We start from the raw sequence: 112,170 nt of genomic DNA on the forward strand, positions 1-112,170 counted from the left end.
GCAGGCCCTCCCCATATCATGCTTCCCCATTCTTTCTCATGGGCAGGACCTGGCCTCTGGGGCCCCTCACCTGCGCCACCCTTCCTACCAGGCTCCCTGCCTTCCCCAAGTTCACACGCAACAGGCCGACGTCGGCGCCTGTGCACTTGCTGTTTCTTTCTGTCTTCCCCTCTTCCCCCACCCCCACCCCCCGAATTATTGCCTCCTCTGAAAAGCCTGTCTGGCCAATCCCCCGCCCGTAACACTGCAATTCCTGAGTGTTCCCAAGGCCTGCCATCCCTGCATCTCTCCGAGGGGTGCTGTGCAGATTACCTGACTGAACCCCTAGGGCCTGGCCGAGACCGCTCAGTAACTGTTAGATCTTTTTAATTTTCGTTTTTATTGTCTTTAGAATTAGGACGGTTTTATTTATCTTTGTTGTTCCCGGAAGCCGGCCTATAGCAAGTGCTCAGTAAATAGTGAAGGAATGAAGGGGGCGAGAGGGAGGAAGAGCTTTCTGAGGGGAAGCACAGCAACGAGGTGGCCCCGGGCCTGACCTCCAGGCATTTTCTGTAGCAGCTCTCTTGGCTCTGGCCTCTGGCAGTTTCAGGCTCCAGGCGGGGCTGTGTGTCCACCTTCAACCAGGGAAGCTCTCGGTACCTGGTGATGTCAGGAGAAGTTACCTGAATGACATTCCTGAGGACGGCCCACGGCTTTGCCCAGTGAACTCTACTCTTTACCAAGTGGAGTCTTCTTTGGGGAGACAGCAGGACGGTGGGAACTCCAAACTGGGTTTGGGCCACCCCCTTGCACGTTCCTAGTCCCAATTCTGGCCTAGTGCAATAACTGTGTTTAATCAATAGATTCAGGAGAAGCCTGCTTTGGTCAATAGACATTTTAATATTCTCAGAAGAAGATTCTTAGCTCCTCGTCCAGTTTATTATGGGGCAGAACATGGCTCCCTGCCAGCAGCCACCCCAAATGTCTTCATCCGTTTTGCATTTTTAGAGCCCCCCCAGAGTACCTGAACATAAGGGAGAAAGCAGGGAATCTGGAGCAGGTGCTGTGGGTGGACCCATAGTGCCACCGGGTGGGCCAGCCCATGTCAGGCACAGCGCAGACCTTCTCTAAAATCCCACCAACAGCTGTCAAACGCATTTTACAGCGGAGGAAACCGGGGGCTCAGGTGATCTGGCCAAATGTCACAGGATAGGAATATCTTCCTTCCATGAAATCTGACTCCCATGAAAACCTTCAGTTTTAGCATCTGTAAAAAGAGGGTAATTATGTTCGTTTCGCGAGATGCAGATAAGAATGTGCAGGAGAGGGCCTTAAAAAGTTTTTTAAATTTAACAAAGGGCTCCTTTCCAATTATTGACCTAAAAGACGACAAGCTGACACCTGTTTTGCTGCACTTGCTGGTAGATTCGCCCCTGCCCTGCGCTGCGCCCCACCCCCCAGCTGGAAGTCAACTTGAAGGGATGTTTTTGTCATTCCTGGGCCTGGGGAGGGGCCCTGATTATGACGCTGCAGAAACAGGATTGGGAGGCTCCAAGATAATGCGAAGGGCCCTTACATGTGTATATTCTTCAGAGTTTACAAAACACAGCCGCAGGTGGTATCTCCCTTCAATCTCATTTCATCTCTGTGACACAGGAGCTCTTGCTCCCATTTCACAGAGGGGACAAGTAGCTAAGGCTGAGTGGAGATGCACACCCCGGGCTTGTACGGCAGCGTGCCTTTTCTGGATCAAGCAGCCGTTCACTGTGGAGCAGTAGCTCTGAAAGAGTGCCTCGCATCGGAGCACCTTGGTGAAATGCTGATTCCTCAGCTCACCGGGTCTGGATGGTCAGTAGGTCTGGAGCAAACTCCAGAAATCAGTATTTGTATCCAGTTCGCCTGGAAGCTGGGTCGCTGGTACTCTGTGGATCACAGTTTGAGCTGCAGCAAAGGATGCAGAGTTCTGGAAATCTCGGGGCAGACACCAGTAAATCCCTGCTGGAGATAAACACCACTGGGAGTGGGTGTGGGAGGGGTTGGGGGAGCAGGAGGTAGATCAGAGGAGGCACGTACTGAAACATTTCAAGAATGTTTGGGCCATGGGTGCCTGGGCCGCTCAGCCGGTTAAGCATCCGACTTCGGCTCGGGTCAGGATCTCATGCTTCGTGAGTTTAAGCCCCGCATCAGGATCTGTGATGACAGTGCGGAGCCTGCTTGGGATTCTCTCTCTCCCATCTCTCTCTCTCTGCCCCTCCCCCACTAGCTCACACACTCACTCTCTCTAAATAACTAAATCAACTTAAAAAACAAAAACAAGAGTGTTTGGGCCAAGCACTATGCCAGAATGTGTTCATTAATTTCCAAACATTAAAATACATATAGGTATGTCCTCCACTTACGTGAAGTGCCTAAAGTAGTCAAACCTATAGAAATGGAGAGTAGAGTGGTGGTTGCCCACGGCGGGGAGAAGAGGGGATGGGGAGCCACAGCAATGTGAATGTACTTCACGCTACTGAACTGCACACTTTAAAATGGGTGAGTCAATTTTATGTGTATATTTTATCACAATAGATGTATACACACACATATGAAAGGGAGCTTCTCTGAGTATGACATAAAGCCTGGAAACCATAAATTAAAAAAATCTGGGGCGCCTGGGTGGCTCCGTCGGTTAAGCAACTGACTTCGGCTCAGGTCATGATCTCACAGTTCCTGGGTTCAAGCCCTGCATCGGGCTCTGTGCTGACAGCTCAGAGCCTGGAGCCTGTTCCGGATTCTGTGTCTCGCTCTCTCTCTGCCCCTCGCCTGCTTGCACTCTCTCTCTCTCAAAAATAATAAACATTAAAAAAAATTTTTTTAAATAATAAAAATTAAAAAATCAACACATTGCCTACACGATAATCAAAATTTCTGTGTGGAAAAATTGCCATAAACAAAATCAAAAGGCAAAGAACAAACTGGGACAACATGGACAATACAAAGGATGAAAGCATCTGAGTCCCTTATACGCCAAGAAGAAAAAGACCAACAATGCAGGAGAAAAACTACTTTTTAATTCCATCATTTGCTCTGTTAGCAAATATCTGTTTAACACGTAAGCACCTGACACAATTCTAAGTGCTGGGAATATCACACACACACAAAAACAAACAAACAAATAAATATATAAAAACAACAGTAAGACAAGGAGATTCAATACCCGTTGGGGAAAATGACAAAGTAAATGGGGAAAGTATATAATACGTTGGAAAGCAATGAGTGATATGGAGAAGAGTGCAGCAGGTGTGAAGGAGGAGACAGTTGTGCCGAGGGGCGTAGGTTAAGTGATTCATCAGAGCAGGTCTCGCTGTGAAGGTGATATTTGAGCAAAGCCCCGAAGGGAAGAGAGATCTTCTCACGGTGACGAGTGGGGCCAAGTGACCAGGAAAGACCCTGAAGGGTCAGGCCTGGGAGGCCAGAGGGCAGCAGAATGAGGTCAGGGAAGTCACAGGGTCCCACATTATTGTCTACACATGGGTGAGTGGTTGCAAAGATTCCTGGTCTTCTTTCACACAACGTGGGAGCCCCCTGGCAAGTAATGAGCAAAGAGATGACATAAGCCGATTTCTAGCTTTAAAGAGAGACTTTGGCCACTGGGTTACCAAAAGACTGAGAGGGACAAAAGCAGAGGCAGAGAAGTGGATTAGGATAATCCAGGCAGGCGGCGCTGGCCAATGGGGCCAGAGCTTCAGCTCTGGAGATGGTAACTGGTCGGCTTTGGGATGTATTTGAAGGGGCAGCCAATGGAATTTCTTAACAGATCGGCTGGGGAGGCACGTGAGAGAAAGAGCCGCGTCAAGATGACGCCATGTTTTGGGCTTGTGCAAACTGGAAAGGTGAGCTGTTTTTTTTTTGAACTGGGAGAGGATGACATCTGAAGTGGGTTTGGGGGGAAGATCGGTTTGGAACTGGCGACATTAAATTAGAAATGCCTCTAGGACATCCAAGTGCAGATTTAGGTTGGCCACACAGGGCAGAGGTCAGGGCCAGCTGGGGATAGAAACTTGGCAGTTAACAGCCTGTGGAGGGTACTGAAAACCGGGACACCCGATGCCATTGGCACAGTGTGGAAGTGGTCCAAGGACTGAGGTCTGGGGCAGGTCAGGGTTGAGAAGTCAGGGAGATGAGGCGGAGCCGTGAGGTGGGAGAAAAACCAGGGGCGTGTGGTGTTCTGGAAACCAGGAGAAGAGAGGTGTCAGGGAGGAGGGAGCCCTCATGGGATCAGTGGGGTCAGAGGCTGCTTCTGGGCCAGGAAGCAAGAGCTCTGAGAATTACCGCTGGATGCAGCAAGGCTGTTGATGACCTGGCAAGAAGCCCGGGTTAGAGTGAGGGTGGAGGAAGAGGGTAGACAAGAGAGAATGAGACAGAAGAAAGGGAAGCACTGAGTATAGAGCACGGTTGAGAAGCTTCGCAGGAAAAGGCGGTGGGGGGAGGGGAGCCGAACAATGGGCAAGGATGCGGAAAGTTCACAGAAACAGAAATACGTGTGGCTTTTAAACATATGGAGAGACGCGGAACTTCATAATCAAATATACGACAGAGATGTCATTTTATACCTCTTAGACTAGGAGAAATTAACAAGTCAATACTGTGTTATTGGAAGAGCAGAGAAGCCAACTGTCATCCCTTGTTTTAGGACTTTAAATTAGTACAGCCTTTCTGGTTGGTAAAAATGCACTTACAGGGGCGCCTGGGTGGATTTCGGCTCCGGTCATGATCTCGTAGTTGTGAGAGGGAGCCCTGCATTGGGCCGCGAGCCAGGCATGGAGCCGGCTTAAGATTCTCTCTCTCCCCTCCCCAGCTCGTGAGCACACACTCTTTATTTCTCTCTCTCTCAAAAAAAAAAAAAAAAAAAAAAAAGTACTTACACTTCAGCTCAGTAATTCTACTCGTAGGAATGTCCCAATGCATAAAGTCACACAGATATTCAATGACCATGTACAGGTATACACACAGCATTATTATGTATGATATTTATAATAAAACCCTGGAAGAAATCTAGATGTCTCTGAACTGGCCTCATGGTATAGCCATAAAGGGAACACAAGCAGCTGTGTGTAGCAGATGGACTAGGAAACATTCTGGATGATCATTCTGGACTAGGAAACAAGGAAAGCAAATGTATATTGTCTCTCATTTGTGATGAAAAGAGGATACCTACATTCATGCCTGTGCAGGACTCAGAGATTTCCGGGAGCACACACAAGACACTGAAATCAAGGGTGACCCTGGAAGGGTGGTCTAGGGTTCAAGGTAGAGACATATTTTACTCCAGATCCTTTTTCACTGTTTGAAGTTTTACCCATGAACATGTACTGTGTTAAGAATTCACTTTATTATTATTATTATTATATTTGAGAGAGAGAGCAGGGGAGAGGTGCAGACAGAAGAGAGAGAGAGAAAGAATCTTAAGCAGCCTTCATACTCAGTTGCAGAGGCCCATGTGGGGCTCGATCCCACGACCCTGGGATCATGACCTGAGCTGAAATCGAGAGTCGGACACTCAACCGACTAAGCCACTCAGGCACCCCAATAATTCACTTTAAAATAAAACTTCTGGGGTGCCTGGGGGCCTAGTCAGTTGAACATCAGACTTGAGCAACTGGTGATCTAGCAGTTTGTGGATTTGAGCCCCACATCGGGCTTTGCACTGACAGTGCAGAGCCTGCTTTGGATTCTGTGTCTCCCCCTCTCTCTCTCTTACATAAATCAACATTAAAAAAAATTTTTTAGGGGTGCCTGGGTGGCTCAGTCGGTTAAGCATTCAACTTCGGCTCAGGTCATGATCTCACAGTTCGTGGGCTCAAGCCCCGGGTCAGGCTTTGTACTGACAGCTCACAGCCTGGAGCCTGCTTCGGATTCTGTGTCTCCCTCTCTCTCCTCCCCCACTCGTGCTCTGTCTCTTTGTCTCTCAAAAAATAAATAAATGTTAAAAGAAGTTTTTTTTTTTTTTAAATAAAAAAAAACCTTTTTAAATAAAACTTCTGCCGTGGAGTCATATCATGCGGAGTTGGGGGGACTTTCAGGTGATGTAACCCAGAGGTTCTCACACCCCATCCATGGTCGGGCTGCATCAGAATCACGTGGGGGCTACAACGACACAGAGCTGATGGGCAGATCACATCTCGTGGGGATATGTGGGGATAACATGGGGATAACAGCTCCTCAGGCCATTCCGAAACACGGGCAGAAGAATGCAGTGGGCACCGTGCTCACCGCAGTGTACAATTCTCTGGAAAAACTGATGGCCTTACAAGCGTCAAACATCATTCTGGCGGCTGTTTTCCCCACAGTGAAGAGTCAGGCAAGAAGATCCCAGCGAGCTTCCCTGTAAGAAGAGACCGGTGATAAAGCAATATAATAACTTGCACTAACTAATGCCCTTAATAGCCCTATGAGGACGGGCCCTATTACTATCCCCATTTTATAGATGAGGAAACAGAGGCACAGTAAAGTCACAAGCGAGAGTGAGTGGTTGAGCTATGATGTGAACCCCGACAGTCTAGCTCTTAAGATTAGAAACAGGAGAAAAAGAAAAAACACAAGGATTCGGACCGACAGCGCAGAAGCGCACCTCTGGTCGGGTCAGAGCAGCACTCCCTGCAACCTGAAAGTCCGGAGAAACCCTGGGAGTGAGAGACTCGAGGCAACTGCAAGGCCATTTGATGGAGAAGACAGCTGGGGGCACTCATGGGACAGGAAGAAGGTCGATGAGACTGGCTGTGCCGATTGAGAAGGACAGACCGACTGAATATCTGACCACTTTAAAGCCGTACTTCTTTCCTGGTGTGATGACTTTTTTTTTTTTTTTTTTTAGTGTTTGTTTATTTTTGAGAGAGAGAGAGAGTGTGCGCGCAAGTGGGGGAGAGGCAGAGAGAGAGAAGGGACAGAGTATCAGAAGCAGGCTCTGTGCTGACAGCAAAGAGCCCGATGTGGGGCTAGAACTCGAGAACTGTGAGATCATGACCTGAGCTGAAGTCGGTTGCCCAACCAACGGAGCCACCCGGGGGGCCCTGGCCCGACTGCTTTTTTATCTTGTTGGTGCAGCCTGGAGCTCCAGCCTGCTCTCTCCGAAGTCCGGCTTGGCTAGGCTACAGGAGGAAGGTTGAAATATATCTGAAACCTCACACATGCTCTATTGCAAATATTAATGTGCGTGTGGATCACTTGGGGCTCCTGTTGAGATGTGGATTCTGACCCGGCAGGTCTGGGGGAGAACCTGACACTCTGCATGTCTGCCCATGTTCCCAGTCCAGCAGCCACACTATGAGTGGCAAGGCCTGTGCTTCTCTGCCTTGACTGCCCCTGGAAAACATCCGGGAGCTTTAAAAACTCCCAGTACCTGGGCCCCACACCCAGAGGTTATGAGTTATAGGGCTGGAATGTAGCCTGGCTATTGGCATTTTCTTTCTTTCTTTCTTTTAAAATTTTTAAGCTTTATTTATTTATTTTGAAAAAGAGAAAGCATGGGCAGGGGAGGGGCAGAGAGAGGAGAGAGAGAGAATCCCAAGCAGGCTCCACACTACCAGCACAGAGCCCAACTCCGGGCTCAAACCCACAAACTGTGAGATCATGACCTGAGCGGAAATCAAGAGTCAGAACTTAACCTACTGAGCCACCCCGGCACCCTTTGGCATTTTCTAAAGGGCCCAGAATTAAAAAAAAAAAAAAATTATTTATGCTTTATGTTTATTGTTGACAGAGAGACAGAGAGAGACAGAGCACAGCAGGGGAGGGGCAGAGAAAGAAAGGCTCCAGGCTCTGAGCTGTCAGCACAGAGCCCGACCTGCAGCTCAAACTCTCGAGCTGTGAGAGCATGACCTGAGTGAAGTCGGATGTTTAACCGACTGAGCCACCCAGGTGCCCCTAAAAGGAAAAAATTTTTAAGTTTATTTATTTAGTAGCAGAGAGAGAGAAAAAGCATGAGTAGGGGAGGGGCAGAGAGAGAGGAGAGAGAGAATGCCAAGCAGGCTCTAGAGCCCAATGCAGGGCTCAAACTCATGAACAGTGAGATCATGACCCAAGCCAAAGTCGGATGCTTAACTGACTGAGCCACCCAGGTGCCAGTATTTTAAAATGCTCTCAATATAGATAAGAGGTGCTTTAGAATCACCTGGGGAGCTTTTAAATATGTAGGTTTGGGATGCCTGGGTGGCTCAGTCAGTTAAGCCAGTCTCGATTTCAGCTCTGGTCATTATCTCACAGTTGGTGGGATAAAGCCCCAACATCTATGCTGACAGCCCACAGTCCGCTTGGGATTCTCTCCTTCTCTCTGCCTGTCAGGGCCCGCGCTCTCTCTCTCTCTCAAAATAAATAAATAAATGTAGGGGGGGAAAATGTAGGTTCTAGGGCAACCATCCCTAAAGCTTTTTGATTTTTAAATCTTAAAAAAGGTCCCCAAAGAAAGTGTATTTTAGTAAGCACCCCTGGAGATTCTGCTGCAGGTAAATGGTACTTACGCTTGGAAGGTTCCCCCAATGCCGATCGATGTCTGAGGGCTGTGATTACAGAGAAAAGGTTGGAGGGCCCTATTATCAGAATTGGCAAGTGCCCCATTGAACCCCAGGCTCCTACAGCAGTAGGGCAACAGGGAGTAAATCACATTTAAAGAAATAATCTCTTTACCTGCCTTTCCCACTAAGGTTAATATACCTGTGTGATTATTTCTGTAGAACAGATCCAGAAATAGACCTGCTGCGGGAAGAGGAATTAGCTTTCCAATACAGACAGATACTGACTAGAGAATTCATTGAAATGCATCCCAGGTAAATCTTTTTGCCATCGAATACAGGAAAAACGAGATTCCCGTTGTGGCTTTCATTTGTATTTCCCTGATGAGTAGCGACGTTGAGTTCTTTGCGTTCATGCATGCATTTTAAAATACTTACAACTCACTTGTGATTTGCTTGATTACACCCACGGATGGGGTAAATCCTTAGACTTAGTAACCCTCACTTTCCTCCTCCATAAGACGCGGGCGATAACGTCTCCCAAGGTGGTTGTGAGGCTTAGGGTGCGATTTCATGAAGGTGCAGGACCGGGTGCGCAGCAAGTGGCCCCGAACCGTGTGCCACGGAAAGCCACCAGGGGCCCGTCCTCCCGCCGCGCAGCTCGCCGGGGTCCCGGGCGGAGCCGCACAGCTGGAGGGCGGCGGCGGACAGCAATTACCGACCTGCGAGGACCCGCGGCTCCTGCCACCTCCTCCGGCTCCCGCGCAGCCTCTCCCCCGCCGCACGCCCCCTTCCCCAACGAGCACCGCCGGCCGCGGCCCCTCCCCCCACCCCACGAAGGGACCGCAAACCCCGGGCCTTCGCGCGGGAACGCGGAGCCCCAGGCTTCCCCCGGTGTCTTGTCGCCCCCACGTGGCCAGTGTGAGCTCCTCTGCCTCCCGGGGCCGGGTTCTTCCCCGACCTTTCCTGGCGCCGCTCCCGGCTGCGAGCGAGCCAGACGTCCGGCCCCGGCCCGGGGAGTCCGGGGCGCATCCTCACGGCTTTGATCTCCAAACCCTCTGGCCACACCGCGCCCCGGCTCCCCGCGGAGGCAATCGAGGGAAGACTCGCCGGCTGCCCCGTTGACCGGCAGCTTGGGGTCAAAGTCCGGGAAGAAAGAAGGAATTAGCAAACGCGAGCCCCTCGCCCTTGCCCTACAGGCAGCGCCAAACCGCCTAGGATCACAACAAAGGGCGCTCCTTGGTTGCTTTAATAATAAGCATACTTTCACATCAGCATAACACGTTATCCTCACGTGATCAAAAGCCAGCCTCTAGTCCTCGTCACACGCATATTCAGTATCTACACTTTTGCAGACTCGTTTTAGTGCTACATATTTTACTGTGCGGTGGTTTTTCTTTCCTTCTTCACCTCCTGTTTCCTTCCTTTCTGCTCTTTGGGTACCCAACAGGAGTAGCCAGCGGTTCTTTTTCTTTCCCTCTGGTCTTACAATTTTAGAGTTGCATATATGCACATATTTGTATGGCTCTAACCCACACTTCGGTCATTTTGTCCTTGCAATAAGTCTTGCCCAGTTATGCCCATTTTGGAGTTCAGGAAACTGAGGTGATGACTACACTTATCCATTTACATACTGTTTACTACTTACCAGTTTCTATGCTAAACATTGTATCTCTTCCTGCTGAATGTTCACAATGCTTTGCACTTGAGGAAACAGCACAAGGAAAATCAAAAACAAGTAAATAGTAATGTGGCCCAAGGTGATGCCAGAGCCCGCTGAGGTCTTGTCACCCTGTCACTCCCCTAAATGCCCTCTGGATTGAAGCGAATTCAGCCAAGTAGAATTGTTATGCTAAGGGGGCGGTGGTCTGGTGAGGGCATTATTACAAGCTTCCTGCTGTGTTCCTGTAGTTATCTGAATCTTTGTGTTCCTTCCTCACGTGCAGAACAGCAGTGAAAACATCTGAGTTGCAGAGGCCTTAGTAGAATTAAATGTGACCACGTTAAATCTTTCTAAACGATAGAGCAGGGTACAAAATGAGATCAACGAACATACGGTAAATGCTATTTATTGGTTTCCTTTCTCTAGTTAATTTAATAGTATTAATTCCGAAAGCGGTGTATCCTGTTGGAAGAAGTCAAACAATACAATGGGGAGACTGAAGTTAATAATCTTCCCCTTGCTCCCCCCCCCCCCCCCCCCCCCCCCCGCCACTTCACTCTCCTGAGGTAGCCAGTGTGGCCTTGGGTAGGGTGTGGATACTCCTCTTTTTTAAGTTTATTTTTAAAGATTTAAAAAAAATTTTTTTTTAACGTTTATTGATTTTTGAGACAGAGAGAGACAGAGCATGAACGGGGAAGGGTCAGAGAGAGAGGGAGACACAGAATCTGAAACAGGCTCCAGGCTCTGAGCTGTCAGCACAGAGCCCGACGCGGGGCTTGAACTCACGGACCGCGAGATGGTGACCTGAGCCGAAGTCGGCCGCTTAACCGACTGAGCCACCCAGGCGCCCCAAGTTTATTTATTTTGAGAGAGAGAGAGAAAACGTGAGCAGGGGGCGGACAGAGAGAAGGCAAGAGAGAGGATCCCAAGCTGACAGTGCAGAACCCAACTCGGGGCTCCGACTCACGAACTCATGACCAGAGCTGAAAACAAGTCAGAGGCTTAACCAGCTGAGCTCCCCAGGCGCCCCTGGGTGTGGATACTTCTAAACTTTCTTTATGCCTACGGAAATATTTCATTTAAACAGATATAGAGGCTGCTGCTTTTGGTTGCAGTTGTCCCGGTCACACTCCTCTGCGACTTGCAGGTTTGTCGTTTATTTGCTGAATAGACATTTTATAACTCCACTTAGGCTGCCGACTCATTTGTATAATGTCCACAGGCTGAATGTATTCTCACTCAGCCGCCCCCCCTGAGGATTTCTTCAACTGGAGAGAGAACATCCTTTAACCTTCATTACTTCTCAGTATCAAAGCCCCCTCCCTGCCTCTAGGCTGGTTTGTGACCTTTCTGGATAGTGAGAATTTTCCCAGGATCCCCCCCGGAGGCACCTGAGCTCTGGGCCTGCAAACTCTCCGTTGTTCTTTAACCTTTTCCTACCCACATTCTTCCTGCCAGCAAGACAGGAGTCGAGCCTGAAGTCGCTGTCATCCTGACGATGTTCTCTGGGTGCTCTCTAAAAGCTCATGGCATTTCAGATGAAGGCAGATAGGAAGCCAGGCACTGAAGCACCCCCTTTGGAGAAATCCTTCAGAAGGCAACAGCACAGAGCAGTGGCAGAGGTCCTCCCCTGGGCTATTGGGGGCCAGCACCGCTGTAATGGCCGGACAAGGGATGTCTTTCAGCTCCCACTGACCTGGCTCAGGGCCTCTGACTCTTGCTGGATGAAGGCATCCTGCCTGGTTCTTTCTCCAGCCCCTTCTCCCTCCAGTCAACCCTCTTCCTCACTTGCCATGACGATCTTAAAATTTCAGCAGCTTCTTTTTCAGCCCAGCAACTTTCAACGGTTTCACATTTTCTCCGGAATAAGCCCCAAATTTTTAGCATTGACTCCTGGGAAACTCATCATTTTTCAAAGAGCACATCTGTCCCCAAACCACGCCCTTGTTCTTCTGGATTCTATCCAAGTTCCTGCACCTGAAATCTGGGAGCCATCTACTCCTTCATCTGTATTCATTTAAATTCCAGTGTCCTGGCCTTCCTGCCTCAAAAACAGTCCTCAAATTCATCTATTTTCTCCACTACCATGATTGAGAGCTCTCTTATTCCTCCCCTTCCCCACAAGTCTTCCCCTGGGCTGTTTCTGCTGCCTTCTCCAGTCTTTTCTTAGTGCAATCCCGGGGCGCAGAGCAACCAGAGGAAGCCACTCTGCTGCTCCAAAGAGAGGGTGCTCATGGAGGGATTAGGGATGCCAGGACTGTTGCAAGAAGTCGGCACATATTGTCCCGTTTATTGTTTTAAGTCATCGTGCACTTGAATTTAAAGGCAGTTCGTGGCAAAAGCATTATGAGACATGCTGTGGTTGAACTTTACCATATCTGGTATGTTCTTGTCGGTCATGCGTGGACATGCATGCTATGCTGTTCTTGTAATGTGTTGTCTCTTTGGGGGGGGGGGTGATACCCTTACAGGTGCAAGAATGTGTTTTATCCCCACCCTCAACAATTTGCTTCCTGTGGGGGAAAAAGGTGAAAACGAGCCCCCTAGTGGCAGCTACTGTAGTTGCATGGGTAGAATCTGGAGGAGGACGTCTCCTTAAGCAGTGCCTCGCAAATCTAGTTGTGGAAGGAGCAAATGTCCCCAGAGGTGGACTAGAAAACATCCAGCGTTTCTGCTTACTCTTTGACTTCTCCAGGAGTAAGGCCAAGTCACTCTATGGCCCATGGTTGGATTGGAAACTTGTTCTGTCTCCACTTTGTTGTAGAAATAGAATTGCTTTTGGTGCAAAAGCATCCAGGGAGAAGGGATCAGTGAGCAACAACAGGGAAAAGGCAAACCACCCCAAACATCATCAATGTCTGCTTTCTAGTGGACCACTGGGAGGCAGAGGGCAGAGTAGGTGGCTCGTTGATGAAGTTCTCACGTCCTCCCCACCTCTGGACCAGCACTCACTGGAGTACTGCTGCCTTCGGGGAGGGCAGAGCCTGAAAGATGTGCGTGGGCTTCCTCCTGGCTCCGTGTCAGTAGGCATGCGTGGCTCTCCCACCGGAATCCGTCCCATGCAGGCTTGGCTGGAGGTGGTGGGTGCACTCTAGTGACAGCTGAGGAAGGAGCCAACTGGGACAGCATCGGACAGAGCCACAAGGTGCCAAGTGTCCCAGCCCATTTCTCCTCTCATTTAAAGCATAGGGCCCCCCTTCTTTTCAGAAACTTCCAGCAACTGAGACTTCTGTCTTTAGCATTAGGATTGTTCCGCCATCATGTCTCCATTTTTACCAAGTATTTATTGCAGTGACTGGTACGTTTCTTTGCCTCCTCATTTGGCCACTTCCCAAGGGCTGCAGCTATGCCTGTCATCCCCTTACATCCTCCAAATTCAGCGCCACAACTGTGTGATCAAGTGCCGAGCTTTGTGCCAGATGTTGCTGGGGTGGCGGGGAGGTGCGCTCCTACCCGTGGGGACCTTAGCTACCAAAGAAGCCAGATTTGCACCCGAGAACTGGCTCATCTGCGGCCTGACAACGACAAAGTGCTGGAGGGAGAGGCGAGTGTGGAGGGAGGGGCCCAGAAAAGCACCAGAAAACACCAGAAGCAACAACTTGAAGGGAGAGGTAGGGTATGGAGTCAGGACAAAGGGCTCTGGGTGAGGACGCGGGAGACTCTGTTCTGGCTACGCTGAGGACTTGCCAGGAGCCGCTGGCCCAGCCCCTAAACCCCCCATGCCTGCTTTCCTGCTGGTGGCCAGCGAAGGCACGCGCAGAACGAAAATGGAAGAAGGCCTGATTCTATCATAAAAGAAGTGTGCAAATCCTCAGACAGCTCGGTACAAGGGAGTAGACAAAACCCTGACTAGAAACCGTAATGCCTGTGTTTGGTTCCCGGGCACCTAGGTCCAGCACCTGTCTGGGACCTGAGCGTCACCAGGAGAGGGCACCGATGACAGCCGCCATGGCCAGCTCTCAGGGCTGTGAGGGAGGGAGGGTCCGCAGCTGGGACTGAGCGGCGTGCTGGGAGGATCTCAACAGGATCCCTCTCTGGGGTGAAGAGGCAAGAGGTAAGGGGACAACTAGGCCGGCCAAGAGACGAAGAAGCAAGAGGGCGGCGGGCTGGCCAGGGGCCAAGCGGAACCCAGGAAGGACGGTGATGTTCGAGCTGCAGCGTGAAGCGCAGAGGGTTGAGGAGACACACAGATGCCCGTGACGCGCTTTTCCAGCTTACAGATGGCCCCGAACTTTGTGGGGCAGACATTATTTGCATGCAAAACGGAAGTAATCCTGCATTTTGGCCCCTGAAAGTTGTGCCTGGCTGGCCGGCGCCTCATCCGCCCAGCATGCCATGCGCCTCCCCCTGGAACGTGCCGGACGGACATCCTGTGCCGCCAGCACAGCCGGCGTCTCCCGGGCCCTGGTCTCTGCGACGGCTCCCTTCAGGGCGGGGTCCTCTTTCTGTTCCCAGTCCCTGGCACAGGGTAGGCCCCGAGCAGACGTCTCCTAGTTATGAGTCCAGTGATTTCTGAAAAAGACTAGGTTTTGTCAAGTCTTTGGGAAAGAAGAGAGAAAACACCGTTTGAAAAAGGTTAGAGAAAGTTTTCTTTCTTTTTTTTTTTTTTTAACATTTATTTATTTTTGAGACAGAGGGAGACAGAGCATGAACGGGGCAGGGGCAGAGAGAGAGGGAGACACAGAATGGGAAGCAGGCTCCAGGCTCTGAGCCATCAGCCCAGAGCCCGACGCGGGGCTCGAACTCACGGACCGCGAGATCGTGACCTGAGACGAAGTCGGACGCTCAACCGACTGAGCCACACAGGCGCCGCCTAGAGAAAGTTTTCTTGAGAGTAGGGTTATGACCCTTCCTAGACCTAAGATCCTGTTTTATAAATTTGCAAAACTACCATTGGGAGCCAATTCCCCCCAAGAAGAGCCAACTGTAAATAAGTCTTTAAAGTTTTATTAAATCATTTAGACTTGAAAGAAGTCACAATACTTAACACACTTAAGTGCGTTCTGTACACCACCAACCCAAATGGATTGAGTTCAGAATTTTTATAAATAAAAAATAAACATATTTACAGTGAAAAATAAAAACATGTTAGCTAGTTAGATGATGAAACTGTTATCTATAATCAGTTTGGGGAAAGTACCAGCCTACAGGATTACACATAAAACATTTAAGATTTCATTAGGTTTAAAAAGTCCATCATTGAAGAAGTTAGTCATCACATACGATTCATGTCTCACTACAGCTTTTTCCTTCCCCAAACCAGAACTTGTGGCCAATTTACACAAAAAGCTTCATTTTCCCTTTATTGGAGGTAAAAGTACAAAAAGCTCTTAAACTCTCCCTAGAACCATCTAAGGAATAAAGCTATTCAATACTACAAATGTCACTATAAAACTAGCTATGGACATAAACCATTATTATACAATTTGTGCCACTTGTCCTCCAAAATAGTGCAGATTCTCCATCCACCCACCAGGTCAAAAACGGAGTCAGCTTTTTTGGAAATTAGTTTCAAAATCACCACTGTGTCTCTAGAAAGCATATTTCTAGAACAATATAATTACCACATGTAGGAACTGTCATTCTTCTGAACTATAAAAATATTTCCCTTTAATTCTCTCTTTATATTTTAGGGATTGCTTCTACCCGCCGCCCCCCCCCCCCCCCCCCAGCCCCCAGACAAAGATGAGGGCTATAAAGCTTGGCCAGCCAGTTTCAAGAGACCCACGAAGAACAAGGACCACACGTGATTTAGTGAGAGCCCTCTTCTGGAGTATAGCAGTATAGAGTTGGCTCAAATTAGGTTATGCCCCCAAATCCAGTTTAAATATGACGTAGAAAGAGTAGTCCAAAATAAGACTGAGCGAAGAACAAAATTTTCAAGTTCACAATTTCGGAAAGCCACATTCCTAAGAGGCCATTCTGTGTCACCTGTTAGGGGTGTGAACATAAGTTAAGGCTAATTGCTTGGCAAAGGGCTCCAGGAGCTGCTGCAGTGTCTTGAATGTTTTGTTCCTGATGAACTCATGGAGCGAGACCTCTGTCTGAGTACAGTTTTTCCTAGAAATTCCAAGTCTTCAAATACAGCGTTTTCAATAATGTTGGTAGCTTCAGGCCGTTCCATGGGGGATGGAGAGAGCATGTCTTGAACCATCACATACTGAAATATAAAAATTGTCTTGTAACGAAGGGCCAGGTTTAGACCGTGAAATAGTCTGCTAAATCAGGAATCAGAAAATTTTTTCTGTAAATATATTAAGTTTGTGGGCTAGTTTCTGACGCAACTTCTCAACTTTGCCAGGAAAGTACAAAAGCAGCCACAGATCTTAAGTAAATAAATGGGCATGGCTGTGGCCCAATAAAACTTTATTATAAAATTAGACAGAAAGCTGCATTTGGCCTGTGGGACATAGGTTGCTAATCCCTGGTCCAAATAAACACGGACCATTTCATGGTAATTGAATTGATTGTTTTCTAACATATAATAAAGGGTCTTAAATCATATCCTTGAAACACAGACATAACCTGTCTTTAAAAATAATTCTATCTTGGGGCATCTGGGTAGCTCAGTTGGTTAAGTGACTGACTTCAGTTCAGGTCATGATCTCGTGGTTCATGAGTTCAAGCCCCGCATCGGGCTCCGTGCTGACAGCTTGGAGCCTGGAGCCTGCTTCAGATCCTGTGTCTCCCTTGTTCACTGCCCCTCCCCTGCTCATGCTCTCTCTCTCTCTCTCAAATAAACATTAAAAAAAAAAAATTCCATCTAGGGGTGCCTGGGTGGCTTAGTCAGTTAAGCGACCAACTGCTGATTCCAGCTCAGGTCATGATGTCGGGTTTTGTGAGACTGAGCCCCACACTGAGCTCCATGCTTACAGCTCCGTGCTGATAGCACAGAGCCTGCTTGGGATTCTCTCTCCCTCTCCCTTGCTCATGCTCACTCCCTTTCTCAAGCTAAACATTACAAAAATAATTCCATCTTATAACTGCATATGAATGTACAATTATCTCAATAAAAATTTCAATTAAAAACAATCACACCAGAGGGGCACCTGGGTGGCTCAGTCCGTTGAGCATCCGACTTCGGCTCGGGTCATGATCTCGTGGTTCGGGAGTTCGAGCCCCGCGTCGGGCTCTGTGCTGACAGCTCGGAGCCTGGAGCCTGCTTTGGATTTTGAGTCTCCGTCTCTCTCTCTGCCCCAACCCACTCACATTCTGTCTCTGTCTTTCTCAAAAATAAATAAAACATTAAAAAAAAAAATTTAAAAAAATCACACCAGAGATCAGTACCTAACCCCTTTCCTTGATTTTTTTGAGCTCCCTTAATGTGATATATATATATATATATATATATATATATATATATATATATATATATATATATTTTATAACACTTGTTAGTGTGGGTCCTTTTCTTTTTCTTTTTTTCCTAAAGTTTATTTATTTTGAGAGAGAGAGAAAGTGAGCGAGCAGGGGAGGCAGAGAGGGAGGGAAAGAGAGAGAATCCCAAGCAGGCTCTGCACTGTCAGTACAGAGCCCGATGCAGGGTTGGAACTCATGAACCGGGAGATCGTGACCCAAGCTGAAACCAAGAGTTAGATGCTTAACCGACAGAGTCACCCAGGTGTCCCAATGTAACATGTATTTTTCCAGGTGCCCCAATGTAATATATATTCTTATAAGCCACCTTGGAAATTGAATCATCAACTTTGAAAAATATATAACAAAGTAATTTTTAGTAAAATATATTTCATTTTAGCTTAGTGTATCTTATATTATAAAGATCATTTTTTTTAAGTTTATTTTGAGAGAGAGAGCGGGAGAGAGCACACGAGCAGGAAGGGGCAGAGAGAGAGGGAGTGACAATCCCAAGCAGGCTCCACATTGCCAGCAGAGAGTATGACCTGGGGCTTGATCCCACAAATTATGAGATCACTACTTAAGCCGAAATCAAGAGGTAGTCAGTTGCTTAACTGACGGAGCCACCCAGACACCCCTATAAAGGTCATTTTTAAAAATTTACTTACTGGGACACCTGGGTGGCTCAGTCGGTTAAGCGTCCGACTCGGCTCAGGTCATGATCTCACGGTTTGTGAGTTTGAGCGCATATCCAGCTCTGTGCTGACAGCTCGGAGCCTGGAGTCTGCTTCGGATTCTGTGTCTCCCTTTCTCTCTGTTCCTCCCCTGCTCACACTCTCTTTCTCTCTCAAAAAATAGAGATTAAAAAAAAAAAATTTTTTTTTAATTTACTTATTATTTATGAGAGAGAGAGAGCACAAGTGAGTGAAGGGCAGAGAGAGAGGGAGAGAGAGTGTGGAGCCCAGAGTGGGGCTCGAGTTCACCCGAGAGGGGCTTGAACTCACAGATGTCGAGATCATGCCCTGAGCCAAAGTAGAACACTCAACTAAGCCACCCAGGCACCCCTATAAAGATAATTTTTTAATGCAGTTCTTCACTGACAGATAAATTTGGACTTTTTTCTAATTTGATAATTAACACCCAGTCTGATTTACTTCAGTTTAATTATTTAAGAAAATTCAAGATTTATAAAATGATGTGTGTGTGGACCAAATATATTATGAAATACAAATAACAAAAGTAGCAAAAACAAACTTCAAAGGTTCATTACATACAATTTCTTCCATCAAGACCAGCTTAACTTTCCCTCCCACTCTGCTGAACCATTTTACAGTGTTGCTCTGAGTGCTTTCACTCCAACACACATAATCAATGGAAATTAGTGACCCCCCCCCCGGCCCCCCCGCTGCCCTGCTTTTTAAAGAAATCAGCCAGTTTTTAAGGTCCCTCCCAAATTCACTGAAATAAAGAGATTAATGGCACGGTCCCAGGAGCAGCTCTATGCCCGTGAGTGAGCTAGGAGTTCAGCTTTACTCAAGCCAAAGGACACACAGGATGCACACACAGGACATCACCCAGCAGGGAACACAGAACACGGGGCTGAGGGCCCCACCAAGGACCCCAGACCCAAGTTCAGTCTGTGATTTTAACAAGTTGTGTACGCTTGGGATCAGGTCCCTTTCTTCTCTAGACCTCTGGCTTCCTCATCTGTAAAATGGGAAACTGATGAATTAATGGCTCAAGACCCTTTAAGTTCTGAATTTGATTCACAAGAAAATAAAAGATTAGAATTATACAAACCTCACGAGGATATTTCTGAGTAAACAGTGATGGAAATTTGAGATTTCTTACATCAGTTAAGATCTATAAAGAAAGAAAAGTGTTACTGGTTTTTAAGTCGGTTTTGACATATGGATTTATTTGTTTAAACGTATTGTTTGATACTCTCACAGAGTGACTAAGAAGAAAATTGAGTATTAAACAGACAGAAAATTTATCAATAGCTTTTCCTGACCTGACAATCTACAAAGAAGTGCTTCCAGAGCACAGATCTTACATGCCATCAAATCACCAAAATCTAGAAAATAATTCAGATATAATTATGCTTGAATTGTACATATTATACTGACACCTCGATTTTAACTGAAAACACATTGATTTGTGTAAAAAAACCCTCAATCATTCATGAATAAATATTTGTGACCTTACGTGGGTAACTTTTTCTATTTGTATCTAGCCTCTTTGTATTTGATATGAAAGAGTACATTCTTTCTTCCTCTCTCTCTCTCTTTTTTTTTAGTTATCTCTATCCCCAACGTGGAGCTCAACCTCATGACTTTTGAGATAAAGAGTTTCACGCTCTGCTGACTGAGCCAGCCAGGTACCCCTGTTTTTCTTCTTCTTATTTTTTTTTTTTTTGAGTGAAAACAAAACAAAACAAACAAACAAACAGTTAATTGTGCTAAATCCTGAGTATAAAACGAAGCTTTTCAAAGTTCATTGGGAAATTTTCATACATGTTATCACTCTCTTTATGTTCCAGAGAAAGACATAATAGAGAACAAAACTTTTAAAATAAGATTCTCAGATTTAAGAGAAGATAGTGAATCCACATAAAAAGAATGGAATGTTCTAAAAAGGAACAATCTTGGACATTAAAAATTGGATTGTCAAAATAAAAACTTAGGAAATTGGAATAACGAGTTAAGGAACTCTTACAAAAGAACCGTACAAACAAATGGGAAATAGGAGGGAAAAAATTAGCCAATTATAGGATTAAGTCAGGAGTTATAGAAAAACAGAAAAGTGGAGAAGAATTTCTAAAGAACTAGCACAAGAAATTTTCTAGAACTGAAGGAGTCACATCTTCTAACTGAAAGGACGTACCGGTGTTAAGTACATTAAGTGAGGGGAAAAGAGATCAATGAAAGGACTGAATTTCGTAAGAGCTTCCAGAAAGGAAAACAAAACGGTTCCAAAGATTCCACATAAAAGAATCAGGTATCAGAGAGGCACCAGCTCTGCAGCACTGGAAACTGTAAGGCGGAGTCAATGCCCTCAAGGTTCTGAGGAAAATTATTTCCAATCCAGGATTAGAAGCTGACCAATTCATCAATTACATTTAAAGATGGGAAAAATATTTTTTAGAAACGTGGAGACTCTAAAATTTCTCTCTCATACACTCTTTTTGAGGAATTGGCTGCAGAATGTGCTCTAGCAAAATAAGGGAGTAGTGCAAGGAAGAGGGGAAACGTGGAATCTGGGAGACAGGGAGGGACCCAGGCGGGGAAGGGCAAGTGTGCCCTGGGTGACACCTTATAGAAAGTCCAGGGGGTATTCAGTTCAGATGGGAGGACAAAAGCTTTGAGAAGAAAGACTCCAAGAAAAGGCAAACAAAACAAAACAAAACCCCCAAAACCAGACAGATAAGCTATACTGAGCACTGAGAAAATACTGTGTGATAGATATACAAAATACTGTGTGCAGATTTTGAACACGTTAAAAATGACAATAAAGGTTCACAGAAAACGAAACAATTGAGAAAAGGCCATTCTGGGGGGAAAAAGTATCAGAAAGAAAACAAAGAGTATGTTATTTGGTGTAGCCCATAGAACAATTTTTCACGGTCAAGATAAATTCTGGCTTCATTTAACTCATTTTTTTTACATAACTACATTTTAAAAATATTTCTTATCGAAATAAAATGTAGTTTTAACCGCTTAAAAGTGCCTTCGGTGGTTCTTATTCTGTCCACAATGTTGTACAACTATCACCACTATCTAATTGGAGAACGTTTTCATCACCCCAAAAAGCAGCCCATTAAACAGCCCCTCTCCATCCCCATCCACCCCCAGGTCCTGACAACTACGGATATGCTTTGTCTCTATAGATTTACATATTCTAGATATTTCACATCAGTGGAATCCTACAACAGGTGGCCTTTTGTGTCTGGCTTTTCACTCAGTGTAACACTTTCGAGGGTCATCGGTGTTGTAGCATTCGTCAGTGTTTCATTTCCTTTCGTGGCTGAATAACATTCTATAGCACAGGCACACCACATCATTTTGTTTTTCATCAGCTGACTCACATTTGGGTTGTCTCTCCTTTTTGGCTACTATGAAGATGCTACTGTGAACACTTGCATACAAGTCTGTCTGTGGACCTGTTTTCATTGCTTTTGGGGAAATACCTAGTGTGGGACTGTTGAGTCACGTGTAACTCTATGCTTAATTTTCTGAGTAACTGACAAACTGCTTTCCCCAGTGGCTGTACCATTTTTCATTCCTACCAGCAAAAGTATGGGACTTCTAATTTCTCTATATCCTTTCTAACATTTGTTATTTTGTTTTGTTTTGTTTATTACAGTTGTCATAGATGGTGTGAAGTAGTATCTCATTGTGATTTTGATTTGTCCTTGTTTGTTGCATTTGATTTGTATTAACTTGTATTATTTGTATCCCTTCTTTGGCGAAATGTCTATTCGAGTCCTTTGCTCATTTTTTAATTAAGTTGTCTTTTTGTTCTTGAGTTGTAATAGTTCTTTGTATATTCTGAACACTAGACCTTATCAGATCTATGGTTCACAAATATTTTCTCCCATTCTGTAGGGGATTTTCACTTTCTTGACAGAGTTCTTTGATATACTTGTAACAACATAAATTTTGATGCCGTATGATTCTGATTCTTTACATATGTTGGACCTGTTTCATATCTTTCTAGAAGTTTTTAGAGTGTTCTGAAATTTAGTCATTCCGGTTTTTTAATTTTCTTCTTTTTTTCCCATTTGTTATGCAGAGTACTTGGTAGGTCCTTTTGGTTAGAAAATATGAGCCCTTTGATACTATGTGAGAACTATATCCTCTTCTACCATGGACAGGAGTCAATAAATAAGATCTAAAACTGATATAGAAATGGTGATAAGAACAAACTTTAGAAATACGGAGGTAAGTACTGGGGATAGCAGTTAGAAAAGTTGAGGGTGACCACTTATGGACAATGGGGAAAAATGTGACAATGGCCTCCTTTTAAAAGACTTTCAGTAGTTGGGGCACCTGGTGGCTCAGCTGGTTAAGCATCTGACTCTTGATTTCGGGTCAGGTCATGATCCCAGGGTCGTGGGATGGAGCCCCTCGTAGGGCTCCGCGCTGAGCGTGGAGACTGCTTGGGATTTTCTCTCCCTCTTTCTCTCTCTCTCTCTCCCTCTCTCACTGCCCCTCCCCCACTCGTGCTTGCCTGCTCTCAATCTAAAGCTTAAAAAAATTTTAAAGACTTTCAGTAGTCTTTCTTAAAAGCCATGGTCATGGCTTATTTTCAGAGAAAAAAAAACATTAATTATGCTTAATTTGCCAGTTTTTAAGTGTATGAGTATGTGGCCACTTGCCCTCAGAAAAACTCTTTTCTGACCAAAGACCACCGTCACTCCCTCTCTGCCCCCATTACTCACGGTCCCCCTAGCTTTGCACTTATTACAAATTGACTGAGTGTAGGATATTGTTAATGATGAATTTAAGCAACAAGGACTAATCAAATAATTTTTGAAAACTGAGCTTTAAATGGAAGTAAACAGTCTACAAATCATCCCTGTAAAGCTCATGTGACCTTTTCCACTTACAGTCAACTAGTCTGATGGTATCCAGAATAAGTTACTCTCCTTTTAAAATCCTTTCTTTTGTAAACTTGAGTATTTTCTTTTTGCATCTTTTCTGAGTAGGGGGAACTTACCCGGACTCTCTCCATCTGAGTGCCGAATGGGTACAGCAGTTCAAACAGAATGAGGCCTAAAGAAAAGATGTCCACTTTATGAGAGTAGTTGCTTCCATGAATCTGAAATCCCATATAAAGAAGAAATATTAGAAAAAAATTAACAGAGGTCGTACAAAATTAATATAGCCTTAGTGAATCCCAAAGTTGACCTAGTCACTTCTTGGTTTAAATGTAATCGTATGGGTAAAAACGTCAGCAAAGAGTTAATAATCACTCCCAGCCTCTTTTCTTCAACTCACCACAGCAAGAGTAATTAAACTACTCAGCATTACAGAAGGAAAGCCCAGGTACAGCTCTGAGATATGCATCAGTAAAATAGGCCCCGAAGAAACCTGGAGCCTTGCGGTGCTAAAAAAGTTGGTGGGAGCCAGTAAGAGCTGCTCAACTACCCTCGAGGTGAAGATTTTCAAAGCCAACACTATCTAAAGCAGATCTCTCATTTCTAATCATCTTAGACCTCACCCATTTTTATGAGAAAATCTTCATTACTCCAAACCACTAATCAACTGTGGTTAGCCCTCATTATGGTACTTAATTGTGGACTACTTTGCATTCTTAGTTGTGCTTTACATGCGTATATTTCTTATTGTTCACGACTAGATTATAAAGTCCTGGAGGGAAGGAAACTGCCGCTTTTGTGTGCTTTTGTGTTCTCACCATCAGGCACTGGGCTAAGTATAGAGAAGGCCCTCAATAAAAACTTATTTGTTAAAATGAACAGACGAATTACAGCCCAACTGCTCTATAAAACAAAGCCTCATTCAAATTAAAAGTGACCTCCTCGGACTTAGAAGAACCCTTTTATGTGTGAAAATTACTCTAGGCAGAGAACTTCACGTTTGGCAAACATTAGAGAAGGGCGTTACTCTGAAAGCACTCCATGGTGGCATTTTTAAATTTTTTTTATTTTTTAACGTTTTTTATTTATTTTTGAGACAGAGAGAGACAGAGCATGAACGGGGGAGGGGCAGAGAGAGAGGGAGACACAGAATGGGAAGCAGGCTCCAGGCTCCGAGCCATCAGCCCAGAGCCCGACGCGGGGCTCGAACCCACGGACCGCGAGATCGTGACCTGAGCTGAAGTCGGACGCTTAACCGACTGAGCCACCCAGGCGCCCCCATGGTGGCATTTCTTAATGGGGGACTCGAAGCCCTCTCCCACCTCCTAAGTGGCAGCTGACACCAGCCTCCCAGGCTCCTTCTACCAGCCAGCCTGCCTCTGTGTGTAAAGAGTATCAGCTCGGGAGAGTGTCAGTGCCAACATTGGTGACATTACCTTTCCCTCTTCCCTTCCCTCTTATCTTTGGGGGTTGGGAAGTATTCCAAACTCCCCAAACTCTTCAAAAACAGAGCTTATAGGGCTACAGTGAAAAGGACATCCTCACACACTATTTGGAAAATAACACACCTTCATGAAAAGCAACTTGCAGTAAACACTGACTTCCATTTAATAGTCCTATTTTATTTCATCCACCCAAAGGTAAGTGGAAATGGGGAGATTTGTACGCAGGGATAGTTATTTAAGTAATACTCCTAATAGCAAAACTTGTAAGTAAGTAACTAAAATGCCCAAAACGAACATTGAATAAATTGCTTCACAGAGAGAATACTATATACCCAAAGCTATTTTCTAAAAACATTCAATAATGTGGGAAATGCTTAATTTTAATATTTTATCCAAAATCTTATGGACTAGAATCCCAAGTTTCTTTTCCAAAATAAAGTATGTATAAATACGTGTTGTAAAGGGTGTATACATATACAGAAAAAAGAAATAAGAACCACTGTTAATGTTTTAGAGATTTTTTTAGTAAGTGATTTTAAATTTTTCTTTATACATTCCTATATTTCCTACATACAGAATAGATCGATATAAAAGGAGGGGGAAAAAGTACAATTACGTACATTTAAAAAACAATGTAGCTTCGTGATCTCTACAAAAAGTGATCATACAAAGTGATCTCTACAAAATATCTAAAAATTAAGGAATTAAGTGTAAAATCTCAAGAGGGGGAGAATATAATATAAATATACCCTTTGAGAGTTTAAGTTGATTGTTTTATCACTGTGCAATATTAGAACTTGGACCATATTTCTTGGTAATTACAACCAAGAAAAAAGTAGCTGGTCTCTGCTCACTTATTTTCTCCTAGAAGGGCAAAAAAAATTGAAAGCTTTGATAAAATATATTTTTTTTTTTTTTTTAATTTTTTTTTTTTTTTCAACGTTTTTTATTTATTTTTGGGACAGAGAGAGACAGAGCATGAACGGGGGAGGGGCAGAGAGAGAGGGAGACACAGAATCGGAAACAGGCTCCAGGCTCCGAGCCATCAGCCCAGAGCCTGACGCGGGGCTCGAACTCACGGAGCGCGAGATCGTGACCTGGCTGAAGTCGGACGCTTAACCGACTGCGCCACCCAGGCGCCCGATAAAATATATTTTAAAACAATTTCTTAACACAGCTTCTGAAACTTGGTTAAGACAATTCATACAAAGTATTCTGAGAGACTTTTAAAGGGACATTTTTTGTTTTTAAATTTTTTTGGTAACATTTATTTTCTGAGAGACAGAGCATGAGCAGGGGAGGGGCAGAGAGAGGGAGACACAGAATCCGAAGCAGGTTCCAGGCTCTGAGCTGTCAGCACAGAGCCCGACGCGGGGCTAAAACCCACAAACTGTGAGATCATGACCTGAGCCGAAGTCAGTTAACTGTTTTTTGTTTTTTGTTTTTATATATATATAAAGGGACATTTTAGGAGCACCTGGGTGGTTCCGTGGGTTAAGCGTCTGACTCTTGTTTGGCTCAGGTCATGATCTTGCAGTTTGTGAGTTTGAGCCCCACACGGGGCTCTGTACTGACAGTGTGGAGCCTGCTTGGGATTCTCTTTCCTGCTCCCTCTCTCTGCCCCTCCCCTGCTCTCTCTCTCTCACTCTCTCTCACAATAAGTAAATGAACATGGTTAAAAAAAAATAAAGGGACATTTTATAAAGTGACAGTGTCTATATTGAAGAGTGTATAATATAGAATAACAAGGTAATTGTTAAGAGAATTAAGACTGTTTTTAACTACCATATTTTCACTGCAGTGTCAATGGCAAAATTTCTCCGGCTATCCTTGATTTCTAGTATCTTCAACAACAACAAATATGGTATCATTTATGGTTGATCTCTTCCTTTCTTAGATGGCAACCCTTTCCTCCAGCAAACACACACCCACATGTGCGCACGTGAGCACACACATCAGCCGCAAGCCACAATCCAGTCACAGCACAGCAGCGTGGGGTTAGCTGAGTCCATCTAGTGTCTATGTTTCCACTGACATTCACACTCACTCATTCTATCACGGTTGTAGGTGTCCGGGATAAAGTAAAACAAGAGAAAAATTAGGTCTCTCTTCTGATAGCTCGTATTTTAGAGGGGAGGAAAAAATTTCAGAGAGTTAGAAATGCTGTGAGAAGCATAAACAGTACAATGGGATAGATCCTGACAAGGAGTGGAGGGACAGTCATCTATTTCAAAGGGTGTCTGGGGGCAGGGGTGGAATGGGATATTGTACAACAGTTAAATAAAGTCTTCCTTCTCAAAGGCAATTCCTATGACTGGTCTCTGATACAACCTTCCAAAGATCATCTAATCCACAGATTCTCAAAGTTTGGCTACGGATCCCTGAGGATCCCAACATCCTTTCAGGAGGCCTGCAAGGTCAGGACTACTTCCATACTCCTACTAAGGCATGATTTGTCTCCTCTCTATGTTGACATTTGCACTGTGGGAAGCTTAGCGTGAATCAAGGCAGCCACACCGAGCTGTACCAGTGGTAATGATATTCTTCGGTGCCACATACAGTTAAACAACAACAAAAAAGGCAGTTTCCCTTAGAATGTCTTTGCTGAAGCAGTAAAAATCCTTAATTTTATTACATCTTGACCCTTAGGTACCTATCTTTATAATGGTCTGCATGACAAAATGGGAAATATTCATAAAGCATTTCTGCTCCACACCCAGGCCTAGTGGTTGTCTCAAGAGAAAGCGACTGTGCAGTTGTTGGAGTTATAATATGAACTGGTTGCTTTTCACCTGCCTCCTTAGCACAGCAGGCAGCGCGTCAGCCTCATAAACTGGTTGCTTTTCCCATTTTTTCACCATTTTGAGTTGAAGCAACAACTGGTCGACAAACTATGGTTATTCCAACTTGGTTACCTGACAGGCATTTTCTTTCTTTTTTTTTAATTAAAAAAAAAATGTTTATTTTTGAGAGAGAGAGACAGAGTGAGAGTGGGGGAGGAGCAGAGAGAGAAGGAGACACAGAATCCAAAGCAGGCTCCAGGCTCTGAGCTGTCAGCACAGAGCCCGACACGGGGCTCGAACTCACAAATGGTGAGATCATGACGTGAGCTGAAGTCTGATGCTTAACCGGCTGAGCCACCCAGATGCCCGAGACATTTTCTTACAGGTGAACAAAGTGAGATTGGCACTTCAAGGAAAACTGACAGTGTTTGTGGCTAATGATAAAAACTGAGCTTTGACATGAAATCAGAGTTTGGGAAAATTCATATTCACCATGGGGGCTTCTTAATGTCTAAAGCCTTTTCTAGTGAGACTGGTAGAGATATTAATCCAAGTGATTTTTTAAAATACTAGATAATGACTTGTGACAACTTTTGGAAAAGTTGCATAACTTAGGGAACCGACAGTTTTCAAGTTACCAATACACAATGTGACAAAATCATGCAACAGCGAAAGATCCTTTCAAAGTACAAAAAGGACCAAGGATGTTACAGTAACAGAATACAAACGTTTAGTGACACGGTTTTAGACTCCACAGGGCAGATGACTTTTAAGAAACTATTACTTACTAAGTTTTGATGCACTACCAAAGACAAACCCTCACAATTACCTGAAAATGCTATTAAATACTCCTCCCTTTCCAACTATGTATCTGTGTGAGGTCTGATTTTCATTTCCTTCAGCCAAAATAACACAGTGCAACAGATTAAATGCAAAAGCAGATGTGAGAATCTGGCTGTTTTATGTCCGATAAGATTTGCAAAAAATGTACACAAATGCCACTCTTCTTGCTAACTTGTTTTTGTTTTGGAAAATACTTATTTCTCACAGAAATGTCTTTAAGATGTGATGGGTTCAATATTGCTATTTTTAGCTAGTAAGATTTTTATGAATTTCTCAATATTAACCTCTAACTTGGCAAATATTGATAGGTAAGATCCCATAAGAAAAACTCTTGGGTTCTCAATCGCGTTTACAAGTATAAACAGGTATCGAGACCACAAAGTCCTAGATCGGCTGTTGCAGAAGCATCTGTAAGCCTGTGAGTATGGTTAGCCTGGTGGTGGCTGTGCATGCTTCTCCGATGCTCTCGGGATGCCCTGCTCCCACTACTCTTCTAGGCCCTGCCCGTTCTCAGTGCGTGTCCTTGGGAGACTAAGCATACCACAAGGCAACACATCCTAGCCCATCTACCACTAGTTCCTGCCCTGGTACATTCTAGAAGTTGCTTGTGAATTACTGGAATGAGCAGCCCAGTACAGTACTCTGGCTCTGGCTGGCTCTGAAACCAGTTTCTACATAGTTTACACAAGACGAACTGGAGTTACGTTTGGGAGAGGGGCATTCCAAGTCTTTTTCTAAATTTCCGGTTACTGTCAGGTTTTGGTGCAGGGGTGAGTGTGTTTTATGCGCTGTATTTTTCTTAATTCATCCCCAACTCAGGTTGTAGAAATGGCACCCTAGCAGTGCTGTCTGTGAATACTACTACCGGTTTCCATGATTTTCAGATTTTATTGTATTGGGTATTTTAAGGAGAATGTGGATGGAGATTCCTGGGGCTCATCTAGTTTGTGGCCATTCTAACTGAAAATCCATTTTCAATTTGGAAAGAAAACAAAAAACTTGCCTGCTCTGGGCTCATATACAGTTTGGTCCCTACTTGTCCTGTGTGTCTGGCACACGCTGGCATTGGGGTCAGAACCATCTGCTCTTCCTCATCCTGGTCCATTGCAGTCACTAATCCAAAGTCTCCGACCTTGACCACATCGTCCACTGTAAAGAATATGTTGGAAGGCTGGAAAAAATAAGACAGACAAAGGCATGGTGGGTGTATATGGAGAAGAAGAGAAATGAAGAGAATTATTTAAATGACTGTAGAAGATATATACAAGAAACTAGATAGTCTCAAACATGTTTCTCTTTAAAATGGACTAATATAAAAATAAAAGCAATCATCCAATGTTGAGTAAGGAAAAGGGAGGGGTGACAAAGGGAGCTGGCATTGATTGAACATCTATTTAAACTCTTAGAGATTCACATTCTCCAGGACCCAGTCCTCAATCTCAGTATTCTAGACTCTCCTTGGGCAGGCTTTTTATGTTTATGACTTAAGCCATGATAGTTAACAGTAATAATAACAGCAAAGGCATACATAACACTGGTAATGCACCAGTTCTAAAGCAGTTCACCACTACTGGGGTGCCTGGGTGGCTCAGTCAGTTAAGCGTCCGACTTCAGCTCAGGTCATGATCTCACAGTTTGTGAGTTCGAGCCCCGCATTGGGCTCTCTGCTCTCAGCGCAGCGCTCTCTGCTGTCCAGAGCCTGCTTTGGATCCTCTGTCCCCCCTCTCTCTGCCCACCCACCCTGCTCATGCTTTCTCTCTCTCAAAAATAAACAAAAATTAAAAAAAATAAAGCAGTCTACCACTATTAACTCATGTAATACTTACAACTGTATTAGTCCTTTTAGACCTCCATTTTACAGATATGAAAACTGAGGCCCAGAACAATTAAGTAAATTGCCCAAGGTTACCCATCTAGCAAGTGGTGGAGCAGGGATTCAAACCCAGGAAATTCAAGTTCAAGTTTCCCTAAGAAAAAGACTTCTGGTTCACTGCCACATGGCCAGCATTCAGGACAATCATTGCCCTATGGTAGCTCATCACTTCTATCTGATGAATGAATAAAACAGACTGACCTTTGGGTTTGTGTCTGAGAGGGGAAGTAGGCTACCAAGGAGAATAAGAGCTCTTCACTACTACCTTGTGCTGCCTCTTCTAATACCCTAGGCTCCCATATACTCCCAGACCACTGTCCTGAGTTCTAAACCCTCACATACAACTCTTTGTGGGATATATCCAACCAGATTTCTTGTGGGTTCCTCCAACTGCCCGTGTGAAATACATCATCGTTCCTTCAGCACCTGTGCTAACCCTGGCTAACATAAACACTGTCGTAGCCCTTGAAATAAGGAGAAAGGAAGTCATTTAGCTCATGACATTGAATGTCACTGGGCCTCCAATACTGCTAAATAACATTTTACTCCTAAACTGCAAAATACGCTTCTACAGTTTCGACTCTGAAGCAGTAAGTTATTGCACAAAACCCAAAGTCTACAGTAATGGCATCCTGCTCTCCCCCAAATGACCCCATGTGAGAGACAACAATAGACCGTGCTGCCATTCGTTTCATCTTTCTCCCTCCCTGCTTCTTTTCTGGGGTCAGTTGTTATTTACTAAACACTGTAATGGACTTTTTTTTTTTTTTTTTTTGGTCTTCCAGCATCTCCCCCTGTGCTTCCACCAGAAATATCCTGACTTGCCCTGGGGAACTCCCTTCTTCCCAAGCGTGCAGCAACCCCGTGGTTCGTGTGGAAGTTGTCCTGAGGCTACTACCCCAGAGGTTATATAAGCCAGTCAGCATGGTTCCATCCCCTGGCTAGGAGACTGGGTTAGGGGTGGATATGTGTCCTTGGCTTATCAATTAGAAAGAAACCCAGGATTTCTGAACAATATTGGGGGAAAGAGATACTTTTGTTCCCATGCCCTATCCAACGACCCTCAAAGACTTACAACATGAAGCCCTGAGGACTGCTGATACCTATCCTGAGACCGTGAAGGGAGACCATGCCTGAAAATGGAAACACGAAATGGCGATGGGGTAGGGCCAGGTTCTGGCTATACATCTCTTGATCCTAGATCAAGCTTTACCTGAATCTTGGATAGTTCAGTTATATGGCCAATACATTTCCTTTTTGGTTAAATCGGCACAAATGCGTTTTTCCCATAAACAAAAGAATATTAAAAATAAAATGGTATGAGCATACAGAATGTGCCAGACATTGTACTAAGGAACTAACAAGTGAACAAAACAGACATGGAAACCAAAGGATAAATAATACAAGTGTGATGAGAATTTAAAGGAGAAATACCAGGTTCTATGAGGACACAGTATACCTGAGGAACTGCGAAAAGCCCAGTGTGAAGCCCCAGCTAGAGAGAAGAGACTAGAAGCCTGGAGAACTGGGGGATGGGGAGCGCCAATGACAAACACTGGGCAAGGAACAAAAGCTGGGGAGTGGAAGGGCCGCAAGGTTTAACATGGCTCAGAGCCTTGGGTCAGAATGAACAGAATGCAGACCTTTTTAAACTGGGAATAAAAATTGTGGGAGTAATTTTTCTGGCACACTGGAAGTCTTTAAAAACAATAGGTCTTTACAAAGGAACAAACTTTTTGATTTCTAGAAAAACTAAGGGGAAATTGGAATTTTTTTGGTGGATAGACAAACGCAGAAAAAACCTTTAGACAACACTGTGGCATTAAACAAATATTCACTAATATCTCATTAACATTATAAAATCGGCAGAAGGATACATCATCAGTGAAAGCACAATTACATTGCCTTTCAACTTGGAATCTTGTGTGTATAGTAAGTGCTGAGTACAAGAAGAATGTGTTTCTAACCAGATGATAAACGTTTACCGTATTCAAATAGCCAGCACCCTTTGGTTAAGGGGATCTGGCTTCCTGGAAGTTGTCTTCTCCCTTCCAACCAAAAGAAATCATCTCTGAACTTTTCCTACAGTGCAAAATAACTCCTGCTCATCAGTTTGGGCCCACCCTAAAAATCACTGAAGCACAGTGATTATATATACCTCAATAAGGATTACTTTGGAAAATAGGAACTATTCCTAACTCTGATCCCTGTTATTCCAAACTCTTAAAACATATTCAAGGATTAAAAAAACTACTGGTGATTTGAGAAGAAAATAACTTGTCCAAGTAGCTACTTTGGTGCCTGAAACAAAAGAGTGTGGTCACGTGCAACAAAACTGAAAATGCCTGCAATCAATAATTTCAGCTACTTCGTCATCAGGAGAGTATTTACATATTCCCTACACATGTGCTGATGATCGCTATGAGCGTATGGAATATGGCCGAAATTAGCCAGGTAAAAGTTCCATATACTTATTTCAGAGACACACGTTGAAGAAATATTGAGTATTTTAGCAAGAATCTTATATAATTTAGCATATCATATTGCCACAATATTCAATACCGTATATACCAAAAATAGAATCAAAAGTTTTAGAGCTAGAAACAATCATGTGGCTATTTCCTTTCTTTCCCCATCCAGCTTCTCACACCCTTCCCCAAATGGCTAATGCGGAACCTATGTCTGCCCTTCCTTCGTGGGTCCTTTCACCATGCTACTCTGGGGCCCTCTGGAACTTATGTCAGGGTTACCCAAAGCCATAGGAAAAACAGGGTATATCTGCTCAGGGTGGATTGGTCCTTTTCATCAGGAGGACCGGGAATACTTTTTACTGTAAAATGAACATAAGCACATTATAGAGGACAGGGTATGCTCTGCCCGAAGTTTTCAAAACACAAGACTTCTTTTTGCAGAGGTTCCTTCAGGCTATTTCCCCTGACCTCTGCTCCCTTCTCTGATGCCTTTACTCTCCTTTGCCCGAGGGCACTTCAGTTAGAGACCGACAAATATCGAAAGAACTGCTCTCAGTCACGGAATGTCAGACTGAAACCCCTGGGCGGTGTTCCCCGAATACAGACCTTGAGGTCCCTGTGCATGAGCCCTTTACTGTGCAGAAACTCTACCGCCTCTGCGATCTGCAGGAAGATGTGCAGACACACGCTCCTCTCTCTCTCCTCTATGGTGCACCGACTGTTCATCCAGTCTTTGAGGTTTTCCTTTCTGCACAGCTGCATCTGAATGTAAAGATATACCTTCGGTGAACTGGGCTGGAGCTTCTCTGCAGTGTTTTTAGTGAGATCTAAACTCAAAGTGGTCGGTCTTGGAGGAGAAATAGAGAAGGTAGGTTCGGAAGAAGATTTGCTACTGGAATGCTTGAAAGGAGTCAGTTTATTAGCACAATGGTTGCCAATATGCAGGCGGTTAGTTTTGTGCTCTTCTTTCCTGGATGCATTATCGCAGCCAGAATCTTCAAACACTATAGAAGAGGATGTTCGCTCCCTTGACCTTCCATAAAGAGAAGCTTCAGAAGGACAAAGTTCAAAGGAGTGCCCCTCCTCATTGCCGTCCATGGTACCGTCTTCCACATCACACTCTGTAAGGCAACTGTCCTGGAGGTTGTAGGCTGCATCCACTGACTCACTGGTATCTCCGTGGTTCGTTCCTGATAATTCCAGTGGAGAGAACTGGCTCTCAGATGAACTTGTCTGGCCACAGGAAATCCCTACTGAAAAAGACCTCCTTTGTGAAGAAGGAGCTATGATCTCAATATGTTCCTTTGTAGAGAAAGGGTCCATTCTGCATATTTTAACGGATGGTCCATCCACTGGACTAGGAGAGCTGAGTGGCCAGTCTGTGCTAAAAGTGGGAGAGATACAAAGGGAAGAGAGGGAGTATGTGCTGATTAAATTATGTGAACTATACTCTTTATTCTAAAAGCTTCGTCTGTAAGAAAGCCAGTTACCAAATGACAAACAACAGATTAAATAAAAACATGCTATATGTGACAAAGAACAGTCATATTCCATCCATTTCTTCTAAGAAATTTAAATTGGAAAGCTTCGTTTTATACTCGAAGCCATTATCTGTTGTGCCAGAGCAGCCAAGGACTTTATGCAAAACACAAGGCACTGAGGGCCCACCAAAGACAGGATTCCTCAGCGGCCGTGATTCTGAATCCCTCGTCCACACTGGGGCAGCAGCTCCCAGGGCCTTGAGCTGAGGATCACCTCACTGGGTCCTTCCATGGTTTGGCTACTGACTGCGTCTATAACAAGTGCCACCTCAATAAATGGCTTCATGTGGATCTGGGGTTGTGTTTGGCACACGTAGGCTGGGATTTAATCTCAGCTATTTGGTAAACAGTCTGTCTGCAGCCTGCCTCTTCTTCGTTCTCATTTAATCCTTTTTACAAGAGCCTTCTTTCCCAAGATATAGGAATTATCTTCAGTAAGTTTAAGTATTTTTAGCTGCAAATACTTGTAACCTACCTTGAAAAAGAGTTGTGAATTGTTAACTACTGAGAAACTAAACATCTAAAATTAAAAAAAAAAAAAAGGAGACAAAAGCAGGCAATCTCTCTTGATGAGAAAAGCCACTGTAAATCCCTCAGTGATTTACAATTTGTAGAGCCCTATCTACAAATAATTTCAAAAATTCAGGTTCTAAAAAATAAACTTTTCAATTAACAAGTGGCTAGAGAACGTTCTAAAACATGACAGAGAACAGCAGTTTTTCCTAAAACAAACAAGACACATCTCTAGTTACAGAAATGATATTTTGTTCACAGAAGGAAAAACTAGCCTAAAACTAGCCTAAAAGAAGTTTTTAAGTCTCTGTCTAATCAAGTTACCTTTCATCTTTCAGCCAGATTTCATCCATTTTTTCTTGCCACTTCTCTGGTGGTGCCTCCAACCAAGCATTGAAATATCTCACAATTCCTGGATGGTCAAGCTTGGCTAAGGCTTTAACTTCTCGCATTACCTTTTCCCGAGCCAATTCCCTGAAATATAGAAAAAAGACAACACTGAAGGTTGCTCTTATCTGAAAAAGTAATCATATCTAATAGTAAAAAATAAGAAAATAAAAATCTCTCTTGAATGTAAAATTAGAAACAGAGGAGTTAGGGGCTCCTGTGTAGCTCGTCAGTTAAAAGTCTGACACTTTATTTCAGCTCAGGTCACAATCCCAGGGTCATGGGATGGAGCTCCATGCTCAGCACGGAGGCTGCTTAAGGATTCTCTCTCTCCGTGTCTCACCCTCTGCCCCTCTACCCCATTCATGCACTCTTTCTCTTAAAAAAAAAAGAAAAAGAAAAAGAAAGAAAGAAATGAGTTAGCCTAGTGGCACAATTCTAAAAATCCACGTGCTAGGTTTTGTATTTTAAAAAATCCATGTATTTTATGGGCACCTGGGTGGCTCAGTCGGTTAAGTGTCTGACTTCATCTCAGGTCACGATCTCACAGTTTGTGAGTTCGAGCCCCACGTCGGGCTCTGCGCTGACAGCTCAGAGCTTGGAGGCTGGACCCAGCTTCAGATTCTGTGTCTCCCTCTCTCTCTGCCCCTACCCCTGCTCATGCCCTGTCTTTGTCTCTCAAAAATAAATAAACATTTAAAAAAATTTAAAAAATACATGTTTTTAGGTTTTTTTCTTCTAAAAATAAATGCTACAGACATATCTATTGTCTCTTGGATGACTAAAAATGAATGACTACAGACCGTTAAAGATTAATGTTTAATGCTTGTTAAATCAATAAAAAGAGGAATAGGTGTTAAGTATTCAGAAAAAGGAGCTCAGAATGGCAGCTCAGGAGGATGGAGAACAAACACACTGGTACATACATAATTGGCACAGCACATATTATAATGCAAAAAACCTGTATTAGCATGTTTGTTTGAGGCAAGTCTCACATACTGAGTATCACAGGCAATGAAGTGTATTAGAAAAGCGTCTGGTGGGTCACCTGGATGGCTCAGTTGGTTAAGTGTCTGACTCTTATCTTGGCTCAGGTCATGATCTCAAGGTTCGGGAGTTCAAGCTCCACATCAGGCTCTGTGCTGACAGTGCAGAGCCTGCTTGGGATTCTCCCTCTCCCTCTCCCTCTCCCCCTCCCCAGCTCATGCTGTCTCTGTCTCTCTCAAAATAAATAAATAAAAGTGTAAAAAAAATTTTTAAAAAGAAAAGCATCTGGATTCGATTTTCTGCTGTGACAGCTTTTCTGATGGATCTAATCTCACATATCTAGGGATCCCACTATCACCTGAAACAACATAATGAATGCAAGTGACGTCCTCCTCCCTCCCCAGGAGATGGATGGCCACTCCCACTCTGCCCTCTGTGCTTGGCTGTTGTCCTACTCTCCCAATCTGAGAATCCTGCTACATTTTTGAATTCTTCAACTTCTAGGTCCCCACCTTCAGTTACCAAGTCCTATCAGCTCTTCCTTTTCAATTCATTACACTCACTCGTTTCTCACCCGTCCCCACTACTGCGCACAAATGTTCCACATCTTAGGACTAAACTTACAAAAAAAAACCCCCAAAACACCCAAACCAAAAACCTAACAAACATTTATCTCTGACCCTTTCCTCATGTCAGCCACTTATACGTACCACCTCCAGAGCCACCTCCACTTTGATCGCGTCACCTCTCTACTCAAAGACCCAACTGTCTATGAAACAAAGTCTAACCCCCCTTGCTTGGCATGTAAGGTCCTGAAACCCACATCTTACATCTCCTCCACACTCCCCCATCCTTACCCTTTACTCCACCCACGCCAGAATGCTCACTGTTCTCTGTGCCACCTCCAAGTGCTTTCCCTAGAGCCCTTCTCGGGCCATCTGTGTAGTGAGACATCCCTCCCTCACACATCCGTCTACTGAGAGACAGGCTACTCTTGAACACGCAGCCCAGATGTCACCACCTCCATAAAGCTGGCCTTCCTTGATTTCAGCTACATCTGCACTTTTGTCATGGGAAGCTATTTACTAATCTAGGCCACCAGGTGACAGTCTTCCTTGTATTGTAATTATCTGTATATACACAAAATTATTTTGTATGTACACAAAAGCTTCAAAGAGTTATTGGTTCTCGGGGACAGAAGTTTTGCTTAATTTCATATCCTACGTGGTAACTTACACATATGAATATGCAAACTACTCAAAAATTATATATCAAAGAGAAGAATTAGTCACATAGTACACAAATCCATCCCAGTCCTGTGTCCCTATCTGTTGGACAGAATGTTTAACTACCAGTTACAAAGACACTGAGCAATCAGTGCACATTAAATCAAGAACCAATAGGAGCCTGCTAAAATAGATGGAAAAGAAGGCATTACTCAAAGGCAATCATCTTAAGCATGACACTGTTCTGAGTCAGAAATCCTACTTCCGGGAATCTATCCTAAGGAAGCAGATGTGGTAAAACATTTATATTAAGGATGAACATGGGGCGCCTGGGTGGCTCAGTCGGTTAAGCGTCCGGCTTCGGCTCAGGTCATGATCTTGCAGTTCGTGAGTTCAAGCCCTATGTCGGGCTCTGTGCTGACAGCTCAGAGCCTGGAGCCTGCTTTGGATTCTGTGTCTCCCTCTCTCTCTGTCCCTCCCCCACTCACACTCTGTCTCTTTCTCTTTCTTTCTCTCAAAAATAAATAAACATTAAACAAATAAACATTTAAAAAGAAATAAATAAATAAAGATGAACACTGCAAAGCTGTTTTTAACTGCAACAAATTTGAAACCCAAATGTTTAAAAAAAAAACAAAAAAAGGAACAGTTAAAATATTTCACATGTATCAGTTGGACTATCATCCAGCCCTAAGATACTTTTAGTGTATTTTAGCATTTTAATAAAATACTCTTAATAACATGGAAAATACCAAGAATTAAATGAAGGAAGCAACAGATAAAACTGTACTGTACTGGTAACTATGCTACTAAGAAAGTAAATTTATGATCAGACAAAAAAATCAAAAGGAAACACCCTAAAATGGTAATAATATTTCTGGGGAGAAAAGACACAGATGAGTTTTAATACTTTCTCTATTTCCCACAATAAATAGATTATTTCTAAATGGTGCTATGTAGTAAAGTCTATAGTCATCATAATTCACTGTGGGAAAGCCCTGAGTGGTTAAGAATCAAAAACAAGGGCAGATTTTCTAAGTAGAGACAAAGCAATCTCAATAGATCACCCCAGGGCGTCTGGGTGGCTCAGCGGATTGAATGTCCAACTCTTGGTTTTGGCTCAGGTCATTATCTCACAGTTTGGGGGATCGAGACCCACACTGGTCTCTGTGCTGAAGGTGCAAAGCCTGCTTGGGATCCTTTCTCTTTCTCTCCCTCTCTCTTGCTCATGCTCTCTCTCTCTCAAAATAAATAAATAAACATTAAAAAAATAAATAGATCACCCCTTTTATTAATTTTTTTTAAATTTTTTTATTTTAATGTTTTATTTATTTTTTTTTGAGACAGAGAGAGAGAGACAGAGCATGAGCAGGGGAGGGGCAGAGAGAGGGAGACACAGAATCGGAAGCAGGCTCCAGGCTCTGAGCTGTCAGCACAGAGCCCGACGCAGGGCTCGAACTCACGAACTGTGAGATCATGACCTGAGCCGAAGTCAGACGCTCAACCGACTGAGCCACCCAGGCACCCCTAGATCACCCCTTTTAGACAGCTGGTTACCTGGTAGCCCTCAGAAGCTAAGATTCAATGAAGGTCAGAAACTATGTTTCCTATAGGATCTATCGAGTATAGGAAGAAGGATGTATTGCCTGTGGGATGAGTAATATGGTCCTAGCTCCAGGTTCACTATCAGTGCCCCTCCCTTACCTGTTGGGGAGACGGATTCTCTTGATAGCATAATTGCAGTCATCAACTTTATTTCTGGCTTCAAAGACAACTCCAAACCCACCGCGTCCCAGGCACTGAACCGGCTCAAAATCTGTTAGATATCTTTAAAAAAAAAAAGAAATTTTAATAAGGTAATAGTTCAATCTTATTTTATGATGTATAAAAAGTGTCTAAACTCTGTTAAGTCTTATAGAACTTATTTTAATAGAAAGTGCAGGGTTTTTTTTTTTTTTATTTTTAATTATTTATTTGAGTAAATGCTAACCCCAACGTGGGGCTTGAACTCATGACCCTAAGATCAAGAGTCACGTGCTCCACCAACTGACTCAGCCAGGTGCCCTCAGAGTGTAGTTTAAATTCTACTACTAGCATTCTTTGTTCTTCTGTTTATATAAATGAAGCAAACCCATTCTAATTTTTTCCAAGAAAATGTATAAAAAATAAAAAAGCTCCTGTTTAGTTGGGAATCACCTGTTAATCACTTGTTTTTATAGCAACCACACTACTGATCTAACTTGTCTGATACTTTCCATCACCTACCAAAATATTCCATCCTTAATTCTCTAAACTTCTGCCTCCTGTGGCATTCTGCACTCAATGAGAAAAACACAGTTTAATCCTATGTCAGTGCATTTTTATGGCAAAAATGTAATCAATCCTCTTATATTTAAGTGTTTTTTTTGTTTTTTGGGGTTTTTTTTGCCAGAAATCTTTCTAGGAACCAAAGATGTCTGCAATTGGCTGGGATGCCTCCTGAGTCAGTGTGCTCATCACCGGCTAACTCAGCATCTGTGACTTAAAGGCCGGGCTGCACACTGTAGTCTGGTCTCCCTTCTGCGCCCGACCTCACCGCTCTGTGCTGTGTTCCAGCCAGCCTGCACGAGGTCTCACAACTTCGGCACTTCTGCTTCTGCTGTTTGCTCTGCTGAGATGGCCTACTTCTTTGTACTTAATGAAACTCTTGTTTTTCCTTCATTCTGCTCATCTCGCCATTGCCGTAGGGCCTTCCTACACCCCTGTCTTCATGTTCTCATAGCACTGTTCACACAGTACTCTGAACTACTTAAACGTAATCTCGATATTTTGCAGTTATTCGTACTCAGCTCACTCTCCCCACTGCCGCTGAACTGTGGCGGCCTTGAATGCAGAAAAGCATTCTTGTTTCTCTTTGTATTTCCAGAGGCTGAGCTTACCTGGCAAATAGAAGATCTAACAAATATCTATCGGACAATATATGAAAAAATAAATGAATGCATGCATGCCTGCTATGAAGTTGTTCTCCAGGCAGATGGGGAGTAGTTGAATTAGATTAGATTATCTTTAGTGTCTCTCATAAGGCTAAGTTTATTACTTTATGATTTGCACACTCCTATTAATTTAGTAGCTGGCTCAGCTGGCTAGAGCATGGAGTTAAGGAGGAGAGGCAATTGATCCAAATCCTCAATGGGCCAATTACCTTCACAGAGAATGAAGAACAATACTCTGTATCCCTAAAAATAGCTAGTCAAGACACTTTGGTACAAATCCATCTCCCCAGCTACAAAGCCCATGAAATCCATACCCTACTTCTGAAGGGCCAATTGAATTTTGCCCTATATTAAAGAAAACATCCATATGAAAATAAATATATCATCTGAAATGAGAGACATCTTATTTAAGATTATAGACTCTGTAAAGGTAAGTATCATCATGCCTAAGGTCCCAACTGATAAATCACAAAGTTGGGTATTGAACTCATGACTGGACCCAGAGCTCAGGTTCTTTATAATGCCTACAATATAGTAGGCATTCAATAAACATTAGGTATTATTATAGAGCTTATGTATTTGAAAAACAATCAGCTGTACTCTCCATATTGAATAAAGTTAAAGGAAAATAAAGTCTAATTCAATTTCAGAGTACATTATTCTAATTCTCTTCACAACAGCCTTACGGATATATGCTTATTCACTAATCCCCATTCCTCCCTGTGTTTACCTAATTCTTCCTTACTCACAATCTAAGGTTCAATGAAAATGTGACCATATGACATTTGGCCAATGAAAATGGTCGTTTATGACAACCTCTTCTCCACTCACAGAATCATCACAACCAGACTGAGTCACTTACAGTTCACAGCTTTTTTCTTGTATGTTTCCGTTTTGCCCCGTATTATCTTCTCTCATAGATTTTAAGCCCCTTCAGGATAGGACTAGTCTTTTTGTTTTTCCTAAAGCCTGGAATACTTTCCTGTGCTCAGTTGTTTAGAGTAAATGTTGAATGAACAATGAATGGCTTCAGTAGTGGACTCTACCCGATGAAGAGCTGTTGGGTCCCTAGTTCGCTCCCTCTCTCTACCTGCTGGTGTTGCTGTCCGCTGACATATTGGTTAGCATCTTTATTAGAAGGGTACTAAAGCCTTTGCCATTTCTTAGTCACCTAGTAAATTCTCCTTTGGGCAACTTGTACCTAAAACAAATTGATTATAGTCAATTCTCCATTTGTCATAATACAGTATGAATGTACCGTAGATCAATTAGGTCCACAGATAAAGTATCACATATTTTAGCTGTAATTTTCAATCTTTCTGTCATCAAATCATTACCCTAGGTATTGAACAGTGAGGTTCTGTATCTCTTCCTTGTTTCCATATTACCAAGTGTTAAGTATGATATCAAAACAAAGGGAAAACATAGAAATAAACCATGTAATTGAAAAATGAACCACAGTACCATTCCCTGTACCACAAAGCATAAAAAACTATATACCTAATAGATGCTAACAGATTCTCTCTTTTATTTTACTTTCAAATTATTTGAATTGCCTACTTTTTAGGTGACTCACCTCCCTCTTCTATTTTTAAAAATGACCTATTGGTGTTTTCCCCCCATTTTTCTATTTCTTATTCTAGACAGAATAAGGATGAAATAAATAATTGAGGATTAAGTAACATATAGAGATTTATACCATACTCTAATAACACAATAACAATTTGGTACTATTAATGACGAGCCCAGTACATGGTAGATCCTCAATAGCTAAGTTAAGTTCTGGTAAGAACTTAATTTGGCGGCTGAAATTCTGAACTTCTATAACACTCTATTTTTATCTTTCTTAGGGTACATACCACTTTGAATAAGTTTAAGTTACTTGAGGGTTAAATCTATGTTTTACTTACCTGGACATTTGTGCATTAAAAAAAAAAAGTGAGGGGCACCTGGGTGGCTCAGTGGGTTAAGTGGCTGACTTCGGCTCAGGTCATGATCTCCCCGTTTGTGAGTCTGAGCCCCGCATCAGGCTCTGTGCTGTCAATGCAGAGCCTGCTTCAGATCCTCTGTTCCCCTCTCTCTCTGCCCCTCCCTCGCTTGTTCTCATTTTCTCTCTCTCCCTCTCAAAATAAATAAACTAAAAAAAAGTTCAACAGGATCTTAGTTTAGAGGTCATTTCTTCTTTGATTCCAACAGTTGCCACCAGAAGCTGCAGCACACACACATATACTTTATGGTAAGACTTACCGCGATATATATCCAGAATTTTTTATGTCATTCCAGCTACTGTCCTTGGCGTCTCCACTTACAGAATCGTATTTACTTTCAGTTTGACACTGAGTTTCCGATTCCTTCCTTTGCTGATAAGGTGGGGAGAAAATCACTGTCAAAGCTGAACTGAGGTTAGCTGACTATCTTAAACTATAAGTAACATTAAAAAAATAAACAATATGGACAAAAATAAGCGTATTGTGAGAACACAAAATACAGCATTTCCTTGGTCAGTGGGAAGTGAAACGGTAGGGGTGCAAGACAGATTGCAATGGGTTGAGGAGCGAAGGGGTCGTAGGTCAGTGGACAGGAAGGGATGGGCAATAATGATTTCATGGTAAACCTAAGTAAATGTAGTACCCTCTTCCCCACCCCCACACATGATTTACCCCACACTTTGAGACACATTAGAATTCTAAAAAAGGTCTTACTCTGTGAGGATGAGGATGGAAAAGCCTACGCACGATAAAAGTTGTTGCTATGATACAAAATAGAATAGTTCCGACTATTTCTTTCCACCAGTGTAAGAGGAGAACAGGATCCTTTTTGCGAATGTTCTTGTTGTAATTTGGGTTATCGAGAAATCGGACTGTGATCTGTGTGCTCCGTTTGCTCCTCTCCCTCTTGTAGTATGGTAGGTAATAACCATTATCTTCAAAAACAAATGTTAAAAAGTTTTTTTTTTTAAAGATAAACCAATATAGAGCCACCTTTAATTGCTAAAAAATTCTCTATTTTCCTGTCACTTCTATTACCAATTCCTTTTATTAAAGTTTCATCTCTTCTTTAACACATTTCAATAGCCTCCTTACCCTACTTTTTCTTTTTTCTTATACAAACCTATTTTCCTTTATTCCATAAGCATCACAGATCTTCTTTGTACTGAATAATAAGACTAGAAAGAAAACTTAAGGGCCACCCCATTCATTACCTCATTAAATAATTCAATTCTTTAAATTCGGGAAAGAGTTAGACAGTACTCAGTCTTCCTCCAAGGATTTTAAACTTTACTTCCATTTAGACATCAATGAAATACCATCAGTCATTCTTCTCAAACTGAAAAGAAAACATCTCCAACGCGCTCATTGGTTCCTTTCACGCTGTCAGAATGAGGTTGTCCTGGGAAGCAACCTGTCTTTTTGGCTTCTATTTTGTACCACGTGGACAGACTACACAATTCTCTCTTACCTTGTGTTCTGATCAGCATCAGATAAAGACTGATGTTTCTAGGTCAGAGCCTTCTGTTTTTGTCAATTTAAATTCTACAGTAACTTCCCAGTTCCAGCATCTGGGGTGACTGATGAGGAATCTATGCTTTGGCCTAATGCAGATTTGAGAGTTTTTCTTAACATATAACTGTTGGGAATACTTTCATATCTAAATACATCCTAACTTTAAATACCCAGGAATGTATTTCATGTCAAATTTTACCTCCTCTTACTTTTGCGCTAATTTCCCGTCGAAGGACAAAATTAACATCACCTCGTTTTATAGCATTTCACACAGTATTATGGGAAACGCCTGTTTTCTTCATTATCCAGGCTGATATTATGTAGTTTATATTAAACAGGATTTTAACTAAATGAGAGCTAATCACCAGAATGAATGCTTATTGAATACTATTTGCAGGACACTGTGCTAGCTAAGACTGTATGTGTATTATCTATCTCATTTAGGCCTCTAACAGCCCAGTAGATAAATACTAGGATTACTATCCTCGCTTTACAGATGAAGGAACGAAGATGCAGATAAGCTGGGTGTGCCCAACCTGGTGTCAGGGGCAAAACTGGGATTTGAACCCTAACAATCTAACTACGGAACCCGCACCCTTGGCCACCATTCACACTATGCCTCCCAAGATATCTTATTTTCTACCTTCCAATGACTACCTTTCATTTGAATTGCAACCATTCATTTCAAAGGAATAAATAAATGCAAAGAAACATCTCAGCATTTTCAATGCAAGCTTCCTCACACTCACCATATGGGTATTGCAAGATTGAAAGCGCACCATTGCTGTACTCTTCATGAGAAAACTTATCGTTGCTAAGACATTTGTCGAATTCATCAGACCCTACCAAGACAGGAGTTCTGGACGGGGAATCTAAAAGAAAATGGTAAAATCTTACATGTTAAGGCTTCAGGGCAATTGCATGAACCTCATTCATTCCAAACACAGATATTCAGCCACAGTTCTGTTCAAATATGTTAAGTCACACAAATGGCTCAAAGGTCTTTCCCCCCGAAAAGCACAGCCTTGTAGAGAAGCTGAGTCATTTGAACAAGTAATTAAAATAGGACGTGATGTATGTGATAAAAAACTACACAGGCTACGGAAAGATAACTGAAGGAAGTAGGTGGTCTAATATCTGCATTCAACTCATTTAAGCGTCTCATAGAATATGCTGTAATAACCAGTAATGTCTCATAAGTATTCTTCACTTGATCTTAGCCAAAAGGCCGAGAAGCAATTTTTCATAAATATTCTTTACGTAAATATGTTAAAAGCTAAATGATACTCAGTCACAGTCAGTGAACGGTTAAGAATATTTCTCTGTTGTCTGGAGAAATATCTTAGTAACAACTGATTTCTCTAGAAGCAGCTGTTATTTCAATGAAATCATGTAAAAGATAATTAAAATTCACTGACATCTCAAATGCCTTCCTAGTTTGTCAGAAAATAAAGAGTACCTATGAGTTGTAATCTCTGTGCTATTCAATACCAGGACAAAGACAGTCATGATTAGGCCTCTGAACACCTCACTAATATTATAAAAGTTCCTAATTCACTTACGAATTAAGGGCTTCCATTTGATTGTTGGCAAAGGAACAATTGCATATTCATTATTGACAGATTCCAAGGCCTTGGGACTTGTAGGAAACTTTTCTGAAATTCTGACTGATGACTGCAGATACAGCTGACCTCTGTACATTCCTGAGTCAATGAAAACAGTATCAATTATGTTTAGAATCAAGCACCAAGGATTTTTTTCAAAAAGGGTCATTTTGATTTAATAAAATTAGATTAATTCCAGGTATTTCTTTATGTGCTACAAAATGCTTTTCAAAGAAGGATCAAGCCCGAAGCACTCAAATGTGACCCAAACAAAAATAGGGGCGGAAAGTTATATATAAGTTACAATGTTTCTCACTGAATAATAATTTTCAGCAATTACTGGAAAACTCTTCTAGTAGGGAAGTTCAAAGCAATTAATCCAGATGCAAATACAAACGTAGAAAGTTTTAGACTCTGAGGATATATGAGTAATTCACAACATACTGTATGATGGCAACATTTCTTTCTTTTTTTAAAGTTTTTTTCTCTCTTTTTTTTAATGTTTATTTTTGAGAGAGCGAGCACATATGCACGCACACGTGCACTCGAACGGGGGAGAGGCAGAGAAAGAGAGGGACAGAGGATCCAAAGCAGGGTCTGTGCTGACAGCAGAGAGCCCAAGCCGGGGCTTGAACCCACGAACCATGAGATCATGACCTGAGTCAAAGTCAGACACTTAACCAACTGACCACCCAGGAGCCCCAGCAACATTTCTAAGCCTTTTTTTTTTTTTTTTTTTTTTAATGTTTATTTATTTTTGAGAGAGAGAGACAGAGTGCGAGCAGGGGAGGGGAAGAGAGACAGGGAGACACAGAATCTGAAGTAGGCTCCGGGCTCTGAGCTGTCAGCACAGAACTCAACATGGGGCTCAAACTCACAGACCGGACTGCGAGATCATGACCTGAGCCTAAGTCAGACGCTTAACTGACTGAGCTGCCCAGGTGCCCTTCTAAGCCTTTCTGATATAGGTCTCAGAGGAAAAGAATATGCCATGGCAATTGAAAGTTTCAGAATTGGATAAATGGATGGGGCACCTGTGGCTCGGTCAGTCCAACGTCTAACTTCGATTCAGGTCATGATCTCACGGTTCGTGAATTTGAGTCCCACATTGGGCTCTGTGCTGATAGTGTGGAGCCTGCTTGGATCATCTGTCTCCCTCTCTCTCTGCCCCTTCCCCACTCATGCTCACTCGCTCTCTCTCTCTCCCCCAAGAATAAATAAACATTAAAAAATTAAAAAAAAAAAAGAAGTGGATAAATGGAAAAAAACAGGAATGTAAATCAAAGTATAAATCTTAAGGGCAACCTAAGCCAGAGACTGTATTTAGGAATTACAACTACTCTAGGCACCACTGAAGTAGAAAGGAATGATGTAGGAATAAAACCTAAATGTCAGTATGTCCCGTCACTAGATAAGAGACATCTACTCACCCAAGTAAACGCTGTTTTCTGTGGCTCCTCGAGCAGCTTCTACAATGTCTTCTTCATCTTCTAAAACTTCATCATTAGATGCATAACTTGTATCATCAAAAAGACTGATGGGAATGACTTTTCCGTCCTTAACCAACCAGGCAGATGCAATGGGAGTACAAAACTAAACAAAAATGGACAAGAAATTTTATAGAATTTCAAGCAGTATTTCCATAATTCAACTCCTAAAATGACATTTAAAAATCACAATTGTAAAAATTTTTCCAGCTTAATGAGGTATAATTGACAAATAAAAAATGTATATATTTACAGTATACAATGCCATATTTTGATACAGTATATACACTGTGAGACGATTAGCACAATCAAGCTAATTAACATATCCATCGCCTCACATCATTATTTTCGCGTCAACGTTTGAAATCTACCCTCATTTCACAACATATACATATATCAAATCATCACACTGTATAGCTCAAATGTACATAGTTTTTATTCATCGATTATACCTCAAGAAAGAAAAAAATTTTTTTAATCTACCCTCAGCAAATTTCAAGTATATAGGACCATTAACTATAGTCACCACACTGTACATTACATCCACAGAACTTACTCATCCTGCATAACCGAAACTTTGTACTCTTTGACCAACATCTCTCGATTTCTCCTGCTCCCCAGCCCCTGGCAGCTACCATTCTACTCTCTGCTCTGTGTGTTCAGCTTTTAAAATTCCACATGCAAGAGATCATGCACTGTTTACCTTTCTGGGCCTGGCTTATTTCACTTAGCATAATGTCCCCCAGGTTCATCCACGATTTCACAAGTGACAGGATCTCCCCTCCTTAAGGCTGAATAATAGTTCACTGCGTATATACACGCACCCCATTTTCCTTACCCATGCCTTACTATGGACACTTAGACTGCGTCTCTATCTTGGTTATTGTGAATAATGGTGCGCTGAACATGGCAGTGCAGATATCTCTTCGAGATATTGATTTCACTTCCTTTGAATATATTGAGAAATAGGATTGTTGGATCATATTGTAGTTTTTAATTTTTCAAAGCACCTCCGTGCTGTCTTCCATACGGCTGTGCCCGTTTACGCTCTCAGCAGCAGCGCACGAGACTGCAAACACCCTCACCAGCACTTGTTTTCTGTAGCCTTTTTCAGAGTAGCCATCCTAACGGGTGTAGAGCCGCACATTTCTTAGGGCATAGAGAACAGGCTGAGAATCTAAAATGAGAGATATTTCCCTCTACCCAACAAGTTTGGTCAAACCGGGAAAGGAAAACAACGTATTTATCAATTCTCGGTGGGTTTAGGTACCTGGTATTCCCATTCCAGATGTCCTCCCTTCTTATTAAACGCCATAACCTTCCAGTCTGCAACCGACACCTTTATCACTGTGTCCATCATGGCAGCTTCCTGTTCTTCCACATCTGAAATAATTTTAGACCCTTCTTTGTTCCCACTGGGCTTTAAGGTGCTTTCAATAAATCCGGCTCTAGTTTCCATGTCTGGAATATACCGAAGTTCAAAGTGGCCAACACTGAAATTCCACCTTAAATTTACAAAGGTTTGTTTTAGAAATTTACACTTAAGGAAAGGGATCAAATCATAAAGAACTGTTCCAGATTCAAGAAGCAAACACTAAAATTTTGTGAGGAGACAACGAATAACTCAACACAATTTTCTGGGAGTGCTTTGCTGACTTATGCCACAAGAGGGCATAACCTTGTCCTGATCTGTTAGAAACCTGGGATCTGAGTTGTAAACTGACAATGGCTATGGGACAGATTTTCTCTCAAAAATTAACAAATGCTCACATTTCCAAATCAGAGCGATTTTCTCAACACACACCAAAGTTACCTTCAAATGAGGCCAGCAGCAGTGTGCTTTGTCAATTAAATTAAAGCCTGGGCACATTTCATTCAAGTGCAGAGAAATTAATTCGTCCCAATAAATCAATGTACACAGCAAGATAAATGCATCGGTTTTGTATTTATATGAAAACATAGCCCCAAAAGGCAATGTAATTCAGTGTACCAAGACTGAAGGTCATACCACCTCAGCTCCAATCTCAAATCTCTCCCGAGATCTGTCAAGTCATTGAACCTTTCCTGAATTTCAGTGTCCTCATCCATAAAGTGGCAGTAACAATGTTTCTTCTACAATTAATACACAGATCACTTAACTTTTGACAGTATAATGACTTGTCACTGAGATAGAAAATGACCTAATAATCCTGACATCTATTAAAAAATAAACTTAAGGAACATGGATCTTAGACCCCAGACTCTTCTTATTTTGGGAACTCAAAATTCTGTTGAGATGGACATCTGTTCCTATTGGTGGCTGGACACCCAGCAAGCACTCAAACACTCAAGGAAACGAAATCCCAGGGGCGCCTGGGTGGCTGTCAGCACAGTCCGCTTTGGATCCTCTGTCTCCCTCTCCCTACCCCTCCTCTGCCTGCTCTCTCTCTCCCTCAAAAATAAATAAACATTAAAAACATTTTTAAAAAAAAGGAAACAAAATCCCATCAGGAAAAAGAAGGTCAGATTGCCAGCAGATGCAAAGCCCTACTCACAGTCCAGTGAACATAGAAATACATTCTTAACTGATTTTAAGAAAACAGGAAAGGAAGCTGAATTATACTGCATCACATTAGATAATATCTGAAAGTCTGGTTCACTTTCAAAAGATAAAGATGAGATCTCAAATTATTTTTACTACAGAGGCAAGTTAAAATTTAAATATTAGGTAGGTTAAAAAAAAAAATCAAGCATGTGATTTAGGACCAACATAAGTAATCCAACCATCTTGGTTTTTAATCCCATATTTAAATGTAAAAATTACATAAGGAACTCATTATTTGAAAAGGGAAACAAAAAGGCATTTGACCAAATGAATTATACTTCAACGCTTTAAGAAAATAGACAAAAACGTTATTTTAAAATTGGGTTGTCAAACACACTATGAAACTACTGACTAGAGAGAACTACAGGGTCAAAGAGGCCCAAGTTGAAATGAAGTGCATTAACTTTGTCTTAAGAGCTTTTCACTGATCTGTATGATCAGTGAGGTTGCTACATTCATTGTATGGGCCTTCCTCTGGTTATCATCTCCAGAAGCATATGGTGGGAGTCTCGATTCAGGATTTGTTAAAAACCATGAGACCATTTTCATTTATTTATTTATTTATTTATTTATTTTTAAATGTTTATTTTTGAGAGAGGGGGCACGTGTTTTGCGCACAGGGGAGGGCCAGAGAGAGAGGGGGACAGAGGATTGGAAGCAGGTTCTGCGCTGACAGCAGAGAGCCCGATGTGGGGCTCGAACCCACAAACCGTGAGATCATGCCTGAGCCGGAGTCAGATGCTTAACCGACCAAGCCACCCAGGTGGCCCCCATGAGGCCATTTTTAATTTAGGGCCTACATTTCTCTTAAAAGAGCTGTATGTTTTTCAGGCAAGAAAATAGTTCAGGAAATTTCCATAAAGAAAAAAAATCTGATAAATTTGGGTTTTGCTGAACTAATGATCAACAGCCACATCATCTGAATACATACTTCTCATTGCCACTGCGAGGTCCAACAGCTCTAACAGTTTTCTGGGAGCGCTGCAGAAGCAGGATGTCTTCTTGTTCCATTTCATCATTATCCCACTGGCGACAACCCAAAGCTGAACAGATATACCTCACCTGAAAAGACAGATAGAAATTTTGTAAAGAATACATAAGTTACAGGAGATCGGAGATATTAAAAGAATCTATATAATTTATAAAAAAATTGTGGGGATCTGTAATACCCAAGTATTAAGAAACATCGGTTAGACTACCAATTCCAAAGATGAGTTACTTAGAACTACAAAAGAAACAATAAATATTTCTGGAATTATTAAGGGAAAATCCTTATTTTAAGGATTTAGATAATTTTAGTTTTATTTGGGGGATTTTCAAGGATGATACACGAGAAGACACAAACAGTTGTGATCTCTTAGCAAGAATTTCATTAATAAAAGTCCAGGTGTATTAAAAAAATTGGCCTCAGAGTTCCCATATGATGGAAGAATTTGGTTTTTAAAGACATAAATCTCTTTTAGTAGCTATACTATTTAAAAGTACCTCCTTCAAACCTTCATTAGAAAAACAAAGAAGGACTCTTAGTATGATCTGAGCTAAAATCTTCACAGAAAGAAGCATACGTGCTAGAATACCCGAATTTTGCAGCAGCACATTAAATAGAGAACCAGATGATAGGGGTCAATTCCACCGTCTTAGAGATGAGAATACTGAAGGAGATAGAGGGTCACAAGGCCTCCTAGGTACAAAGCAGATGTGGGTAGTGGAGAAGGCAGAAAAGCATCTGCAAGAGCAAGAGGGGGCTATGGGCCTAACACTTAAATAAGGAATCGTTAACGTGTGAAAAAGTCAAGGGGCAAAAGATCATTTTTCTATTCTTCCTTGTTCTAGTCTTAAGTCTGTATACAAAATATTCACATATCAAGGTTAAGAGTTAAAAAAAAAAGATTTTTACCTTTCTTTAAAAATAAATTTTTTTAATGTTTATTTATTTTTGAAGGAAAGAGAGACAGAGCATAAGCCCGTAAGGGGCAGAGAGAGAGGGAGACACAGAATGCGAAACAGGCTCTAGGCTCTGAGCTATCAGCACAAAGCCCAACGTGGGGCTCGAACTCACTAACTGTGAGATCATGACCTGAGCTGGAAGTCAGACGCTTAACTGACTGAGCCTCCCAGGCATCCCAAGACTTTTACCTTTCTAAAAAGGATGTATTTAATTAGTTACTCCTAATAAGAGATTTATATTGTAAGACCAATCTTAGAAGCAGATGATGGTTATATCCTGAAACCTAACATTAGAGAGAGTCTAGGTCTTAATGGTATAACTTTATCTGCACACAGACCTAAGTCAAATTGAACCTTGGAAATTTCTCAACTTTTAAAGTTTCAAGTTTTCTCATCTGTAAAATAAACACAACTTTCCTCTTGGATTACAGGATCAAACTAGATAAATAAGTAGCAATTATTCTTATTGGGATTATTATTAATATTTGGAGGGTTCTTCATCTGTCCAAATGGAAACAAGAATGTGTGACCTCTAGGAACATCATGAAGATTTCAATATAATGTATGAAAAACACAACTGACACACACTAGACCTTATTGATTCGTTCTCTTCCTCCTGCTTTTCCTGGCTCTGCTGTTTATTCTGTTGTCTCGGATACATTTAGTTTTCTTAATAATATTTTGCCCTTTCTACTTTGTAATTCATTTATTCAAACAAATAATATCCTCAGGGAAAAATAATAAACCTCAGCCAGTAATAGTATAGCTTATTAAGTTATTTCCTCTCGCCCTATTTATTCTGATTCCTCCCCAAATAATCCAACATTTTCACTCACCTTTCCACTATATGCACTGAGTCCGTATGTAGTGAGAGACTTTCCTCCAACCAAAACAACGTCGTCTCCAAATTTATAAGAAGATTCAAGAAGTGATTCAACTGTAAAAGGAACAGTTTCCATGCTCTCACGGTCCCGGTCCCACTGAAAGAGGTCTCCATCCAGGGAAGGAATGATCATCTTATTCCCAAATACCTAAAACAGAAGGCAAAATTTTAAAAAATATTTTTTATTTTAATGTTTATTTATTTTTGAGAGAGAGAGAGTGCAAGCGAGGGAGGGACAAAGAGAGGGAGACACAGAATCCGAAGCAGGCTCCAGGCTCTGAGCTGTCAGCACGGAGCCCAATATGGGGCTCGAATGCACGAACTGCGAGATCATGACCTGAGCCGATGTCGGCCACTTAACCGACTGAGCCACCCAGGCGCCCCCAAAACAGAAGGTAAATTTTAAAAGGGATCATAACTTTACAAGTAGTGACAAAGAGCTGGAGTCTTGAGCCTGATGTTCTCTAGCCTCCTTCTGAGCAGCATGTGGAGAGGCACAATTTATCAACCAAGAGCAACGTAAAAAGAGCTGCCAATCTCTCCTGGGGTCTACGCGTGATACTCTAGCACGGTTTTCTCAAACTTTGCTTGTGATGGGTGTCCCATAATGATACATGAGCTACCAAAAGAGAGTTTTGTGATCAAGTGAATTCAAGGAGAGGTTACAGCAATCCATATGCTAATATACAATACGTTTTTCTAGCAAACAGATAGTATATGCAGTATTTTCCAGACCTGTTTCATCCAGGGCAATTACTATCATAGGCTCAGATCCACGAAACACAGGTCAATTCAAGCAGTATCCCATCTTTTATTTATGTTCTCAAATCTGCTATGAGCCGGAACCCTGGTAACAAAGCTTACTGATTTTATGCTCTTAGTTGTCCTTCCTTCTTTTAACAATGTGTATTGAGAGCCTACTATGAGCTGGGCATGAGTATGTTGCTTGGGGAGAGACCGCTGAGCAAAACAAATTAAAAAAAAAAAAAAAAATCACTGCCCTGTGGAGTTCAAACTCTGGTGTCAGGAGACAAATGACATAATGAATAGTCACAGTATATGAGGTGATAAATAACACAGGAAAAAATAGAACAAGATAAAGGGAGACTAGAAATGTGTGCGGGAGGGGAGGGGGACTGTCAACAGGGAGCACAGGGTAGACCCTACTGAGAAAGTAACATGTGAGCAAAATCTAAACTTGGGCCAGTTAACCATGCTGACATCTGGGGAATAGCCTTTGCAAAGGCCATAAGGTGGAAGCACGCCCTCCACTTTGGAGGAAGCACAAGGAAGATGGACAGGCTATAGCGGGAAGGGCCGAGGCATGGAGAGCAGGCCGAAGGCAAGAGATGTGATGGCTCCAATTAGGTTGATAGCACCAGAGGTACGGCAGGGTGTCAGATCTGGAAGGCCAAGCCCAGAGGAGCTCATGGGGGATTCCCTGTATAGTATAAGCAAAAGAAAAGAGTTCAGGGTAACTCTTAAAGGTTTTGGCTATGAACACCTTGTTTCTTGAGAATGGGTATTAGTGCATGGCTTTGTGACACTGACCTTTTGGTATTTAAAATATATACAATTTGACTTAACTTCAGCTAAGGACAACACTGTTTTCCTGATCATCCAGGCCCAAAACTTGAGAAAAAGAGAATATAAAAGAAGTATGGGTTTAATCAACAACAACAACAAAAAATTGCAAATAAAATGTTGACCTTAACTTTTTTCTAACAAAATTTCTCTTTGTATTTCTTTGTTCCTCAATCCTATCATTAAAGAGATACTTACTTGAAAATGCCCATACTGTCACTAAAAGTGCTCACACATCCTCCCTCCCTCTAGCTCGGCCCCACACCCTGGGATTCTAAAGGGCTGGTAGAAAACCACTATTCTAATCTACTTCTCTCTTTCGTTTCCTAGTTCAAATCCTTGTACCTCCTGCCTGAACTATTATAACAGCCTCTTTACAGTTCTTAACTGGCAATTTCCTCAATCCAAACTCTACCTATCTTCTAGATTAATCTCTGAGTCAGAGTTAAGCTTGTTATGACATTATTCAAAAATCTTCAACAGTTCTCTATTATCTTATAAAGACCCCAAATCCTAAATCTGATATTCAAAGTTCTCTAAACATGACCTCAAACAACCTTTTCTTCTTCCTTGTCTTCTACTATTCCCTACATGGGCAGAAATTGGGCATCACCACTTAAGTATATTTGTTACTGTTACTGTTTCAGTCATGTCATTGTCAATGTCATTTCTTCTTCCTGGAACACCTTCCTGTACCACAAATGCCCACTGAAATCCTATCTGGCCTTCAAGTTAGCTTCACTTATGTTTTTGCTTTGAAAACCAAGAAAATTTTAGCAGTGTAAGATCGCTGACAAAAAACTGCCCATTCCTTAGTACTGTACCTTGCTTTCCGCTGTAACTATGAGCTGAGACAGCACTACATTCTCAAGAACTGTTTATTGTACCTCTAAGAAATACTTACCCCATATGCTAATGCTTCTACATTTATGTTTACAATGTGTATACAGTGGCTGTGAAAGCAATACACCCAAACCTAGTGCCTGGGTTGTGTTATCCAATTCTACTTCCCACCAAAGGAATCAAGGCTCCTCAGAGAAACGTCTGATTCCAAGGGCTGGGGCAGGGTAGGCACAAGATGAGACTTTAGAATCTTATTATTCTAGAGAGTAAGGATGTGTTCAAAACAGATAGAAGTATACCATTCACCAAATCTGGTCACTGAGCAATTTAAGGACCAAAATAATTGAGTACTGAATTATAATGTACTGAAGAAGAAAACAAAAAGAATTCGTGAGTCCATACTGATAGCAAATAGATAAATCATACATGGGGGAGAAGGGAGGGCTGTTACTGCAATAAAATGCTAAGTGTCTACTGGCAAATATGAAGGGAGGGGTGAAGTTAGAAAAGTTAGCATTTCGCAACCATCACAGTAAAGACTGCATCAAGCAAAATTCAGCAATGGTGTTAAGTCTAAGAAGGTGGAAATTTTGATGAGGAGTAGGAGATTTGCACGGTCTTAAAGTGTCTCCCCACGGACTGCTTATTAGTTACAAGAAACTAAACATAGAAACAAAAGCAAAAAAACTCCAATAATTATAGAGTGGAGAATTTAGATAATACCTTGACCAGATGATCAAAATTAACATCATCAATAAGTGACAGATGTGATTCCCTAGGAGAGGACACATCACCTACTCAGTATTCTAAGCCAAGAATGTACAATCTAAATAACCAGGAAGCACTGGATAAGCACAAAATGAAGAAATGTCTATTTTTTTTAAATAAAAGGGCAGAGAGACTGTATTCTTCAAAAATATCAATGTCAGAAAAGACAAAGTCTGTAGAAAAATCTAGATTAAGAAAGCCTAATGGGACAAATAAATGAACTACCTGACCCTAGACCAGAGGCTACCCTAGAGGTAAAGGACACTATAAAAGGCATCACAGGTATCTTTCGGAGATATTGTGGGTTTGATTCGACACCACCTCAATAAAACAAGTCAAATGAACTTTTGGTCTTTCAGTGCCAATAAAAGCTATGTTCACATTGTACTGTAGTTTACTAGGTATGCAATAACATTATGTCTAAAAAATAACATAATACCTTAATTAAAAAATACTTTATTGCTAAAAAATGCTAACCATCATATAAGCTTTCAGCTAGTCACAGTCACTGATCACAGAACACCATAACAAATACATGGCAACGTTTGAAATATTGCAAGAATTACCAGTGGTGACACAGAGACACGAAGTGAGCAAATGCTGTTGGAAAAACGGTGCCGACAGACTTGCTCAATGCGGGGTTGCCGCAAACCTGCGATGTGTAAAAACAGTATCTGTAAAACACAGTAAATGAGGTATGCCTGTACCAGGTCAACTGATAAAATTGAAAAATACAGACATTAGATTAAAGTATCGACATAACTTTATGAAGTTGGTAACTATGCTGTGATTATGTAAGAGAATATCTCTATCAGGAATACAAGTGAAGCATTTAGAACAAAAGGCCATCATGGATAGCTGATTTATCTCTACACGTTTTAGGGGGAAAAAAGTGTGTAGGAGGGGTAGGGGGAGGAAAAAAGAGAGAAAGAGAGACAACTCAAATGATAAAGCAAACAAGATTTGGGGTAAGTAAATCTGGGTACATAAAGGCCCTTTCTTTTTATTGTTATCATTTTTATTCGTGCAACTTTTTGTAGTTGGAAATTATTTCTAAAGAAGAGGTCAAAAAGAAAAGAAAGGTAAAAAAAAGTCTTGCAGGAGCTCTATAATTAAACTCAGAAGGCGATCCCATTAGCAAAGGTTCATCTTGATTCTGGGTATTTAAAGATCTCCAACTCTTACTCTTTATTGACAAACATTTGATTTTAAATAAATTCTTGAATGGCACCAGTATGTATACCACCTCATATGACCTCAGAGTTTTCACATTACTATTTTATCCTTTTTTTTTTTTTTTAAGTGTGTTTATTTTGAGAGAGAGCAAAGACACGGGTGTGCATGTGACTAGGGGAGGGGCAGAGAAAGAGGGAGAGAGAATCCCAAGCAGGCTCCTCACTCACTGCCAGCACAGACCCTGACATGGGGCTCGAACCCAAAACCGTGAGATCATGACCCGACCCAAAATCAAGAGTCAGACGCTTAACCGACCAAGCCACCCAGGCACCCCTATTCTTTGCTTTCTTATTTTACTTTTTAAAAGTAAAACTTTCCTTTTTATCTTTTGTAGAATGTCCAACTTGAAGTTGTCATTAAGAGAGATTTAGGTCATTAGTATACATACCCTATAAAAACAATATGTAGGCAATATGATCTCCCATTCTCCGATTTTGAATTACCTATCAGTTAGAAAATCAAGTATTTACTGTTGTCTCCCTTTCGTATTATGTTAGGTATTCTCTATCCTATTTACTAGAATAGTAAATTCAAATTATGATAAAGTTAAAAAATGGGTAGTTCGGTTGTCTGGTCAAGTCAACAGCAGCACTAGTTAAGGACAAACAGGGAAAGCAGGTGTGCATCACTACAAGAAAGAGGAAGAGGGGCTAGAAGGTCTGTAGTAAACAGATAACACTTATTTTGACTTGTTTCCTCTTTCATTAACAACCTCTTTTCTCCTAAAACACTAGCAGATCCTTAAGAAACACAATGGCTCCTCAGTGCAAAAAAATCAAAAACTAAAAAACCGCTAACAAAAAACTGTCCAACTAATACAGATTAAAATTCGTTTCTGTTTTAAAGATGATCTATATATATGCCTCCAAATGTAAAAGAAAACAAACATCCTGCTATTAAAAATATGGTTTAGGGGCACTGGGTGGTTCAGTGGGTTGTGTCTGACTTCGGCTCAGGTCATGATCTCACAGCTTATAAGTTTGAACCCTGCATCCAGCTCTGTGCTGACAGCTCAGAGCCTGGAGCCTGCTTCGGATTCTGTGTCTCCCTCTCTCTCTCTCTGCCCCTCCCCTGATTGTGTACACTCTCGCTCTCTCAAAAATAAATAAACATAAAAAAATCTTAAAAAAATATGGTTTAGTGCTCGCTTTGGCAGCACATATACTAAAAAAATTATACACATATATACATATATATATGGTTTAAACAACCAAGAAGATTTGAGGTGATTGACCATATTGAGAAGAACTGCCTTATTTTAAAAGTTAGACGTTCAACAGCGTTAACTCAGTGAGAAAAGTGCAAAACCCAAAACAACAACAAAAAGCATTCTATGATTCAGGACATCATGTCGTATTTCTAGATCGTGATTTTAAAAGCTCACTTTGAAAAAGCTGCTCTTCACTAATTGGCTGCTGATGAGTCATACCCATGGCCACTAACCTTTGCACTGATCTTTGTAGAGTCTTTCAGGCTGCATATGTGAAAGCAGATGGTGCTTTTCCTTGAGAGCCACAAGAAATGATGTATGCATGCGGTTCAGGTAGTGAGATGACATCACCCCTCACAAGAGCATTACCTCACCCTCCCAGCATAGGAATGAGTCACTCGATAGTCAGCTGCAAATCTCTTGGTAGAAAAAAATGTAGGTTACGGTGATGCATTTTTACATCCACTGATTCGTCTCTGCAAGCAGCTATTTGTTCTGATTCGCTGCTCTGCTTCTCACACCAATTGCGTGACTTGCTTCCTCCATCAGTCACTTTTTAAAAATATAAATTCTTGTTGTTTTATGGTTTCCAACCCCCCCCATTTGTTTTTTCCTGTGCATAATTTTAAAATGAAAGGTTGTCACACTGGTGGGCAAACTCAGTACCAAAGAGCCAATCAAGATCTTTATCCATGCAATCGCAAAGCAGTATAGTGAAATAATTCAATTTCTATTTCTGAACAAAACCTAAATGGCATAATGAATACCAGTGGCACATGTAATCAGGGAGTGCTATTTGAAATCAGAATGTGAAAATAAGAATTCCATTTCCAAGTGACAGGAGGAACTTCAACTGAGAAAAATGTAGGAAGTGCTACTACTCCAACGAATATAACCAGAAATAAAAACAAAAATTCTTCTAATTATATAAAATATATTTTTTAATTTGGTTCTTCCTTCTTTTTCTAGGTACCGCGCACCCACCACCGCCATGGACACATCTATTTTCTGGGGTACATTCAACTTTAACTTATTCTGAACATTTTGAAACATGTAAAATAGAAAGAGACTAATAACCCCCCATGTATCTATCACCCAGTTTCAACAATTACCAAATTTTGCCAATTGTTTCGTCTGTTCCCCACCCACCCACTACATATACTTGTTTACTAGAATGTTTTAAAGTAAATCCCAGACATCATGCCATTTCATCTACAAATATTTCAGTATTTATTGCTGAGAAGTAACTACCCTGCCGATATCACATTTAACAGAATTGAGAGTAATCCCTTAAAATCGTCTAATATTTAAATCTCCTTGACTGTCTCAAAGATGTACTATACAATTGGTCTGCTCCAACAAGGAATTCAAACTCCACATATTACATTTGATTCTTTTTTTTCCCCCACAAGAACCCTTTAACTCCCTTTTTCACGCACTGATTTACTTGAGACACCAGACTATTATTCATCCTATAGAATGTCCCACAGCCTAGAGTTTGCATGTCATTTAATTTGTTCTTTTGTCCCATTTTCTGAAAAGTGTGTGATTAGACCTGGCGCTTTGATCTGATGCAGGTTGGATTTTTTCGATAAGAGTACTTCATAGGTGGTGCTGCATACTTCCTATTATATTGAAGGCCAGCAAACTCCAGTTTATAAACCAAATCTGACCCACTGCCTGTTTTTATCAGTAAAGCCTGATGGGAACACAGTCACACCTATTCATTTATGTACTGCTTGCTTACTACAACTACATAGACCATCTGGTCCACAAAGCCCAAGATATTTACTCTCTAGCCCTTTACAAAAAAATTTGCCAAACCCTGTGTTATGTCCTATTTGTTACTATTATTCATCAGTAGATTTGGAGGAGTCAGCCTGACCCCTCCATTTTAAAGTGTTCAATCAACTTTTCACCATTTTAATATCGACTGATGACCTATTATTTCAATAAAGGGAATAAAAGAATGATTTCTAATTTTACATTCTTTCTGAATTTATTAGCAAGGACTTTCCCTCGTGTAGTTTTGGAAATGGGATTTACATGCACTATTACTTTCTCAAGTAGAGAACATTAAACACTTTCAAATCCAAAAAGTTGCATCCAGTGTGTTCCCTAACTCTGAAAGAGGGAAAAAGAACATGCTGGCCCTGAGAGCTACAAAAGCCAAGTCCCAAGTACAAGTTTAAGAAGCAATAAAGTGAAAAGGGAGGAGAGGGTAAGCAAAAGGGGTGATAAGAAGCATGTGGTAAGACTCAGGCTTATCAACAGTAGAGATAAGGAAGAATGAACACAGCCTGTAAGGGAAAAGGAAAAGGAAAAAACGATTCTAGAATATTCACTAAAAGGGCACACATCTCTCTCCCACCTCAAGAACTCCAAGCATGTCCAGAATAATACAACAGCTGATGCTTCTAATGATGACCTCAAGGACTAAAAAGATAAAATTCATGAAGACTGGGAAGATGTAAAATACATGAAAAACACTCCTTTGGAAGCGTTAACTTGTTGACTTTTTTTGTTATATGGAAACCCCTTTTTCCCTGAACAATTCCTTTCCTGGCCATGCTAGCTGTTTTGCTAACCTAGGTAGGGAGACAACAGCAGGCATCCAACATATGAAATGGAGCCGGGTCCTCGGGGTGATGAATGCACCTCCTCCAGCCTCATTCCTGGGTCCCTGCCTTCGCCTACTGCTTGCTACGTGACCTTGGACAAAAATTAACACTGCACCATTTTACAAAACTTCTCACGTTAACTTACTGCACTTGATCTGCAAATTCAGTCTCCCCAGCTGTTTTAAAAGGTGTGCCTTTTGGTTCCCAGACCACCGATGTTTCCACTGCTTTGGGGATCTACAGGCCTCCTGCTTTTCCCCACTCCTGTCCCTGTTCCCCCCAGTTCCTCTACAGTCAAAACAGAAAGGGATTTGGACACTCTCTAGAATTCAATTAAGACCAAAGGAGGATGTCATGGTCAACGAGGAACAGGTACAAAGAGGAAGAGCAGGAGCGCATTGACACATGGTGAGTTCCCAGAGACTGAGAGGGCTCTCCAGGTAGAGATGTTAAGGAGGCATTTGCCTGAGTCGGTCTTCAGCTCAGAGGAGAGGTCTGAGCTGAAGAGAAAACTTAGAACTGCTGCTGTCATGGGAACAGAGGCACAACCCCCTTAAAAGAGAGTAGGGTGAGAAGATGACCCACACCCAAACTTCTAGAATTCTAACATTTAAAAATCCCAGCAGAGTGATGAGTCAGGGGAGGCTGAGAGAAAAAGGTGCCTCAAGTCTACCGGCTTTAGTAGGATTTTAGGGACTCTCCTGTTTTCTTCCAGGTTCTGTTAGTTGGTGTGAATACTTTACGAATGTTTATATATATAAATACTTCCCCAGTTTGAGATGACTGGATTGAAATACAAATGCCTCACTGAGACAACCTTTTGATTCATCAGAGTCTCACTGAAAGTCTCAAAGCAAAAAAGAATGTCAAGAAATGCTTTCCGGAGGCGCCTGGGTGGCTCAGTCGGTTAAGCAGTCGACTTCGGCTCAGGGCATGATCTCGCGGTCCGTGAGTTCGAGCCCCGTGTCGGGCTCTGTGCTGACAGCTCAGAGCCTGGAGCCTGTTTCAGATTCTGTGTCTCCCTCTCGCTGACCCTCCCCCGTTCATGCTCTGTCTCTCTCTGTCTCAAAAATAAATAAACGTTAAAAAAAAAAAACTATAAAAAAAAAAAAAAGAAATGCTTTCCGTTTTGACTATGGAGGAATCTCTCCCACTTAAAATCCATCAAGGGCTTCTGATGGCTCAGGATAAAATCCAAAATGCTCAACACAGCTTACTAGACCCAGTATGACCTGGCCCTGGCCCCGCTCAGCAGACTCATCTGTGACTGCCCACAACCCTTGTCTTTGCTGCCTTTCCTCTCCTTCTCTCAGCTCCTTGAGCACACTGTGATGATTCCCACGGCAAGGCCACCACACGGGCTACTGCCTCTCCCAGAGCAGTCTCTCCCCACCCCTCTGCCCATCTCTTGCCTGGACAGCTCCTTGTCCTCTTAGATCTCAGCTGTAAACTGAGATCCCTTCCGGGGAGACTTCTCCGGCCTCCTATCCAGGTAGGTCGGGCACCTTTGCGAAGGCTCTTTAGGTTCCACCCTTCCATGTGGCAGTTACCACAACTCAATTACATTACTTATGCTGTGATTATTTCATATCTGTCTCCCCAGCTGGCTCCACAAAGTGCCACATGAGTTCCACGAGGGCAAGGGTCTCATCTATCCTGGGCACTGCTGTACCCCAGTGCACACCCTGTCAGGCTCCCATGGCACTAACGATGAGTTCTGTTTTGGATGTATTAAGTTCAGGTACCTTTGACTTTTCCACTAGGGATGTCTAAGAGGCAGTTAAGCGCTCACAATATGCTGAGCAGCATGCAAAGTCTGCTACGTACATGATGTCTTTCAGCAATTATTCTGGATAAAGCACATTAAGAATTATGATTATTAGTACACAAAACACAAATACATTGGTAAGTACTGAAATATTTCAAAAAGCATGAAGCATCGGAAAGAGGGCAAGGAGAAGTCCAAAGATCTAGGGTTGAGTCTCAGCTTTACTTACTACATCAGACACATCTCTGACCCATTGTGAGCCCTAATTTTCTAATCTGAAAAACAGAGACTAGTAAGAGTATTTATTTTACAAGGCTATGTAAGGCTGAAATATGAATGGGTTTGGCATCACTTTGCAAACTACGAAGTACTAATCAAACAAGACTTGTTATGTAAACGTAATGTTATTTTGAACCTCTAATGTAATTCATGTGTGTATGCGTATATACGTATACTTATTAAAAGTGTTTAAAACAAAAATATAAACTCTTAATCTGAATACTTGTAAATTCATCCTGAACCTTCTTTTATTCTCTATAAATAAACTTCAGAAATAACTAAGGTTCATGAACACCAGATTTCAAAAGTTTCAAAAAAGCCTTTAGAATTTAAATAGCGGCTCCAAAAGTAAATTCACGGAGAAAGTAGAGAGCTTAATTATGCCATGTCAATTATTTCTTTCTCAATCCTGGATTTACAACCCCTATTTAAAAACAAAGCCTTGGGGGGCGCCTGGGTGGCTCAGTCAGTTGAGCGTCAGACTTTTGACTTCAGCTCAGTTCCTGATCCCGAGGGTCTTGGGATAGAGCCTCCCGTCAGGCTCCATGCTAAGCACGGAGCCTGCTTAAGATTCCTTCTCTCTCTGGGCGTCTGGGTGGCTCAGTCAGTTAAGCATCCAACTCTTGATTTCAGCTCAGGTCATGATCTCACAGTTCACAGGTCCGAGCTCCATGTTGGGCTCTGCGTTGACAGCACAGAGTCTGCTTGGGATTCTCCCTCTCCCCCTCTCTGCTTCTCTGCGTTCTTTCTCTCTCTCTCTCTCTCTCTCTCAAAAGTAAATAAACATTAAAAAAATAAGATTCTCTCTACCTCTACCCCTCTTCCCTGCTCTCTCTCTCAAATAAAAAAACAAAACCAAAAAACCAAAACCTCAAAACTAACTAAAGATGAATTCAATATAAGAATTAAATATATCAAACTCTTACCAGTCTTAAATTTACCAGAAATCTCTATCAACCCTAAAATTCTCTTTTATCACATAGACATTCTGAAGGACTGTAAAGTACTTTATTGATCACAAAGATGAACAATATTAAAGTTAACAGGCATATTTTTGTATATTTTAATTCTTCAAAAATGATATACTATATATGGAACATAAAATGATAACTTTTAATAAACCAAAATGAGCAACCTACCAAATGACTAGGTACCAGAATTAAGTATTTGTGACTTTAAGAGAAAAAAAATGTTGAAGCATTGTGCTAAGGAAACCCTTTTTTTTTCCCCCTGAAAATACTGAAATTGCTGTGATGGGGAGAATGAAGGAATCTTTTTTGCTGAAAGTGTTCCTGGGCATCGTACCTCACAGACTAAGGAAGGGGGCATGGTTAACAACTAATTAGATGATCTAACACGAGGGATTATGAGAACTTTCAGCAGATCTGGGTATTAGTCAGAGAAGGCATCCCACGTGACATGCTTAAGAGGAAATGTTTTGTTTTTTGCTTAAAAAAAAAAAAAAAAAAAAAGGAAATGGAGAAAAAAACAAATCCCGAAGCAATGTGTTATTAGTTATCATCAACAATTGTGAATTAATGCCCAAGAGCATTGAGATACTACATAGATAATTATTTAATTCATTCATTCTTTCTTTCCTCAACCTATAGTGAACCTATAGAACAAAATACCTCAAGGAAAACTATCAGACTCACTTTGTAAGTGTACTTTTTGCATTCATGATGAAAAACACAGATTTCAGTAACTATCTCTGCCTTCATTTAGATCATTATACATTCATGAAGTAGATAATGTGCATGCAAAGTCAATTTCCTAAAAAATAGGGTCAAATCAATTTCTCACTCGGCGACATGCATGCTAGAGTAAACTAGTTTACTTCACAGCAATGCTTTCAGCCGTGCGAAGGGATTAATAAAACAAAATTGAATCAAAGCATGGTTTTATTTCTATAATTAAAAGAAAAGCAATTAACCTAAGCAATTATTTACATATTGGCTTGCTACATGACTGAACAGTGACTTTTCCAAATAAACCGCAATCTTCAATGACACAGTCAGGCTCAAAATATGCTAGTTTGTGTACAAATGAAAAACTGCAAAATGACCAGACATCTTTCATTGTAAATTAGAGAACCTTTAAAAGAGATCACCGATCCTCTTTTAATAAAGCACCACTCAAAGGGTCTACTGATGAATTCTTTGTGAACAAATCAAGTTAACTATTAAAAGTATGCCTTTTCTAAAGGATCCCCCTACCTACCAAGGCCTTTCTCAATGAATGCATTCTGATGAGGGGTGGGGAGGAGGCTGGAAAGCTCCAGTATCATAGCTGTCTGTTTCTGCACCTGTCTGAAACAGAAAGGCGGTGTCCCTTGGGGAGAAACATGCCAAAAATAAGATAAAACCCCAAACTCTAAGTATAGACTTATAATAGGGTTGTTTGTTCTTTGTAAGAGGGGGAAGAAAAAAGGCATTTTAACAGAAAACTGAAACAAAAAAACAATTATGGTATCTCTAAATAAAGAAAAGGTAAAGGTATTATCTAAGGAGAAACGAGTTACATGTATACAATTATGCATCCTAAATAAAGATAAGGAAGGTCTTTGTAATTAGGAATATGTTCCAAGAGGTAGACAAATAGATAGTTCAAGGATATTATATCTACTTAGATCTGGTGAAGTGTGATCCAAGTGTCACCCAGATACCCCAAAGCAAAACTATGCTAATACGCTACAAAACAAAATTTAAGACAACCAATGAGGAGCCACAGGGAAATCTCTTTAGTGCTTTTTCAAGGTTTAATCTGCATAGAAATAACCAGAGGAAAGCAAATCAGACTTCACTTCAGGTGGTCCTTCGAAAAATTAAAAACAAAATTCTTAGCTATTATCATAAGCATTAGGCTTAGAACCTAGGGCACAACTGTTAAAGCTGATGGAGTGAACTTAGGTTTACCATTTATTCTCTCTCTCTCTCTCTCTCTCTCTCTCTCACACACACACACACACACACACACACACACACACACCAGTTTTAGCTTGGTTTATTATCAGTATTCTTTTGAGAAAGTTTGTAAATTACCTAGTCAAGAGGAAATAATGGTAAATCAGATCAGGCATCTCAACCACCCTGCAGCACACAGGTGATCCTAAATATTATATAATATTGTTTTTAATGGAGCTGTCAATCTCTCCTATCCTGTATGTCAATTTTTTCATTGACATAATAAAAACACCACTAAAAGAATGTAATATACTATTTTATATGCCCTTTACATTAGAAAAGTTTAAGGACAATATCATCAGAGCAGGCCAGGAGGCAATGAGATATGCACCTAATGGCAATTTCTAATGAATTTGTGCTTTATTTTTTAAAGCCTTAAATGTGGTTAAAAAAAAAAAAAGGGGGAAGTTGAAAACTTCCTCTCGATAATTTGGGAGTTTCATGTATTTGATGCTACCTAATTCCTGAAGTTACAACAATCTTTAGGATTTAGTGTAGTCCCATAATTTTACAGAGAAGGAAATTAAAACTCTGCTGAACTGAAGAATTTAGCCAGGCCACATAGGCAGTGAACAGAAGAATCCAAAGGAGAACTCAGGTCCCTGAATCCCAGCCCCTCCTCCACAATCCCACACAGCATGAGAAGTTCCTGTGTGGCTTTATTTTATTATTCCAGCAAAAGTGCATGTGATTCATCACTGACTGCTCTATCATTAATAACTTTAATATTATTTAAACAGTCAGGGCACCTGGCTCACTCAGTCGGTAGAGTGTGCAACTTTTGATCTTGGGGTCATGAGTTTGAGCTTCACGTTGGGAGTAGAGATTACTTAACACATAAAAGTTAACAAAAATTATTATACAGTCTATCAAATTCTCTTCATTAGATTCATAAGTAGCTTTACCAATTGCTGTACAGGTGATACATCTTCCCTGGCCTTCTGGGTTTCATCTGTTTCTTCTTCATACCACTCTTTTTTTTTTTTTTAATTTTTTTTACATTTATTTATTTTTGAGAGACAGAGAGAGACAGAGCGTGGACAGGGGAGGGGCAGAGAGAGAGGGAGACACAGAATCCGAAGCAGGCTCCAGGCTCTGAGCTGTCAGCACAGAGCCCATGCGGGGCTCGAACCCATGGACCGTGAGATCATGACCCGAGCTGAAGTCAGACGCTCAACCAACTTCATACCACTCCTCGCCCCTCCTTCATACCACTCTTGATGAAAGCTTAGAGAGACTGCCATTCTAATACAGGAGTCCCCACATGGAGTCATGGATCTATCTATTGTCACCTGGGTGGCTTTGGCTCTATCTCCAGGCCAGTTCCTTCCGCCTGCTGTATCTACCCCTCCTCCCTACACTACCCTTCCCTACCAAACGCTGAGCTTCAGAAAGAGAAAATTAACTATTGCTCACAAAAAGTTAGGGACCTTCGTAAAATATTTTATCAGATGCATTTAAAAAGGTATAGTAACTCTATGTGTCATATTTAGGGCATTTCAAATAGCAGTTTTTGAGCCTCTTTTTGCGGTATTTTGTCCAACTTGTGAACACGACTTGTAGCTGTTGAGCAACGCACACCCTACTGAGTACCAGAGGACTCAAGCTCACGCTACATTCCTGTTTGCCTTCCGAATATTCTTATACTATTTCTATCATACACTAGCTCAGCAATTCTCAGACTGTGGGCTGTGGATGCTTTTACAAGTGCAGAGAGTCAAAGAGTTCTGCTGCGAAGGTGTTACTTGCTTTCTCACTGGGGTGATATCCGCACTGATGGTATAAAAGCAATGGTGACTAACACTGGCAGCGCCTTAGCACGCCATCGAGCACCCAACTACTGGTCACTGCGTTTCTCACCAGCACACACTTGCGGCAGAGAGAGAGAGAGAGAGAGAGAAGTTTCACTCAGGAATGTTCCGGTAAAGCGATAAAAAGTTGATTTCATTCATTTGGGACCTGAGTACACGTTTTCACTCTTCCGGCGTGACTGTCGAGGACACACTAGCACTTTAGCCACACGCTGAATGAAACACGTCTTGAGGAAAAAGCACTTGTGTGACGGACTTTGGGGGCTGTTTGTTCACAGGGCGCCATTTCTACTCGAAAAATTGAGGGGATGTGATGGTTATGAGAGCTGGGTACCTGTCAGACGTTTTCTCAAAAATACACAAAGTGAACCTCTCACTGCAAAGAGAACAACCGACCATATTTAAAAAAAAAAAAAAAAAAAAAAAAAACAGTTTTCAAATGAAAATTCGAATTTTGGAAAACCTGTATCTACCAATGTAAGCTCAATACTTTCCCAGTACTTAACTATTTTTCTGATGAGATCAGTGGTGACAGTAACACATTTAAAAAAATTTTTCTTAAATTTACATCCAAGGATAATAACGAATTTGATCTTTAAATATTCTATAAAGAAATGTGTCAACATCTGGAAGATCTGTATAACTCACTGAATCAATATTTGCCAGATGATGTTAGAACATCATGCATGAGTAAAAGGCAAGACAGACAAATGGATGTTAATGTAAAAGAGTACAAAATGTTCATTGATATGGTTTCAGATTCTACAGTGCAACTAACCTTTAAGAAACTTCCATGTGTTTTGGTAGAGTATCAAAAAAGAATGACCCAATCACCTGAAGAGGCTTCTAAAATACATCTCCCTTTTCTAGCCACGTATATGTATGTGCCCGGATTTTCTTCTTCATATAGTTCAGCCAAAACAACAATGCAACACATTGAGCGCAGAAGCAGATATGAAAATCCAGTTATCTTCTACCAAACCGGAAAGTAAAGAGACTTATAAAAATACAAAACAAAGCCATGCTTCTTACTAAAATATTTTTAAACTGGAAAATATTCTTTATAAAAATGTTATTTATGCTCTCATCCAATGGGTTCATTTTTTAAAATGATTTAATAACAACTCTTTTTAAAATTTCTTTGAGCAGCCTGAGTTTGTAAAGGGGAGGTGCACACAGGATGGAGAAATGGCTCCAAAGCCCGAAGAATGGAGTACGGTCAGGCAAGGCTCGGTTTAATCCCAGCTTTATCGTCTAGTTGGTCTGCAATTTCAAGCAAATAACTTCTCTGAGCTTCAGTTTCCTCTTCTACAAAATGACCCTAACACATCCGCCACAGGAGGATCTTTGTGAGGATCGCACTGTGTGTAAAGTACCTAACGTGTATATTACAATGCCGGTAACGGTGTTGTTGTCATTAGCGTTATCTACATAGAGAACATATAGTCTCAAGAAATGGTCTCAAGAACCTGGGGCAGCCGTAAAGTCTAGAAAACCTATTATGTTATCCCAGATGGGCAGTATCTTTCAATTTTCTGTTTTTTTCCCACAAAATAGAAAATGAAAATCTAGGTCTGAAAAGAGGCCTCAGGCTTCTTCCCCTGCATGGAAGGTGGCCAGTGAGCTTTTGATTTACTGTTTCAGGGTGACACAGTGAAACTTTGGGAATATGCTTGAGATTCAACATTTCAAAGTATTTTATCCAAAGGGTCTAGGGTTTGGGGTACGTGGGGAGGAAAGCACTTAAAACAAGAGAGCCCTGATAAACCACAGGAAATGAGAAAGTTGAACTGTACCTAAGAAAACAGCTAACATAACTTAAACCCACTCAATAACACGTAGGGCATCATAACTATTTGCATTCTACTTTGTCATACCATGCAATTTATCTTTCGTTCGTGAGTATATTTTAGTTTGCAAACACACACATGCTTTGTACCACCACAACACACTGTAATATTACCTCAGATGTAAACAGCTTACAATCTTCTGATTTTGCTGATCATCTTTTTATGTCTAGTTTAAAAATAAAGCAAAACATGCATACCCAAGCATAATCCCAGCAGAACACAAATCAATGAATGTTTCGCTTGAGTAGTAATTCATCTGAATGTTATACCTGATTCACATTATTGTAATTTATAATAAAATTGCTATTTATATTAATAATTCACAATACAACAGAAGTTCAGTATTCTCAGATTTTTTTCAGCACACTGTACCGTCTGATAAATGGTAAGCACTATGAAAACCCAGTGAGGGCTCGGCACACACAAATGTGGAGGCGGGGCAATTTCCCAAAGCACCTGCCTGGGTGCTCCAGGAAGGAATCCAGGCTGGGTTTATTAGAGTGTAGCTGGGTCACTGGTAGCAGTTTTTTCATCAGAAAATTCCATCAACACTAATCAGGTCATTCTTAAGCCCCTCATGTTAGGTTTTGTCCTTTCCAAATTTGATACCAACTGGAAAGCTTTTTGAAAGGGAACAGTTGGTGACGAAAGAGAAAAAAGAACACCCACAGGGAGTGTCCCAGAGGAGCAGCCTGGTAAGATAGGAGGCTTGAGAGTATTCTGGAAAACAGAGGTGACTGCTTTCGTGTTGGCAGTCACAACTCAAGAGAGGGGCTTATTTTAAATGACTTAAACAAGACAAGAAAGCTCTAGAAAAGGACAGAGACTTAATCTATCAGAGTCAAGACAAAAGGTGAGAAAAAGAAATTTCCCTCATTTAACCCGCACCGCACCCAACCTCATCAAAGTAAGCAGTGTCCTCACTTATTGACGAGGACACTGAAGCTCTGCGGAGCTGTGTCGCCTGCTCAAGTCTTGGAGTCATGTGCCATAGGAGTTTCAGAAGCATGGTTTCTTTTTTGTTTTTGCAAGTAATCAAATTTGTCTAAAATTACATTCAAAGAAAATGTCATGCTTACCATTAGGGTATACACTTGAGGGAAAATGTAGGGAATAATTTATGGGATTTTGCCGCATGTATTTCTAACTATTAAGATGCAGTTAAGATACTTATATTTGTTATTATTCCTAGGCACCTTGTGACAATAATAAGGCAGAAGAAACGGTGATCATGTTATAGCTCAGATAAAGAGCTATATTGATACAGCAGACAGTATTCTCAGTTACTCATTTATATGATTAACTCCTTTAATGTTCAAAACAATCCTAAGAAGCAGAAGACATTACCCACTCATTTTACAGGAGGGGAACTGAGGAACAGCAAAGTTAGGTAATTGCTCCGAGGGGACACAGCTTGCAAAAGGCAGGTAGACCTCACACCCGGGCCATCAGGCCCTGAGCCCCAGCTCTCTAAGCAAATGCAGACTACAAGTGTCAGCAATCATTATTAACTGTTTCCAATCAATATGTAACAGAAGATCCTTACCTCTGGTTTGCTGAGGCTGGATGAAACCAAGGAGCCGGATCCCACGTCCAAATCCCACTGTTTTTTACCACGATTCTCAGGATCCAAGGCAGCAATTCGCCCATCTAAAGTGCTGATAATCACTAATGATCTATAAATGTAAAAAAATAATAAGACAAAGTTTAAAAGATATGTACGATATCGGGCACTGACAGCATACGCTGGAAAGAACACCAGGCCGTCTCAAGGCCTGGGGGAGGAGGGTCCACCTCCTCACAAACACAGTCTTGCTACTACTATCTGTCTAAAGCCCACCAGGCACCCTGCAGTAGGTCCTCTATCGGTTTCTATCCCTTGTGAAGAGCTCCAGACTCCCAGGTCACCCCTCGTCCCCACACTGTAATCCCCACATGGAACTCAACATTCCCGGTTCTGCCGTCTTTTTCCCTTCCCTGAGCCCTGAAAGCCTTAACCCTGAAACACAGTTCTCCCTGAATGTTCACTTGCCTTCTTGCTGGAGTAGAAAGCCAGCTCTTCCTGAGGACATTGTTTCCGGAGCAAAGAGAATTCTTTTTTCCAAAACCCTTGACCCTTGGGCCCCGTGACAGGGCAGGCGCACTCCTTGCGCCTCATTGCCATTTCCACACTATTTCTCTCCTCTCGAAAACTCCTCAGGATCAGACTGTCCCACCCATTACCCCTCCTAGTAATTGTCCACTGACCCTTGGGCCACTAGCCTCACTCTTTGAGGATTTTAGCTCCTGGTTTAACTGTCACTGTTCACACGTTCTTTGGGTTTTCATTATCTGTTTACCTTGCCTCAACCACTGCCAAGGTGAGACCCTAGCCCTTGGCATTACCAATCACCGCATCTCCCCTGCCCCACTGAAATTTCAAGCATTCCATCCTCTGCCACCAACCCCTCTTTCCCGCTTATTTCCTCTACTTCCCCGATTCCCACAAATCTCTGACCCCACCAGGGATCCTGTCACTTTGACCTTGAGCTTCACTACCATTATGCCCTCACCTCTTTCTTACCCAGTGTAAATTCCATAGGCCTTCATTTTAAGCACTTCGTAGCTTCCTAGCTCCCCCCACCTCTACTCCCTGTCCCCTCTCACTTGTCACACTTGACTGGCAGAACTTCAACCCTGGTTAAATCCAACGTTTTGCATTTTCTCACTCGCTTCTGCGCAGTTGAATGTGGCCAAAGAAAAACATAACCATGCTGACTGGGCTCACTTTAATCACGACCACCAACGTGGAAGGGGCTATTAATGATGCTCTGCCATCAAAGCACACTACTCTGGTCTGTATACTCACCCACTGTCCTAGGTTGACAATGTCATTTCTCCTTTCTCCTCAACTTCTAACACTAGCTCTTCTAAGCTCAGGCATCTCGGGGACAGATATAATCAAAAGAAATCCCACCATCACACCTCTCAGTTTATCAGCAAGGGACCCAAGAATTCTACCTACCCGGCTATCACTGCAGGTGAACTGTTCATTCATAGTTCCACTCACTACCGACGTTTCTGTTTAGAAAACAGATCTCTATTTGCCAGTCCTCACATCTCCTGTCTTGCTCTTACATCAATCATTCCCCCTCTACCAGAGCATCGTTGTCAGCATTCAAACCTGGTATTATTTCCCCCAACTTAAAAATGAAACCAGTTAAACAAAATGAACCCTTTCTCCTCTCTAGCTTCCATCCACTCCTTGCCTGCCTCTGGAACAAAACTCCTTGAAAGAGTTCTTCTATATTCTCTCTCCAAATCCTCTCCCCTTTTTCTGTCTTAAATTATTCCTAATCAACATTTTGCCTCTGCCGCTCCACTTCAAAGATTCTTGTTGGGGTCATTAAAAACCTTCATACTGAAAAACCCCATGGTCAGGTCTCCGTTCACTTGACCCTCTAGCAGCACCCGACCAGTGCCTTCTCCTTGCCCTTCGTGAAACGCACTCTTCATGCGGCTTCTAAGATCTGATTTTTTTTCTTAGTTGTACGCTACTCTTCCTCGGTTTCGTGTTCTGGTTCTTTCTCATCTCTTCTAGCTCTTAAAGTGTTCTCTACCCCATGTACTTCATCTGATGGTCTCATCCAGCCTCATAGCTTAAAATACCAACTATATGCCGGCAATTCCCAAATTTGTATCTGTCCCTGAACTCTGTACTTACATGTCTAACTGCCTGCCAGATTCAGGTGGTCTTACAGGCTTCTCAAAGTTCGCACATCCAAAATCGGTACCCCCGGAAATGACTACCCCAATTCCTCAAACTCATCCTGATTTTCCCTCAGGGCCTTTGCAGCTACTGTGCCTTCCATCTGGAACATACACTCCCAGATCCAGAACTGGTCTTCAATAAATATTTGTCGAATGAAAGACTGTGTTGTACACTTGTTTTAGGAATTTGTTAGGTATGTTTGTCTGCTTCAAAGGCCATGCAAATTCCACCTACAGATAGTTATGTTCCACTTTAGGACTATAAATACAAACTTCTTCTTTTCTATTTCACTTGAAGTACAAAGCATACAAAATCAAAGTGAAGCTAGAAGTTGACCATGACAAAAGAGCTCAATAAACTCGTTGGAAACCTTTCAAAGCACTTAATTGTTTATCAAATGAATAAATGTATCAAGTGGATAAATAAAATTGTTAATTTATTTCCCAAACTATACACCAATTCTCATTTTGAATTTTCCAAATGGTAACTCATAATCTAATTTATGAAAATAAAGATTTTTGCTGCATTACGAACGCTACTGACTTTAGATAACTAACCAAAAGAAAGAGAACAACTTAACTCCCCTCCCCACACATTACCCTGCTTTTGAAAGAGATCTGTTGGGAACTGGGGGAGAGATGGATACAACGAGGAAGAATATTATTTTATAATGAAGGGTATAAAAAAACCCATACTTTAGATGTGCCAATTTACAAATAAAAGCAAGAGAATCTATAATTAAGCCAGCATTCCAAGGTTCACAGCCAAGTTACCTCGTTCCTAGTGCCATTGTAGAAATGTCTAATTCTGTTCAGTAATCATTAAACACAAATAGCGGAATGAAAGCCACTCTAATTTAAACAAAACTTAGTATAAGCAAACAGTGTTAACCCATGAAAAATTAAGGAGACCACTGGAACACTTCAGACACTATTTTTAAAGTTCAGAACCAACATTGTTTATCACCCCTGACATTCTACTTTAACAACAGCAACAAAAACCTTTATTTTTTTGAGTATGTAGGTATTTGGGCTAGAGGTATATAGCGAAGAATGGTAAAATTCTAGGTCTGATCTTCAAAACAAAGAAAAATCCAACAATAAGATATGCATATGTGTATCTTAGGTGGATATAAAAATACACTTTAAGAAGTCACTTGGAGTTTAACATCTAACTGTTCTTTCACTGAAAACCTATCATATGAGGTGCATTTTAACTGAGTCAAAGATTCTGTTTTTAAAATTTTTTTTAATTTTTTTGTTTATTTATTTTTGAGAGAAAGAGAGAGAAAGAGAGAGAGAGAGAGAGAGAGAGAGAGAGAGAGAGAGAGATGGAGATGCAGCAGGGGAGGGGGAGAGAGAGAGGGAGACACAGAATCCGAAACAGGTTCCAGGCTCTGAGCTGTCAGCACAGAGCTGGACGTGGGGCTCGAATTTGGGAATGGCGAGATCATGGCCTGCACTAAGTCAGACGCTAAACTGACTAAGCCACCCAGGCGCCCTGATTCTGTTTTTTTTTAAAACAAGATATTTTCAGATTATATACTGTATCCAGAGAAGAAGTGTAAATTTGGGCAATAATTAGAAGAACTACAAACCTGTGGGCAGGAACAAATAAGTATATCACTTTCTTAACTGCCTTTTGATATTTAATGTAATCTGGTTCTTCTATGTGAATGCAGTACCCTTAATTATTTTAACCTGCTTGATAGAAATAACAGTAAATCCCCTACCAACTCTGTTAAGTGTCAGCACACACACACACACACACACACACACACACACACACACAAAGTCCTTCATCCGCTCGTCTGCAACCCGCTAGCCATAACATTAACTATGGGCTCCTTCCCAAGCATGTCTCTGGAAGCAAGTATCCCTTCTGCTGTGGCTGAAATTGAGCAGTGCTACGGGGCAAAAAAGAGATGCTATCCTTTGGACTATTGTATCTAATCACATTCTAAGAGAGAGATGCTCATCCATATGCTATCGATTGAGAAAAGCATCCAGTAGACAGATAATGCTGAACGCACGATAATCAGAGAACAGCAGTAAGCATTTAGAACAAACATCAATCAGAGCTGCAAAATGAATATCCTCCCCAAATAGGGAGAATATAAAGCCATTTTATCTCTCCACAATTCACTCGTGCTACTTTCAGGTTTCTATGAACAAGAATGATAACCCCTTAACTTATTCAAGAATTGAAGGGAACTGCAGACGCAGCATTTCCTGTGGAAAGAACTGGAGCGTTTTCTTCTTCTTTTTAGGAACGGGAGCTTTGTGCACATCCCCATGGCTCTGCTCTTCTGCTCTCAGCTTCATTCCACTTGCTTTTTCACAGGTAAGATACAGCTATTTCACCAGTTCAGAATAACTCAGACTTGCCTGATCATAAAAATAATCTGGGGGTGCTCGTTAAAAGCCATTAAACATTCATGGGTCCCATCCCCAGAAGGCTTGGGAGCTATAGCTTGACAAGCACCCCAGGTTGAGTCTTGCTATAAGGCCAGTTTGGCAAACACTGACTTCCCTCAAAGGGCTATTTCCTTAGCATAAAAAACTAATCTATGACATGGATGAAGAAGGTCTATTGATCAACTCTATCAGTTAATTCTCTTGAAACTTCTATCCCTCACTTACACCTTGCTTTAGTTTACAAAGACATTTGTTTGGAGGATTCAACAGCGAGCACTGTTCTCTTATGCATCACCCAATCCTTGGAAGCCACTCTTTTTTTTTTTTTTTTTTTTAAATCTTTATTTCTTTTTGAGAGAGAGAGACAGAGTGTGAGCAGGGGAGGAGCAGAGAAAGAGGGAGACACAGAATCTGAAGCAGGCTCCAGGCCCTGAGCTGTCAGCACAGAGCCCGACTCAGGGCTCGAACTCACGAACCGTGATATCATGACCTGAGCCAAAGTCGGATGCTCAACCGACTAAGCCACCCAGGCGTCCCACTTGGAAGGTACTCTTAAGAGAGGTTTTCAACAATCTCCTCCTAATGCCAGACCCATTCTCCTCATCAAGTCTGTCCTGCAGCAGCAGCTGAAGGCCGGGTCTTGCTTCTGGACCTTCTCTTTCCCTGGCTTCCACAAGGCCACTTCCCTTCACCCCATCATTCCTGGTGCTCTCAATCTCCAGCAAGCAGGCCATGGAGTTCTAGCTTTAGCCAATGCCCATGGCTTTGACTTCACGTGGAACATGACGGCTCCCAAACCTATATGGTATTTACCATCCACCGTCTCTCTACCTGCTCTAGTTCCATTTCCAGCAGGGTGCACCCGTTATCGCCACAAAGCGTTCAGATGAATCTTCTCTCCCACATCCTTCTCCATTTGCCTTGTCACTTAACACTTACATGAGACATCATGTCTACCTTCTCCCTCATGTTCTACATTTAGACAACAGTCGGGTACTATTGATTCTATTTCTGAAGCTTTTAAATCGTCTTCTTCTTCTTCATTACCGATGCCCTTGTCCCAGAACCGATTCTCACTTGTCATCAGAACACCTTCAAAAGCCTTTCTGACGTATTTTCCTGCCTCAGGTCTCTCTCCCCTGTGCAGTTCCAACAGTTTTGTTTCTATAATAGAGATCTGATAAAGTCCTGAAGCTCCCTGTGCTCACCAAATAAAGGCCACACTGCTTGGTATAGCACATACAGCCTTTCATAATCAGGCATAACCCCCCATCCCACTGCCACGTGCATGCACGCACACACACGCAGGCGTACACAGGTTTCTAAACTTTTCAACAAAGTTCCCTTTTATTTTTTATCTTGCATCTTAAATGATTTCATTTGCACAATAAACATCATTTCTAATAAACTCTCCCATTTGTAGAGGAAATACTTAAGTACCAAGCAAAACACTGAACATTTCTTGGGGCGCCTGGGTGGCTCAGTCGGTTAAGCGTCCGACTTCAGCTCAGGTCACAATCTCGCGGTCCGTGAGTTCGAGCCCCGCGTCGGGCTCTGGGCCAATGGCTCAGAGCCTGGAGCCTGCTTCCGATTCTGTGTCTCCCTCTCTTTCTGCCCCTCCCCCGTTCATGCTCTGTCTCTCTCTGTCTCAAAAATAAATAAACGTTAAAAAAAAATTACAAAATACTGAACATTTCTTAAAAGTCATAGCTAAGATTACTATATTAAGTTTGATACAATTCTAGTTCAAAGCCAAGAAACTTGACTGTTTAATTAGGCTTCTCCTCACTGGATATCCATTTCCCATTTAGTTATTTAAAAATACTGATAATTTCATGGATCTCCACTTTTGCCTTGGAGATCCAGGAGCCCTGGCTTGGGAATCACTGCTCTGGGCTTTGCAGCCTAGAGCGGCCTTGACACTTCACATTCAAGGACTCACACACTCGATATCCCCATTGGCTTTATTCTCAAACTACTCTTATATCACTCACTATCCATTCTAGTGTAGTTAATTCTTCAACACAATGATCCCCCTGTCACAGCTGGGGCTTACAGGCAAGCTGAGCTGCCCATGCATCCACCCGTGGGCCCTAACAGTGCCTGGGCCCTACATGAAATGCAATGTTTGTTGAATGAAACATCTTCGCAGGGCAGCCACTATTATACATATAAAAGAAAAACAAAACAGAAGCTGAGAAAGATGTGACTTGCATAAGGTCATGCACCAAACAAGAGGTTTTGGACAGAAGCATGAATTTAGGTTTTTAAACTCTATCGTTCTGTTAACGATAAGTTTTCATAAATAGCAACTACTGTATTACTATAATGTGCAGCTTTTACTCATTCCAGAAATTTCATCAAGATGCCATCTATCCTGTTATTGCTCTGATTTGCCCTCAACTGAGCAGAAATGACCTTACGCCACAATGAATATCCAATTTTGAAAAACCGTTTGCTCTGACTTCAGACACCCAGAATACCTGCCTATTTACAATTAAGTTTATCAGAGTCTGGTAAGTAGATGCTAAATTCTTTCATACAATAATTTTAAAGGAGGCTTACTACCTGTAGACATTTCCCATGTGAAAGAGAAGCAGGTGACAGGAGAACATTATATTGAGTGAATAGTTTCTACATTAACAACTGCTTATTTTTAAATTGCACATTTCCTTTCTTTGAGGGAAGGGAGAGGGGAAAAAAACTCTACAAAATTAAAAATGCAATTTGGCTCTCTCTTTCTGCCCCTTCCCCACTCACGCTCTGTCTGTCTGTCTCTCTCTCTCTCAAAAATAAATAAACATTAAAAACAATTTAAAACAAAAAACAAAAAAACAAAGGGGCACCTGGGTGGCTCAGTCAGTTAAGCATCCGACTTTGGCTTAGGTCATGATCTCAGTTTGTGAGTTCGAGCCCCGCATCGGGCTCTGTGCTAACAGCTCAGAGCCTGGAGCCTGCTTTGGATTCTGTGTTTCCTGCTCTCTTTCTGCCCCTTCCCCACTCACACTCTCTCTCTTTCTCTCTCTCTCTCTCTCTCTCTCAAAAATAAATAAACATTAAAAATAAATAAATAAATACATAAATAAATAAATACATAAATAAATAAATAAAAATGCAATTTGGTTAAATATGCTTTAATGTAGCCAGGAATCTTCACCTAAACGTATGCTCTTATTCAAGAAATCATAGGTTCTTGTCCAAACACAAACTAGTACTAATTAGACTATACTTCTTAGTCCTCACCTACTAAGTAAATCTTCAAATCAAACCTCCTTTATTTAAACATACCACAGGACTAGCCCTGCCCCAAATCAAAACAAACGATGCCAAAAATCACCTGCTATACTTCATAGCTTTGCCACATCAGCTAAACCTTAAAGAATACCATTTAAGTTTTCAATGTTATAGACAACATGAGTACCAGATATCCTTTCTCTATGAGATTAGAACATTTTTGGACACACTCTTTCTGCTTTGTTCTAGGAGCCATTTTTAATCAAAATGGCCATTTACAAATGGAAAAGGGTGAAATATAAAAAAATAAAATTAATTCCCCCCCCTTACATTTAGTTCTGTGACCTACAAGTTCTCCTCTATTTTATAATATTTTGTAGTAAAAATGTCCAGCAGCAGCTCTTCTCTTACAAAAAGGGGGGAAAAAAACAGATGAAGTTCCCAGGCAGTATTTAGGAAATGGAGAAGCACGCTGGAGTCACAGCTCACAGCAGCTGATGAAAACCCAGGCCCTTTCTGCAAAATGCCTCAGTGTGTAAAGGCTTCTGAGTTCAAATAAAGAAGAGTATCCTCAGGGCGCCTGGGTGGTTCAGTGGGTTGAGCATCTGACTTCGGGACTTCGGCTCAGGTCATGATCTTGCAGTTTGCGAGTTTGAGCCCCCCATTGGGCTCACTGCTGTCAGCCTGTCAGTTTAGAGCTCGCTTTGGATCCTCTGTCCCCCTCTCTCCCTGCCCCTCCCCTGCTTAGGCTCTATCAAAAAATAAATAAAACATTAAAAATGTTTTGGCTACTTTTTAAAGAAAAAAAAAGTTTATTTACTCATCTACATGCTCTTGAGATGTAGAGTAAGCAGTTTGGATAAAACCAATGAAAACTCCACAAAGAGAAAAAAAAAATGAACCTGTGGGTCTCATATTGCTTCTTGGGCATCAAAAGACAACAAGCAAAAATAACAACCTTAATTCCCCACCTCCCTCTTTTTAAAACAGTTTTGCAAGTACCATACTTCTTCTTCACAGCTGTTTGTAATAAACGCTTGGTTAATTCAAATCTGTTCCTCCTCCTTTAAATAAACAGGATATTGGTCTATTATTATGCAACGCCGATATTGTCTGGTTTTTCACTTTTTTAAAGAGCACTTAGGAAGAAGTTTTATAAACCTGGCATATGTCTCTTTTGTTGACTCTATCAATTTACTTATCCAAGGCTTCTCCAACTTTCCATACTATCTCAAGCTACCAGGAAGACTCCTAACCACGGGCCTATCTCTTCCTAGAAGATTCTGTTTGCCCAAGATCACTTACTCTCTGCCAGGCAAAACTCCTCTATTTTCACTCTCCTTGTGTCTGAGAAAGAAGTGGTCCTCCTGTTTGCCAAGTAGATCCTCTCCAACGACTTCCATCTCCTCCTCTATTCCTTTCTTCTTCAACCTGTCTCTACAGGCTCCCTCCTCTGAACGGATAACCACTCCTAGAACTTGCCTGCGGTCAAGCTGAGCAGTGCAGGAAGGAGGGAGTGGGGCTGAACACCATAGATGAATCCTTACCATCTTGCAATCTGAGCACTCTGTTGCTTGACTTAAATTCTTTACCCGTGCTTACCACCAAATCCCTCATTCTTCTCAGTCCTCACCCTACACCTCCAACCCAACCCGTGGGATTTGTCTCCTCTGCTGGCTCATCTTCTCTAAAATATAAGGCATTTCTTTTTTTTTTTTTCAATGTTTATTTATTTGAGAGAGAGAGAGCAAGCAGGGGGAGGGGCAGAGAGAGAGAGGGAGACACGGATTCCGAAGCAGGCTCCAGACTCTGAGCTGTCAACACAGGGCCCGACGTGGGGCTTGAACTCACAAACTGTGAGATCATGACCTGAGCCGAGGTTGGACCCATAACCAACTGAGCCACTCAGGTGCCCCAGATGTAAGGCATGTCTTAAGGTCTATCACAAGCCTCCTCTTTCTTACAGCTTCAACTCTGTACTCTGATTTCTCTCCAACTACAGGCCATCATTTTTAGCTGCTTCCCAAATTACTCCTTCTGGGTGGCCTGCCTGTACCTCCAAGTCACCATGCCCCAACACCGTGCCCCTTACCTTTTCTTCCCTGCTCTCCTCAATTTCCCCACTTCCCCACGTGTACCCCCATCTTCTGACCACCCCGCCTCAACTCAATCTGTGGACAGGGGTGCCCAGGGAGGAGGAAATCAATTCATTTGCCAGGAACCAAGATTCTGTCTCAAATCTCTCAAATCTCTCCCCTCTGTTCTATATCCACTTAACAATAAACTTAAACAGACCTGGCATTCAAGATACTCTACACGCTTCTCCAACTGTAATGTGCATGGGGACCATATGGCGATCATGTCAAAACCCAGATCCTCCTTCAGTGGATCCGGATGGTGCCTGATTCGTATTTCTAACATGCTCCCAGGGCATGACGAAGCTACTAGTGTTAGACTCTACATACACAATCTGGTCCCAACCTATCGTTCTAGCCTCATGTTCCACAACTCTCCACCCAGCACACATCATATGTGCATGTCTGTATCTCCCTCATACACACAGGACACACACACACACACACACACACACACACACACACAGATATACAGACAAAAATGTTCCCTAAACATCCTTTCCAGCTTCTGTGCCTCTTCCTGTTTCCTCAAGTCCAGTGTTTGTTCACCATGATCCTACTCACATTTCACAAACCAATTCACTCTGCCATGGCCTTTTCTGAGCTTTTTACCTACTTCACCCCCAAAACTCCACCCACTGAACATCACAAAAACCGTGGGACACTCGGGGCACTCCTTCTGTTCTGTAATGTCATTACGGGTCTCCTCATCTAATCCTCACTGCTAGACGACACGCACCTCCTGGAAGACAGGGACTATCTGCCTCTGACCTCTGTTAACCCCAGGGCATCCTGGGGGCTGTCAGTGCCAGTAAGCACCTGCTGCAGTGGACCTGTACCTAAGAAAAATGAAACATCTACTTTACTTCATGTAACTTACTTCGAACAGATGCCTCAGAAGTTTAAGGAAAACAAAAACACTCTTCCAGGAAAGTTAATTCATTACAAAATCTATGAAAATTTTGTCAAATGTTTGCTATTTAAAAAGAAAAAAATCTACATACAAATGTTGCAATAGTGCCCAGAAAATTTTGGTATTATCCCAGGCGTATAGATTGAGGTTCTGATATTTAACTGAAAATGAAATCTAACTTGTTAGGATCTAGTAATTGGTATATTACAAGCTTACAATACTTTCTAATACAGTTCCTCGCCCTCTCTGGTTTAATTTACCTAATGCTCCTTCTATCACTCAGTTTGTTAGAGGGGACATCACTTTTTCCCCCACTTGTGCTGACATTAGCTGCCTGCAAAATACTTTACTATTAAAATGTCTTACATTTGTGTACAGTCTTTGAAAAGTGTTTAAAAAGATGTAGCCTAACGTAACATTTTTAAGGAGGCTAAGCAAATCAACCAAGACCGTATCTTAAATGTTTACATCTCTTAAACCCTCTAAATATCAAAGAACTGCCAAAATTCAAGACCTACCCACAGCTCTTAAACTTTGATGTGTACAAGAGTTGCCTGGAGTGCTTGTTAAACCTGCAGATTCCAGGTTCTTAGCCCAAGAAAGTCTAATTTGGCACAACTGGGGTGGGGCCTAAAAATCTGTACAGTTAAGCAGCATCCCAGGTGATCTGATGCAGATGTTCTGCAGATCTCAATTAGAGCAACACTAACCTCACCCCTGGTCCAGGGGCCAGCCACTACAGGGGTGTGTTTAAAGGGAATTACAGAAACCTCTTTGTAAAGTCCTTTCCCCGAACAGCTATCACCCCAGCAGGGATACTGGGGTGATCCACAGAAGACAAAAAAGGGGAGGGAGTCCCTGCAACATGAATCAAGTTCGAAAACAATGAAAGAGGGAGAGTGCTGTTTCTTTCCCACCTTTGCGCTCCATTCCCTGAGCATCCCCCAGACACCTTCGAGGATGCTGCATTTGCCCGAAAGCGAGGACGGGGGAGAGGCCAGTCGCTGGCCTGGGGGATGGGAACGTGGCTCTGCGCTCACCCCTCCCCCCCGGGTCACCGCACGTCTCCGTGTGCTAGAGGCCACTGCCGAGGGGGAAACCACGGACCCCATAGCCTCCGCGAAGCGCATGCGTAAACAAGTGGACTCCCGGGTCGCCGGCCCGGGCGCTCAGCCCGCGCCGCTCACCTGCCTCGCGGCTGTAGCTCGGCCTCGTCGTCGGGCTCCGGCTCCCGCGGCTCCTGCTCGACCGCGGCCGCCGGCACTGCCTCGGCGTCCTCCACCGTCACCTCGGCCGCAGCCACGGCCCCCGCAGCCGGCACCCGCGCTGCTGAAGTGGGAGCGGCCGCGGCGCCCAGGCCGAACGCCGCCTCCACCTTCGGCGCGGGGAGGTCGGGGGCGCGCCCTGCGGCCACCGTGCCAGCCGCGAGCCCCAGCAGCAGCTGCAGCAGCAGCAGCGCCCGCACGAGCGGCCCCGGGCGGGTGGCGCGCTCCATCAGCGTCCCACCCCGCGCGGGGACATGGAGGTGCAGCCGCCGGCGCCTGCTTCTCCCGCTGCTAAAAGCCCCTGACCAGGACGAGGACGCACTAGGGACCCCGCCGCCTCCCCGACCGTCTGGGCTGCCGAGTGGAGCTGGCCCGGCCACGTCTTAGCCCGGCCTCCGCCACCGCCACCCGAGTGACAACCTCCCTCAGTCATCGCCCATTGAACAAACTTTCAGCGCGTCTCTTCTCTGATTGGCTGCGGCCACCGCCACTCTGGAGACCTAGGTTGGTCCTGTTGGAGAAGGTGGGCTTTTCCCGGATGTCAACATCACGCCTACCAATCAAATCGTATTGCCGTCTTCCGGCGCCCGGCCCCCTCCCGGACGCGGTTACCAATGAGAAACGGCCCTTCCCGCAATCTTCTTACCTGATTGGTAGGCCTCTCAGTACCCGGAATACATTTCCCCGGAGCAGATTGGCCATCGCTGTGGTTGGCCTTGCCCCTCAAAATGAGGCGCTAGAGCAGACTTGAAGATCATTGGTAGAAGTGGATGCTCCTCAAAGGTCTGAGATAACTTCTTCTTGATTGGTTGGAAGCGGCACTTAATACGTGGCGGATTCTGACTGTGGAGAGGATGGTCCCAAGTGAAAGGAAGAGTGGGAAGCGAGTCCCTGGTGGCCGGGAGGCGGCCGACCTTAAAGGAGCTGCCACTGTCGCTCTTCTAAAGCCTGGTCTGTTTGGAAAAGCAAAAGCGAAGTAGGGAAAATGAGTGGCGGTACAAGACGTGTGGTCCCCAGAAGTGGAAGGGGCAGGACGGGCTCAGCAGAGTATCCTGCTTGTGGTCGTGATGGTGCTGAGAATTACTGCCTGCTAGAGATGCCGGCCTATAGAGGATCCAGTCTCCCTGACACGCCCCCTTCCCTGTTATAAAGGAGAAGGAGTCCAGGCCCTATGCGTCGACTAATTTCTCTAAAGTCACACACCTACTACTTGCGAAACGATGACTTTAATCCAAGCCTTCTGACCCTGGTCTGGCATGCTTTGTACCTCGCTTATAGGGCTCTGACGAAGAAAGATAAGACTGCAAAAGGTCAAACTGGAGAAAATTTGAATGTTCATCTCAGGCGATGGACCTTTTCATACGGCAGTTAAAGAGACCCTGAAAATTTTTGAGCAGATTGATGAAACGGTAAGATACGTCCATCAGCAGTGTATTCAAAAGAATAACATCAAAAATGAGGAAGGTAGCTGGGAGGCTGTAGCTGGGAGGCTATTGCCTCATCAAAACTCTGAAGTTTTTTTGAAAAATATTGGCATACAAACATTCTCTAATTTCTTCCGTCCTAAAGCAAAACAAACAAAAAACCCCACTTCCTCTTCCACCTCCTGCCACACTTCCTTGCTCTTCAATACAGCAAAACTCTCCAGCATTCTAAACATCTTGTCTTCAATTCTTCTCTTCCTCCCAAACACACTACAGTCAGGCTTTCAAGCTCAAGTCCACCAAAACTGCTCTCACTGAAGCCATCATTGCTAACTTAAAAGGACAACTCTGTCTTCATCTCATCATCTGTATTTAACCCAGTAACTCAGTGTTTCCTGTGTAAAACACTTTTCACTGGTTTTCCTGCCCCACAGGCCAGGTTATGACCCTCATTAGGCCTCATTTTATCTGAATCACCTCATTAAAGGCCATATCTCCAAATACAGTTACGTTCAGAGGTACTGGGGGCAAGGGCATCATAGGAATTTGGAAATGGGGGAAGGTACACACTTCAGCCCCTAACACTTGGATGCTCAAAAGACTTGTTCCTTCACTTCTTTCAAGGCTCTGTTACCTTGCCAGTGAAGCCTCTCTGGACCACCCTCTTAAATATTGAAACCCCTCCTATAGGTCACTTCCTAAACTCCTCCCCTGATTTATTTCTCTCCTTAGACCTTAAATACTGTCATTTTTTTTAAAGTTTATTTATTTTTGAGAGAGACAGAGACAGCATGGGTGGTTGAGGGGCAGAGAGAAAGAGGGAGAGAGAGAATCCCAAGCAGGCTTCATGCCATCAGCACAGAGCCCAATGTGGGGCTCGAACTCATGAAACTGAAAGATCATGACCTGAGTGGGAACAAAGAGTTGGACACTTAACTGACTGAGCCACCCGGGCACCCCAGGACTATCATTGATATATCTGTTTTGCTTATCATCTGTCTCCTTCCACTTCTCTGTAAGTTCTAATGAGGATTTGCTCTTTGATATATTCCTAAATAGAGCCTAAAACAATGCAAGGTGTTTAGTAAATGTTTAAAAAATATTTATTGAATGAATGAATGAATTCATGCAATAGAAGGGAAAGAAACAAATGGACAGGAAGAGATTGTAGTTGCTGTAGATAGAAGGGAGTCATTAAGGAAGCAAGATCCCAGAGTATCAGGGGAAGCAAAGGTATGCCTTCCTTGGTGAAAGGTGAAGAAATACCCCTAAAGAATAACTTATTTTGAAAAAAGAAAATACATGAGAGAGTTCAAACTAGCTGACCATGGTTTATTCAACAAAACAGGAAATAAAATCTCTTGCCAAAGTGAGGAAGGTGTGAAAAAATTAACTTGAGATGAAAAATGATTGTTGACTACTTGTAATGGCCCATTTGAAATTAGCTAGTGTATATATGTTAGTGAACCTTATCTTCATGGTTTTTTAACTTTTTCAAAAAATGATCATGGCACGAACAGTAATCCAAGCTAATGAGTTAGGAGTCTGCTTGCCACCTGCAATTGATGTGGAAGTTTTGTTCCTTCACTTCTTCATTACTATTCAGGGAGTACCATGGGAGTAAGGGTGTGAGCAAAATAGGCATGGTCCCTGCCCTTCTGAAGCTTAACATTTATCTGGTTAGGGAGACAGCCACTATTTTAATAATCACACATATATTTATATGATGAAAACAAGATAAGTGCCAAGATGAAAAGGCACAGACAGAAGAGCACAGTGGTGGAAAATGCCAGGAAGGAGGGTCAAGCTTTATACTCAGAAAAAAAAAAAAAAAAAAAACAAACCATGCAAATATTTCCATTTTGGAAAAAGAAGAGTCATGATCATGAGTCATGGTCAGCTGACTAGGAAAATCACTTGAAGGAGGGAAGAGAATAGCTGCCAGTTGGGGGACAGCATGGAGAGTCATGGTAGCTGCCTGGGAACCTTGGCCTATAAGTGTGAGTTCCTCAGGGAAGTGTAAGAATATTTGGGACCAGGAAGGATAGCTGATCAATAAGTCTGAGCCACAAAAGGAAGCTGGTGTGCTTAAGTATCGTAGCCTGGGGTTGCCCAGTTTAGAATTGACATTCTAAAACTGAGCATGGTCCAGAAGGTGAGCAAGGCAGGCCAGCGATTTAGAATCCGAGGCTCAGTCTGTTAGCAGAGAAGCCTGTATCTGGTGCTGCCTGAATTTGCCCTCTGTCCAGAGCTTTCCTAAAAGCCCCACTGAGGGACTTCTGCTTACCTTTCCCAGGCCAGGACCATGTCAAATCATCATCTGGAGCCACAAAGGAATCCTACTGGCACTCTGAACAAAACTGGGGTTCTGCTAGTGAGGATGAAGGAGAGAATTGGTAACCCACTTCATCAAAGTATAATATGTGTACCTATGGAAAGTGCCTGCTTGGGTAAGTTTCAACAGGTGTATACGCCAGTCAAGATAACCGAACATTCCCACCTTGCCTGAGAACTTCTTTGTGTCTCCTCACAGGGTCCTTCTTCCACCCCAGGCTGCAGGTAATCAATGATCTGTCTTCTGTCACAGTAGACTTTCTACAATTTTTAATGTAATTGTACAGTATATACTCTTTTTGTGTCTGGCTTCTTTCACTCAGCATAATGTTTTAAAAGTCAGGCATGCTCTTGCATGTAGCAACATTGTATTCATTTTTATTGCTGAGTAGTATTCCATTGCATATTGTTGTAACATTGGGAGATTTCCAATTTGGGGCTACTGAAAATAAAACTGCTATGAACATGCATGTAGAAGTCTCTGTGTACGTAGGTTTAGTTTTTATTTCTCTTTAGTAAATGCCTAGAAATGGAATATTGGCTCATGTCGTTGATGTATGTGAAGTTGGTAAGAATCTGCCAAACAGTATTCGTGCTCTGGCTAGATCAATCAATCCCCGAGTGAAGGATGTGAGAGCAGAAATTTTTGTTTTAAGCCATTGCATTTTGGGATGGTTTCTTACACAGCATTATTATGGCAATAGTCAACTGATATGGCACTGTGTAGTTCACTGTGTGGCAAACTCTGTTGGGTGCCTACCCATATAAATTCTTCTCTTTGCAAATGCTTTGACTAGCAATTTCACTAGAGAAGATGTGTCAATGTCCAGGGCTGCCTGGGTGGCTCAGTTGGTTAAGCGACCGACTCTTGGTTTCTGCTCATGATTCATGAGATCTAGCCCAGCGTCGGACTCTGTGCTGACAATGCAGAGTCTGCTTGGGATTCTCTCCCCCCCTTTCTCTCTGCTCCTCTCCCGCTCTCACTCTCTCTCAAAATAAACAAATAAACTTAAAAGCAAAGAAGATATGTAAATGTCCAATAAGCCAAACTGTGTTCCACCATGGTTTCACTCTATACTCCTACCAGTGGCATACGAGACTCCCAAGTTGTTCCATACCCTTAACAACACTTGATGTTGTCAGTCTTTTAATTTTTGCTTTTCTTGTGAGTATGCTGTGATATTTCATTGTGTTTTTGGTTTGCATTTCCCTGATGACTAATGATTTTGAGCGTCTTTTGATTTTGTGCTTGTGAAACATTTATACTCATGTGGAACTCATGCCCTTCACCTGGGGGTTTGATCTAGCCAGAACACATTTTTCTTCTGGCCATGGCAGAAACACAAGAAGGATGAATGGACATTACAGGGCCTCTTAAAACTGGAGTCAGGGGGCACTTTGGTGGCTCAGTTTGTTGAGTGTCCAACGTTTGATTTTGGCTCAGGTCATGATCTCAGGGTTTGTGGGTTCGAGACCCACCTCAAGCTCTGTGCTGTGTCAGAATTCTCTCTCTCTCTCTCTGTCTCTGCCCCAACCCCACTCATGCTTTCTCTCTCTCAAAATAAATAAGTGAACTTAAAAAAAAACAAAAAAAACTGGAGTCAGAACTGCAGTACTGTTGGGCACATGGGTGGCTTAGTTGGTTGAATACACAACTCTTGATTTCAACTCAGGTTATAATCCCAGGGTCATGGGATGGAGTCCTACATTAGGCTCCACACTGAGCATGGAGCCTGCGTGGGATTCTCTCTCTCTCTCTCTCTCTCTCTCTCTCTCTCTCCCTCCCTCTCCCTCTGCCCTTCTCCCCTGTTTGCATTCCCCCCCCCCCCCCCCCCCCCGCACAAAACAAAAAATAGGACTGCAGTACTGGCACTTCCACTCGCATTCCATTGGCTAAGGCAAGCATATGGCCAGGCCCAGTATCAATGAGGCAGGAAAATATGCCTCTTGTGAGAGAAACTGCAAAGTCACTGACAAAGGGCATGGGTACAAGATTTCAGAGAGCAAAAATCCAATCTACCACAAGTGCTGTACATGAGAGTCATCGATTAGATCTGTGCCTGAATCTAGCATGAACAGTTGCTTCAAAGCAATACACACAATGTAGATATCACTCCGTATCTATTAGGAAAAATACTATTTGGAAAAAAAGTATCAAGTGCTGGTGATGGTGTAGAGGAACTGGAGCCCTCATCTCTGCTGGTCTGAAGGCAAAAATGGTAAACTGTTTTGGAAACACTTTGGCCACTTTTTATACAATTAGACATACACTCACCAAAAGACTTAAGGGTCCATTCCTAGGTTTTTACCCAAGAGAAATGAAAACATTTGTTCACACAAAGACCTCTATGTGAATGTTTAGCCGGGTTCCTCATTAATTTCCCAAACTGGAAACACTGAAAGTGTCTATCAACTAGTGAATGGATAAACAAGTTGCAGTTCCCGCCTTGTGATGAAATGCCACTTAGCAGTAAAGAAGAACACCACACATGTATATTTCAGACCTCTGCTTTTATATGTCTGCTAACATCCCTGGAGCCAAAGTATGCCACACTGCCAAGTGCAAAGTCAAAGGGCAGAGAAGCAGCATAGCCATATACCAAGAGGCCACCACTGGAGTGGAGATGTGTATTAGTACCGCAAGGCAGAGAAGATTTGTGACCGTGCTTTATTCTACCACACCCACCATGAATTCCCTTATCTGAGTGACTGAGTCTAAAGAAATGCATTGAGGCTTCAGCGGGATAGTAACTGATAATTATCAACTCCTGAATTTACACAGTTCAGTCCAGTCCTGGACAGATATAAATGATCGTTTCTGGTCCCCTTGGAGATCTTTCCAAAAGTGGGATCTGCAGGCATGTGCACATAAACGCAGAAACAAATCCCTACACCCACACATGCAAATGTATATGGGCTGTGTGTGTGTATATATGTCCAGTGTCCAGTTATACATGCCTGTCCTCTAAAAAAGGTGAGTCTCAGATTTTCAGAGGCTAAACTCTTAAGGAGAAAAAGGAGGGGCGCCTGAGTGGCTTAGTCGGTAAAGCGTCGAACTCTTGACTTTGGCTTCAGGTCATGATCTCATGGTTTGTGGGATCCAGTCCCACGTTGGGCTCCATGCTGACAGTGCAGAGCCTGTTTGGAATTCTCTCTGAGCTGAATTCAAGAGGCAGACACTTAACCACCTGAGCCACCCAGGCACCCCGCATTTGTGTTTATTGAATTGGCACCAAATAATACTATTTTAATTGTTATAAGCAACAGAGAAAAAGTAAGTTGCATATATATATATATATATATATATATATATATATATATATGATTCATTCCTGTCAAATAAAACCCAAAAAAACATAGTATCCTCTAAAAGCAAGTGTTCTACATGGTTCAAATAAAGAAAAATGATGGGAGAATCAAATCCTCATACCACATATAATTTTATGAGTGGGCCAGACTGAAAACTGTATCTTAGCTATCAGTATTTGGTCAAATGCTTCCAGCTCTGATCTAAGAGCTGGTTTTAGACCACATCTCTCACTGAGAATGATGGTAAATTAGATTAAAAAAAACAAAACAAAACAAACAAAAAAAAAAACCTTTGAAGGTATCAGAAAGCAACCAAGGCATCTAGGACTCAAAGGGCTAAGAATAGGAAAGAAAGAAAATATGAGATCAGAGGAGTGACATTCTCCATCATTCCCCCCTGAGACATTTGCTGAAATTATAAGCAAAAAGTGCAGGACCTAGACTCAAGCAGAGAGGCACATCTTAGGGAGCTTTTAGGAGTCTCAAGGCAGAACACAACGTGGAGTTCAGGGCTAACAAGAGAGCCAGGACTGGAAGGGCTCAGATTTCAGAGAAAAGAGAATTATTGAAAAGTGAGTTAATATTCCACCCCCTTTTCCCACCAAGGCACTTGCTGGTTCCTTAGCCATGCACCATGCAGGTAAGGTATCAAAAGCCTGAGCAGAAAGAAGGAGATAATAGGCTGACAAGTGAAATGGTCTCATCAGGCTTAGGGAGTCAAAAAACAGAAGCCAAGGCCCAGCAAGAAGTGGGAAATCTGAAAAACACCTCCAGCAGAGACTCTGGACAGTCTGCAGATGGAAATAAAGATAAAGTGGAAATAACTTGCCTTTAAAAAGTAGCCTCAAAATACTATATACCCTTATTGGATTAGGGTGACCTGCCCCTATTCTTTCTGCCAGGAGAAAGTTAAATGATCTTTGGAGAAGGAAAACATATAGAGCTCCTACAATTATTCATACACAGTGGTTAGCATTTGAACAAAAAAAATCTATCAGCTATGAAAATAATTATGATTAATATCCTACATGCTGTTGTTTCCTCCATGTCATTTCATGGTTCGATAAATAGTTCGTTTCTTTTTTCGTGCTGAATAATATTCCATTGTCTGGATGGACCACAGTTTATTTATCCATTCACCTACCAAAGGACATCTTGGTTGCATGTAGGTTTTGGCAATCATTAACAAAGCTGCTGTTAACATCCATGTGCAAGTTCTTGTGTGGGCATAAGTTTTCAACTCCACTGGGTAAAAGGTAAGAGTTTATTTAGTTTTGTAAGAAACCAACAAACTGTCTTCCAAAGTGGCTGTACCGTTTTATATTCCCAACAGCAACGATTTAGAGTTTCTGTTGTTCTGCTTCCTCACCTTTGCCAGAATTTGGTATTGTCATTGTTTTGGATTTTAGCTGTTCTAATAGGTATATAATGGTATCTCATTTTAATTTGCGTTTCCCTAATGACACATAATTTGAGCACGTTTTTATATGCTTACTTTGCCATCTATATATCTTCTTTTTTTTTTTATGTTTATTTATTTTTGAGAGAGAGCACAAGCGTGGGAGGTGCAGAGAGAAGGGGGACAGAGGATCCAAAAGCAGGATCCACACTGACAGCAGAGAGCCGATGCGAGGCTCCAACCCATGAACCGTGAGATCATGACCTGAGCCAAAGTTGGATACTCAGCCAACTGAGCCACCCAGGCGCCCCTGTATATCTTCTTTAGTGAGGTGTTTGTTCAGGTCTTTTGCCTATTTTTTTATTGGGTTATTCTTTTTCTCTTTGTCGAGTTTAAGAGTTCTCTGTATATTTTGGATAACAGTCATTTCTTAGGTATATCTTTTGCAAGTGTTTTCTCCCAGCCTATGGTAATGACAAGTTTAAGGCACGAAAGATTACTAAAAAAGAAAGGGGGGCATTTCATAATCATAAATGGGCCAATCGCTCTCCCTCTCCCAATGTGACAGCCCCAGCAAAAAAAGAGTAAGAAGGGGAAGACTGTCTCCTTAACAGACTTTCTGGCCGAAGATGGGGAACTGGTGGAGGAAGCACCTATGTCCCCAGACCAGTCGGCTGGGCTGAGGAGACAGATAACCTGGAAGGAGATATTTCAACCACTCGACACAGTCATGATGACCATATGTATAGGATTCCTACAATTGACCATTCTATCTGCCCACTGCTCCAAGGGCTGCTCAGGAACCCAATATCAAGCAGGCCCATCTTCCCAAATTTCCACCTGCACTGTTTTTCTAGGGAACTTGCCCTGTGCTGTGACAGAAGACTCCATTAAGGAATTCTTTGGAGGATTCGATATCACTGCTGCTGTACCTTTACCATGTGAACCCAGCAACCCAGAGAGGTTCAGAGATTTTGGTTATGCTAAGTTTGAGAACCTGAGTTTGAATTCCTTGCTCAGTGCCCTGAGCCTCAAATGAAGAGTCTCTATGTAACAGGAGAATCTGAGGGGATGTTGCTGCTCAAACGCAGGCTAAAAACAGGAATGGCCATTTTTGGGGTGGAGACAGAAATCAGAATTCTGACAAAACAGATACACACTGGAGGGCCCATCTTGCAACAGACAGCTTTGATGACAATCTGCCTAGGAGAGGTGATGATAGCTTGGAGACAAATGTCAGGACCGTTATGATGCAGGCCAGTATTGTGATGGGCATTGGGATGTGGTACCGTCATGGCCCGCACCAGGATATGGATTGATATGGGGGCTGGCATCACTGTATCACTATGACGACGGAAGCACCGGAGACTATGACGGAAGCTATGATTCCAGGATAGGCAGGACAGAAGAGCATTTGGTAGTTGGTACCATAGGGATGATATCCACTGAGGAAGAAGGGACCGCTATGAAAACAGATATGACAGAGGAGATGATGGGTCATGGGGCTCCAGAGATTATTGCTCTCAGGATGGTTATAAGCATGATGCCTTTAGGCACACAGGTTCCCCCAACAATCTGAGTCAATGGCCGTGGGGTACTTCCAAGGAGGCTAATTCCTCTGCCAGCAGCACACAGTCCATTTGAACAGCCTATGGGATGGCAAAGCCTGTTGACATAGGCGCTAGAGAAGTGGAAGAGTGGCTACAGAAGGGGCAGGAGAGAGAAGGAACAGAGGAATGTCAGCTGGATGAAGCAAAACTAGAAGGTCAGCCTTGGGAGAGATTCCAAGATGGCAAGGTGAAGAAACTCAAGAAGGAACGGTTGAGGACAGGAAGTGAGTCATCATGGACTGGGAACTTAGCCCCATTTGGCAGACATGCACAAAGAACAGAGCATGAGAAGTCTCTAGAAAACAATCAAGAGGAAGATTGTCACTCTCCAACTTCGAAACCTCCCAAACCTGAACAGCCTCTGGAAGCAGAATGCTCCAGTGCAGTGAAGTTCTAGCCCTCCTGCTCCATCTCAGAGCTCAGATGCCGCAGCAATCCCCTACTGGGGGTGGGGGGTTCCTGCTCAACCATCTGAGAAAAGATCACCATGGAAGGATGAACTTGAAGCATGTGGGATGAATGTCCCAAAAGGTCAAAGTGGGAACTCCAGCTGTGGTTCAGGAGATGAGGGAAGAAAGACCACTGGAAGGAGTCACATAGGAAAGACGGCAAAATGGGTCAAGTTCCCCGATCTGCACCTGAGCCAAAGAAACTTGAAGAAAATCTGGCCTCCAAGTTCAGTTCTGCTGTCTCTGTTGTCTCTGTTGCTGCTGTCTCTGTTGATGGTGGAGATGAGAATGAGGGAGAACATTACACGGAATAGACCTCTACATTCTGTGCTTCCTCCTACCCTTTCTCCACCCTGGGACATTCAAGAACAAATCAAGCCTCTACCTAGAAAAGATAAAATAAAACTCACCATTTCCTGGGGAGAAAAGAAGGGGGATCAACTTACCAGGATGATTTCATATTCTGGGACTGGGGGATTTTTTGGGAGTTGGGACTTCCTGTTTTAACATAGAAAGTCCTGGGGTGCCTGGGTGACTTTGTTGGTTAAGCATCTGACTCTTGATCTTGGCTCAGATCATGATCTCACGATTCATGAGATCGAGCCCCACATTGGGCTCTGTGCTGACAGTGTGGAGCCTGCTTGGGATTCTCTCTTTCACCCTCTCTCTCTGCCCCTCCCCCACTTGCCTCCTCCCTCCCTCCCTCTCCCTCTCTCTCTCAGAACAAACATTTTTTAAAAAAATAATAAAATAAAGGGCACCTGGGTGGCTCAGTCAGTTAAGCGTTGACTTTGGCTCAGGTCATGATCTCATGGTTCATGGGTTTGAGCCCCACATCGGGCTCTATGCTGATGGCTCAGAGCCTGGAGCCTGCTTCAGATTCTGTGTCTCCCTCTCTCTCTGCCCCTCTCCTGCTCATGTTCTGTCTGTCTGTCTGTCTGTCTGTCTCTCTCTCTCTTAAAAATAAACATTACAATTTTTTAAAAAATAATAAAATAAAATAAAATAAAATAAAATAAAATAAAATAAAATAAAATAGAAAGTCCTGTGCAAACTGGGATATGTTGGTCACCTTTTATGGTGGCAAAAGACCAGGGAGCCTGGGTTCCAAGCTAAGCAAAGGCTTCCTTGCAGTCTCTGGTTTCCTCCGTCTTCCATGCTTACATCAATACAGCCTCAACTCCGCTCACCCTGCCTAATAACCCGGCTTACAGCTCTGGTGCCTGCCTGCCCCTCCCTTCAATGGCCACACGGCCAGTACATCTACTGTCCTGGCAGCTGGACTCCATCTGTCTCTCAAGGGTTTTGTATTCAAAAGAGGGAGAAGGTACAGCCTTTTCCTGCTAAAAAAAAAAAAGAAAAAAAAAAAAGGAAAGGAAAGAAATATATGTATATATTTCTATGCCTCTATTTCTGTATCTCTATATCTCTGGAAGAAGAAAACTGGTCACAGTTTTTGTTTCTGGGAAAACAAACAAGGTGGCCAAGGCACAAGGGTAAGAGATTAGGAGGGAGGCTTTTCCCTTTTTTAGTAGCTTTATTGAGATATAATTCACATTCACCTATTCACCTATTTTAAGTGGACAATTCAGTATTTTCTAATTTTTGACAGATCTGTGCCACCAGGAAGGAGACTTTTTAAAAATATATTTATTTTGAGAGAGAGAGAGAGAGGGAGAGGGAGAGAGAATGAGTGGGGGAGGGGCAGAGGGAGAGAGAGAAAGAGAGAGAGAGAATCTTAAGCAGGCTCCACACCTAGGGCGGAGCCTGACACGGGGCTTTGATGTTTCCGGGATACATGCAATGAAAAGTCACATGGGGCGCAAGCCACACCCCAAACAGCAAGACCCCTCAGTGTTTTCATTGGTCGGGTAACTTTTGTTGCCAACCATCAGAGAACCGAGGGGAGCTCCTCCTATGACTGGGATCCAGTCTTCCCCCTCTTGCATCTCCAGGGACCTGCTTCTTTGCAGAGCACTGATTTCAGCATAGCACTAGATCAGGATTTTCAGTTACTTGTCACCAAGCATGGGTTCCTGGGATAGCACCGTGTACAAGGGGGTGATCATACATTTGGTCTCACAACTCCCTCCAACACGGCACAAGTTAGAACATCTTCAAAAAGGTGTTTATGTTTATCTTAAGTGTTCTTTCTAAATTCACTCTGATTTGCAACAGTGAATCTATGTTACCTGTGTATTTTTTAAGTTAAAAATAAGTTAAAATTTAAGGCCTCCTACAGGAAGCCTTCCTGACTCCTCCCTCATTTCCTCATGATAGTTTTGGTTCCTTTAGTTTCCATAAAATCCACCTCTAGCTCACCTCTAGCACAGAGCTTATTCTAAGGCATTTTAATCACCTGTTTAATTACCTAGGTCCCCTTTAGACTGTGATTTCCTTAGGGTAGGTGCTGTGCCTTTCATAACTGGGTCTCTAGGGTCTTGCATGGAGCCTGGTGCACTGAGCCTTCATCTTTCCACCTCCCCTAAAGTGTCCTGCTTTTCACACCCAGCTCTGTCAACAACTAACCTTACCATACCGATTCTCAAAGAACCCAAAGAAGACTTCTTCTCTTCAATCGGCTGGCATATCTTACTAAGCCCTGAGTACCCAACTGTATGCAGTAATATGAGAAAGTGAGGATTCCAGAGGGACTTGAACACACCCATCTTAGGAATGCTAGAAATTAAGGCAAGTCCCAGGCATGTTATTTAGGTGGGAACTATATTCATTCATATGTTCATACCTCTGGAATGAAAGTTAAAGGAAGGGAAGAGGGTGGTGAGTTAGGGGCTGGAACTAGATCTTGAGACAAGATAAAAATTGGAGGGAGGAAGGGCAGGGAAGGCACAAATCTCTGCTTTGGAAAACAAATTGTTGGAGGAGGGACAGAGCATCATACAAACACTGAACTTACACAAATTCAATTAGGTATACTTGGAAGAAAGGAAGGGAGGAAAAGGGAAAGAAGAAAAGGGGGAAAGGGTGGAAAAAAGATACAAGAGGAATAAATATTTAGATGATACAAGCTTTTATAATTTTTTTTAACATACCAGAGATCCTATATAACATTTCACACAGTTGTTTCTAAAGAGCTTGAGAAGGAAGACGTGACATCTATTTTCCAGTGGTGTGTAGGGATTCAGTTTTGACCACTTAGATTATTAGAAAAGGTTTTTTTTTTAAGTTTATTTATTTTGAGAGAGACAGAGCGCGAGTGGGGGAGGGGCAGAGAGGGAGAGAGAGAATCCCAAGCAGGTTCCATTTGCTCAGTCAGCACACAGAGCCCGATGTGGGGCTCTAATCCATGAAACCATGAGATCACGGGTTGAGCCGAAATCAAGAGTCGGTCACTTAACCGACCGAGCCACCCAGGCAGCCTGGGGATTATTAGGGGAGCTTTAAAAAACAAAACAAAACAAAACACAAATGCCTGCATCCCACCCGCAAAAATCTGATGTAATTAATTGGTCAGAGGTGCAGCCTGGGCTTCAGACTGGTTAAGAGCTCCCAAGTAATTTTCTTTTCCAATCTTAAAAATTGTGGTAAAATGCACAGAACATAAAATTTAACATCTTAACCATTTTTTTTAAAATTTTTTTTAACGTTTTATTTATTTCTGAGACAGAGAGAGACAGAGCATGAATGGGGGAGGGGCAGAGAGAGAGGGAGACACAGAATCGGGAGCAGGCTCCAGGCTCTGAGCCATCAGCACAGAGCCCGACGCGGGGCTCGAACTCACGGACCGTGAGATCGTGACCTGAGCTGAAGTCGGACGCTTAACCGACTGAGCCACCCAGGCGCCCCTTAACCATTTTTAAGGCTATAGTTCAGTGGGGTTTAAATATACTCATAGTATTAGGCAACCATCACCACCATCCATCTCCAAAACTCTTTTCATCTGTAAAACTAAAACTCTATACCCATGGAACAATAACTCGCACCCCTCACCTCAGCCCCAGGAAATCATCATTCTACTTTCTATCTATATGATTTTGGCTATTTAAGTACCTCATAGATGTGGAATCATACAGTACTTGTCTTTTGTGTCTGGCTTAGTTCAACTAGCATGATATCGTCAAGGTTCATCCATGTTGTTAGCATGTGTCAGAATTCCCTTCCTTTTTTAAAAATTTTTTTAAAAAAATGTTTATTTATTTTTGAGACAGTGAGCAGGGGAGGGGCAGAGAGAGAGGGAGACACAGAATCCGAAGCAGGCTCCAGGCTCCGAGCTGTCAGCACAGAGTCCAACACGGGGCTCGAACTCACGTGCCACGAGATCATGACCTGAGCTGAAGTCGGACGCTTAACTGAGCCACCCAGGCACCCTGGAATCCCCTTCCTTTTTAAGGCTGAATAATACTCCACTGTATGTGTATAACACATTTTGCTTATCCATTTCACATTGTAACTATTGTGAATAATGCTTCTATGAACATGGGTGCACAGATATCTCTTTGAGACCCTGCTTTCAGTTCTTCTGTGTATATACCCAGAAGTGGAATTGCTGGATCATATGGTCATTCTATTTCTTTTCTTTTTTTTTTTTTTTGGTCATTCTATTTCAAGTGTTGGAGGAACCTCCACACTGTTTTCCATAACGGCAGCACCAATTTACATTTCCACTGACAGTGCATAAGGGTTCTAATTTCTCCCCATGCTTGTCAACACTTGTCATTTTCTGGGTTTTTGGTAGCGGTCATACTAATGGGTGTGGGGTGGTGTCCTCTCGTAGTTTTGGTTTGCATTTCCCTAACGATAGTGATTTTAAGCGTCTTATGATGTGCTTAATGGGCATTCATATACCGTTTTATGAAAAATATCTATTCAAGTCCTTTCCTTGTTTTTGAGTCAGGTTGTTCAATTTTTTGGCTGTTAAATCTTAGAAGGCCTCTGTATATTCTGGATATTAATCCAGATCCCTTATCAGATACGTGGTTTACACATATTTTCTCCCATTCTGTGGGTTGCCTTTTTATTCTGTTGAATAAATCATCAAATGGGGGCACCTGGGTGGCTCAGTCAGTTGAGCATCTGACTTCGGCTTAGGTCATGATCTCACAGTTCATGAGTTCGAGCTCCATGTCGGGCTCTGTGCTGACAGCTCCGAGCCTGGAGCCTGCTTCGGATTCTGTGTCTCCCTTTCTCTCTGCCTCTCCTCCCCTGCTTGTGCTCTGTCTCTCTCTCAAAAACAAATAAACATTAAAAAAAATTTAGGGTGCCTGGGTGGCTCAGTCAGTTAAGCATCCTACTTTGGCTCAGGTCATGATCTCACAGTTCCTGGGTCCGAGCCCCGCGTCTGGCTTTGTGCTGACAGCTCAGAGCCTGGAGCCTGCTTTGGATTCTGTGTCTCCCTCTCTCTCTGCCCTTCCCCCACTCTCTCTCTCTCTCTCTTTCTCTCAAAAATAAATAAACATTAAAAAAAATTTTTTTTAACCGGAAAATGTGGGGGGAGGGTGTGAATCAAGCATTTCAGTACAAACTATACCACTGAGTAATCAAACATGATGAGGGAGGCTTCTCTTTATAGAAGTATTCTACTAATGAAGAAGTAAGGATAGAATTAGAATTCTGCCGTTTTGTACCTCTGATGAATTAATGGGTGTAGACCCTAGAGCCAGGCAGTGGCATCACAATAGATAGACAACCATATGTAATATACCACCGGATAAAAGTATATGGTACTACTTATGAAGTCATCTTGCTACCAAAGAAATGTTAAAAACCAATCCTAAATTGCATCAAGCCTATAGATATAACTACCCGTTCATGGGAAAGACAAGGGACAGAGGCATATTTCAACTAACTCCACGGGGATGCCATAAGCAAAATCTGAACTATGAGAAACAACAAAAAAAATTACAAGGGGTAAAAAGAGATGGGGGTGATCCTGTAGATTAAAAGAGATTAAGAGGGGCGCCTGGGTGGCTCAGTCAGTTGAGTGCCCAACTCTTGATTTCGGCTCAGGTTGTGATCTCACCTTTTGTGAGTTTGAGCCCTGCGTTGAAACTCCCCATGAGGCTCCGTGCTCATCATGTGGGGTCAGCTTGGGATTCTCTCTTTCCTTCTCTCTCTTTTCTTTCTGCTCCTTCCCTGCTGGCGCATGCACACATGCTCGCTCTCTCTCTCTCTCTCTCAAAATAAACTTAAAAAAATAAAATAAAAGAGATTTAAGAGATATCAATCAGTTGCAGTGTGTGCACCTGTGGAGAAAAGAGTTAACACAGCAGGCCTGAGCCTGCTACCCTAAAAACACCTGCTTGCAAGGATGGCCCTTGGCTGGCATCTGGGAACTTAGATTGGGGTGGGTTCTCACCATTCCCTAATAAGAATGTCTCACTTTGCATAAACTATAAAAACAATGTAATTTGTGCTGAATACCTGCTTTCCTACTGGGAGTCTGGAATTTTGGTACATGCCAAGCAGTGGGTGCCCAAATATGATCAGCCCTGAGTAAAAACCACAGTCACTGAGTCTCTAGTGAGTTTCTCTAGCAGACATTTCACATGTGTTGTCCTAATTCGATGCTGGAGGAATTACATCGTGTGTGGCTCCTTTGGGAAAGGACTTTTGGAAGCTCCCTTCTAATTTCCTCTGGAATTCATTCTGTACGCCTTGTCCCTTTGCTGATGTTGCTTGTGTCCTTTCTTTGTAATAAATTATAGCTATGAGTATGACCATATGCTGAGTCCTGTGAGTCCTCCTAATGAATCACCGAACCTAGGAGTGGTCTTGGGGACTCTAGACATAGTACCTTATTTGGAGGCTGATAAAACATACAAAAACAAACAAATAAACAAACTAAAAAACAAACAGTGGGGGGGGGTGCAGAGGATGGGAAATGAGAAATGAGGAAAATCTGAACTCAACATAATGACACTGAAGAATTAATTTTTAGATGATGTAATAGTATCATAGTTCTGTTTAAGAGATACGTATGTTAAAATATTTGTGGGTCAAACGATATGAAGTCTGAGATTTGCTTCAAAATAATCTGGAGGGAAGGGTTGGAAGTAGGTAAGCGTATAGATGGAAAAAGATTGGCCATGAGTTTAAGGGTCTTGACGCTGGAAGTATGTCTATGGCATTTCATTGTGCTATTTTGTCTACCTTTGTATATGTTTGAAATTTTATGCAATAAGAAGTTTAAAAGATATATATCTTGGGGATCTTTTAATTTCAGCTCAAAGACAGCTTCCTTGTTTGTTTGTTTTTTTCACTGCTGCAGAATATCTCCTTATATAGGGTGGTCTCAGTTCTATGTGATTTGCCTTGCCACTGTCTTTAGGACCTGACCCTCAGGTCACACGCAAGAAGGATGTTGGATATTGGATAGCTCACGGAATTAAAGGAAAGGCTGAATGAACAACCAAGTCTCTGAAAGTACAGGAACTGTGGCAGTTTGGGGGGACTCGAGAAAGGAGATCCCCATGGACAGGCTCTTAGACATAAGTCATCAGGAGAGAGCACTTCAGTCATTTTTTTCCACGGAGTCACACTGTCAAAGTTCACCTTCCTTGGAGAGAGGGATCTTTGACCGAGCTTGGATTATGAGTCCCTTCTCAGCTGGAGAAGGGCAGGGCCCCTTGGTCAGCAAGCCCCTCAAGACAGCATTCAGTGGGTGGGAGAGGGGTGCGTTCCTACCGGGAAATCAGAGTTCCTCTATCAGCAGATGGGGGGATGGATGCTGGCTGAACAAAACAACAAACGTCTGATACTGAGGAGAGGAAGAACTCTGGGTGGGGCCTTCGCATGGCCAACTAGGGAGCTGGAGTTACCAGAAGATTGGGTAGGCGGTAACAGGTCAATCTCTTGGGCTATAACCCATACCCTTGATTTTCTTTTCATTGGCGTAGCCTGAGAAACAAGGGCTGCACTAGAGAGGCAGGGGACCAATGACGTTTAAACAGGTTTTAAACACCCTGGACATTAAAAAATATAGTTCAGGGGCGCCTGGGTGGCTCACTGGGTTGAGCGTCGGATTCCGGCTCAGGTCATAATCTTGCAGTTTGAGAGTTTGAACCCTGCCTCAGGCTCCACGCTGACTGTGCGGAGCCTGCTTGGGCTCCTGCTCTCTTCCTCTCTCTGCCCCTCCCCCACTTGCAGTCTCTCTCTCTCTCTCTCTCTCTCAAAATAAATAAATAAATGTAAAAAATATATAGTTCAAATGAACCAAAGAGAAGAAACAACACAAAAGATTCCTGAGCAGGAGGATTCGCTGTATCTCAAGGCAAGAGTTCTGCTATGTGCTGTTGACAGAGAAGTTTCCATTTGTCGGTCCAGTCAGCCAGCCTTGTGTTTAGTTCCTTCCCAATTCACCTGTACCACCATCTCCCACAGATCCCACTGCTTGAGAGTCTTGTATTGCCCACTGAGGGTTGTCTCACTGGGGATGCTGAATTGTGAAAGCAGAGAATAGTAACACTCCCGATCACAAAACCAGAGCATATAAATAAACCCAGGAGAGTGGATTTAGGGAAAGTTAAAGAAGTTATTAAACAGTGGAGTGATTTATCCAGGAAGCTGTGGAATTCCCTTCCTGAGATGTCTTTAAATACACAATAAAATACATTTGTAGCTAAATACCAATTTAAAGATGGCTTTTCTGGGTGCTTCCGGTTCTAAAGTTTTATTCTCTCGAGAGCCAAAATGTAAAAATAAAAAATATAATGTGTCTTGGGGCGCCTGGGTGGCTCAGTCGGTTAAGCGTCCGACTTCGGCTCAGGTCAGGTCATGATCTCGCAGTTCGTGGGTTCGAGCCCCGCGTCGGGCTCTGTGCTGACAGCTCAGAGCCTGGAGCCTGCTTCGGATTCTGTGTCTCCTCCTCTCTCTGTTCCTCCCCTGCTCACGCTCTGTCTCTCTCTCTCTCTCAAAAATAAAGATCAAAAACAAAAATTAGGAAAAAAAGAAAATACGGTGTGTCTTTCTATTATCATTTTGATGCCTCTTTGGGCACATTGCATAATTGCTGGCTTCCACGTTCTGAAGCTTGGTAGCTGAGATTTGGAGAACGAGCGGCTGTTATCTCTACTCACCAGTTTTCAGAAAGATCTATATAACCTTTGGCACAGTGGTTACGAGAGGCCCAGGAGGTAGCGTTATTAAATTCTAATCTTGCTTCACTCACAGTGGCACTGAGTCTCTCTGGCAGGTTCCTGACTTCTTTCTTAGTAAGCTCCACTACTGTCTCCTCTTCCTCCCTGCCTTTTTGCTTCCTATCACTTGTACATTTATTTTGATCAAGCCAAGGCACTGATGGTATTAGGGACATTATTTAATTCTTGGTTATCTTTTGAATGTGCACCGCAGGGAAAATAAACACTTACCCTCCCTGCCTCTATTCTATTGGTTATAGAATAATTCCCATTAATTTTCTCTCAAATGAGTGCAGTCGGGGGGCACCTGGGGGCTCAGTCGGTTGAGCGTCCGACTTTGGCTCAGGTCATGATCTCGTGGTTAATGGGTTCGAGCCCCGCGTCAGGCTTTGCGCTGACAGCACAGAGCCTGCTTGGGATTCTCCGTCTCCCTCTCTCTCTGCCCCCCCCCCCTCAAAAATAAATAAACGTAAAAAAAAATTGAAGCGAGTGCAGTTGGCTGGTGAAAAGAGTTTGAATCAGTGCTGATCCAGGACTAGAAAAATAATTCAGCGTTCACACTCTTGATCATGAGTCAGTCAGTGCCATTTTCCTGGGTGGAATAGAAATAGCACCGGTAGCTGGAAAATGAAGAAGGCAAGAGGTAATCCTGACAGGCTGGTGACTGGGTGGTGCTGTCCGGTCTCCTGCTGCCCCCACCGGCGTGGGGGCCCTCTGGCTGACTGCCATCCCACAGCACCTGTGCCCGAGCAGGCACATGATAGGATCTCGGTAAATATCAGCTAAATGACAAGTGAATAAGTGAATGGTTGAACGAGCAGTGTTTGCCTGGACTTGTTCTCTGGCTGGGACCGTAGGGCTCTCCGCCCTCCTCTGAGTGCCGAGTCTGGACGACTTGGAGGGAAGGGAGCTGCTGGGTAAAGGCCAGTGCCAGCCCATGCCTCACCCTTCCTCCACCAGCCGCGTTCCGCTGTCCGCCCACTAAGTCTGCCCCTCTGCTCTGTCCTTGGGACACAGGCTTCCTCTCCCGAGGCTGCACTTGGAGGTGAGAAGATGTTTCCATACTTTCCCCTTGCCGGCACTCCACAGCTCCCTTATTTCTCTTTGAAAGCAGCTTCCTGGCGGGGCCTGAATTCGAGAAGCAGTTAGTGTGTGCTGATGATAAGCTCTTCCTGTTGGCTTGGTAATTGTGTTTCCAGTGGGGTGACAATCACCTGACCTCGGAGCCCAGCCCCCCAGTTTCACTCAGAGAGGCCAAGAGTGGCTCTGATCTGTATCTGCTTTTCTGAAACCCCAAAGGCAGAAGCGGCTGTGGCCTGGCTGCTAGTGGGTGGGGCCTGGAGGAGCCGTGCCTTTATTTACCAGTTTGTTCTGGGAGAACGGGCAGGACCTGGAAAAGCCAGACTGTGAGGTGGAGGAGTGGCCCTTGGGCCACCGCACTGATGACCCTCCCCCTCATTGCTAAATTAGGGGGCAAAAGTGCTGTTTAAATTTATTTTTTTTTAACGTGTATTCAGTTTTGAGAGAGAGCGTGAACAGGGGGAAGGGCAGGGAGAGAGGGAGACACAGAATCCAAAGCAGAAATCGGGCTCTGGGCTGTCAGCACAGAGCCTGACACAGGGCTTGAACTCACAAACCGTGAGATCGTGACCTGAGCTGAAGCTGGACCCTTAACCAACTGAGCCACCCAGACGCCCCAAGAGTGTTGTTTAATAGAAGAATCTTGATCTTGGTTCTGAAAAGAAGGTAGACAGAGAGGCGTTTAAAAACATTTTTTTAATGTTTATTTTTGAGAGAGAGACAGACAGACAGACAGAAGGTGAGCAGGGGAGGAGCAGAGAGAGAGGGAGACATAGAATCCAAAGCAGGCTCCGGGCTCCAAGCTGTCAGCACAGAGCCTGACGTGGGGTTCGAACTCTCAAACCGTGAGATCGTGACCTGAGCTGAAGTCGGAGGCTTAACGGACTGAGCCACCCAGGAGCTCCAAGGCAGTTTTTATATATAGCTCTGGTCTCCCACATTCCTCAGAATTGTTTTTTTTTAACTTTAAAGGCCAAGTACACCATGGACTTGAATGTGCAATAGGTAGCCATAAACTGCTGAGCTCAGCAGGGAGGAGAAGAGACAACCCCCAACTAAGGGTTCTTGGAGGATGGCAGAGAGAGAATATTCTCTCTGAAAGGAAACTCTTGAACCGTAGTACTGTAACAGGTCACCAATGTATCTACTTAACTCCCAGCCAGCCTAACCACATGGTACCACCATTCTGCACAGGCATTTGAGTCTATTTCTCAGCTTATGGAAATACCAGAGACTTGTTTTGTTTTGTTTTGCTTTCCTTTGCTTTGCTTTGCTTTGCTTTGCTTTGCTGTGTGGCTAAAGGAGGAAACTCTAATTGGTCCTATGCATAACCAAAGCCTATAAATAACCAAAATCATACAGAAAGGAAACTTTCAGAAAAGCCCTTTCAATATAAACCCTGGCTGTTATGACTGGTTCTTAGTTCGGATTCAGTTTCTCAGAGGTGTAAGGGCCTCAAAGAACTTAGTAGCTCCTCACTTTTCTTATTTAAATCCAGAAGGCCCTTTGTGCACATGCTAGGAAGAGACCTGTGGACATAGGCCTTTATTGTCATAACAACACAACAAAGCCTCTTCAGTGAATGAAAGATGGGCTGGGACTTGATGGGTTCAGGAAGGGGGAGTTTGGCTGAAGAAGCCCATTACTGTACAGAAAGTGTGAGGGACATGCCTAGAGAGGAGGGGGCCAGACTGCAAAGAAAAGAGCCTTCCACATCAGACTAAGGGATTTGTTCTGCAAACAGAAGAAGCAGAAAGGTGGGGAGTAATAGGAAAAGCATGTTTAAAAAAAATTTTTTTTAACGTTTTATTTATTTTTGAGACAGAGAGAGACAGAGCATGAACAGGGGAGGGTCAGCGAGAGGGAGACACAGAATGGGAAGCAGGCTCCAGGCTCTGAGCTGTCAGCACAGAGCCCGACGCAGGGCTCGAACTCATGGACTGCGAGATCATGACCATGGACTGCGAGATCATGACCTGAGCCGAAGTCGGCTGCTTAACCGACTGAGCCACCCAGGCGCCCCAGGAAAAGCATGTTTAAATTTTTGTGGGGTGGGAAGTGCCTGGGTGGCTCAGTCAGTTAAGGGATGGACTTTGGCTCAGGTCATGATCTTGAAGTTCGTGAGTTCCAGCCCCATGACGGGCTCTGTGCTGACAGCTCAGAGCCTGGAGCCTGCTTCGGATTCTGTGTCTCCCTCTCTCTCTGCTCTGCTTGTGCTAATGCTTATTTATTTTTGAGAGAGAGAGAGAGAGAGAGAGGAAGAGAGAGAGCATGCACGTGAGTAGGGAAGGGGCAGAGGGAGAGGGAGACACAAAATCTGAAGCAGGCTCCAGGCTCTGAGATGTCAGCACGGAGCAGACGTAGGGCTGGAACCCACGAGCCACCATGACCTGAGCCGAAGTTGGATGCTTAACCGACTGAGCCAACCAGGCACCCCAAGCACATTTGTTTTAAAGTCTCTGAGAAGTCACAAGAAACTGACTTGACTCTGCTTAACCCGGGAGGAGATTGTATTGCTGAGAACCTGATTCCATTTTTCTAGCCAATCTCACGACAATGAATTTGTAAGTAGCTTCTTCGTACCAGAATACAATCAATCAATCTAGTACCAGACAAATATAGTACCAAATTTAGTACCCGGCAAACCCCACTAGCAAGTGACCTCAAAGTAAAGCCCCACTGATGGTAATGTTACAACGCTCAACACTCAGTGCTTCTAACACAGTCTTGCACAAAAATTCCTGGGATGCTCACAGGTATAGTCCCCATGCTTGGCCAGTCTGCAGTTCTGGTTAAGTTTCTTTCCTCTATAGTTTGAAGAACGAAGGGGCTGCCTTGCTCAGACCCACACCCTGCTCACGTGGTCCTGTTTTGTGGGCTGCCACTGCTCCCCGCTGCTCACTCACTGCCTGCCAGCATTCATGGAGGCCTTCTACACGTCTCTTCATCAGGTTTGTCTCCTCTCTGGCCAGCAAGGAAACTCATTTCAGGGGGGTTGCTCCTCAAAGAGCTGCGGGGCCTCTGTGCCGTGGTTTTCCCTTTGATGTTACACTTCTCCTTTTCTCAAAGCCCAAAACCCGCTAGCTCACTGGATGTGTGTCATGGGGAAAACTGGACCCGGTGGGTAAGTCACCTCCTGGATTAGCCAGGGTTCTCCAGAGAAACAGAACCAATAGGAAGTGAGCGTATGCGTGTGTGTGTGTGTGTGTGTGTGTGTGTGTGTGTGTGTGTGTAGAGACAGAGAGTAAGAAAGAGACTTATTTTAAGGAACTGGCTCATGTGATGGCAGGGACTGGCCAGTCTGAAAATTTTAAGGCAGGCTGGCAGGCTGGAGACTCAGGGAAGAGTTGATGTTCTGGTCGCAAGACAGTTTAGAGGCAGAATTCCTTCTTCCTCGGGAGACCTAGGCCTTTTCTCTTAAGGCCTTCAACTGATTGGATGAGGCCCACCCGCGTTATGAAGGATAATCTACTTTACTCAAAGTCTATTGCTTTAGATATTAATCTCATCTAAAATATACCTCACCATGACATCTTGGCTGGCGTTTGACGAAAAACTGAGTACAATGGTGTAGCCAAGTTGACACATGAAATTAACCATTACACCCAGGTGTGCTGTGGAGTTAGGCTCACTCTGCCAGGCTCCGGGGTCACTTGCAATGCCTTTCCTCTCACGCTGCTTGTCCCTCTGTGCAGTCTGGGTCCCTGGGGCCGGGCCCTAACTAAACACTTAACTCATGTACAGTCACATTAGTGTGTAATGTGGACAGAGCCCTTCTCTTAAACGTATCAAATCAGCTTTAGTTTACATGGCATTGTATAGTTTTGTCTTTAAAGTCCCCTTGCCAAAGAGTTTCTCCATCCTTCAAATACTAAAAGCTTTAAGTACAATTATTTAAAATTTTTTTTAATGTTTATTTATTTTTGAGACAGAGACAGAGCATGAACGGGGGAGGGTCAGAGAGAGAGGGAGACACAGAATCCGAAGCAGGCTCTAGGCTCTGAGCTGTCAGCACAGAGCCCGACGCGGGGCTCAAACTCACGGACCGCGAGATCATGACCTGAGCCGAAGTCAGACGCTTAACTGACTGAGCCACCCAGGCGCCCCTTAAGTACAATTATTTAAACACCGAACAGAATGACAGCATGGAAATGGAGAGTTGCTGGCTACCAGACAACAGAGGGAAGGCGACCATGCCATTCAATACCTTGATGGTCAAAGGACTAGATTTGGAGCCAGGGAAGAGATTTGTGGATGTCGATGTGTGGTGGGGAAAGATGGGTTGCACACAGTCAGGGAACTTGTGTCATGCTCTACGGGTCCAGATGAAGGCAGAGAATATTTGCAGCCATAGTGATTTGGTTAGGCCTACCTAGACCCAGCCTCAGATTCATTAAGACTTGTCTTTGTTTTTGCGATTTTATGGTTTCGTCTACTAAATAGCTTCTAAATTTCACTCTTCTCCTCTCTTCCCATTCTGAAATCTTACCCTTGCCTTTTTTTTTTTTTTTTTTCATCTTTCCTTTTTAGAGATGTCAATACTAGGACTCTTGGAAGCTAGGCTTCTGTGCCCAGACGGTACCTGGTGACTAGCCATGCAAATAGACTTTGAAACTTTGTGTTCATTTTACACAATAAACTAGCTCAAGGGTCATAGCATTGAGAAACGTCAACTTTTCTAATACTAACAGTGTAGAAGAGGGGTCTAGGTGGGTGGAGCCACTTAAGTCTTGTCAAAAATGAAAAACTGTATCTAATCCAAGATGGCCTCATTATGGACTGTGGAAGCCATGGCAATGCAAATGCCAGAAGGTGGAAGGAGAATGCATATACACTTTGGGAAATGAACAACGCTGCTGTTCATGCCTGTAGCTAATTTTTCAGTCTTTGTAGGTGGGATATATCCAGCTCTGAATGAAAAAGCATATGTACCTAAAGCTAGAAAATATTTTTGGCATATAGCCTAGATAAGACCCTCTATTCATATACATATCCTATAACATATAACACCACATATCCTTGAATACCATTATGCTTAAAGTTCTTTGTTATAATATGGGTCCATCTCGGAACTAAACCAAGGATTTATCTGCTATAGAATACAGTGGACCACACTAGGCCCCAAGATGTGGAGCCCGAGAGTATCATCGTAATGAACATTGCTCTAATCCAAAAGTACAATTGCGTGTACAATGCATATTCTTAGGAATATGACTGGTCTGAAAGCATTCGTATCCATGATGAAACAGGATGTCATCTATATCCAATTCATTTCTGTGACCACTTAATGAACATGTGTAACATGGTGGCTATTGTGTCAAGTATGTAAGAAGGAGACTTTAAGAAAAGGGTGTAGAGGAACCTGGGTGGCTCAGTCAGTTAAGCATCTGACTCATGATTTCCACTCAGGTCATGATCTCACAGTTCGACAGATCGAGCCCAGCACGGTTCGAGAGATCGAGGGATTCTCTCTCTCTCCCTTTCTCTTTGCCCCTCCACTGCTTGCATTCTCTCTCTCTCTCTCTCTCTCAAAATAAATAAATAAATAAATTAATTAATTAATTAATTAATTAAATTAAATTAAAAATAAAAGGGTGTAGTCCAACCTGCAACTCCCTTGTCTTGGAATATAATCCTCATGGTAATTTGGAAACGTTAGTATTTAGCACCATCCTGATTTTCATGGTCTCTCCAACTAAAGAGCAAGTCCTTGAAATAGTATCATAGGTCTGTGATCGCTTGAGACCCTTAGCAGGGTAAGAGAGTGGGAATTAGCATGTAATCTCAGTGAGGCCAGTGCAAATGCTCAGCACTGGCCAAAGCACAAAGCACAAAACGAATGTTTCTCTTTTGGGGGGTTGGTGGTTTTCTAACTTTACTGTATATTTGATTTTTAAAATCCTAATGCTCAGACTATACCCTAGATCAACACAATCTGAATCTCTGGGAGTGGGAAGGAGGCATCAGTAATTTAAAAATCTCCCCCAGTGATTCCAATGTATGGCCAAGTTTGAGAACCAGTGTCTGGCCAGTACTGCTCAAACTTTAATATTCATACAAATTACTCGGGGATTTTATTAAAGTGCAGCTTCTAATTAAGTACGAATAAGGCTTGAGATTCTGCATTTTTCAAAGCTCCCAGGTGGTGCGGATGCTATTGGTCCATAACTCACTGGATTAACGAGGTACGAGAAACTCTTAGTAGGATACCAAGACTTCCACTGGGGGTAGAGTCAGGATGAAGTGCGACCAGGTACAGTGAATGCTGTGGATTGTGTCCCTCCGTGTCTGTTCCAGCCTCTTCTAATGTGCCTTCCTGCACTATAGAGGCAAGAAACTAAAAAACTTCATTTCCCATTGCATCTAGGGCTCTGAATCTGATTCCCATCCCACGAGTTGTAAACACTCAGGTGATATTTGAATTCAGGACTAAGTGAGGGTGGTGGCAGAATACGAGGTCCCCACTTTTCTGTGTGGATTGTAGCGAAAGTTCTAGAGCTGGATGGATTGGGGCGGCACCTCCCAGTGCAGCAGAGCTCCTGGTAGACTATGTCCTCAGTATGGGCTTGGGGATTGTTCCTGAATGCTCAGCCTTCTAGATTCTGTGTCTTCAAGCCTTCCCACGATGCCGTAAGTTTAAGGACACGGAACTCTCTTATATGTGAAAAAAAAAAAAAAAAAAACCCATGTTTTGTTTTATTTAGGTTTGTTTTTTACTAGCCGAAGCCAAAGACCTTTGAACTGGCATCCAACCTCCAAGAACTACTAGAATTATTAAATGCTTATTTGGAGGACTTTGAAAGAATGCCTTTCTGGAAGGGTGGGGGGACTCAGAGCTGACACTGAAGGAAGAGTTGAGGGATTAAGAGAGGGAGACTCCCTTATTTTCCCAGGATCCCAACTGAATGGGAGTTTCCCGAGTCTGGGATGAGGTTGTACCTGGGGGCCAAGCTGCCTTCTCTTTTGTAGCATGTTGCATCCCAACCTTAGGGACCAAGGAATCACTGTAAGGTGTCTGACAACCCACAAAGGCCTTTTATTTATTTATTTGGGAGGGAGGGGCAGAAAGAGAGGGAGAGGGAGAGAGTCCTAAGCAGGCTCTGCACAGTCAGTTCGCGGGGCCCAATGCAGGGCTCCAACTCACGAACCGTGAGATCATGACCGGAGCTGAAATCAAGAGTCAGATGCTTAACCCACTGAGCCACCCAGGCACCCCTACAGTAGATTTTTAATTATGAGTTTTGTTCAGTCAACAAATACTAGAAAAACAGCTGCTAGCTAGTAGAGGTCTACAAGATGTTTTCTCACATAAGTTAAACAAAACAAAACAAAAAGGGCGCTCATACTCAGAGACTGGGTATCCCTGCCCGGTCCTTCTTGAAGTAGAGATTGGATGTTCCCGCTGTGATACAGGTATGATAAGAAGAGTTTGTTCATAGCTAGGCAAGCAGAAGACAAAGCCCAGAGGGTCTGAACAAAGGGAAACCTCACAGCCCCTCTGCCCTCACTTCGCGTGGAGATTCTGGGTCTGCTGTTCAGTTTGGGGGCTCTGGGTTTTGTTTTTATTAAGAAGCCTCCATTCTCTCTCTGATTCAAGGTCACAGTGGGAGAGAAGTCCCACTTGGAAGCAGCCTGTGGTAGCAGCGTGAAAAAAGCCAGAAAATTCCGGACCGTCGTACAATTATTCATTCATTCAACGGTCTTGACTCTCAATTATGTGCCAGGAAAAATACTCGACTCTGAGGGTGTTTGCTACCAGCCCCGTCCTCAGGAAGCTCATAGCTGAGTGAGGGAGACGTGCAAATATGTGGGTGACCAAATGCAATGGTAAAAGTGGCAGGATGGGGTGTTTTCAGTCAGGACCATGCTGAAAGTGATGGTGGCCTATCAATACAGAGAGTCAGTCATCTATCCTTCATTTTATACAGACTTCACCTCAGACTTTACCAAAGAGTCAGCAAGGGGAAGCTCATCTTTGTAGATATCTGTCTGTCCCCTCAGAGCCTACCCCCCTAAGGCTGGAGGACAGAACAACACTGGCTGACCATGCCTTGTGATTGGCTCAGACGAGGTTTGGGCCCCCCCCCCCCCACCCCCATGCTCACCTGCCCTCCCTCACTGCTGCCCTTCTCAGGTGGCCCCGTTCTCAGGCACGGTCACTAGCACAGCTCTGAGTCATTACCACGGGACGTCTGTCTCTGCTCCCACCCTGGTCCTGCCAGATCAAACACACTGGCCACGGAGGCAATTAGCCATGGAGCCCTGAGCCCTGTTTGCCTTGACCACTTATCACACCCGCCGCCCCGTATCCATGAATGATTTACGGGCCGTGTCCCAGGCCACAAGCCGGACTCCACGCTGGCGCCTGGGTTCTTCTGCCCCACTGTCCCTCTTTGTTTCCAGTATCGCCCACCCAGGTGACAGCCTTTCTGGCCCAGGCAGTCTGCCTTTGCGCGATCCTCCTCGCTTGTTTTAAGCCCTCATTTTCGTGGCTGCTTTAACCACGCTGGACCAAATGCTCTTCACAACAGAATGCAGAGCTGTGTGCCTCCCGTGCTCCTTGGCCCCGGAGGGGAGGGAGGTGGGGCATTGCTGAAGACTGACCGCGTGTAGTTGAGCGTTTTCGTTAGCACCCCCTGACCCGCCTCGGTCTGCCCCAAGTTTCATTCCCGAATCACAGTCCG

At 42.9% G+C, this 112,170-nt stretch overlaps 1 protein-coding gene and 1 pseudogene across 2 annotated transcripts; one reads left to right on the forward strand and one right to left on the reverse strand.

The window, feature by feature from the left end:
* Positions 1–15,786: 15,786 nt before the first annotated feature.
* Positions 15,787–83,584, reverse strand: EIF2AK3 (eukaryotic translation initiation factor 2 alpha kinase 3). 2 transcript variants are annotated; one of them, XM_042932972.1, is made up of 17 exons: positions 83,433–83,584; positions 70,618–70,747; positions 52,092–52,286; positions 50,240–50,370; positions 47,995–48,229; positions 46,668–46,830; positions 45,196–45,336; positions 44,383–44,505; positions 42,833–43,053; positions 42,378–42,490; positions 38,863–38,985; positions 34,883–35,032; positions 33,111–33,888; positions 29,164–29,331; positions 23,209–23,310; positions 19,288–19,350; positions 15,787–16,291 (listed from the first exon to the last, which is right to left on the reverse strand). In XM_042932972.1, exons 1-17 carry the CDS (start codon positions 83,486–83,488, stop codon positions 16,091–16,093), a joined length of 3,093 nt encoding a protein of 1,030 aa, XP_042788906.1. In that variant the 5' UTR covers positions 83,489–83,584; the 3' UTR covers positions 15,787–16,090. The 2 variants fall into 2 exon arrangements, with proteins under 2 accessions (XP_042788906.1, XP_042788905.1); XM_042932971.1 differs by lacking the exon at positions 83,433–83,584 and adding an exon at positions 82,709–83,261.
* Positions 83,585–90,487: 6,903 nt separating this feature from the next.
* LOC122215251 lies at positions 90,488–93,874 on the forward strand (annotated as a pseudogene).
* The last annotated feature ends 18,296 nt before the right edge of the window (positions 93,875–112,170 follow it).

The sequence above is a fragment of the Panthera leo genome, chromosome A3 (assembly GCF_018350215.1).
Source record: "Panthera leo isolate Ple1 chromosome A3, P.leo_Ple1_pat1.1, whole genome shotgun sequence".
Taxonomy (NCBI): Eukaryota; Metazoa; Chordata; class Mammalia; order Carnivora; family Felidae; genus Panthera; species Panthera leo.

Coding starts and splice junctions, on each gene's coding strand:
- EIF2AK3 (XM_042932971.1), bottom strand. CDS start 83,016: ATGGAGCGCGCCACCCGCCCGGGGCCGCTCGTGCGGGCGCTGCTGCTG. Junction 52,287..70,617: donor CCAGCCTCAGCAAACCAGAG/GTAAGGATCTTC, acceptor CTTCTGTTTTAG/GTATTTGGGAATAAGATGAT. Junction 23,311..29,163: donor TGTATATGAGCCCAGAGCAG/GCAAGTTTTTTG, acceptor ATGGGATTTCAG/ATTCATGGAAGCAACTACTC.